The sequence below is a fragment of the Seriola lalandi genome, unplaced genomic scaffold, assembly GCF_002814215.2.
Source record: "Seriola lalandi dorsalis isolate HSWRI2012SDOR001 ecotype SW California unplaced genomic scaffold, Sedor1 jcf7180002054332, whole genome shotgun sequence".
In the NCBI taxonomy this organism is placed as follows: domain Eukaryota; kingdom Metazoa; phylum Chordata; class Actinopteri; order Carangiformes; family Carangidae; genus Seriola; species Seriola lalandi.
In genome coordinates this window covers 1,494,226-1,617,463 of record NW_019524885.1, presented here as the reverse complement: position 1 = coordinate 1,617,463, position 123,238 = coordinate 1,494,226, and the positions used below count along the sequence as shown (strand labels likewise).

General features: G+C 39.2%; 4 protein-coding genes and 1 long non-coding RNA gene across 9 annotated transcripts in view; 3 read left to right on the top strand and 2 right to left on the bottom strand.

Moving 5' to 3' along the window:
• Positions 1-7,567: 7,567 nt before the first annotated feature.
• dusp4 (dual specificity phosphatase 4) lies at positions 7,568-18,651 on the bottom strand. Its single transcript, XM_023407253.2, has 4 exons — positions 18,026-18,651; positions 16,401-16,528; positions 13,638-13,857; positions 7,568-10,848 (listed from the first exon to the last, which is right to left on the bottom strand). Exons 1-4 carry the CDS (start codon positions 18,393-18,395, stop codon positions 10,460-10,462), a joined length of 1,107 nt encoding a protein of 368 aa, XP_023263021.1. The 5' UTR covers positions 18,396-18,651; the 3' UTR covers positions 7,568-10,459.
• Positions 18,478-60,261, bottom strand: LOC111655749 (uncharacterized). 4 transcript variants are annotated; one of them, XM_087174252.1, is made up of 11 exons: positions 59,749-60,258; positions 58,709-58,786; positions 58,050-58,134; positions 57,452-57,487; positions 57,089-57,228; positions 56,616-56,739; positions 56,174-56,318; positions 55,612-55,722; positions 52,419-52,546; positions 45,194-45,281; positions 18,478-18,777 (listed from the first exon to the last, which is right to left on the bottom strand). In XM_087174252.1, exons 1-11 carry the CDS (start codon positions 59,936-59,938, stop codon positions 18,742-18,744), a joined length of 1,161 nt encoding a protein of 386 aa, XP_087030378.1. In that variant the 5' UTR covers positions 59,939-60,258; the 3' UTR covers positions 18,478-18,741. The 4 variants fall into 4 exon arrangements, with proteins under 4 accessions (XP_087030378.1, XP_087030377.1, XP_087030379.1 ...); XM_087174251.1 differs by lacking the exon at positions 18,478-18,777 and adding an exon at positions 18,794-19,958 and having other exon boundaries at positions 59,749-60,261; XM_087174253.1 differs by lacking the exon at positions 18,478-18,777 and adding an exon at positions 38,002-38,435 and having other exon boundaries at positions 59,749-60,259.
• On the top strand, positions 23,775-31,304 carry LOC147819073 (uncharacterized). The gene is made up of 2 exons (XR_015437310.1): positions 23,775-24,091; positions 28,593-31,304. It is a non-coding gene; the product is annotated as an uncharacterized LOC147819073 (long non-coding RNA).
• Positions 60,262-62,167: 1,906 nt separating the features above from the next.
• On the top strand, positions 62,168-106,573 carry LOC111655769 (5-hydroxytryptamine receptor 4). Its single transcript, XM_023407281.2, has 7 exons — positions 62,168-62,274; positions 77,347-77,428; positions 78,414-78,593; positions 79,383-79,583; positions 79,970-80,123; positions 81,535-82,199; positions 104,388-106,573. The coding sequence occupies exons 2-7, from the start codon at positions 77,406-77,408 to the stop codon at positions 104,479-104,481; spliced, it is 1,317 nt and encodes a 438-aa protein (XP_023263049.1). The 5' UTR covers positions 62,168-62,274; positions 77,347-77,405; the 3' UTR covers positions 104,482-106,573.
• Positions 106,574-116,028: 9,455 nt separating this feature from the next.
• Positions 116,029-123,238, top strand: part of slc26a1 (solute carrier family 26 member 1) — an 11,650-nt gene continuing 4,440 nt past the window's right edge. Inside the window, exons 1-5 of one of the 2 annotated variants that reach the window (XM_023407277.2) lie at positions 116,029-116,162; positions 121,607-122,087; positions 122,171-122,380; positions 122,513-122,759; positions 122,923-123,154. In XM_023407277.2, the coding sequence (XP_023263045.1) occupies positions 121,680-122,087; positions 122,171-122,380; positions 122,513-122,759; positions 122,923-123,154 (1,097 nt within the window). In that variant the 5' untranslated portion in view covers positions 116,029-116,162; positions 121,607-121,679. Of the gene's footprint in view, positions 116,163-117,895; positions 118,113-121,606; positions 122,088-122,170; positions 122,381-122,512; positions 122,760-122,922; positions 123,155-123,238 lie in introns of those variants that run through there. The other variant, XM_023407278.2, reaches the window with a different exon arrangement.

Genomic DNA, 123,238 nt, shown 5'->3' with positions numbered 1-123,238 from the left:
AAGACCCAAAAACATCATAGTTTAGTAAGTCATAAAAAGTCATAATAACGAGATAGTATAGTAAGGCATAAAAAGTCACAAAAAATACAAAGTATAGTAAGACATAAAAACGTCATAGTATAGTAAGGCTTAAAATGTGACAAAAACATCATAGTTTAGTAAGTCATAAAAAGTCATAATAACGAGATAGTATAGTAAGGCATAAAAAGTCACTAAAAATACAAAGTATAGTAAGACATAAAAACGTCATAGTATAGTAAGGCATTAAAAAGTCATACAATAGTAAGGCACAAAAAGCCATAAAAATGTCAGTTTAGTGAGGGATAAAAAGTCATAAAAACGACATAATATAGTAAGGAATAAAAAGTGTTTAAAACGTCATAGTAAAGTAAGGCATAAAAATGTAAAAAACTGTCATAGTATAGTAGGGCATAAAAGCGTCATATTATAGTAAGGCTTAAAATTTCACAAAACGTCATAGTATAGTAAGGAATAAAAAGTCACTTAAACTACAAAGTATAGTAAAATATAAAAATTCATAAAACGTCATAGTCATGAAAAGTCATAAAAACGGCATAAAAACGACATAGTATAGTAAGGCATAAAAAGTCATAAAAAAGACATAGTATAGTAAGGCATAAAAAGTCACTAAAACTACAAAGTATAGTAAGACATAAAAACGTCATAGTATAGTAAGGCATAAAAAGTCATAATAACGACATAGTATAGTAAGGCATAAAAAAGTCATAGTATAGTAAGGCATAAAATGTGATAAAAACAGCATAGTATAGTAAGGCATAAAAGCATTATTAAAATATCATGGTATAGTAAGTCATAAAAACGTCATAATATATAGTAAGGCATAAAAACAACATAGTACAGTACGGTATAAAAAGTGATAAAAACGACATAGTATAGTAAGGCATAAAAAGTCACTAAAACTACAAAGTATAGTAAGACATAAAAACGTCATAGTATAGTAAGGCAAAAAAGTCATAAAAACGATATAGTATAGTAAGGCATAAAATGTGATAAAAACATAGTATAGTAAGACCCAAAAAGTCATACAATAATTAGGCATAAAAAGTCATAAAAACTTCATCGTATAGTAAGGCATAAAAAGTCATAAAAACGTCATAGTATAGTAAGACATAAAAACAACATAGTATAATAAGGCATAAAAAGTCATTAAAACGAGATAGTATAGTAAGTGATAAAAAGTCATAAAAACGACATAGTATATAAGGCATTAAAAGTTACTAAAACTACAAAGTATAGTAACATAAAAATTAATTAAAAAGTCAGTCATGAAAAGTCATAAAAACATCATTGCATAGTGAGGCATAAGAACATCATAGTATAGTACGGCATAAAAAGTGTTTAAAACGTCATAGTAAAGTAAGGCTTAAAATTTCACAAAACTTCATAGTATAGTAAGTCATAAAAAGTCATAAAAAACGACATAGTATATAAGGCATAAAAAGTCACTAAAACTACAAATTATAGTAAGACATAAAAACAACATAGTATAGTAGGGCATAAAAAGTTACAATTACATGGTATAGTAAGGCATAAAAAATCATAAAAACGATATAGTATAGTAAGGCATAAAAAGTAATAAAAATGACATAGTATAGTAAGGCATTAAAAGTCACTAAAAGTACAAAGTATAGTAAGATATAAAAATTCATAAAAACGTCACAGTCATGAACAGTCATAAAAACGACATAGTATAGAAAGGCATAAAAAGTGTTTAAAACGTCATAGTAAAGTAAGGCATAAAAATGTAAAAAACTGTCATAGTACAGTAAGGCATAAAAGCGTCATATTATAGTAAGGCTTAAAATTTCACAAAACGTCATAGTATAGTGAGTCATAAAATGTCATGAAAACGACATATTATAGGAAGGCATAAAAAGTCACTTAAACTACAAAGTATAGTAAGATATAAAAATTCATAAAAGCATCATCGTCATGAAAAGTCATAAAAACGACATAGTATAGTAAGTCATAAAAACGACATAGTATAGTAAGTCATAAAAACGAAATATTATAGTAAGGCATAAAAAGTCACTTAAACTACAAAGTATAGTAAGATATAAAAATTCATAAAAACATCATAGTCATGAAAAGTCATAAAAACGACATAGTATAGTAAGTCATAAAAACGACATAGTATAGTAAGACATAACAACATCACAGTATAGTAAGTCATAAAAAGTCATAAAAACGACATAGTATAGTAAGGCATAAAAAGTGTTTAAAACGTCATAGTAAAGTAAGGCATAAAAAACAGCATAGTATACTTGGGCATAAAAAGTCATAAAATCGATATAGTATAGTAAGGCATAAAATGTGATAAAAACATCATCGTATAGTAAGACCCAAAAAGTCTTACAATAATAAGGCATAAAAAGTCATAAAAACGTCAAAGTATAGTATGGTATAAAAAGTCATAAAAAGTCAAACACAAATAGGTCAAAAAAATAACGACATTATAGTAAGGCATAAAAGCAACATAGTATAGTAAGGCATAAAAAGTCAGAAAAAAAGTCATAGTATAGTAAGGCATTAAAGTCACAAAGACGACATAGTATAGTAAGATATAAAAAGCCATAAAAATGTTTTAGTGAAGCATAAAAACGTCACATTATAGTATGGTATAAAAAGTCATAAAAACGTCATAGTATAGTAAGGCATAAAAAGTCATAAAAACTATAAAGTTTAGTAAGGAATTAAAAAGTCATAAAAACGTCATAGTATAGTAAGACATAAAAACAACATAGTATATTAACTCATAAAAAGTGATAAAAATGTCATGGCATAGTAAGACATACAATGTCATAGTATAGTATAGGTTTGTTATGTTTTATTAGTGTAATGTAAAATAACGTGCAACCCAAAAATAGTATAGTAAGGCATAAAATCGACATAGTACAGTAAAGTTTTAATATGTCACAGTATAGTAAGGCATTAAAATGTCATAAAACGTAAAGTATATCAAGGCATAAAAATGTCATACAATAGTAAGGCATAAAAAGTCATAAAAACGCCATAGTATAGTAAGGCATAAAAAGCCATAAAAATGTCAGAGTATATTAAAGCTTAAGATGTCACAAAAATATCATGGTACAGTAAGGCATAAAAACGTCATAGTGTAGTAAGACATGAAAACGTCATAGTATAGTAAGGCATAAAAAGTCATAAAAACTACATAGTATAGTAAGGCATAAAAATGTCACCAAATGTCATAGCATGATAAGGCATAAATATTTCATAAAACGTAACAGTATATTAAGCCATAAAAACGTCATAGTATAGTAAGGAACAAAAATGTCAAAAAACGTCATAGTATAGTAAGGCATGAAAATGTCATGGTATAGTAACTCATAAAAAGTGATAAAAACGGCATTGTATATTAAAGGCATAAAAAGTCATTCAATAGTAAGGCATAAAAAGTCACAGTATAGTAAGGCATAAAAACATCATATTATAGGCTTGCTTACAGCAAACAGCTCCACAACACTCTCTCACCAGCAGCAACATGAGTTTATCAAGAGTGAACAAGTTTACTAGCCACAGCAGAGTTAGCATTGAGTAGCTAACGCCGTAAGAAGAACATAGGAGCAACCAGCGACCTCCTCAGCAACACAGAAGCCACACAGCCAACAGGACTTTACTCAAGGAAGCAACACAAACTCTCTGGACTTTACAAGCAACACACTGGAAAGGACGTAACCTAACCTAGAAAAGCACAGCTAAGCTAAGCACACGATTGTTTAACCTCTGGTTTTGGTTAGGTACACTGTTGATACTAGTATGTTCACACACATACTTGTAGCACATCCCAGTACTAAGACTTGCATGCAGCTAACCCTCTCTTTTAACCTGGCACCCTTTAGACTTTATGAATTGCCCTAAACAAAGAAACTCACTCTTTCCCTACCCCACATGGTATGTGTTCCCTGTGGCAATTTTGGAGTCCACTATCTTGTGAAGTTACTTTTTGTTTAACGCCATCTTGTTTGTAGTCTTTCTTGTGTAGGCAATGTGGTCACAGCGACCACACATCTTGTCTTTATCACACATACACATACACAGACACACACACACACACACACACACACACACACACACACACACACACACACACACACACACACACCTGTATGTACTCACTAGATTAGATATTGTCTGTTTTTACCTCTGTTATCTTGTAAATAAATGTCTGAGTATACCTGCTGGTGTGTTTCTGTTGCACAAGGGTACATCTTGTCAACTTCTACTCAGGAGTCCTACTCTAAATCCTTTACCTTTGATATTGACTAATTATTGACCTGATAATTAACTTAATAACTACAACCAAAATTAATTTATTAATTACTTTAATTAATATTAATATTTTGTTCATTTCCTAATAGCCAATAATTGATTACTTACCAATACCCAATGTATTGGATAACCAATTTAGTGAGGACGGGAAGATGTTTTAAGTTGGGGGTGCTATACATGTCAAAACTTATTTTGTAAAAATTCATATTCAGTGTCTCTCCATACAAATACAACTTAGGCCTACAACAATGCTACCACAACACAGACCAAAACCACAACGTCTATAAAACACAGAAACTCAGTAATGCAAATGCTATTGCACAATAATGGCTCACAATAATGCCATAGCTTTGCAATACACAAGAAAAGCCAATTGCATAGGGCACACAAGAACATATCCAAATAGGCATATTAGTGTGATGTTTAAAGTTATTGACAGCCAAATGTTTAACTGTTCGGCTGCAGCTTACAAAACTGCATCATCAAAATGTATGCCTCAATTGTAACAGGGCCAAAAGCTTATTTCAAGACCATATCCAAATATCCACATTTCAGCAAATGTATATCAGTGTGACGTTAAAATGTATTGACAACGGACTATTAAACTGCTCGGCGGCAGCTTGTAATAAACCAAACATCTTACCTTGAGCTGCAGACGACGTGCTCCAGTAGTTACAATAATCCGAAGGTGGCATTGCGCTCGGGCTTTGGGTATGGACGGGGCATGGATGTCCAATGACTTCAAAATGTCAATGTGTACATGCAGAGAGGTTAGTCAGTCTCTTCCTGGTCACGGTGTTGCGTAGCCATGTTTTCAGGCGACTCAAGGTGGAGAAGGTCTGCTCTGATGAGGCCAGAGATGGGCAGGCACCGACGAGTATTTCATCACGTGTAGTGTCACCCCTTATGGCAATTCCCTTGCTTCCCAGGAATATGATGGATCTGAACAGTAGTTCCAAAACGTGTCGTGCGGTTCCCTGCTGTTTGGCAGCAGCAATGGGCAAGAGGGCGTTGATCGGTACATTACATAAAGCAACAAGTCTTTGTATTGTGTCGGTTTGCAACTTAGATCTCTCGTGCTCTTTGAATTTTTCAATTGCTTACCATAAAATTGTCTTCATCAATCAGATTTTTCCCCCACTGCTTTCATACAAGCAAAACACAAAACTAGAGCTGGGCGATATGGCCTAAAAATAAAGTTTTGTTTTTACACCACACCCGATTTACGCACAGTTCAAAATCAATTATTCATTGTCATTTAGACATTTACTGATGGCGTTGTGTAGTTTGTGTCCAAAACACTGGAGGCTGGTCCACTCATTCAGTCCCAGAGCTTTGATCAGCCAGTGCCGCTGGCTGTAGTCGTGCAGACGTTCCACGAGCCATGTGCATTCCGCTAACACTACCTGCTTTTTAGCAGGTGTTTTAGGGCTGCCGCTGTCTTGTGCAACTGGCAGTGCCTTACACTTCTCCCACTCAACTGTGTCCCTCTGTTTGAGATGCTGGAATAAATTAGCCGTGGTGCTGCTTTAAGTTGCCACAGACTATTGGCAAACTTTACAACGGACAGTGGTTTGCTCGAGAACCGACGCATAAAAAACAAAGGATCTTCTCACTTTTAATAGCACATGCTGCTATGTTGATATTTCACTTGTCTGAGAACTCTCGCGTTACTATAAACTACGGAAGCTCAGGGAAGCGGTGGTGGTTCCCTACCATAATTAACCCATGTTAAAGTGAAATTTGATTTTCATTTTTAAACATCATCCTAAACCATAAATTCTAATTTATCGATATAATCAATTTATCGCCCCGCTCTACACACAACCTGATCTCTCTCCGCCACATAATGAAGCCATTTCTATTTAGGAAACCAAGTTGTAATATGCGGCTGAAAGTTTCTTTACCAGAACGTGTAGCTGGGAAATTGAAGTTCAATGGCTGGGAAGGCTCTTCAACTACTACCAAGTCATTCCTAGCCCGACACCTGGTAGCAGCAGGCCCCTCATTGGTGGCGGTGTTAGGGTTGATACTCCGGTCGGTGCTGTGGCAGGCGGTCTCCGTCTCAGACACAAAAGTAAAACCAAACGAAAGCGATGGAGTGCTGGTCGAGCTGCTGTCCTGGGCAGGCTGGACTTTAGTTGGACTCTTTTTAGCTGGTGGTTTGCCAAAAAAAAAAAGTAAAATGCGTTTATGCGCCATTATGATATAACACTTCAATTAGCTGTCAATGCTACAGCTGCAGGACGCAAATTCAGGAATTCTACCATAGAGTTGACATGACCCGCCCCACTCTGCCTCTGATTGGCTAGTAATCATTGCCTTTGTTGGTTGGATTGGTTGAGGAGTGAGAAGGCAGGCAGGCAAATAATCAAAGAAGTATTTTGGATAACAAATGAGTTCTGGGGACAAGGAAGTACGAGGGCAAGTACCGTGAATCACTGAGGCTGTGGTGACCTAACTTGGAATCACACCCATACCTGTGCCATGTTTTTTTTTTCATGTCAGCTGAAATAGGCTGAATGAGGACAAGTACATGTACTCACCACTGGATGGTGCTGCAGGCTTAAACTTTCTTTAAGCTTTCTGTGGCAAGAAAGCACGTTTGTTAACACACAAATGAAGAATGCTGTTCACAGCTTCCTTATTTTATCACAATTTAAAGGACTTCTGTCAGAGAACCTGTTGTTGTTTATCATTTAAATCACAATTGGCGAGCTACCTGCATATGGCTGTAGAGATATCAGCAGGGAAACCCATTAGCAGTTGCAGTACTTGTAAACTTGGATTTTATTGCTGTTGTTTTTTCTATTTCCAAACCTACTAAATGAACTCCTGGAATGTTGAAATCAAAGCTATAGCTCTGTAACTGTGGGGAGACTTTCAAACACCTGACTTTTTTTTACCTATATATACTATTTTTATTACCCATTATTTTACCTCTTACATATAATTTTTATTGAACCTTTTCATCTAAAATCTGTTTCTTAATCTTTGCCATGCAAAGGCAGTCATTATGGCAGTGATATTGTATTGTAATTCAGTTCAGTTTTTTCCCTTTTGGATCCCAAATTCGCTAAACCTGCATTATCTACTGCACTTTTACCTGTGTGCATGATTTTTTTTAAATTCCTACATTCCCCAGGATGCCATTTATGATGTCAAGTTGTTATGTTGGTGAGATGATTCATATAAAAAAGATCTATTCAGTTAATACAAAGAACATGTATACAACTTCATTAAGAACATTGTTTATTCAACAGTGGATCTTCAGTAATAAATAAATGCACAGATCATTCATTCCACAATAAAATTGAGGGAAAGTTTTTTTTTTTTTATATATATAAATGTCCAAGTGGAGGATTGATATTGCCATGATGGGTAAACAGCATTGACCAGACAGAGAGACAATCTAGACAGATGGACTAACACAGAGAGGCAGACGGGCTGACTGACAGACAGACATGTACAGACCACACAGATGTGTACAAAGTATTGCGTTTTTCACTCTCTTCTCTCTCTCTCTCTCTCTCTCTCTCTATCTCTACATGGACAAAATGTCTTTATGTAAAGTCTAATCAGTCTAACATCACCATGATGTGCAAATCAATCATAAATTATAAATACAGTATTGCATCACTTCAAAGTGCTACAGAGATAGGTGCCGACAATCTTCAAAAACAGAAAAAGGTTTGTTTTCTTTGAAACCGTGTGTTTGTATGTGTGTGTGTGTGTGTGTGTGTGTGTGTGTGTGTGTGTGTGTGTGTGTGTGTGTGTGTGTGTGTGTATTTGCCTGCTGTGTGTTTTGTGCATGTACATCAGGACTTGGGTATAAAAGCAACTATGGGACTTTGTGCCTTTGGATGTCTAGCACAGAGTGTAGAGCTTAGCCTGGTCAAAATCAGAAGCAATAAAATCATTGTCTTTAATTGTGATATTATGGAGACTTGATGTGATGTTAGAATGTGACGTCCTGAAAAGTCACTGCAACTCTTGATTTTTGTGAATGGATTGTAAGTAGAGTATTGCATGACGTCAAAGTGCTACAGAGAGAACTGTGTACAATCTTCAAAAACAGAGAAATGTTACAGTTGTTGTGTTGTACAGACACACACTGAATGAGATAAATGTTTGGGACAACTTCTTGTTATTGGATTATAGCCTCAAAGGTCAAAGCTTAAAATCTTTCTCTAACTGGTGTCATGAGGAAGAACAATGAGGGTCGCTAATGTTTGGTAAGAAGAGACCCACAACTTGATGGATGGTCTTTAAAAATCTATGGTGGATCTGTGAAAACATCAAAAGATATAATATCTAAGAGAGAAAGTATTGCAATCCAATTTGCTCAAAAATGTCAGGATATCCATTTTAAATGATTAGGAACCCGAAATGGTCGTAGGATTATTTCTGTAATGTGTTTAAAATAACCTGAGTTCTTCACAAATGTCTATTTTTTTAAATCTAATTCTCATTATTTCACTCATTATTTTAACATGTACAGTGTATACTGCGTGTGTGTGTGTGTGTGTGTGTGTGTGTGTGTGTTTGTGTAAACATGAAGAAAGAAGCTGCACTTCTGTACTGCTATGCTGAAATGCTGAGATTCTTTGACTAACATTCAGCAGCCTGCTTTCTAGCAGCTAAAAAAAAAAAAAGCTGTCCCTGGCAAATCCAAGGATGCCTAAATCCACAGAATACCTTTATGTACAAGGCACAAACATCTTAAGGGACCATTCACTGGTGGTGCACATTTTAGCCCATTACCTAAAAAAATTTACCATTTTTCAAAGCATCCCATCCAATAGCCAGTGTTTTTTCAGTTCATTTGAGCACGCTAAGAAAATAAACTTGCTGAAAAGAACTGAAACCAGTGTCTTTAAAGTTGCGTATGTTTTGGAAGATGGTCAACAGTAAAGAATACATGACTTATAATGACTTAAAAGATACAAAGCTTCCAGCATGGTCCTTTAAGTAGCTCTCATCCAGGGCCAATATGCTCTAAAGTTTGCATCTGATCTAAAAGACAATGAAAATGTCCCAGACACAACACATTTTCTTATGTCTTTTTCCTTCAGCTGTTTCATCCAATACAACGTTTTTGTGATGTAGCAAAGGGAGTTTCCTATCAGGGGTGTATCAGGGGGCTGCAGTGGGGTTTCCCAGTCCATTTACAAGGGCCCTGGCCTTTATTTGGCATCTTATTTTATTTATTTAGCCTCTTCAGTGAAGAGATGAGGAGCAGAGGAGAGTGGGCGGACAGGGTGAAGATGAGAGGTAGAGATGAGAAGACGAGGAGGAGGAGGAAAGGAGGGAGGAATATAAAAGGATGAAAAGGAGATGAGAGGGGAGGAAGGTGTTGGGGGGGCAGAGAGAGGAAGAGGACGTATGAAAGACAGGAAGCTCCGGTCGGATTGCCGGCAGAGCACCTGTCACTGAAGAGGCTCCTGCTTTCTATCACCGTCTCCTCCCCTCTTTTTTCCATCCATCTCTTTTGTCTGGCAACAGGAGGGACACCCAAAGGGGAAAGAGCGAGTGCTTAAAATTCCTCCTTCCTTCCTGTGTCCATCTCCTCTCCTAAAGACCTGTCGTCTCCATAGCAACGAACCCTGTCTTCATACTGAGCTTATTCAGTTGGTAGTCATGAATGTGTGTGTGTGTGTGTGTGTGTGTGTGTGTGTGAGGCAGAGAGAAAGAGAAAAAGAGTGTTTGCTGCTGCTCATGCCTCTCTGTGTCTGTGTTTGTGTGTCAGTGTACCTCTGTGCGTTTTTTTTTTTTTTTTTTTTTTTTTGTCAAGGAAGAGGGTGTATCTTCAGTAAACATCAGTCCAACACTCCCTCCAAACGTGTTTACTGAAACAAGTTCTGAAAGCCAGTTAATTTTTGGTCAGTTTGAATAAATCTCATGTTAAAATGGACGGAGCGTTGGCTGGTTTCTGAACTTTAAAAAGTTTTTTCTTTTTTCAGTCTTTGAGTTTTTAATCAGGCACCATGACGCTTCTCAACTCTCCACCCTGGAAGCATATACATACTGCGGCGGTCAGTAAGACTGACAGCTCTTCCAGCCAATACCAGCCCAGTCTGTGCTCAAATAGTTTGTCAGGGGAAGGCTGTGAGTGATTGGCTGTCCATCAGCAGCCGGGTGAGGTTGTGATTGGGCTGTGGTGCAGGTAGGCGGAGTTGACCACAGAGACAGGGAAGTTGAAAATGAACGGAGAGGTGGGTGTGGCCGTCGTCGAGGCGGTCGCTACTGAAGACTTGGGTCCCAGTAGCGGGCTTGCCGTGGCAGCTGCCTCAGCGGCACAAGAGGTGGCGAGGAGCTGTGATTCGAACTGCAGCAACTGGCCCATGAAGCTGAAGTTGGGAGAGATGATGCTGCGGCGCCGGCGCACAAACTCAAAGGCTTCATCCAGACGTACACGCTTTCTCTTCATCAGGTAGGCCAGGCAGATGGTGGCGGAGCGGGAGATGCCTGCTTGACAGTGGACCAGCACTCGCCCACTCGAGTCCCGTACTGAATCTGAGAAGAGAGGGGGCGGGTCAGAGGTCAGAGGTTTCCATGGACAATGTAAATGTAATGACAATGTAAAAATCTCTGTTCTTTATTTCCTCTCTGACTTAAATGAAATATCTCAAAATCTGTTAAATGGTACCACATTTTTAATACATTCATGGTCCCCAGAGTATGAACCCTAATGACTGTTGTTCCCCGGAGTTTTCCTCTAGCACCACCTTGAGGTTGACATTTGTGGTTTCGAGTCAAATATCTCATCTCAAACTGTGGGATGGTTCAGACTTTCATGTCCCCCTCAGGATGAATTGTAATAAAACTCTGCCTAGATGTAAACCCTTACAGAGGGGCTAGCATGCAGGCTCAGTCTTGTTTTTCAATTGTTGTTGTAATGGTGCTTTCATGGTGGTTTGCCACAAGCTCACATTTCCATCATGGACAATGAAAGTGAACTGATCTGAATGTGTATTTTATCTCTGAGCAATATGGCTCCAAGCAAGTTTGTAGCAGTTCATTCAGTTAATTTTTTCCAGTTGAAGAAGACGCCATTCGAACTCTGACGGCAACAGACTGTTCAGAGAGCACAGAGAGTTTTTCACAAAAAGATTAAAAGAAAAAAAAAGTTTATCACTATGACTCTTAATAATTATGGTAAAAGAAAAAAATATCATCCTAAATGTGCATTTTTAACAGCCACCAAGTACTTTAAACACAACAGAAATACAACGACGCTTTGCCTCACTTCCTTTCCTCAACACTTTCATGCCTTCCTTCCCCTTTCTGTGTAGTCAAATTGAGAACGAGCTTCAACGTGAGAAAGCAGCAAATCACATTTAACTGAACCATGCAAGAGCAAAAAAAAAAATTTGAGTCATCATCCCTTCTTTCACACTTCCTTCCCTGTCCTATTTATGTCTGCCTCTTTCAGTATGTTTAGAAGCACGCCATTACTTCATTACTGTGAACAACCATTTGTAGGTAATAGTCTGATTAAAGAATTTACAGTAACTCAATTTTCTGAATTGCATCTTCCGTTTGCATGATTAGTTGGGACAGTACTGGTAATGTCCTCCAGCCTGTGTGGCGGCCTGCAGGAAATTAGAAGCACACAATATAAAGAAGATAATGGAGGGACTTAATTTATTGTTTTTTCATGTTGAAGAATTTAATCTAATTTTCCACCACTGCTGGCTTTTCCGATGTTTGAATATAAAATTACTGCTTTGATTCCAGATCACTTCATTACCTCGCTGGCACATGAGCAAAATTAAGATCGAAGACTGTTTGCTGCCATTTCTCTAAGCACAGATGCTTGATTGCTACCTCCCCTATCTTCACTCTTTGTGTCTTTCTCTGCTTCTCGGATGTCTGCATTTTTTTTTCTTTCTTAATTTCTCTCTTTCTCACACACAAACACACACACACACACACACGCACAGATTTCAGGTAACTCCACCACAGCGTCTGTTCACCCGGTAACAGTGGATGAGTCAGACCCTGGTCCCACAGCAGCTAACTATGACGCATACCAGTACCTACTCACACACATCAGAGTGCACACTCACAAACACACACTCACAGCACAGAACCACACACACACCCACACCCACACACACACACACACAATGTCTACACACAGCATGGATATGCAAAGCAAAAGCAAAGCTCACACTTGCCTATATTATATACACAAACACATATCTGAACTCATGCTGCAGAGAAATGATAGAGTGTAATATTTTATCATTTTAAATGCAATAATTCCCCCCCGGCCGTCTGTCCGGTTCCTCCCACACACACACACACACACACACACACACACACACACACACACACACACACAGTGTATTACGTCATTTAGCTCTGTAACAGATTCATCTGATTAGATTTTGGTAGTTTTGTTCTTTTTTAGGTCTGCTGAGATGTGAGTGATAAAGGGCTGCTTGGAAATAATGATTTGCGACACTTTTCATTGAATAAATGTCTGATTTGTCATCATTGGCCTGAAAGCTTGTCCACTGCAGCTCTCTGAATAATTCTCAGACTCCAGACGAGAAGTGAAGCGCTTTTACATTTCCGGTCGGGTTGAGATTAACAGAAGAAGAGGACTGTTTAGTTAACATGAGCAGTAATGAGCCACTATGACTAAAACCCAAACTACCTCAACAGAAAATCCAAAGGAAGACAGGACTTCACAGTCCCACCCACACTGTTTAACTGACAAGTGATTAGTCAAAGTAAACATGTCTAGGCCTGCCATTAGTGGATTAGTCAATCGAAAGAAAATTAATCTGCAACCATTGTGTCAATTTTCAAGAACAACTAACAAACATTTAATGGTTTCAGCCTCTAAAATGATTTTTTTTAACGATTTTGCTGCTTTTCCTGTTCTTGCATTATATTAACTTAAATATCGTACACATGTGATATCATTACCTTCTGCTCTAAAAAATTGTGATGTGCATTTTTCAAAATTTTCTGCTGTTGTATAGACAATCAATTAATTGAGAAAATAATCTGCAGATTAATTGTTAATGAAAATAATTGTAAATTGTAGACCTTCATATGTTTTTCTATTAATATTAAAAAGATATTTCACGTCTACAAGCAGACACTGCAACAGCTTGTTCCAAAATAAAAATGAAAAAAATCAACAAACCTAAAAGTGATGTGACCTAAAAACAAAACCCAAAAAGCACAAAATATGCTATCGCCTGAAGTAAACTTCTATGTGTGGTTTCCCACCATGGGATAACCACAAATAAACACACACACATCACACATGCTTACTCACTGACCTATGAACTCAATAGCTTCCAGGAACCAGCAGCTGATGTCCTCTTTATGGTTGTCCTCCACAGGGATACATTTGTACTGGTACGCCCCCTCGAAGTGGTTAGGACAGTCGGCCGACACGTTCAGCAAGGCGGAGATTCCTATGCCGTCCAAAACCTCCTTCTTTGAGGCGTGGAGGGCGCTGCCAAGGTAGAGGAACGGGAGGATCTCGACTGGACCGCCCTGGATCAAAGGACAGAAGGGAGGGCAAGGGTTAATCAATTATTTCTTTGGCTGAGGGAGTATGTTCATAATTAATTCAGTCAGTCCTGAAGTAAGTCTTCATTCATTGGGTGATTCCATAAAGAAACATCTCCTGACCCAATCAGCTCGGAGAGCCATGTTAATGAGAATTTACTCAAATGAAAAACAGCTTCGGGGATAAGACAAAGAATTCACTGTGTCAGTGAGCAGCGGAGGCCAGATGACTTCAGTATAAGCATGACCTTAAATATTTTGTTAATCACATTAGCCACACTTATCATCAGACAGGGGCAGCTTATTATCTGTGTAATTAATGCAGAGTCATTTGATATGGGCCATTTAGTTTGTTAGTTTCTGTCTCAAGCCAAGTTATTTCCACCTACGGAAACACAACTCACTGTATGAGCCGAGCATCTGACAAACTGAACTGTATGAACATCTTTCAACAATAGACTTCATATGGAAATATCAGCATGTCTTTTCACGTATCAGTACACGAATGTACGACAGCCTTTTCTTGGCGATTTGTATTCACTGCATTCTCTCATTCTTCTATTGGGAAACATTGTCATTTTTCTGTGATGAATCTTTATCAGTCGAAAAAAATTGTTCTTCTGACGAAAACATGCTCCATAGCAAGATTTCCTCAGAAAGTCAGTTCTACTGGCATGGCACTGACTGACCGAGTACATGAAGGATTGTTACACACACATCCTGGAACAGTGTCTCAAGGAACATAAAAAAGGTCAAAATGTGTTTGTCCTTTCTAGTTTTGTTGAGTGTTGGTTAAAAATATGAATTGTTGATCGTAACATTTAAATTTCTAACCCCATGCCTAACCACCATCGACACTGCCATCATCTTTCACAATGCAACACATAAACCCTTCATGGTTTAAAAAAAACAAAAAACAACACATTTTCATGATTAATACAAATATTATGGCTTCGGATTGTTCCACTAGTATCTGTGTAAGTTGTGTCTTGACTTTAACTACATGCATTACATATTACACATTTATTATTATTATTTATTATAATATTCTAGTCTTCACTACATAAAGAGCAACTAAATCCCTGTGTTTATTAATGCAATTTTGGGCCAGTTTATGTTTATTTTGAACCATATCTGTCAGAGTCAATGATTTGTTTTCCCTTTCACTATATCTGAGAGGTCAGGCTGTTGGCGGTCTATACCGGTAGTGAGACTTATTGACGAGGGCTGTGTCTGTTTATGTCACTGCCGCTGACGACCTCAGTACTGACACAGCGTCAGGAAATGATCGATACTGCTAAGAGATGTAATGTGAGGAGGGGGGTGGAGGGTGATGGGGAAAAATACAAGCGAGATACTCAACTAGCTTTTACCCAGTCCATCATATCAATACTGCAACAGGAAGCTACAGTACTCTTTGCATTAAAACTCCCACCCGACAGTGAGGCAGAGACTGTCAAGCCTTTTCCTTAGAAAAACATACAGAGGCTGAATTGTCTGCGTCCGTCTCTTCATGCGTTCCGGGGGAATTAAACCCAAACCACATGTGACTTTGAGCACTGCACAAAAACTGCAGGCTCGAGCAGCAGATCGACCAACAAAACGAGGCCACCGGGGTCACAGGAAGTGACGGAGAGGTGACTCAGAGGTGAAGACAAAAAACGAATTTAAACAAGAAGTGGATTTCAGCAAATGTTCCTATCAGTTTATGTTGATTTCTCTAGCATGGCCTACAGACAGAAGAAACAAGTCTGTAACTACACATTCTCTGGTTTAAATTCCCACACTGGGTGGGATAATGTGGTTGAATGTGAACAACAGTAGAGTTCGGTTGAACAAGGCAAATATCCTCCAGTGTTTGCACTCAGTAGCTCTAAATGTGAGTGTGTGAAAGTGGAGGCAACTTTTACAGGTTAATAAGTCAAAACAGCCTTTTAATTGATTATTTAGCTAATGGGACATTAATAAATATTTAAATACTAAATATGGGTTATCAATTTTAATCATTTATTTAACAAAAATAAAATTTCTTGATTTTTTTTTCTGTTACATATTTTTACATCTTATACACTGAATGCTGTTAGTCCAAGTGAGCAAAGTCAAGACATTGGCTTTTGGTCTGGTGACATGTGATAGGCATTTGTGATTATTTTATGAATGAAAACACTCATTATTTTCAGTTTTAATAATTGGCTGCACATGTTCAGAAGCTGCTTTACACGTGACCTACACTAGTTTGACACCGGAGGATGTTAATTATGCTTTTAAAAGCTCTCTTTTCAACCTGAAATAATATAATCTAATGATAATAAACTTTTATTTGTATAGCACTTTTCTTAATGTTGCAAAGTACTTTACAAAAGAAATAAAACCAGACAAGGCAAATTAAATGTAAATGAGAACCTGTCACAGAAGAAGTAAAAACAATTTTTTTTTTTTTTAAAAGTAAAAACAATAAAATAAAGAAAAGGTGGATAAAGTTTGAGTTCAGGTTGGTCTGCCCTCACTCATCTTGTGTTGTGCTTTACCTGATCGTGGTGTGGTGTCCCACAAGACGAGCAGGCAGAGTCGATGCTTGACTGGCTGGTGAGGGTTGGTAAGGATTTGGTCTTTAAACAAAACTCTGGGTATTCTGAGAAAAACCTGTCATATCCACCTGTAAAAAAAAAAGAGACACCAATTTCAAATGGATTAGATCATATGCAGTGTTTTGCTGTAGGAAATGACTGTAGTATACCAAAAATAATGATGCAGTACATTTGAAGCAATGTCGGAGTAAACCATATGAGATTAAATTCACTACTGGACACCACAGACAGAAACGTCATGTTTGGGCTCTATATGCATAAAACACACTACGTAGGCATACTTAAGGAAAAAGGAAGCATGGTGGCCCACATTAACATTCCCACACAATCTGCACCAGGATTTTCTCCTCTGCATACAGTGAATCGGTAAAGTCTGTTAGACTGACCCCTGACCTACTCTGTTCTGTGTCTACTGTTGTGGATTTGGAAACAATTTCATCATCCCTTTACTTTTTTTATTTTTTATAAATGTGCATGCTGACCACTGCTCTCTGCACCTCGGGGATCAAATCAGATTAACTGGGAAATGTCATCTTTATAATCTACATACATACACTCCTGAGCTTCAAGGCGCCTGCGTCATTAGGATGCACAAAAAAGAATGCGCCACAGCTTGCAGCAGCTTTGGCTTTCAGATTTTTCCTGCAGTCTAAATATAGTCTGGTGGGCAAATCGGGTGTTGATTTTTAGACTTTTCTGCTTCCCATCAGTGATTTACACAAGGCGGACTCTTTTCTGAAATGATCATTAGTGTCTTGTAAGTCCCTCTGATTAGAAGTGGCTTCTACACATCAGCATTACCTCATTCACTCAGCTCACAGCCATTGGTCTGACTGTGTGTGAATGTGTGTAGCTGTGAGTGACTGAGTGAGTGTATGTATTGTAAGAAAAAATAAAAAGTAAAAATGTGCATAGAGCAGGCGTTTGCTTTCAATCTCAGGTTTATAAGATAATGAGCAGTTACAAAACAATATTCAGTATCTTTATTGAGGCAATAAAATAAGATTATGTAGGTTGAAAAATAAAATGAGCAGTGACCCACATTTGGGGGTAGGTAGCATATCCTTAGAAACTAGGCTATTAATGTAATTTGAAGCTATTATTATTATTATTACCTTTAAAACCTCTATTAAATTATAATCTTTCACATAAGTGTACAGTTATTATTATTTTATCGTTGTGAATATTTTTTTAAGGCTCATTCAAGAAGAAACATTTTTAGCATTTGGTCATAAGAGCATTAGAGACTAAATAAAGGGTTTATTGTAGCCTGGTGCTTCCCATTCTTAAGGCTGAATAATACTCAAATAAATTATTTGTCTTACCATCAGTAGCCTCACGGCGTAATAGGGAACACTAATGTACTTGTTATTTGTATTATTTACTTTCCAATATTAGTATTATAATCCAAGAATAAACCACAGTTCATCAGTAAAATTACAATTCAGTTCTTCAGTGGAGCTACTGAGGCTGCATCTGAATTTAACCACCATACTGGTGCTACTGGTATTTTACCAGTATTACATGCTGTAGTTGAGCCAAATGTAATAATGAAGCACATTTACCTTTCAGCAGGTATATGTTTGTGCCGGAGGAGTCCCTGGTCAGCGCGTTGAGCACCAGGGTTACCGTGCTGTCCTCCTTCACCGTGTCCGAGTCCGGGGTCCTCTCGTCATACAGCACCACGGCGGAGTACATCCCGGAGCGGAAGCGGCCCCGGACCTCCTCGTCCCCGGCCAGTACCTGGTCCAGGCTCAGCACGGAGCCCTTAGCTCTGCGGCGCACGATGGTGTTGCAGCGGGCGTTGACAGCGCCGCGGATGTGCCCCGCGCTGAAGGCGAGGAAGGAGCGGCAGTCCAGCAGCAGGCACTTGGCGCTGTCGTCCTTTAGGAGCCGCTTCAGCACCGTGCAGTCCATCTCGCACAGTTCCTCCATCGCAAGTCGTTTCAGGCTGCTGTGTCTAAGATTGACTGTCGCCGATCTCCTCTCTCTCTCGCTCTCTCTCTCTCTGTCTCTCTTTCTGTGTCCCCCCCACCGCCCTCCAAACCTGGAGAAGGTGCTTGGATCCTGCGGTGGATTCCCTTTGCGCCTCTCCTCTATGCGCACATGATCTCGTGCATTGTAACCGCACTACTCTTTACGCACAGTCCGGTCACCTCTTTCTTTCACTCTCCTTCTCTCTGAGTGTTTCTCTTCAGGATTGTTTCTCTTTTTTCCTTTTTTTTTTTATGAATGGGTGCATCACGTCACAGCGGAGGTGACGTCAACCGATAGTAGCCAATCACAAAGCGTCCAGATTCCCGTCCCATTTCCTCCTCTGTCGTTCATTCATAAAAAAAAAAAAAAAAAAAAAAAAGAAATCAATGAAACGACGAGAGGCGAGGTAGATTGAGATTAGACTCCACGAGGCGCACAGCGGGGTTTAGCATGCCTTAACCAGCCCATGGCCACACTTGAATTATCGTTAGGTTTAGTAGTTTCCTATTATATAAATAAAGGGGTTTATCGATTTAAAATGAACAATTTTCAGACATGTTATTATGAAGAAATGCTCAACTGACTTTTTTATTCGCATTTTATAGTAGGCCCATGTGCCTTTATTTAAGTCTTTAAACCTGCAAATATTTTTAAAACAACAGTGAATCAAATGATTCTTTCTTTTGAAAATATGGCTTGCATATGCTGAAACCATTAAAATCCAGACCTTCGGCCGTATGGTTCTTTGAGCCTCTTTGAGCTTTATCGTTTTGTGTTCATTCCCACAAATGTGCTGTATATTCAGTCTGCTGAACTCTCACAAACTAACTGTATGCTAAGCTACCTGCCCAGCACCACAGGACAGACAGAAGGTTAGCAGCTCAAGGGGCCTATACCTGGGTCATTGGAGACAAAAACACAGCTGAAAGAACAGTGAATATCAGACTTATATTTGACATTTGGCCAGAAATATATCTGCAAATGAATGCTAATGTTGCTTAGTTTCCACTGGATGCAACATTTTAGCCATGGCAACTTATTAAAATGATGTTAGATATAAGCTTTAAGGTCCTATCACATTTTCAATTTGATACATTTTACTTGTCACTTAAATCAAATGCCAAAAATGAGATTATTCTAATTTTAAACTTTGATGTGAATATTTCAGACTTTCTTCAAATGTTACCACTTAAATAACATCTCCTGTAGATAATTTCAGTCTGACTGGTGTAATGTGCTGACTGCAGGTAGGTGTGCTTACGTATGTGCACGCACGTACATAAATCTGTCTGTGTATACGTCTGAGTGTGCATCTGTGTGTGTGGGTGTGTAATCCTACAAGCGGAAATGTAATTTGCATCTTCTATCACACAGCCTTAGTGAGCGTGCTCAGGTATTTGCATGTTGATCTCATTTCCATGGTTACGGGAGGAAAGAGAGCAGCACGGCAGCAGATGAGAAGAAGAAAATGCAGACGCCCTGACACAAACAGACGGGCTGCAACGCAGGCAGACGCTCCAGCTGAAAGAGACATGCAGATAAAGAGACTATAGAAACAGATCATTTTAATATTGTATAATCCTCAGATACATTTATTATGAATGGGTTTATGTGGGAAAACTTGAGCAAATGGGTAGGCAACACATGTGCATATGGATCTGTGTTTGTTAGGCTTTTGTTCACAGGCCTTTATGCTCAACTCTCAAATGTTGTGTCTGATTTATTTTTAATGAATATTACAAGACTCATGTAATACAAGTATGATCTGACAGCAGCGTTGAAATGACACTTGTAAGCAGACAGCTTGTTTCCAACCAGCTTGAACTCATGGGAAGTTCTGTAGTATTTATGTCTTGTGTTCCGTCTGACGTGGTAAAAAAATGAGACGGTCTAGACTCAACAGAGAGCAAATGTCAAATCTCACAAGAGGAAATGTGGCAGACGCTTCATGGTTATAAGGCAACAACAAGTTTGTAGGTATTTTTGTGTAAAAACAGAAGTATCGGTAGTCACCATTTGTATGACATGAAAATTAAAAAATATACAGTATATAATATAAAATGTTTGGATTTTCATAGATTTTATCCAGCCACTCTTAGCCAATTGAGTTACTGGCCATAAGAACGTATTTTTCTAACACATTTAGATGTGGTATCTATCTTCACTGTCAAAGGGAAACTCCATCAATTCAGTGTTGAACTTCCATGAAGTTTGGGGACATGCAAGAGACAGATTGAAGTATGAGTATCTGCATTCGTTGTTTGTCCACTCATTTTTCAAGTTTGTCACCTGTCTGTAGACTCACATGTACCCAGATCAGACTTAGTATGTCCATGTGGTTAAAATCATACAGGAAATGAGTGACAGTATCATGTATATATAGGTGTATATGAATGTGAGTATGTGAATGTGTGTGTAGTGTTTGTGATGTGTGACAGAGGCATTGCAGCAAAAATCATGAGTCTTGAAAGTCATGAATGAAGGACGTTGAAAATTAAGACAGAGAGGTGAGCTGGTGAGATGAAAGATGGAAGACTTGACAGAGATAGGCAGAGCAGGGGATGGGAGAGGAGGAGGAGATGAAAGATGATGAGGGGATGATGGAATAAGAAAAGACAGATGATTTCCTGTGCTGGATTGCAGACTGTAGAGCCCCATATCAACACACACACACACACACACACACACACACACACACACACACACACACACACACACCACTCCGCATTACTACCAACCCCAAACAATGCCTCACACAGGCGGGATGGTGCTGCTGCCGTAGCAACAAGGGAGAGGTGTGGGAGGGCGGAGACGGCAGGCAGGGGGGCTGCGAGGGGATTGGCTGGGAAGATACTCTGTGCTGATGTCATCCCTCCCACCCTCCTCTCCCTCTCCCATGTCCATCCATTCATCCCCTCACATCCCTCGCCTGCATGTCGTCATCCGTCAATACAGTGGTTGAGTATGTGTGTGTGTGTGTGAGAGAGAGAGAGAGAGAGAGGATATTTTGTAGGCTACATGTCAGTGATGGTAAATATCTCTCTCCCTCCTCCTTTCTTTGCTCCATTTTCTTCCCGTATCCCTTGCTGTCTCTTTCATTGACCTCTTTCACCCTCATTCTCCTCTTTCAGCTATAATGTTGTTCAGTTAATCATACTGAGCAGTAATAAAAAAAAAGGAATATTCATGTCACTAAAGAGAATATGGACTATAAATGACATCATGATGCTACAGAGTCAGGTACTGTAATATAAACATACAATACCAAAGCATACTGTAAAATACATGAAAGCGAGCACCAGTAATAAAAAAAAAATAGCTGTAGAGCAAAGTGGCAGTGGACGGCAAGAGGAGTATACAGACAGAGTGACAGCAAGTGATGACAGCAAAGAGCAATTTACGGCTGTGGCTCAGTAGATAAAGACGGTTGTCCCTCACAGCATTGGCAGTTGTGCCCTTACCTCCTTCTGTCCACATGCTGTGTGGACAGAATGAGTGTCAAGTGTCCTTGAGCAAGACACTGAACACCAATTGCTCACATTGGTATGAAAAGCGCTATATGAACACATTCCATTTACTTTTTATGCTGACAGAGCTGATTACCAACAAACCATCTCTTTAAAGGGATAGTTTGACATCTTGGTAAATACGCCATTTTGCTCTCTTCCTGAAATTATGTCTACACAGAAGGCGCAGGAGTTTATCTGTTCACGTCAGATGTGTGTGAGATGGCCGAGTGAAAAAAATAAAATGAAACGCTGTCTGTATAGATGCATCGTTTATACCACTTTCAAGTCTGTGACCCCAGAAAGCGAGGAGATGGTTAGCTTAGCACAACTAGCCTGTTTTGGTGCAAAGGTTAAAGCATCTGCGTAGGACCTACCAGGACCTTTAAAGCTCACTAAATACCATGTTATATCTCATTTGTCAACTTGTCTAAGCCAGGTTAACTGTCTTCTGGCTCTAGCTTCATATTCAGACATGAGAACGGAATAGATGTTCTTTTCTTCGGCAACAAAGCAAATGAGTGCTGTCTCCAAAATGTTGAACTACTTCTTTAAACGAACGGTATGCAATTTAATTGTAGTATGTACGCAATATCAGTCCACAAGGTAGGATAATGAAAACACCAACATACCATAAAAAGCAATATATACACAGATGTGTGTGTGTGTGTGTGCGAGAAGCATGTGTACACTCTAAATCTGTCCCACTCTCTAATCTCATAATCCAGTGGTTAAGCCTTGACTGAGTGCTGCTACGTTTTCATGAATGAGTTTGTGTCATTTGTCATGTGTTTATGTGAGTGGAGAAGGAGAGAGAGAGAGAGAGAGAAAGTTATGTGAGTGAAAGTAAAAAAGGAGAATGAATGTATGACAGGAAAAACCGGGGACAGAGATGCTTTAAGGACACAGAGGAGAGAAAAATAAACTGTAAACTCTATTTGGTGCAGATCCACATTTTCTCATGTTGCATACACTGATGCTCTTACAATGCAAAGACGAGTTCATGTGGCTGAAAAGGTGGGGTTCATTTTTCAACCAGGATGATCATATCATAAAAATGAGAATTTTCTGCTCTTCAGGTAAAATTTAAAAAAGTAAGAAACCACACTTCTAAGTGCTATTTGGGTGTTTGTTTGACCATGATATTGTTGTATGAGATGTTTTTAGTCTTTAGAAAAAGATGACTAATAATGGAAAAAGCTGTAACAGGAGTCTTTAAAAGGAAACACACATTAAAGTTGCCCTAGTTCATCCAAATCACAAAAAACATGCCACTGTCTCAATGGTGGGTAGACTAAGTAGACTTTTGTTTATGCTGCTCAAAGCATTAAAACCCCCACAAAAAAACAGACAAAAAAGCTAAATAGCAATGTGCCCTTCCAGAATCAGTGTCCCAGTTACTCTGAATAGTGAGCTTGATGAGGGCTAAGTGAGAATGTCATGTCACTAGTCGGCTGATTTTACTCTTTTCTTTTCTTAAATTAAACATTTAACAGAGCTAAATTTTGATTTCGATATTCATCTAAACATGGATTGACATATAAAAGAAATGTATGTGGTGGTGTGCTTTTCATAATTGTTATCCAATTTGGATTCCTACTTTCTTATTTTCTAGGTGATGGTTTGATTTTTTTCAATGCTCTTACCTGTTTTGATTTCTTCTGTGTTTATATTAGTAGATGATTGATTTCTGCCAGCTTTAAAATGGAGTTCAATGCTGTGGCGCAGTAGTTTTGGGGCGATGTCATGTTGTCCAGAGATGTTTATTGAGACTGTGTGGGTTAATGAGTAATAAAGCTGACCGGTCACCAACTGCTTATCCCTGTTTCAGTGGATCAACTTACAAAACACACACACAGATGCAAGGTCACTGCACTGAAATCTTTCTTGTCTATAGGCCTTAAATGCTAACCTGCTGAACCTGAGGCTGCAGACAGACTGCCAACACACACACATACACGTACATATACACATACACATACACATACACAAACACAAACACATACACATACACATACACACACACACACGTGTTGTATTATTCCTCTTCAGCCATTTGAAAACACTTCACTATTCGATAATCCATGACTTGGACGACAATGGGAAAGGAAACAGTGGTGTCGAGGCTGAATCGTTCATGATGTGCTGGTAGGTGGATTTTGCTACCTTTGGCCAGGCTAGCTCTCTCCCCCTCTCCCCACTTTTATGCTAAGCTAAACTAACAGTCAGCTGGCTGAGACTTCATAGTCAACAAATATATAAGATAGTGGTATCTTTTTTTGTCAAATTCTCAGCAAGAAGGCAAATAAACATGTTTCCTAAAACTATTCTTTTGAAGTAAACATCTTTTACAGTGCTGTCAGCACTTTACGTTCCTATAGCACTGTGTGGAACACACACAGACACCTCCACCATAGAAACCAATGAGAAAAAAGAACAGATAATTAAGGTTTCCAGGGGGCACAACAGACTAACAATGCGGTCTAATGCCAAACGTACATAACATGAAGCATGCCTTTGCTTGTCATGGAGGACTCCGTTTACAGTGGCATGACATTTTCAACCCAAAATGTGGCAAACAAAACTAAAGTAAAAGCGTCACAACAGTGTAATTTTTCCCCTTGTCTCTTTCTCTGTCACACACTCACAAAAAACAAAAACAAAAACAAAAGAAACACTTATTCCTCATTCAAATCTCAGTGTGTGTTTTGAATAGTCAAAACAGCACAGGATGAAAAAGTGACATCATATTCAAAGTTATTCATATTTTACTCGAACATCTGTAACTCGGGGGCATGTGTGCAGCCAAACATTCCTCTTAAACCTACAACATTCAAACTTTTCAAACTATACAGCTAATACAAATATTGTTTTAGTTAATAAGAACAGGAGAGAATTCATGATCATAGCCCAGAGGAAGTATCTTCCTGTCATAAATACTGTCTCACAGCTTGGGCACGAGTCCAGACTGCTTGCCTTTTTTATATTCTGCAGTCTGGGTAATGTCCACAGGCTGGTGCTGAGGGGTTTACAGACAGCAGGGATGCCGAAGAGAAGAAGTGGTAAGCAGTCATCATATTTAGATAATGTGATGACATAAAACAGTGCTTAGCAGCAGTTTGCCTCACTTACTATTAACATTGAAGTTATGGTTCGGTCACACCACACACTAGCAAGGCAAAATTCATCTGCACGTCTTTGTGATAAATGTGGCTCTGGAAGATTGATGACGTAGCAACACCTCACAGGGTTAGTTGGTAGACTACTGCAGCCTGCAAGCTAACTACTAACATGCTAGCCAGCTGCGGAAAATGCCATCAAGTCAATAGTGCTAGGACTAGTCAGTAGTGGTCTCTGAGTCTCTTTCTGTTTTTCTCTGTACCGGGCCCTTCACTCTTCGTTGACATTTCGTCCTTGGAGAGAAAAGCTCTCTGAGCTAGCTAGCTTCCAGACAATCAGTTATCAAGCTTGTTAGCTCAGTTGTTAACAGGAAAACAAGTTCCCTGTTTATTTAAAAGACATATTTTTTTGACTTTGGTCTCATAAGTATCTGCGAATTATTCCTCCTTTGTGGAGCATGTAAAATAACAGTGTATGGTGCAACATCCTCCATTTTGGACCCAAAGGTCAGCACTGTCAAGACAGTTTGCCATTGATCAACAGCATGAATGTTTGCATATCAAGATTCACCAAAGTTGAACTACACTATTGCTGCAATTTTTGTGTGTGTGTGTGTTTGCTGGAATGACCAGCTGCCTTTACTGAGAGAAGAAGAGGTTCAAATGTCCAGTTCTTGCATCTGTCCAATACAGGATAACAGAAAAACAGGCTGCCGGCTACGTTCTATTTTATCACTGCAAAGATAATAACATTAAGGTTTAAATAAGGAAAAACTAATAACATGAAACTGAATGAATTGTGAATTAATATTAGGCCAGAAACTTGTACAAAACAGTGAGACAAAACATAAAATAAATGACACAAGTTGATGTCAAGAATATAATTCAGAAAGTATGTGTGCACATGCATGTAAGCTGGTGTGTGGGCAAATATTGCTGTAGATGTTGAAAAGGGAAGAAGAAAAGAAACAGAAACAACAAACTAAATATATTTTGAAACTATTTGGTGACAAAAATCAGGAGCCCTTAATGACCTCTTATTAAACTCAAGTTTACTTTTTTTGAAAATGATTTTCATATTATTTGCATCAGTGGCTCAGGTCCTCTCAGTATTTCTGAATGAATGACTATGAATGAAGACTGTCAGGGGGATTATCTGCAGGTCAAACGCAGGCAGGACTAAAGTACAACTTGTGTGTGTGTGTGTGTGTGTGTGTGTATGTGTGTGTGTGTGTGTGTGTGTGAGTGTGTTTGTCTGACATGTGGTAGTGTAAGCACAACAGACACAGGGATTAAAGACAGGAAACAGACTGAAACCCTCTCCACATCTGTACACACAAACACACACACGCACTGCAGTTAGTTTGCTAGTCTTCCGTACATTGAATTTGTGAATCTGGATGCAAAAAGAGTATATTTTACTGTTGCTGACATGCACCCAGACAATCACACACACACACACACACACAGAAACCTTGCACCACACTCTCTCTGTCATATGTGTCAGAGGGGCGACCGACCTGACACTCATGTTGACGTCATCAATCTGTCATGTTTTTTGTTCGAGAAACTGTGACAGAGCCAGGAACTGTGGTTACTAAGGCAACGAGTGGGCAATTACTACTGGTGACAACAGGTATAGACAAACAAACACACACATGCACATACAGATATACTACACTAGCATACACACACATACAGTACTCTCTCACAAAAAAGACAAACCATATTGAACTCATGTTGACCTGTGTCTGGCTACCTCTTTGTTCATTTTCCCACAAAACAACATGAAGGGAAGCTGACCAGTGTTGGGGGTATAAGGGGAGAAGGGGGGAGGAGAGGAAGACAGGAGATGAGTGGGGGAGGAATGACAGGAAGCGGAGTGTCCTTGTTAATGTGACATGGTCACATTTAAGTGATTGAATTTCCTCTCTCTGAGTGTGTGTGTGTGTGTGTGTGTGTGTGTGTGTGTGTGCGTGCACGTGTGTGTGTGTGTGTTTGTATGAGTGTATAGCCATGAGTCAATTGCCCAATTGCTTGACAGCTAACATGGCTAGAGTTACACAACACACAACTGAAACATTTCCTTCCTCACCCCCTCTGTGCCCGCTAGAGGCACAAGATGAAACTCAGAGCTCCAGGTGTTATGACAATCTTCCACAGAACAACGCACGCAGCTGAATCATGTTATGTAGTGTGTGTTGTAACATTTCACAAGCTCTCTCTTCCTGCCTCCTGCTCTCATGTAATAGAGAAGTCAAGATCAACTTTAAAATGTGCACGATCGACAAACTTTCATGCAAACCTTAAACCTTAAAACCATAAAAGCATTAACATGCTGAATTTACCTTTAATACTCCCAGTGGGTTGAATGTCCCATCATTTTCAATTGGATTACTTGTGTAATTTACAAGATTTATCGTGTTACATAAGTCTGGAGTTTACCATTTACTCATCATCACATTCATCATCATCATCCTGAATTTAAAAAAAAGTTTGCAGAAACATTATCATGTCAAAAGATCAACTAAGCACTTTGTTGTCACCTACCAGCTGAATCCAACCTAATCTATTAGAACACTGGGCTGATAACACCACCAAAAAAAAAAAATAGCTGAATCCAGTAGAAACTTGTAAACCTGCAAGAACATATCTTTCAAGGAGTTCTTTACTAAACTACTGGAATTATTGTCTGAAAAGCACACACATAATGTTGGTTGAAGAAAAAACAACTCACAGTCATGTGTAAATCTGCTAACAGCTAGCAGCGCTGACCTACAGACACATGGTGGATAGACAGGAGGGGAGGGGTTGGTAGGGAGCAACCAGCAGGTCTCAGGAGCTTGATGAAGCAGTACTGAGTCACTTTGCAAATAGCGTGTATGTGGCATTACCAGATGAGCAGACAAGATTCACACTTCTGAAAAAACCTTTTGGAAAAGCATAGGAAGCCTCTGAGCCAAAATGAGCTGTTCAATCTTGCACTGTAGCGATCAGATATCGTGAGTTAAAAGATGCCACACTCGGGCTGATTAGTGAGTTAGGACCAGAACAAGTCCGGTGTGTGACTGCAAATGTGATACATGACAAAAGGATTCCCTGATACTCATCACGGCCAGTGTTAGCCTAGCCACTCTTTTTTTTTTAAGTTACTTTTTGGGCATTTTTATGCCTTTATTTGCCAGTGACAATGGAAGCAGACAGGAAATACAGGTAGAGTAGGGGAGTGTCATGCAGTAAACAATCCCACTGGCTGGGAGTCGAACTGGGGATCTGCTGCTCAGGGTTTAATATACTCAGCCAGTCAGAGAAGTCAGAATAGATATTTTAATTATAAAAAAACAATTAAAAAAGAATTGATTAAATGTCAATAAACATTTTGTCTGTGCCTTTGAGATAAAGATGAAAACTGTGCTTGCAGTTTATTTGTCATGTGACTCTACTCATACATGTCCGTATTTCAACAATCAAACCTGCAGGTGAGACATTATTACTGAAAGGGACGAAACAATAACTCTGTCTCAATTCAGGGGCAGCGACCTTCGGAGGACGCAGTCCACAAGGGCATGGCGTCCGAAGACCTGCATAACCTGCAGAGGCTGAACCGAAATTAGATGATCTGGTCCATGGGATATTTCCTATTTATCCTTGGCTGCTGTTTTATTTGCAGAATCCTCCTTATTCTCTTTTTGAACAGTGATTCATGCAATGCAATTAATCTTGGAACGCAGTGAGGAACGCACGTGGAGGAGCTATCCGTTGCATACTTCGGGGAAAGAAGGATGCATTTCGAAATGAGACAGCCTTATCGCGCTGCTGTGAAGGTCTTAAAATGCAGCCTTTGAGGGATGCGGATACTGAATTGAGACAATACTAATGTGAGCTAATCCTGGTTGAGGAAAAAAATCTCTTTTGTGCAGTTTTAACACAAATTCTCACATGAGACAAAGGACTATCCAGATGGTGTTGTTTACTTTCATTTAAGCAACAAGTATCTCCATCTATGTTAGATAATCATTAAGATGGGCGTGTTTCTACATTTAAAAATTGTCCTTAATGCAACTTAAACTGGTGAAAGGCAGGTTGAAGAATTAGACTTGTAGTTTTCCAAGTCTGAATCCAAGGCACAAAAAGAAAATAACTGAGAAGACGGAGGCGAGAGCTGCACTCTCATGACTCCGATGCTAGCATTTTATTTTTAATGCTATGAATCAGTGTCTCAGAACATACTGCTTTCTTCAGCACAGAAAAACCCACAATAGTGCATAGGGCAGGTGATTCAAATGTACATATTGGAATGGAAACAATTAAAGAGCCAGCTTCTGAGTGAGCCACTCACACACATCTATGAAAAAAGTGTTTAATTTCAGTGTTGTCAGTTGGAGAAAGTAGATTTATCGTATTTTCATAATGTTCCAGGATGTTTTCAGGGATTTATAGCTTCTTGTTTACGTAACCTGAAATATCAAAAGTTTGTCTCTGATGCACTTATCTGTTCTCGTACAGAGTAATTGCTTAAAAGAATTTTCTTTTTCTTTTTAGCCAAGCTGACAATAAAGGTAAAAAACTAAGGAGCATGAAATTTGACAATTAAGACCACGAAAATTACCATAAAATTTGGATGAATTTTATAATAATTTTTCATCTAGTACCAATATCAGGTCAAAATTTCAGTTTGTACTAGATTTATAACCACACATCTGCAAAACGAATGAAATTTCCATCAGTCTCAGCTATATTCTGTATTTAGTGATGATTAGCAAACATTAGCTAATCTGGTGAACATGGTAAACATTACACCTGCTATATGTGTGTGTGTGTGTGTGGCCAGGAGCAGCTTATGCGAAGCTAAGCTAAGTGTGTTCTGGCTGTAGCTTCATACAAACAGATATGAGTGTGGTATCAATTTTCTCATCCATCAATACTATTCCTATAACTTTTCCTACAAACTTGAATGAATTGAATGAAAGAGCTTACTGTGAATGTGAACATTTCCTCGCTTAATAAAGGTCAAATCGCTCTTTGCTGTCACAGGTTACAGCAATGTCACATTGGCTTGAAATCACATTCTCATTCTGTGTAATGTAACTGCACATAAATATCATTGTGTTTCAGATGTGAGGGTTGATTCACATTTACTGGACCTCTCAGCTAATCTCATTGTGTTGTGGCTGATATGACATGATATTTTGCTCTTTTAAAGCAAACTGCATTATCTACATTGACTTTGCTATGGATACCGATTGTCTGTTTATGCTGCAAGCAATACTGCCCATGCCCTTTGCTTTAACACACCGTCTATAAATAACGGCCCCTTGGTAAAGAGCGACTTTTGGACAATATTTACAGGAGAGTTGAGCTGTTAGATACAGGATGTTATATAATTTTGAGGGCGGACCACATTCTGGGAACCAAAGATAGTTTGAGTGATTTTATTTTCTAAAGAGGACTGTATCATCCATATCAAATATGTCCCACTAACCAGTTCCCATTCTCGCTGCAGGGGAAATGCCTCCTCTCTCTCAAAATGTTTCCCATGAATTATGCCACATTCGTCTCAGCATTGCACTTTATTAGAAGTGAAACTTGTGGTTGCCAGGAAACACTTGATAATATTTTGGGCCTCGTGTATCATTTGTTGTCTCTTGCTGGGAGTATTACCAATTTTCGCTGCACTTGAAATTCACTTCATTTATCACGTTCAGGAAGGCACTACTGGCCCGTGTTTTAATAACTTACTACATCTTCAGATCCTGAATATATAAACTCAGAGGAGGATAAAACACTGGAAACTATGCTGGAACTGAACAGTCCAACTCCTACTCAGTCCCTCAGCCATACACCGAACCCATTCTTCAGTTTCTAAGAAAATGTGTTTTCTTTTTTTGGCACTGAAGTCTCAGGACTGAGAGAGTTTCGCTGTAACTCCCCATGTTCTAAATGCTGTTATCTTCTCTAATTGTGCAAAGACAAGAATCTCCTCCTACAAACCCACTGGGATAAATTCTGAGGAAAAAAAAACATGGATTTTTTGTGTTCATTTGAGAACTTATTTTGGCTATAAATTAACCCACATTTACAGCAATCAATCCCAGTCCCATCACTATCATTATTATCATCATTATCCATCAGGAATAAAACATATTTTTCTGAATTGCAAAATTTCCAAAATATATTTGCTTCTCTACTGGGACTTTCTCTGTACAATGCTGTTCATCTGCTCCAATTAAGAACTTAAATGAGTACACTTATACCGCTCTGGTTATCATTACAGTGTGCTTATATAATCCCATGTCTCTATACTACTGTTCAATCATCCCCACAATTCACCCATCACTCATCTCTGCTGACAGTGCCTCTGCTCCTTTATGAGGTTATTAATTGTGTTCGATGCACAGATTTAAAATCAGCTACTTGAACAAAGGAAAGTTTTGAGGGAAAATACTGCAGTAAATTAGAAATGATGCATGACTGACCAAACACTTCACATCTGAATTCTATTAAATTACAATATATCTAAACTTATACTATCTGAAATTATATTTTTGAGTTACCTGGACTAATCCGCTTGAACACCAGTTTGGTTGTTTACTTACACAAAAGAACAGCTAGGTTCACTGTGAATAGTATGGTCAGGAGTGAAAGCAGGACTATTAGACAAGTGGCCTGACCTCTTAATTCAAACTATGTGAGCAAGGCTAAAGCTGTAAAAGAAACAGACCTGCTATTGTTGTCTCTATATCTCAGCGTGTTGGAAAGCCAGCTTTCCTAACAGCTGAGGATAAACATACTTTTCACAGAGCTCTGTAACACCAAGCAAACGGCACAGATTGAGTGTAAGAATGCAGTGTGTCTGGATGGTGGCCTGGTTTGGCTGCTTGCTCACTATGTGTCTGCACAAGTGTGTGTGATAGGGACTAAATAAGATTTATGATATTTTTTTCTGCTAGGGAGGAGTGGAGGTTAGTTATCCATACTGACAGTTGAACACTCGTAAAATACAATCAGTTCCCAATATTAGAGTTATGTTTCAATCACAGACATTTGATATTAGTGTCAATATGATAAATAGTTTTGATGGATACCAAAAATACTTTACATTTACTACCTTGCTTAGGATAAACATTTTCTTCACACAAAAAAAAAGCCATGAAGTTTGCTAAAACAATAAAATTAACAAAAGTTTGATTGAAACCAGGAACAATATGATCAAACAATAAGTAAACAAGACTAACTAGAATTACCGCCTTGTGATTGTATATGCCTCCAGCAACCAGCCAAGTTGCAGGAAATATGGCCACAATCACTCCTTCCCGAGTTACAGCATTGAATAATGGCCAGAAGTGTTTTTGCAGAACATTATGATGTCAGAGTGAAGTTGACCTTTGACCTTTTGGATATAAAATGTCATCACTTCATTTTATCTTTATAGACATTTGAGTTAAATTGTGTAATAATTGGTGTATGAATTCATGAGTTATTGTCAAAAACGTGTTTTTTGAGGTAACTGTGACTTTTGACCTTTAACCACCAAATTCTAATCAGTTCATTCTTGAGTCCAAGTGAATGTTTGTGTCAAATCTGAAGTAATTCCCTGAGATATCGCATTCACGAGAATGGGATGGATGCACGGACGGACAACCTGAAAACATAATGTTTCCAGCTCTGGCTGTTGCCGGCGCGGAAGCATAAAAATATCAAGTATTCTCACATTAAAGTTTTAAAAACTGACTGCAACAAACACAAGATCATGTGTTTGTGTCAGATACTCAGCATCAAACCTCTTCCTAACATCAAGCAAGCAAACTTGAGCAAGTGGAGCACAGAAAATTGTCCAGATATTTTTTTTCCACCGCTTCTGATTTCTCCCTCTGAAGATGATTTTGAGTTTGTTTGATGACTTTAAATCCTTTCCTCAGCTATAATGATTACTTTTTGTATATTTTATTTAGTCTGTAATAAAGAGTGATACTGATTAAGTTATTTTACTGTCAGGATAGAATAACAGAGTCATCTTACAATCTAGCTAGCCTGTAGTTAATCAGGTTAAATTCACAGATATAAGTCTAAAACCATAGTAGTTTTTAAAAGATTTGAATAGTTTATGGACACATGGAGCTCCATGGCACAGGGGAATAAGATATATTAGACTGTGGTTACACAGACAGCACTTGTTTGTATGATCAGTCATTGTTTGTTTGGGTGTTCTCATAAGATTGGTTTAAAATAAAAATAATAAAAACTTTTGAAAAGCAACAGGTTAACATTAAAGCAACTGCGAAGCAGCTCAGATTAATAGCTATTATTGAGTTCAGCTCAAAATACAGCTGTTACTATTACCTTTGGATTTTGGTTGAATTTTTCATTCAACTTCCCCTCTCCTCCCCTCCCTAACACACCTTCTTTCCTCTCCTCTCCTCTGACCTCTCCCCTCCTCTCATTCCTTCCATCTATCCTCCCTCTCATTGCCTTTCCCCTCCAATTCCACCTCTTCTTCTTTTTCTCAAGCGGATGTCACCAGAGACAGAGCCATTACCGCAGCAGCTAAAAACAGGTCAAGTGTTGTTCTGTGATGTTGAAATGAATGACTGAAGTCTCAAAGAGAGGACAGGGGGAGAGATGGAGGGGGGCGATGCTGTGTGCTGTACAGAAGAGGAGGAGGAGTGATTGAGAGTGTTTAAAAGACAGAGTGAGAGTATGTCATTGAGAGAGGGAGTTTGGACAGAGATGCGTTTACTCAACTATACTCCCAACCACTCATCTGACTCCCCCGTTTCCTCTCATTCTCTCCGATTACAATTGCAACATCATGCAAACCCACTTGATTTTAATTTTGAAATTATAATGAGAGTCACAAGAGGATGACAGCTAGTCCGGAAATAGTCTTTGTGCGTAGTGAGCTGTTGAGTTATTTCAGTGTCAGAAGCCCCCGGGTGGCGTTAAGGCTTTTAAGAGGACTAAAAGAAGCAGTTACATTTGTTTTATTTAACCTAAATGATTTCTATGCGTTTATTTCTACTGTGGTTAAGACATTTGAGTATTTGATGTAGAGATTTCCATTTACATTATTTTTATAGTTGGTGATCCTATGACTTTTCAACTAATGCCGCAAATTTTTAATTTGTCCAATATTCGGCTGGACTGCAATAGTGGGGCCACCCTATAATAGTGAATGTCCCTGACTGACTGACTGACTGACTGACTGATTATTTTTCAACCATTGGTCAGCCAAATGCCACGCGATGCGTTAACAGCATGCAGTGTTGCCAACTTAGTGCATTTGTTGCTAGATTTAGAGACTTTTTAAAAAAAAAAAAGACTGGGTATAAACAAACCTTGTACATGGCTGGACTGTGTATGGGTGCCAACCGGGGGCTTAGGGATACGCCTCCTGTTACGGGCAGTCACCCAGCTGACCTGGTTTCTTGGCTGCTAGGGAGCTGCAGGGAAGCGGAGTAGTGCTTTGAATTCACTGAGCATTGCCTCCATTGCAGCAAATTAACTACTTTCATTATATATTACCAAAGGAGACAGAGGAATGACTAAACATAAGACATACCAGGCAAGAGAGAGCAGGAAAGTGAGCTAACTGCTAAGAAAAAGAAAGTAGCAGTTCTGAATATCATGTAGACAACAGAAAAGCCAAGAACCAGAAACAAAACATTATGCTTGCTGCAGCACATCAGCACAAAAGTCATGTTAAGAAATAAAGGGGTTCTGTCCACTGCAACGCTACAGGGCTTTGAAATTACCAAATGTTAGCATGTTAACATGCTAAACTAAGATGGTGAACATTATACTTAATGACCGACTTAACATTTAGCTCAAAGCAGATTAGAGATTTTGAGCTGGGTCCACACACATCTTCAACATAACACATCTCAAACTAACGTTGCAATGTAACCGACGAGTGGCTGACCACTTCTCAGCTTCTATCACACACGTTTACATCAGAAGATACAGTCCCATCTACTGCAACAAATGATTATATACTTATATTTGGCGGAGCGTTCTGCTCCCGAGGGCTCCCCGGCAGCAGCATGGAGTTCAGCAGCAGAGGGAAGATAAATGAGACAATTAAACTGTGCTTGATGGCACCTCAGTGACTAATGGCTTTTCCTTCCTGCCTGTCTGAACACAGACAAACACAGTAGTAAGCAGCAAGGAGTGTGTGTGTTGCACTGACAGGCACATGCTTGTGTGTTTATGCTTGAGTCTATGTGTGTGTGTGTGTGTCTCTGTGTGTTTTTGTGAGGTCTGGTTTGTTGCAGGAATTCAATTGCCAGATAGTCAAACACTTGTAGACATCAAAACAATGAGACTGAGATACCAGCTGATAGTAAGGAGACAGAACGTCTGTGGCTGTAGAGTTTTGTGAATGACCTAGTGAACTATGCATAAGAGGGGTCAAAAATGCTAAACTACTCTCCAAAACAGAAATTATCCAATTACACTGAAGTGAACGGGTTTACAAGGGGCTCTAATGAAAGTGACACTCGGCCGATTCCAAGACCACAACCACATGAGCAGAAATGTTTGATTGTATTTGTATGCTCCAACATAAACTGCAAATGTTAGCATCTCCAGCTAACTCGCTTACAACCCACAGGTAGCGAACTGCAGGTGTGAGCCCTGTATCTTCTATTACAGCAATGACTTGAATGTGTGAGTCTACTGTCTACATTAAAAATACCTGTTTTAATGTTGTGGCTGATCAGTGTGTATTTTGACTTTGTCAATCCATGAAGCTGTGGAAAATAGTTTAAACTACAAAATAAGTTTCAAATCACATTACTGATGGTTCAGAATGAACTCTGTCAAAACAGGCCGAGGATATACACCGATCAGCCCGAACATTAAAACAGGTTCACAACAAGAGCTTCTGGTTGTGCAATGCTCAAAGTTCAGAACCTGTGGTGACCAAGTTTTCCTGTACTGGTCCCCGGTTATAGAACAGTATCTTTTCTCAAGTGTATTTTATATTAATGATCAATGTATGTTTTTATTTGCGCCTTTTGAAGCAGTTTTTGCTATTGCTATATAAATAAAGATGCACTTACTTCCGGGGGTTTAGAGGTGACTACTGTCTGTGTGTGTCCCAGCATGTGTGTGTGTAGCAGTTGCAGGGTGTGAGGTTTTCCTGTCTTTACTTCCTGTTGTGTACCCTGTTAAAGGCCAGCAGTCCACTGAGAGTGGACAGATAGGACAGTCATGTGGTAATTAGCTCTGCTCATTAAAACTGACCTCAGGCTTTGTTCTGCCATCTGGATACACTGTCCTACCTCCTGTTAGACATGTGTGTATGTCGGTGTATGAGAATGACTGACACGATTTACTTGGATGGAAAATGGCCCCGCTTGGAGTGCGTGGTTTATATCTCTCTTTTTCTGCATCTATTGATCTGTGCCTTCATTAAGTATCATCTGGTAGACACATTAGAAGTCCTCTGTCCTTGGAAAACAAGACGACACAACAGAAGATTGTAGCATTACTTAACTTTTACCCTGTTTGTCTAAACATTACTAATTCCAGCCTTTTACATGTTTCAATTGTGTGAACTATGAATATGATTTTACTGAATGCATCAGTCTATTACACTCTCTGAGTTACATGTTTGCTACAAACACTATGAATTGTAGTGAATGAAGGATCTTTGTTCACATAACAAGCTCCAGTTACACCTAGATGAGCTGCATTTTGTTGTAATCGGTACGTATGGCAGAGAGAAAAAAATTGCCACCTTTGCTCATCACATTCTTGAATTTCATTAAAATGGCATTCATAATAGCAAATTCACTAGGGCATTGTTTGAGGGTGCACAGTCAGGTGATTTTTCAATTATGTTTTAAAATGTGAAAGAGAAGCACACACGGCCGGTTTAGAGTGGAATGCAACAAATGTGCCACGTGAAATGCTGATCTGTCCATCAGGTGACTTAAAGGTCTTTGCATTGAATTCCTGCGACAAGCAGCACGTCCAAATCAAACCAATGTTTCATCTGTTTGCAAATGGGCAAAATTGCAAATCCTGTAGGTATCAGTAGTAGGACCACATTCTGCATCTTTTAGACTGTTAACCTATTGTGAAGTCTGAAGTTTCATGAAGATCGATTTTTCAGTTTACAGTCAATGGTATCCTCATGTTTCTGTACAATATAAAGCGAAGAATGAAGAGTGGCTTTCTACACTTCAGTTTTTGTATGGATTAAACAAACAAGATGTAACATGTTAATTATTGAGCTTTCAAAATGATCAGCATTAAAGTGTATATGACTAAAACAAGGAAATCATGAGTATGGTACTTTAAATGTTTAGTTTGCCAGTGTCTTCTCAGTATTTTAAAGTAGTTCACAGGAGGAAAAACAGAAAAAACAGACAGTAATTAAAAAGCTCTAAAAAGTAAATGACACGAAAAATGAAATAAGTAAAACAGAGTTGTGTGTCCTTGTGTAAAAGAGGATTCAGAGTAAGTCCCTCTCGCCTATCATAAATTGTTGTGAGTAGGAGCATCATCTAATGGACAAGTGTGGGGTGAGGAGTGAGTCATACCACTCTGTTCACAAGAACCCCATTTTCTGTCAGATCCTGTGTGATTTATGTCTGCAAGTGTGTGTGTGTGTGAGTGAGAGAGAGAGAAATGGAGAAACTGAGACAACTGAGGGAGAAAAGTAAGAAATATGCATAGATGTGCGTTTGTATGTGTGAGTGTGTGTGTGTGTGTGTGTGTGTGTGTGTGTGTGTGTGTGTGTGTGTGTGTGTGTGTGTGTGAGAGAGAGAGAGAGCAGCAAAGATAACGGTAGGTTTGTTGAGCAGCTCTCTGCAGGACAAAAGCGTCTCTCTGAGACACATGCCTATAGCTGATTATGCAGACTGCAGACAGCATTAACAGCATAGCTCACATTTTATACATATTACACACTCAAGGCTTTATTCATACTGTAGCTGAATGTTTTCCAGTTCACATTGACTGCTACTATGCAAAATATTCCATTAATATATTGTATGTGTGCATTGTAAAATAAATATATGTATGTCTAGTAGGCAATTTTACTTCATTTTATTATACTTACATTGGGTTTTACTGGAGAATACTAATTTCTTATATCTTAGGATATTAGATGAACTTTGAATTTTCTCTTTTAGTAACAACGTGGGTGAAAGCAATTAGAACTCATTATTGTTTTATTTTAGCTGCAAACGCTTTGTCACTACTAGTCACACTGTGGCAGTGGTTCCCAACCATTTTGGCTTGTGACACCTTGAAATTAATCTAGTTTTCTTGCGACCCCTCATCATTCGTCATGGACCTGAGCAGCTCAACCAAAGAGGGATTTTTCTTTGTCAGATAGTGTCAGTTGCAGGATGTGACGAGGCCTGAAGAGATGGGAGTTTCCAGTATTTTAAAAGAAAAATTTATCAAAATGACAAAATATTTCTCCTGCAATTTTGACGAGATGAAGCAACTGAAGAAACTAAAATGAAACACTTCAATTTGAACAGTTTTTACTTAAAATGTAGCACACAGGCTCGTAAAATAACAATGTAGCATGATAGTTGAGATGTCATACAGTCTCAGAAACATTAATTTATACACTCTCATATGCCAAACTATGAGATTACACATGTAAGACATTAAACACTTATAGCATTTAAATAATTATAAAAGACAAATGAAAACATACATAACAGGATATGTACTACACTTTTATATTACTAAATTAAAACAAATTTTTATCAGTGTAAGAGGTAGAGAATAAGTCTCGTTTGGTTTATGATTCATGTGCTAAAATTCATTCAAGTTACCAAAGTTATTTAAAATGTAGACGTGTGCTCTGAAACTCCTTCTGGCATCATTTACATGTGATTCAGATGGCGTGCGTATCACTGCCGACTGAATGCATTCAAAAATAACCAGGTTAGTGTGTGTGTGTGTGTGTGTGTGTGTGTGTGTGTGTGTGTGAGTGAGAGAGAGAGAGAGAGAGAGAGAGAGACAGAGAGAGCGAGAGAGAGGAAGAGAGAGAGAGAGAGTGAGACTTGCATACTAAAAGGAGGCAAGTCAGTGTCAGTATGACGAACTGTTGCTAAGCAGTGGTGGTTGCTAGGTGGTGGAGGGGGGAGGGCAGACAGGTTTGCAGTCAGTGATGGAATCTGAGGGCTTACCCCTGTATCTGTGTGTGCACGTGTGTGTTCCCTTGGATCTATTTGGTTTAAACACTGATACTGCAGTGTGCAGGGAAAAATGCAATTTCTACCTTATAAATGTTGCAATTTTGGAGGTATTTCAATTTTTCTTCTCACAACAAACACCATCATACAAAAAGAAAGAAATACAGTGAGGTGTATCCAAATTCAACCTTGAAGCAATGCCTGATGTATTAGACAAGTTATTTCAATTAGATGTGATGAGCCAAAGAGTTTAATGTTTCATGATCTTTTCAAACTGTAGCTAATGTATAACTCATTAAAAAATGATTTTTCTGTTTTTTTAGTTCTGGATTTTCTGGTGCAGATTCATCAAAGGAAGCTGCAGAAACACACAGGAACACACCGGAGCAGGAACACACAGAGTGAAACCAGCACACTCCTCGGCTTTCCCCAGGACGATTACTGTATTATACGCAGCGGGGGAAAGCCTCACAGTTTGATGGCTTCCCTCTCAGTGCCTCAGATATGTTCTGGCTTTTACTCTGTTTTTTTGTTTTTTTTCCTTCAATTTAACAGCTGGTGCATCACGAAATATACGGTGTATCCCTAGCTGGTGTAGTTCTTGTCAGATCTGGTCTGATCCAGTCGAGTGAAAGACATGGTGGGGGGATTGGTGGGGCGAGACACAGGCAGCCATTTGTACTCAAGGTCCTGTGATGGAGGGTCCAAACACCAGTCGTAGTGCTTTAACAGGTACACGCACGCTTCCTGCCAGCAAAATACACATACACACACACACATAAACACACAGACAAACACACACACACACACACACACACACACACACACACAAACAACCCTCTTTTCTGGATATGGTCTGGATGTGTTGTATTTTCAGTATCTTTGCTGCATTGACATAAACAGAACTTACTTCCTGCCTGATGGATGATATTTTGAGATAAGAGCAGTAGTGGCGTAAGTGATAATTACCTCATTTTACAGCTGGGCAAAAAAGAAATGTCAAACTAGAAGGCACTTGGCAGAGCAAGAGCCTCTGCCGAGACTGAACAGGTCTCCAACTTGCAAAGCTACAGCCTCCATAACACTTTTTGTCTGTTTGTATGTATGTATTTGGAAATGGCAATGCAACGCAACACCTTTTAGCAGCCAAGCTGAAATGGAACATTGGGTTCTTTGGACTTGGTAGGTGGTGGTAATGACTCAAATTATGAAAAATTCTTAGTTTTACACAAAACAAATGATGATAGCTGATAACCTATTTTCACTTGAGTCACTGAATCTCTTAGCTTTTTCAATTTTTTTTCTTTATGCCTATGTTTATTTGACAATCTGGAAGAGTTCACTGTATGCAATTCTCATTTTGCATCAAAATGTAACCAATTATCCATCTGCAGCCTGTTTTTATGTAAAAGCTGAACTATGGCACCACAAGACAGGAAAAAAATTATGTTCTATTCTATTTCAGTCTACATACTAAGTGCACTCAGAGCTCCATGGCTAGTGATATCATAACCAGCATTCCCCATTGGCTGATACTCAGCCACTGAGCCGACCAATCACATGCACCAGTAACAGCCACTTGCCCCGCCTCCCTCCACTTTATGAATGAAGATTTTCCTGATAGAGAGGGAGGAGCAAGATGAATGAACGGGGAAGGAAGGAAAGAAGTGAGGGAATGGAGGAAGGATGATGAAGGTGGGGGTGGGGATGAAGGCGAATGGGGGAAGGATGAAGTGAGGAGGCGATGAGTCACATCTCTGACCTAGAGCCCTGCGGTCTACTTTTTACTCTGGTCACGCCCTCCTCTGTGTGTGTGTGCGTGATGGCATGTGCAAGTGGTCAGGCTGCGGAGAGCCAATCAGACACGCTTGAAACATCCAAATGATGTGGTCTTTTAGCCATTACAGAGCAGGCTACAGTGAGGGATGAGGTTCAATGTGCACATCATTAGTGCAAAATAGACCTTAACAAGGTGATGGCCAGTGTGTGTACTTCTTGTAAATTATGATGCAGTGTTGGCTCAGTCAGTGTATATGTTGCTCAGAGTTGCATGGTGCATCATTTACTGAGGTACTCCTAAGATAAGGAGAAGGGGTGGGGTTGACCCCTGTAGGTGAAATTCATTTACTTACTGATTCTACAGTGACTGGTGGACAGATGAGTGGTCTGTGTCAGTCAATGTGAAATGAAACATTAATCAATACCTAGGAGTGTTGAAAGGAACAATACTGGATTAAATGACAATAAAGTAGTTGAGATTTAAAAATTAAATTGATAATGTAATTAAATTGTCAATAAAATGACATCAAAATAAAAATGTATTCAAATGATATCAAATAAAAAATGTAATCATAAATTATACAAATTAAATAACTAATTAAATTGATTAAATTTCCATAAAAATAATGTAATTAATTCAAATAAAAAATAATAATCTAAATATAATACATAATGAAATTCAATTTAAATTATACATTTAATTTAATTAAAAATCCTCTGAGAGAGATCTGAATATAGATCTGAAATAAATACAATTTTAATTTGATATTTTTTACTGACATATTTAAAAGAAAACTACAGCTTATTACAACTTGCATTTTAGTTCAGTAGCTTGGGATATCACTAAAAGTAGTAGTATAAAGTTATCATAACTAATACCAATTGCCTGAGCTATACACAACAATATACATACAGTGTTGGCACAGATGATTTGGACCTTGGACCTTGTGTTATTTATCTTATGTTGCTTTGGAAAACCACACATCACAGAGCTTACAAATGTAATATAAATGTTTTTTGAACTAAGTAGCATACATGATTATAGCAGCGTTTTTGTAACTAGTTTCAGTCTTCTTCATGAGGTATTTACAGTATTTTACCTACCAGCCTCTGGTTGCTTGTGTTAATTTTACACAGTATTAATACATTTAAATTATGTAAATAGTAACAGTTTTGGTTACTGGAGCTTTCTCTCAAATCAACCTGTCATGTTTTTTCCAAAATATTACTTAATATGTGCCCACTATTGACTAAAGCATGCACATGAATTGCTATAATTGCGGTACATCATGGGTTTATAAATGCCAACCTCAATTACAGCTTCCCTACTGTCTACAGTCTGTAGTGGAAAGAATGTGTCTTTAAAAGGGGAAGATGACTACCCATTGTCCACTTGGACCGCAAGACTATGAGAGCAATGTTGTGCCCACATTATCCCATTCATGCCACTTGCTTAAGCAATAAAAAACAAGCAGCCTCTGGTTATCTAGGATAAGTAATCCAGTTTTATATACTGAAATATGATTGTCTCGTTGAAAAATGAGGAGAGCTGAATGAGAAGAGGGTAGATCATTAAACCATTGCGAACATTTCACCTGAGCTCCATTCAAGCAGGCCTAACATTTACAATGAGTCATGAGTATGTGTGTGAGTGTGTGTGTGTATGTGTGTGAGTGTGTGTGTGTATGTGTGTGTGTGTGTGTGTGTGTGTGTGTGTGTGTGTGTGTGTGTGTGTGTGTGAGTGTGTGCGTGTGTGTGTGCAGGACTGAGTCATCCCTCACTGTTGCATTTTGGATAGCTTGCAGTAACACCCCCATCCATATTACGTGTTCATGTGTTGCTGTTTTTGCTCTTTAATAATCTGAGAAGAAAAACATGTATATGCTGTCTACGTGATCTACCACAGTAGGTTAAACAGTTAGTTAACAGTCTGACTCAACGGATGTGGACTGCTGAGATAAGCCTCTTTTGGCTGACTAGTGCAATCTGCTTCCTTCCTGCTGCTCTCTTGGCTGGTCTTACTTGCTATGTTCATTGAGAAACCGCAGTGATAAGCAGTTGACGAAACATGAATGGCATGAATGAATTAAATCATCAAAACGAGACTGTGTAGCCCATTGGCTTAAAATATTACAGAACTACATTTCCTTTTGTGCATTTCAAGTGTTTGACTGCAGAACACAGGCTTCATAGTTAAATCAGTTTGGTAATGAATAGGCATGTTCTTAAAAATTAACCTTTTGCTAAATACCTCTCACAAACAGCAATTGTCCAATCATAGCTTAGCAACCCCTTTAGGCGTGTTAGGCCTCTAGAACATTGGATTTTTCCACATCAGTGGAAGAAATCAATGAATATATGCTGTGCTCTAATGTAAGCCGTTAACATTAGCATGTACGGCTAACTAGTTAGCAAAGCACTAGGCCAGGGCCAAGGAGCATTTCATTAGCTAACTACATTTTGTGGGATGACATGTACTGCTGTGGAGTAACGTTTCCCTACTGACTGGAAGCTGGTCTTTGATGCTACTATATCAGAGAGCGTGCTAACATCTCCAGCTCTGTCCTGCTCTCTATTGGATTTGAGAAAATTTACATTCCATCAACCGCAGCCAAATTGGTTTTCCAAAAAAGCTAACGTGGAATAATTAAACACACTGATCCAAACACAGTCACTTTGGAATGAATAAAAGGTCTGATCTTACATTTTCCCTTATCATACTTATATATTCATACTACACTACACTGCAATTCAAGAACAATTATATTTCTTTATTTGTTGTAATGTTTTCAAACAACTCATGGAGTTGACTTTAGCTTAATTATCTAGCTAGCTAGCCACAGCTGATAAAAACTGCTAGCAACAATTTTATTTCAGCCATTCAGCCACCTGTTGATTTATCATTGTAAACTGTTTATGTGTTATTCAAGAGCAGAAATCTTAGATGGTAGTAGTGGTGGAGTTAAGCAAACGGCCAATTAAATTAAAGGATTTCACTTTATTGGTTCCAACAAAATAAATAAATGAAAAAATATTCAATCATTTTTATTAGAATTTTTGAACCTACACCCGGTTTGGCTGCGATTACTGAGAACCAGAGGGGATCCTTAAAACCCAGTTCCACCGACAGTTAAAACCTTGGGGATTCACTGGCCCACAGTGGTTATTTTCAAGTTGGTGTCACCCCTGTACTCCCCAGAGTCAAGGCTCACAACACATGCATACACACTTGCACATACACACTCTGTTTCCAGAGAGAACACCCCTACATGGGAAATAAATCTCTCTCCATCCTGTTGTCACACCTGTAGCACACCTGTCTTGTTCTGGTGCCTTCCGTAGGCTGTGTATGTGGGCGTCTGTCTCCTGAGTAGGTTATATATGCAATAGTGGCTATGGTGAATGCTGCCTTGGGGAAGGACAGGTGGTTTAAACAGGACAACCTGTACCTAGACTCTCCGTCTGATATATCTAATAAACACACACTCTCTCTCTCTTTCTTTTACACACACACACTCAAACACATACACACACAGCCAAGCATTTCATCATTCCCATGAGCGGTGCTCTATTTACTGAATGGTTGGGGGATGGTTCACCTCTCCGTCTGTCACTGCTAGTTTCTCTCTTGGTTCATTCAGTGGGCATTAAGCTTCAAAACTGTGAACTAAGACTCAGACTTTCCTTGCACTGTGTTTATCATGATATGTCCTAAAAGACAACAGCAAGTGAAATACTCTGATGGTAAATAGTTGTGTACTCCAAAACAGACAAGGACACAAATGCGGACAGTGGACACGGTTCTATTAAAACTACACTGGGTGTCTGTTTAGGTGGATGTGTTTACACAAGCAGTTGGAACAGACGATCTGTTCGGGGTACATTTTGTGCGTTACCCATAAAGTCTGCATGGACCCACATGGCTATGCAGACATGGGAAGTATAATTTCAGCTTAATTCTACCCAGCTACATCTGCATGATAATTTCTCTTCTCTACTCATCATTGTATTTTTGTTTAGTTGTAGTGGAAAGAGTAGATCTTGAGGCCATAAAAGTTTCTGTCTTGTTTTGTGTCCCTGACTAAAAACATGAATTAAATGCAACAGAAAGTCAAGATGAAAGTGAAAATACTTTTCCTTGAGTCAGTTCTTCATATGCATTTATGTGTGTGTGTGCGTGGAGTCACCTTAAGGAAGACATCGTTAAGTTTAGATCCAATACAGCTCCTGGGCCCGCTGCCGAAGGAACACAGGAAGTGCTCCTGGCCTGCATTCCTGCACATAAAAAAACATAGGTATATAGTTTGTGGATATCAGAGTTGCAGAAATCAATAATCTGACATAGTTTAAAGAGATTTAGGAAAACAAAACACACACGCACGCACGCACGCACGCACGCACGCACGCATACACACACACACACACACACACACACACACACACACACACACACACACACACACACACACACACACAAAAATCAGAGAGCTCAAGTCAGTATTGTTCAACAGGACTGGATTCCATTCATAGTCATTCGCTAAACAGAATAATGAGCACTTCATCCAAAACTGTCAAAGGAGGTGTTGTTATCCACAGGATGATCATCAGATCTGACATCATGTTAAGATCAGAGGATGATGACATGTTGTTCAATACAGTTTCTCAACCAATGACAGGACCAGGTGGTGACCAGTGGTTAGTAAACCTTGTTCATTTATAAATGAATGCAGATGTGATCAAATTTTTCACTATGGTGATTGACAAACTCTTTCCCACAAAAAACAACAGCACTCTATGGGTCTATATTTCCGTTCATTCCTTCACTGATTTTCAGACACTATCAGTGCAATCCATTGGTTAGGTTATCTACATGTTATTTAAACACCACTGGTATTTTCAATACCATTTACATACAGTAGTACACTATGTTTTAATTTCTTTAAAAAAGAAAAAAAGAAAAAAAAGAAAAAAAGAAATCTGATTCAGATCCAGCCAGAGAATTTAAAGGTGCCCCTTGGAGATTTTTTTGCAAACAAAAGTCATGTTTATATTCAGTGTTTCTCACCATAATCAACTGTGTATCCTTGAGGTTATCGAACACGTTGAATATATTTCCTTTGCAAAGCTGATTTTTTTGAATATTTTTAATTCCTATATTGTTCACGTCCATGATTTCTAGCTTGCAGTCCTCCTTCACTGCCCTTGCGGGCACATAGCTTCGCTTATTTGCATGTTAATCTCCATCACCTGTCGATCAGCGGCATAGTGTGAAACTGGCGGCAGAAATATGTACCATGCATGGTACAAACAAAACGGAGCTTAACATTGGTCCATGGGGCAACAATTGGTCAAAATTTAAACAGGGTACCTTTAAGGTTCAAAGTTGAGGGTCTCAAAATAGTACCTATCTGACCTCTGAACTCTCTGCTGCATGTGAACCAATTAAACGACAAGCTTCTCTTTTGAGCATGAAAAGAAAATCACCTCGACACTGGTGAGGAATGAACAGGTCTGAAGGTACAAAATAACACAACATGAACAAAAATCAGCACCACAACTTGACACGGTGTAACTCGGTTGGTTCCATCCAGCAGGTTTGTCAACAGCCTGCTGATGCAGGCCGTCTCTCCCCTCTCACCACTAATGCATCCTGTCTTCCTGAAACCTGAGCTCTGATTAAAGGCAAACAGGAAGCATTAGTGGTGTGTATAGTCTGGGTTCAGTGTGTGTGAGAGGGTTTGTGTGTGTGTGAGTTAGAGACACAGAGAGAGGGAGAATATTAGTGTTCCCTGCAGCATCTGTCTAATGGTTTAATGTACTATTAGGCTCATCCTGAAACAGTAAGATGTATAGCACACAATGCAGTCTTGTAATACTGAGATACACAGAGAGGAAGTCTTACCAAGCAGTGCTACATAAGGTAATATCAAATATGCTGAGTGGATGGGAAGTGAATCAGAGAATATAATCTATTATACAGTATAATTAATTTTTCTTGTATAAAGTGTAAAGTGTTCTGAAAGACTGAACTCTGAGTGGACATTAAATTAATTCGATTAACTATTAGTTAGAATAGAGGGGATTCAGAAAGATGCTCTGAAAATGTTTTAGTCATCTAAAACACCAATGCTAAATGATTAAATATATGTAAATTTTTGTGTCAGGACAAGGCCTCTTTAGAGCACCAACATTCAGCAATTCAAATAGGGTTGGTATCGTGCCATTTGACAGCTGATTCCCATGGTTAGAGAAACAATTGACCAAAAAGAGCCTAATATGCAAGATCAAGAATCATCTTCGAAGCTAGGTAGCTAGTTATCTTCGTTATTAGTTAGCTACCTAACTATACTCATTAAAAATAGCGAAAGAAAAATGGAGAGTGAAGTGTTGATAAGAAAAGATGTTGTATAAGTCAACATATGTTGTAAGAAGTAACAACAAGTTAATGATCATCTCTGTGTCAGCTGAAAATGATGTCAGTATCACTTGCTACTGACTGTATAAGACAAAAGAAAACGAAATAAGCCCCACTTCCACTATGAAATCAGCTTTCAAGAAACCCTTTTGATTTTTTTATGTGTGGACACTTCCGGACTAAAGGAATATAAATAATGGAGGAACAGACAGACGGTCGACAGGTAGGGCAGGTAGGTAGTCTCCGACGCTTCACCTCCTGCTGGTTTATGATGCTGGTAAATCTGAATGAATTTAACTTTAGTGGGCATAGTTACTGAAAAATTTACTCATCTCATCGTATTTATCTGAGCTACAGGGTACAACATGTCATCACTGACAAACGTTTAAGCATTTATATCTTTGCTATGCTGCTTCTTACTAACATGATCAGGTCGCGGTAACGCGGTCAACATCCATAATAACAATGTAGACTGACAGTGAGGCTGAGTCCCCTGTTTGGCCACATCAAGTGGGAATTACAGAAATAACTGTTGTGAAAATGAAGCATCTAACTCTGTGTGGTTTCTGAAGCAGTCCTCCTTATTGTGCGGGCTCACACTATGATGTTTGGAGCAGTGGAGAACCGTGGAAAAATGAAGTAGATTTCTACAGGAATTTCAGAAAACCGTCTTTTCGGCATGGCTACAAAACTAATGAAAACTCTTCACCATAAGTAGTTATGTGCTGTGCTTTGTGTGGGGGTATGCTAAGCTTGCAGGTGGGCAGCACCAAGAGAGGTACTGACGTCAATAGGACCAGGAAGTAATGTCTGGACCCCCAACAAGGCGTTTTATACAAAGGAGAAAATTGTAAACTTTGATCCTTGTGACTCTGGAGACCATTTACATGCACAAAAACCTATATAACATACTATAAGTACGGAATAACTCAGAAAAGCATAATAAGTCCCCTTTAAGACACAGGCCATGACAAACAAACCTGAAGTTATCTCTAGGAACTTATGTTGACTTGAGTCTTTCGAATCATTCATGCAGTGTGTGATTTATTGCAACATAAAAGGCTAAGCAAATTTCCACCTCAAATAAAAACAGACGTATGTCTGTGTTTTTTGTAGACCAAGACACTTCCTGTTTTTAGATTCATCTAAAACTAGCAACACAACCCACTGCAGTAGCTCTGATTTTTATCTGTTTGGCAGCGTTTCCGATTCATTTATCTATGGCCAGAGCCAGTGTGGGCGTTTGGCTGATAGGATGTTAACTTGCTAGCTCTACTGTTTGCTTCCAACTGGAAAAGCTCACACACACGCACACTGACGATTTGTACTGGGTAACACACGGCAGACAATATACACAACTATCGCACAGAAACATACACGCACAAACAGACGACGTGATTGAAATGTAGTTATTGTAGGGAGGCTTGTTATGTAAGAGGACTGCAGTCATTAAATTAAACAGCCAGGTGGCAAGGAAAGAAGCCAGGCAACTATCAAGACTGACAGGAAAATAGTCTCCAGGAAGACTGACAGATGGAGAAGCAGAGAAAGAAGCAGGTAGGAGGAAGGAGAAGCAGGCCGGAAGATAAATGGAAGTTTGGAAGAGGATATAAAGCAAACACACAAACAAACAGACAGAAAGACAGCTAATTTATTAATTCTGAGGGGAATTCACTAGTTTGAGAAGCAGTTAAGAGACAACCTAACTAGTATACACATACTCCTGTAACACCCTAAGAAAATTAAAAAAAAAAAAACTGAATCCCCTACAACTACTGTTACCACTCAACCCCAAGCCCATTGGTTCCTACTGAAGGCATTCATCTTTAAAAAAAAACAGGTCATGAATACAGTATACAGTACACTTTCAATTTTAAAAAGGATAAACCATTTCTAAAACTGCAGGGCATTGTGGTTTTTAGAACGCATGATTTATTTATGGCAGCAGGATGGTTTACCTGAGATCGATTAAAAGTAAACTCCAGTGCTCAGTGTAATGAAGAATCATATCACCCAGTGCAATGGTGTGGTGTGATCATTTTTTATGGTTTTTGACAATGGAGACATACTGCATGGCACAGATGAATAGGCTATGTCAGGCTTTGGTTACACAGACAATACTTGCCAGTGGGATCAATTCATTGTCAGTGGTGGTGTTTAATGGGATTTGTTGACTGTAAGACAAATACAGAATACAACCAGACGCATCCTTTAATTCTCAGAATCCTCATATGCTTTATGTCAGGGTGTCTTCGACCTTGACTGAGCTACATCCAGAATTTTAGGCACGTACAGTTCATTCCACACTTTGTATATTTTTTATGATGCATTTTCTAGAGTTCACATCACATTGTCTCAAAGAAAACCTCCTCTGACTCATTCCTTAACCCCATTCCATCCTGCAGAGCAGGATGTGCGCACACACACACACACACACACACACACACACACACACACACACACTGCAGGGGGAATCCCCATTGGTAAAAACGAGTGTGAGGTGGCCAGTTACCATGGCAGCAGCTACCTGTCTATTCATTCATAGATTTTATTTTTGCTCAGTTGCTTTTACACACACACCAGTAAATTTTGAAAGACATCTTTTACAAAATTAATGTTGGTTAATGTTGTGTTCTGCACAAGTAGATAATCAAAAACAAATTTGTTGAACTGATATTTTTTTTGTTTAATTTATTCTAGTTTTTTTTTAACTCTAAAAACTCTGTCCTTTTGACACTGAATGGAAAATAATATGTAATGTATGTATGTAAAATAGTAATGCTCCTTGTAAATCATTGCAGGCTGTGACTACAAAGATTTCCTTTAGATAAGATAGGACTACAAATCCATTACTTTCAAATAATGAACTGGTATAATACAACTTAATACTCACATCCAGACAAAATATACTGAGGCAGTGAAGATTTGTCTGTAAAAATAAATAATATCTTGACCTTGAAAAACATCAGACTTGTCATAACAGGGTAATCCCTGTGAAATCGCTTAACGGTTTTACAATGGTAGTTATATTTATCTGATAAAAGGGAAACCCCAAACTGAAAAAAGACATTTCCTGTCTTTGAGAGCAACACACATGTGCGCAAGAAGAAAAAAAAAAAAAAAAAGGATCTTCTCTGACTCATTTCTCTGCATCCCATCCCACTCCATAGGGCATCATTCTCCCCCACCCTACACAGACACACGCACAAGCACACGCACGCGCACACACACACACAGGGAATTGGTAAAGACGGTGTCAGGTGACCAGTTTCCATGGCAGCAGCTACCTACATACATACATTCATAGATTTTTCCCCCCTCTGCCCTGTCGCCTGAATGAACGAACATGAATGAGAATAAACTGGTGAATGGAGGAAGTAGATGAACAGAAAAAAAAAAAGGAATTAGTGAAGGCGCCAGAGCAGGTTTCATTTTACCAGAGCAAGCAGCAGACAGAGTGCGGGATGCAAGTGAAGGATGCTGACCCACAGTTTGTCTTCAAATGTCTCTTCGTGCATCTCTAAAGTGATCAGGTCAGATTTGAACACTTTGGCGTTAATCTATGTGCAGTGGTTGTTATGGCAATGATGTAGGTGTTGTATTTACAGTGTGATTTTCCAATACAGAATCATAAAGCAAGCTGCAGGCTACACTGAAGACAAAGTAGATGACTAGTCAGATATGTAAAATGATAAAATCAACGAATGGCTGTGATATCTATCTATCTATCTATTTATCCTGTTATTTTTATCTTACAATGCATGGCCTCTGATCACAGGCAAAGCAGGAGCTGCATTCAAACCATCATCCATTTTTAAAAGTGTATTTGCAGTCAGTAAAACGTATGTCCATTTCACCACAGGACAGTTGGATTAAAATGCACCAGCTACATCTATGACTAAATGTCTCTTTCATAGTTCTTTATAACTACTATCTATCTTTTAAACTAGCGATTTACTCTATTGAGTTGCAGCATTAAAACTTCAGAAATGCCTCCATCCACTGCTAAATGGCATTTGCCTGTGTAACACAGCTAAAGCTAGAATAACTTCATCAGTTTTGGACTCTCTGGCTCTCTATTACCTCAAAGGTCACCACTATCAAGGCGGTTTGCAATAATGCCACAGAGTAATGTATCAAAGGTCACCAAAGTTGGACTCTAAGTGAAAAATTCATACACACTTCGAATCCACATGGCCAACACAGCCAAGGTTAGCAAATATTAATGTGATGGTGATACGGCCAACATTAATTTCAACAATTTCAGACTGATAAAAAAGGGTAAGGAAATGATAGCTAGCTAGCACCTACTTAACTGATTTTCATTAAATGATTTGGGGTGACAAAGTCATGTCTTGCCATAAAATATGGCTACAACTGTAGTTTTGATCAAAATGCTGTCAAATCAAAGGTAAAGACATTTTTACTAATCGCTTCAAAAGTAAATACACTTTCCCTTGTGTACGAATCCTACATGGTGCATGTTGGGCTGTGGTAACAACACAGACGGATAAAACTTTAACCCGCAGAGCCTGGGTCAGAGGGTTCATTCACTGCTGCAAATGCTGTTTAAATGCAAAGCGTTCCACAAAGTCGTTGCACAAATACACATGTACAAATACACACAAACATATAAAAAGCCTACATGCATATACAGTACATGTAAATACATCTGCACAAGTCATTTGCAAAAATTTAATTTTAAATGTGCTTTTTTTTTTTGTTTGTTTCTGCCTTTGAATTACTCCAATGTTTCTTCCATTTCATATGTTTTGCTATTCGTGTCTTTAGGGCTCTTTGTATATCATATAGTGAACCTGACTTTTCATTCACACGCTGTGTACGCCCTGCATTCATTTTCTACTTATCTAATTTAATTTCAACCTTAACTTAACCTCTGTACCATAAGAGGGGAAGCACATGGGACACTTAAGCCGATTTCTTTTAAAACAAAACCTAAACTTAATAAGCTGAAAGACCAAATCTAACATCCTCACCTTCCGCTCCACCTCTCTGGTAGGAAGTTGTCCGGCTGCTGGAACACCTCTGGGTCACGGTGGACGGCGTGGCTGATATAGATCGCACCATAACCCTTTGGAACATGAAACCCTCCGAGAGTGGAGTCCTACACGCGCGCACACACACACACACACACACACACACACACACACACACACACACACAAACACAAACACACACACAGAGGGGGACACCACATTATTATACTCACATGAAAGGAAAGTAACATCATGATAATTTTCGTGATGATCTTTTCATTTTTCAATTGGTAACTCTTTATTTTTTCATGCAGTTGGAGCCGTCCTTAATGTGTTTTTTTGGGCTTTGAAGCATCTGGTTTGATAAATGAATGAAGCTTAAAAAATACTGTGAAATTCAATTTGATGTTAAAGTTTAAATCTGTAGACTTACACACGTTTAAGTTGCTGCTAACTGTTTTCACTGTGAGTTACATGTACGTCCAAGTGTTGCAATTGTCACCGTGACAATTCACATATGGCTTCCCAACACTTGAAAGGATGATCATACTGCTCCCTGGGCTGAACTTGGCTTTTGTGTTCAGTTTTCAAAATGGAAAATCAAGCAAATACCACAGTAAATGCTGCTTCATATCTTCCTATCACCCGTGTGCTGTAGAAACTGTTGAGCAAGAGTTTTAGAATTGTAAAGCAAGATTACCACCTGCACTGAAATTGAACTGGGAACAATAAAATGACAGCATTGTCAAGAACATGCTATAATACCCCTTTGAACCAAAATGAATGGGAGACATTTTTAACCCTGACGTTTTGCTTGGATGAAAACTGAAATTCCCGTTTCTACAAAAATTTCCTGAGCTGTTTTTTATTTTTTCTGGAGAAAGGAGCCACCTTGGGGCAAAAAGGCCACTTACCCAATTGTAGCCCTTTTAATTCACCTTTTCACTACATCCATTAGTAGCTGCACTAATGGACTGCCAGAGAACATGATCACTGTTTCTCTTTCCTCTATCCCCTCTCTCTCATTTTTCTCTCTGCCTCTCTCTGCTGGAGTGGAAAATCTTATACAAATCTCCTTCTTTCTCGCGGTTCTCACTGAGAGATATGAGTTCATTCTCTCTCTCTGACCTGCTCTCAGAAACTCAAAAGACATTCAAGCTGCTTGAACTATTGCATATCTTAGTTCCACCTGATGGAGCTTCTACTTTTTCCACCTGATTGTGAATACTAATAATCTTTCTCCTTCTTACACGCCTACCTGCACACATAAACATCTCATTAACTCTTTTCAGTACAGATCCGGCTCTTATCTCTTGCTTTTCTACTTATTTTTGAGGTTCCACAAGTAATCTTCAAAACAGCTACTTTTGTACTTTGGCTTAAATACTTTTCAACAAAAATAACAGTCTTATGTGCAGTTGAAGCACCACAGATATTCTAGTACTCCTTCCTCCCCTCATAACGGCCAAACCATCTGCATTTATGCTTGTTTGCTTATGTTTGTTACTTTGTTGTTATATATTGACCTTTATGAACTCTACGGCTTCACAGATCTTGTGAAATGCGCCTGGTCCTTGAGTTCTTTCTCCACTAAAATTCTCTAAAACCCCACGTCATGGACCCATGTCCCACCGAGGCCGTCGGTAATCAAAGTGTACTGGTGCATTTCCTAGAAGTGACAAATGACTTTCCACTCGGCTTCACGGCGTCACCAGCATCCCCCACCAGCCCCCTCAGCACCAACACCCCCACCAACCCCGACCCCAACCTCGCTTCCTTCCTTCTGGCGGAGCGGAGCCAATCAATCACAGAGATGGATCAATGCCTCTGATTGGGTCGTTGCATAAGCCTGTTTGATGAGGTCACAATGATCAAAGACAGCCGGAGTGGGAGGAAGCAGAGACGCTCTGACCGCCCCGCCATCGGGATAGGCAGCCGGCCAATCATGAGACAGTATTTTTTATTAAAAGTGTGATTCTATTGGTTGACAGCTCTGATGTCATACCAGCATACAGAGTAAAATTAACACAACAACACAAGTTATACTAGACTACAACTTTTAACAAAACTTTATAGATAATAAGTTACCAGTAAACAAAGCACACGGAAGTGATAGCTGAACCAACATGCAACAATTTCTAATAAAAAGAAAGCGTCCAAAATAACAGAAACACCTTAGTTTTCAGGCAGTGACTGTCTGGCCTCGCCTCAGTAACTTGTCTATTAATGTTTCATATTGCCTAGTTGCCTAGTTGCCTAATAATAGGACTCACTTCTCAACATTTAAATACCAGTAACAAGGTTTTTACTGGACACCTACCGTATAATATATATACCATAATGCAATGTAAAATGATGCTGTTATTTAGTCCAGCCCCTGTAGGTCGTACTGCACATTAGACTCAGAAGAGAGGACCTGACAGCGGATTAGACTGTCATCTACAGTAATCTGTCGCCATCTGGAGGAAAGGAGAGCAACGCATAGTACAACAAAACAAAACCCTCCACTTTGCGAAGACTACAGGAGGATAAAAACACAGAGGTAAAATAACAACCACCACAAATTCTTCGAAATGTAAAGAAATGGGAGACATTTTGTACAATGGTGTACATCAACATAGGGTTTTCTAAGGAAGGAATCAAGCTGTCCTACAACACATAAACCCTTGTTAAGATTTTTACCTTTCCCACATCTAGCATAGCATAAACTGAATCCAGAGCGAAATAAATGATAGAATTAAGTTTTTATATGTCTTATGCAAACTGAACAATCCAGTGAGTGATATATGTTTCTACTTTTGTACTGATTGTTAAGATCTTCTGGACAACTGCATCTTCTACTGGTCAAAAATGTGACACATAAAATCAGACAAGTTTGATCTAGATGCACAATTTCAATCCTCAACTCCCCCACACTTCATGATATGCTAACATTTGCAGGCAGTGGTCAGCAGACCATGGTCTCCCTATTTTTCACAGACCAGTGCAGACCCTCCATGATCTTGAAAATCAGCCATTACGGCCAAATCTGTGTTATAACGACTTGTCTAAATCCATTCTGATAACGACTGAGCCCAAAAATGACACTGAATCTCTCACATTCAAAACACAGGATGATAAAATCCTCAGTTCTCATTCAGCACAACGTGAAAATCATTAGGATGGGTTTCAGGCCCCAGCAGAGCAGCCCTACCTTATCAGCTATTCTGCGTCCACCAATGAAAGGAGGCCAGAGTCTCTGCACCTCCAGCAGTATCCTGTGCAGGTAATCAGGGTCTTCTATCGCTCGTCTGCGTTTCTCCTCCTGATCATGGAGAAAGAGAAGATTTTTATTTGTTAATTTAACAATTAAAACAGGAAGAGCTTGGCAAGAAAAGGTATGACACTTTGTTATGGATGTTACGGAGGTCTCATTCTTGCTCAGAAAGAAAAGAAATACTGGTAATAATTTTAAATGTAGTGCTGTTTTAGAACCAATTTCCACCACAGCGTTTTTTTTTTAAATTTTATTAGGAATTGATGTAAGAACACAAAGAGCTAAAGAACGAGGATGATGGATTTGACTGTGTCTTAATTAAATTCAAAGGAATGCCTTAATTTCCTTTAGGCACTTTTTCTTCTGAAATTCTCACAATCAGAAGAGCTATATAGTTATTGTTTACAGGATATCTGTGTATTAAACGTCGAATTGTTCAGCTGAATCTTGTTGTCATTTTGTCTCATCCACATGTGCACTTTTGTCTGTGTTTGCGTACCTGTTCGTTTCCACTGAGTGCCAGTGTGAAGGAGGTGAGCAGCGACGCCAGAGCTTTGGGGATCAGAGCCGAGATGAACAGCAGGAGATGCTGGGAGGCACAACTGGAGTCGGGCAGCGGCAAAGACCTGAGAGTGCCCACAAAACTAGAGAGGGCAAGTTGGGTGGGGGGGGTAAGAATGGCAACACAATGATGAAGAGCCATTACTATTTTCAGTGGTTAATGTCGCTGTTGCCTTAGAAAATCTGTAAAGTTCTGCCTAATTTTGGTGCAAATACATAGTGCATTTCTGACCTGACTAAGTTTGAGAGAGAAGAAAACAAGGTCAAAGATCAGTCATTAGCGCGCATGTGTGTGTGTGTGTGTGTGTGTGTGTGTGTGTGCGTCTGCGCTCGTGTGTTTGAAACATAGAAAGTGGAGACAGGGGCAGTCTCAGTCTCACCCCTGTGTGTCATTCTCCAGTTTGTCTTTGATGATGTCCATTAGTTTGTCTCTGGCTTCCAGAGCTGTGGAGAAACCCGATGACCACAGAGGAACCTTCACGTTGACTGGAGCAGAGATCAGGCCTGCAGGGGCAGAAGTTAACACACGAAGATGGTCAAAAACACACTGAAAAAAGTTTTATTGAACTGAAAAGAAAAGGGAAGTGGTAAATTTTGCAATGTTGTGTTGCAGCACAAGAACACAGACGTGGCAAGCAAATCTGGAAGAGAAAGATTTTGAGAGCGAGTGTCTTATAATACGAGTGCTACCAACTGATAGTTACAGAAAGAAAAAAAAGGAAGCTGCTTGGGAATGTCAGTGGCAACTCTGTATATACACATCCATACTTGGTTATATATATATATATATATATATATATATATATATGTATTATGTATGTGTGTGTGTCTGTGTGTGTGTGTGTGTCCCTACCATGCCAGTGCTGGGTGCAGAGTTGCGTGATTTCCTGGAACAGTTCAGGCTGCTCCTCCGCTCGTACGTTCAGAAAAAGGCCCAAAACCAACTCCGTCCCCAGGCGCTTAAAGACAGAGTAGACACACTCTGGCTGCCTACTACACATTAATAGATCAGTTGCATCAATTAGTTGCGTACATTACTTTTACTGTCCTAAAATAATTAGTCTGAATGAAATGCTGCTAAAAATCCCCCTAATGACTGTAGTAAAAAGGGCTAATATGGGAGCCATTAAGGACAAAAGTCTGTAAAAAAGAAATCTAAATATATAACATATAAATAGAAATGCTTTGAGTGCTGGAGGTTTACGTTAAGTGGTACCTGAGAGAGAGCTCCTTCAGACAGCGAACACATACACTGTAGCAAGAAAGAGGTAGAGAAACACACTTCTCATTTCAAAGTAATTACAAGGGAGTCTTCAAAAATATATACATTACAACAATATCATAAGCAACATTCACTTGTTATTCAAATATTAAATCACCACATTACACACAGTATAATTACTATAGGTAAGTTTTGTCCCTGGAACAGATAGGAGTCATTTCATTCATTCGTTTGCTCAAGAAACCTTTGACATGGATGGACAAACCACAACTGTTGCAGCAATAAAAGCCCTGCAGTTGCGTCACAAATGTCCTTGCAAGCATTTCTGGTTCCATCGTGAACGTTCACGGAACAAGAGGCTGGACACAGTTAATGTCTAAATACACAACCAGACTTAAAAAAAAAAAAAGAAAAAGAAAAAAAAGAGAATGAGCTTTGTACGCCCATTTAAACTCATGAAACTGTATGAAGAACTATGTCAGTCTCCAGGTCATAAATGCATGGCTGTTAACACCATCAAAGACATTCCCAACAACAAAATATCATATGAATTTATGCTGAAACACTATTCCAGTGAAATTTCTTTCCCTACCTGGTGATATAATCACTTGACGATTCCAAACAACTTCCTGAAAAGAGGCTGGTGAGGGACAGACGGAGAAGACACGCCTCTTCACCTGAAACATGCAGATACAAGTTCCTCATATTTACATTTGCAGAGCAGAATTTAAGCAGATTACAGTCATGGTCCTGTATTACACAAGTGTAAGGTATGTATTGTAGTGGGTGGTAGAAAGTCACCAGAGTCAGTTTTTCTGCTATACCGTCTGTATAGTTTTAGCTTTCTAACAGACAGTGGTTACTACTAATGATTATTTTGATTATTGATTAATCAATCCATTATTTTCTCATTTAATGGATTTCTTTCGGTTTATAAAATATGAAAAAACACCCCTCAGAAGTCTCTAGAATCCAAAATGACATCTTCAAATGTTTTGTTTTGTCTGACCAATAGACTAAAAACCCAAGAGCTTTAGTTTACTTTAACGAATGTCAGAAAATATTCACGTTAAAAAGGTGCAAGTACATTTTTTTTTTTTTTACCATTTTTGCTTTAAAAATGACGCAAATAAATTTCAAGATTGTTTCTGATTCATTTTCTGTCAATCAACTAATCAAATAATTGTTGAAGCCACTTTAGAAGCTCTGTTTTTCGGTATTTGTGGGGCTGTTGTGTATGTGTGTGTTTACCATTAGTGGTGACGATGGTGTCACCGAACATGTTGGTCATCAAGTCAGTCGGATCCTTCTGAAACACGTTGGACTTCTCTGAAACACAAACATACACACAAACATATATACATACTGTTCACACACTCATTACATCAATCATATACACAATGTCCATGTCAGGTTTGATTCTAGCAGCAGGTGTGTGTGTGTATTTCCCGATGTCTAACATCAGCTTGACAAATGATTATCTTGATAGTCCCGTTACTGTTTTGTAATCTAATGAATGCTGTGTATTGTTTATTTTTTTAATCTCAATACAATGTGTTATTATTTCTTTTATTTGGGCATTTCATTATATTTGCTAATAACTTCAAACATGACATTTTCCTGTTCACAAACTTTTCTGCCTTTAGTCTGTACTGTATTAAGGCAAAGCTCATGATGCATTGAGGAGGTTTGGCATATTTATATTAATCATATCAGTTGATATATTGTATGACATTATGCAGAAAATATTTCATATAGTCTATATTTATTATATACTTGTTAATAGTACAACTAGCCTATCAAAAGGTGGTAGAATATAATAGTACTACAATAAAATTTCATCTCAGTTACATCCCCCTCCTTCCCCCTGTACAGCACCATCACGAGTCTCTCCCATGACAGATCACACTAATCTCGGGGGTTAATTTTACCCCATATAGAAGAAGTTTTCCTTTTGTTCCCCTGCCCCGAGCACAAACTCTGACTCATTATCCCGAGGCAGAGAAAACAAGGAAATAGACGCACTACTTTCTGTATGTAGGCTATCTGTTTAATGATGGCACAAACAGGTGGCACAACATCTAATAAATAAAGTTAACAATTGACTCAATGATTTATCACTCAGGCTGTGATTAATAATTCAGCAACGGAAAAATACTGATACGTTGAATCTGTTTGTGAACATTTACTTTAAACTAAACTCTGAGATGTTGAGTTAAAAGTAAAGAGACAGACACAAACACACACAAGCACACACACGTAAACAATGATGCACAGAGAACATAGCCTACCACACAGCAGCTCTCTCATTGCCTGCACGGAGCAGATGAAGGTGGTCGGTCTGTTCAGCAGGCGGCACTGAAACACTCTGCTCCGGTGTTTCTCGATACGCTCACGGTAGAAGCTTACCGGGTCCCGGTAAAACTCCAGCGACTTGTCCCCGAGCACCGACACACCTGCATTTCCTGGTAGTTTTGACATTCAGGACCACGGTTGGGGTCGCGGTTTCGCCCAGTTCGTCTAGCTTGTATGGTGGACGTTGAAACAGCTGTTTGCTCGAGCAACAGTGACTCTAAACTTTGTTCAGACTGGGTCCAGGTTCAAACCAAATCCTGCTGTCATCGACTGTTAATCCTTTTAATCCGCGTGGCTGTGCAGGTGCAACCTGTGTGTCAGATTAATGCTATCTCATTGTTATCACTGTTTTCTCTGAGGTAACACGAAGTATCCAGCTGCACCGGTGCGTGATGCGTTCATGTGCTGTCGGGAATTTAGGCCTACCTGTTGCTGCTACGCTTTGTTAATACTACTGCAACATTACTTCTGCAGCCACTTCACTGTCATGGCTGGAACGCCTCTTTAATGTACCACTACATGTTTAGGCTTGGGTGGCTTTCAGCTGTTTAATAACCATTTGTACCCTTACCAGTTAACAGGGCTTTCCTAACGTTTTTGTTTAAGAATGACAATGTTGATCCACTATGTTTGTCCAGACTGAAATGTCTCAACAAATGGGGAATATGAGTTGCAGCGCAGTATGGAGCCCCAAAATTGTTCAATATGAAATAAAGTAATTTATAACCATAAAAAATCAACAAAATATGAAACCATGAATTCATGAATTAAGCAACCACAAAATAAAACAAATAAAAAGTCCCTTGTGAAGATCCTTTTGACTGAGTTATGTTTATACTTTATCATCTCCTGAGGTGAGGTGAATAGTCGCCTATATTGTTTTCTTGTACTGACTGTGCAAGTTGTTAACTTTATTTTAAACCTGGCAGTTTGAACAGAGGAGCTGGTTTCACAGTGTTTATGTGATGCTGTAAACAGGTCCACTACATGGGAAAAAATGATCCGTGTGTCACACCGCAAACACCTCAACAAAAGTAGCTGTACCAAAATAACATAATAACACTCAATTGACTATTGACTAAAGTGACCAAAGAAGAAGTATCAGCAGTACAACGTATCAGAAGTTAAAGGAGGCTACCTACAGTATTTGACACATAGTCTCTGTTTCATTTTTTCAGCTTCAGGTCAAAATTGGCATGTCCCACTTCCATTTATCTATGTTACAAAGACTCTGGTTTAGATTTTTATTTATTTTTATTTTTTTTTCAGGCACTTGCTAATGACTTGCTGCCTGACAACCTCATAGCCATGACAAGACCATAGAGGATTGTTTTTGATGTTATATGTATGTTTTTGTTATTGCAACATAGCAAATGTTAGCATTAATAGCTGTTTACTTACCAGAAACATTTCAAGTTCAGCATTAACCTTCATTCATTCACGCGCTGTCTCCAGTTGTGGAAAGCAACGCCAATGTTAACTCTCATTTTGCCTTTATTTCCAACACTTCTTTTCTTCTACTTAAGTTAGCATGCTAACCAGCTAGCCCCAGCCCATTTCATATACCACTTTGCAACAGTGAGTCACTGTAACATCCCGTCTGCCCTCAGTTCAGCATGAGAGGATTAAGAAGTAGCGCTGATCAGATCATGTAACCTCTTGTAAATGCAATGATGCTAAAATTTGCTATGTAGCAATAGCAAAAAGTTAAATAAAGCTCCTTTAAAAAAACAATGTTTTAATTAGTGAGCTTTAGAGGTGTTGGTAGGTAGATTTTGGAAAGAGCTGGTCTACTGTTTCCCCCTACGGTCTTTCTGCTACTGAAAGCAAACCAGCTGCTGGTGGAACGCTATATTCACCCATTCTATCAAAGTGGTATCAATCTTCTCATCTAACTCTCAGCAAGAAAGAGAAAAGTGTATTTTTTAAAAATTATTCCTTTAATGTAGTAAGAATGGCCATTTTGTAAATACTGCACAAAAAGTCCCAAACAATTCCTACATGATTTTCATATTCAAGCTTTCTCACAGCAGGAAAAAAATGCCATTTAAACATTAGCATTTTGTACTAGCAGCAAATGGAAATACACTGTATTGTTTACAGTGTTACATCTTTTCTGGGCCCCTGCTTGTGTCAGGTACAGCTGTACACCCTGCAGGTTTATCTCCATTTTCTCATTGCATTTATGCAGCCACAGGGTGGCAGCACCTCTCTCTCTCCCTCTCTCTATCGCTCTTTCTCTCACTCTCTCTCTCTCTCTCTCTCTCTCTCTCTCTCTCTCTCTCTCTCTCTCTCTCGCTCCCAATGTCACCAGGCGGACTGTAGCCCAAGTGTCACTCATCTACAGCTCATGCAGATGGGATCGGTCTTTATTTTTTCTTCATTTCAGCCGGATTATGAAAGCTACTCCCGCGCACTGGGGCATCTGGAGCGGAGGGACGGAGGCGAGGAGCCCGGCACAGGTGAGCAGGTTACATGGATTTTTTTTTTTTTTTTTTTAAAGTTTGACAGAGCGAAGAAAGAAAGAGAAAAATGCTTGTAAGAGTAACTGAAATTTTTATGATGTTACGGTGACATGTTTTGCTGCTTAAAGGACAACTCAAACAGAACACTGGGCTACTATCCAGATGACAATGACAAACATTAATTACAAAAAACTGAAGAAGTCAAAACTGTACTAAGAGTTCCTCATTTTTCTTAATGTCATTTTATTGATTGACACAGATGTAGCAGCAGGCTGCAATCATCAAATGCAGTGTATGGTGCTTATAATTTTCACTTGACCCATTGATTGGTCTAATTACTACTGTCAATTTGATTTTTTATCACTCACTTTTAAACCACTAAAGATGATCATTATGAGGCAGAACTACTAGGTTATATACCTATAATAATTTAATAGACATTAGTTTGATATGAATTTACTTCTCAGTGATGAATGAAAGACGAATGTTATAGTCAAGGTGCTGAGACTTATACAGACAGAAATATAAATAGAAAAAATTCTAGAAATGTCATGTGAGCTGGACAGATTAACATTTAGTGTAAAGAAGAAAAAAAGACTATTTCTGCACAAGAGGAGAATTTAATAAGCCACAAGCAGAGAACTTTGCATAAAGAAAGATAGGTTTTGTTTTCTTTTTAGTAGACATTAAGAATAACTTGACCTCAGAATAAGTGCTTAAACTTTAGTTGAACTTCCTTTTGCTCAGCAAGGTCTTATTGCTTGTTTTATGACATGACTTCTGTCATTAGAATCAGAGGTGTGTCATCTGAGAGTGTCGATTGGTAAATATACAGTAGATATGTGTAGTAGGTGAAAAAAAGGGCAGTGATGAATGGATTCAAGGGGCGTCTTCCAGGTCATACGTAGATCTTTGGCCTTCGTCAGGGTCAAGCCGAAATGTGTTGGTCTGACAATAAAATAGTTCTTTATACGACAAGTGTTGAGTCTTGAGTTTTCACGTCTCTAGACTTTTTCCTTTCTCTATGCACCTTGGAAGTTGGTTAAGTTGTGTCAGAATTCCCTTCTCTGCTTCAACAGCATTTTGTTTTGGCCTGCTGAGACATCCATAAAAAGATTAATGGGAATTTGTTTCACATCAATACCTCCAAAAACTTTTGCTGGCTGCCTGGATACATGAAAAGGTCTGCTGTTGTTCAATTACCCCCAACACAGTGAACTGATTGCTGACATTTCACAGCAGACGTTCTGCAATGTTTCCTTCTTTGTTACTTTATTACAGTACAGTTTTAGAAATACAAACCCCACACACAACTTGTTACTGTATCCACACAGAAGCTCATTTGTGCACACATACACTCTCTTTGGTGCTAACATACACAGTCACTGGTGCACACATACACATATGCACACATGCATGCATCTATTGTTAAAGCAAATGCACTTCAGCGGGGTGAGCCACTGCTGCCGCCGTATATTTGGCTGCTTTTCAAGTGATTAAGCGTTTAATTGATTGTAAACATCATAGTAGTACAATACAGTAAGATAACTGATATACTGTAGATTGTACTATTTATACTATGTGAGCATGTGTGTGTGTGTGTGTACGTGTGTGTGTGTGTGTGTGTGCAAGGAAAAGACATAGGGATGAAAAAAGAAAAGTTGTGTGTGAAGTTGAAATTGTGAAAAACGATTTAGAGAGCATAACGGCCCGAGTAGTAAAAGATTGAACAGAGCTGCAAGGATTCATTTTTATTTTATTTTAATCAACTACCAATTATATTTTTATTAATTCATTTATCATTTAGTCTATGAAACTTCAAACAATTGAGGAAAAATATCCAGTACAGTTCAAAGTGTTGCACAATGCAAAGATATCTAGTTTATGATGATTTAAAATGGGAAAATGCGGATATTTCTCATATTGGAGAAGATGACACCAGATACCACCAATTTTCACAATTTTTCCTTGGTAAATTACAAAAACAAATTTTCAATTATCAAAACAGTTGTTGATTCTTTTCCTGTCCTATCCTGACCTACTAATCAACTAATTTTTCCAGCTCTAGGATTTACGTTCCAATATTGTGGCGTTTGTAAGTAGAAATCAGGTGGCAAATGCAGGAGCATTTATCTTTAACTATCTTTGATGATGTGTGTTCTGAAGCTTTTACAAATTCTTAACCTTAATTGTAGGTAACGTATCCTCAGCCTGCCACAGACCAGCTTGCTGAACAGTACACTTCAGTATATTGCTTTGTGAAACTGCAGGTGCACAAACTAACTTATCCTTTCATAGTGAGCAGAAACATGGAGATAGATAAGCTGATGCAGAGATAATGGACAGATTAACAATGTGAGCCATTAGTAAGAGGGAAAGCAGGTTATGTATCACAGATAGGAATAATATCAATACTCAGCACAGCATCCCCAGGATTTACATCTATATTGGATGGTTCCACACCTCGTGATATACATCCAGTGACAACATCCAGAAATGGTGTGTCCTATAGCATGTCCTGGTATGTATGGTGTGGTAGTCTGGATTGCTGATGGTTGTTCAGCATGTCTAACTTTGATGACGTGTCTCAGTTTCACAACCCTTACCAAACCGTAACCATATTTTATTTAACATAACCATAATCTTTCCCTAACTTTAAACATAACCTAGTTGCCATGTGCAGATATTCAGAATCAGAATCAGCTTTGTTGGCCAAGTAGACTCACCAAGCACTTTATTAGGAACACCATACTAATAGGTAGTAGGTTCCTCCCTTTGGTCTGGAAACAGCCTCAATACTCTGTGGCATGGATTCCACGAGATGTCGGAAACATTCCTCTGAGAATCCGCTCCGTGTTGACATGACTGCATCACATCATTTCTGTGGTTTTGTCGGCTGCGCATTCATTCTGCCAATCTTTCACTCTACCACAGCTCAAAGCTGTTCTACTGCGTTCAGATCTGAGGACTGAAGAGGCCTCTGAAGTGCACATGTTCATGAGACTTTTGCTTTGTGACACGGTGTGTTATCATGCTAGAAGTAGCTATTAGAAGATGGTAAACTGTGGTCTCTCTCTCTCTCTCTCTCTCTCTCTCTCTCTCTCTCTCTCTCTCTCTCTCCATCTGAGAGGCTGTGGCATTCAATCTGAGAGGGAAACAAGTGGTGCAAGGTATGGAAGAGTGCTGAAATAAATATTGAATGGGAAATCTACGTCTAAGTTACTTTATATACATACAGTAGGTGGTTATGCACGGTATATTCATCTATACATGGTTGTGTGCAGTATTATGCAATCCGGCTGTTTTTATATTTGTACAAAGAGAATCATCCAATATGGACGTTCTTGTCTGGCGATAAGGTTTGAGACAATACTTTATATAACACCATGTTATAGATGGAACATCTTCACCTTCTCATGTTGAAACAGCAGGTTTATAGGTAACTAAGACAAAGCCACACCCTTACTATACATTGTATTGTCTATTGTCCTGTCTTGTTCATTTTGTGACTACAGTATGGAAAAGTGCTATATTACATAGAACTAACCTACTTAGTTTCTTGCTGTGGTAGATCATTATCAAAACTGTGTTTTACTAACATATATTATGTTCATGTACCTTTTTATGGTAGGAAATGTAATTCTGTATGTTAATGGAGAATTGCATATTTGGAGATGAGACCAGCATGTTGTTTTCATGAAGACCAAGGCAAGTTTTGATAAAACAGTGGATTGCGAGTCTCATTCACTTATCTCACTTGAATTATTCACATTTTTCATTGGTGTAATCAAATATAATCAATATGAAATAGCTGCTCAACAAGACAGCTGTGATAACCCACAGCCCACCCCTTTTCTGATCATTTGCCAGCACAAAGTATTTCAGATATTTAGAGAGAGGGAGTTATGCCTAAGCGATCACATGGGATGCAACATTTTCAAACAAAGCTGAGTCAGTGGTGTCTTCCAAAAGCAATTCCATCGGCCATTGTTTAAATCCCCTCTGATGATAAATCAACTTCATTGCTTTCACTTGACATGGCTCCTATTCTCAGGAAATCTTGTCCAAACCAACATGAGCCTGCCAACATCTTCTGGCATTTCCACATGAACAAAACATATTACACACTGTCCAATCCTTTAAACACACAGCATTGGTCCAATCTAGCGTTGAAAATAAGAACCAACAGATCCTCATCACTCATCTTAAGTTGTTTCCCAGGAATAGAAAGTTCCAATTTTGTAACCTCTGGCAGCATCTGGGAAGAATACAAAATAAATAAAAGGCAATTTGTGAAAACAAGCAGTCATGGTGGCTCACTATTATTACACATTTTATTGCATAAAAGGTTGAATCTGGATAAAAATTCAATCTGATTTTGATTATCTTAGAAGAAAATAAGCACTCCTGCCTCATCCAAAAATTGAAAACATGAAGAGGGCATTATTCCAACACTGGCCAGTAGCCACAAGTGGAGCGATAAATGAATCAGGCAGGTGAAACAAATTGGTGTTGAGAGACAGTGAGTACTTGAGTAACCTGCTTAACAGCAAAAAAAAAAAAGAGAAAAGAAGTAATTCGGGGGAGGGTGGGGGGGTGGTGTGTCAGCTGTGGTCTCTGCCTTCACCAGAAACAGTTTACTTGTCCCTGCTATCGCCTACTGTGCTGTCCTTATTAGCCACTCCCTGTAGGCATGTAGGAGAAAGCCACTGCCTTCGGGCTAATTTTAGGCCGTCTGTACCAACGCCAACTCATTAGCCTGATTCCCAGGGCTATCCAGGCCTTATTCATTATCAGTGTCACCTAACCCAAAGCAACATAAAAGTCTAAGTCTTGGTTATCGAAAGAGATAAGTTATCATATGGGCTGTAGTAAATCCAACAAGATACACTGTAAGCCCTTTGTTTTGGTGCTACTGCTGACACAGTACGGAAACACCTTCTGTTTTTGTCCCGGTCAGAAGGAGCCACTTGGAGATCAGTGCCATATTAATCCAACATGATTCTAACCGTCAGCGAGATCAACAAGTATGTGTATAGTGCATGGTGTGCAGGTGTAGAAGGGATGAACTTGGAATTTTGATTGCAGTTTACTTTCATGCCAGGGTAATGTTTCGTACATCACTTCTCAAAAAAATGACACAAGGTACAGCTGAAATGATCAACCAATGAATCCATCAACAGATATGTAACTAACAACACTTAAGTGATTATCATGAATCAGCACTCACCCGTTCCTATATCTTATGTCATCGTGGAACGTCTCTTTGGTTTGGACTGTTGATTGAACAAAAGAATAGGTTCACATATTGTCAAGTTGATTATAATACAACACTCACATGTCCATATGTACACTGAAAAGGGCATTGGTCACTGTTATTGTTCCTGTTGTCCATATTGGTCATAAAGAGATCTCCTCCTGATGTGATTTCAGTAATGGGTGATGTATGAGTAAGTGATGGGGGACAAAATCCTCTGAACTCTCTTTGTGTTCATTGTAACCTTTAGTAAACACAGCTTTTCTAATAAAATAATACACTCACTGTCTTAAGACAATGAGTAGACATCTCTGTGATTGACACTGCAGACAGCCAATGAGTGGAGCCTTCAAATTCTAGAGGCGAGTAGCTGCTGAAAAAGTGTCAGACACTCTGGTTACCCTCTGATTGTATGGGTTCAGTAAATGCTAGCTTAGTTTCAACTTCAGAAAATCATCAAGCTATATACCTCCTTGACTGCTGATTTTCAGCTGTCACTCTCCAGTTGTTTGATGCTCATTTGACATTCTCTGACTTCCTTGTGTATGAGCACAGACTGGGTTTCCCCTAAACACGTCTCTGGGGCTCAGTGCTCTATAAATTTCAAAATGTATCCAAGCAATGAGCATGGCAAAAAATATCTCACATGCCATTGAACAAATATTAATAGCTCAGTTTCTCCTGAGCATCTGAAACATAATAATCAGCTGTTGTTGTTGTTGTTGTTGTGGTTGTTGTTGTTGCAGAAGAGAAACTTAAACTGTGGTTGGCTATCCTCCCACAGTTGGTATGTTTATCTCTTAATGCAGCTGGAATTAAACTTCGGGCTCATACGGGAAATTCCTGAATCTTTGTTGACAATCTATTTGTGGCCTACAAGTTACTTAATGAAAGAAGCACATAAAGGCAGGGCAGGGAGAGGACTCTTTTTCTCGTGGAACAAGGTTTTTCTTTTTCGCCAGGTGCATGAAGTTGAATGGGACCATTTATTCGTGAGGTAAAGTAACCCAGACACAGTCTGTTGCACACCATCCTCTTCACCGGTCTGGGGCAAATATTGTTGATAACAAATTTCCATTAAATATTATCGTAGGAACATTTTTGTGGAACAAGAGCTTTATGTGACTTGTGCATGTGGAAAAGGAGACCATGCAAAACATCAAGTTAAACATTATCCATCTGTGAATGAGTGAAAGTGGGACTAACAGCATTTTAAAGTATACTTTTATTGTCTTTTTTCATTTAAATTGACATAAGCTGTTTAGAGAAAGAAGCTTTTTTTTAATTATTTATTGGCATATAATTGTTTCCTTGAATGAATTTTAAGCATGATTTCCCGGCAGAGCGCGCACAGAAGGAGATATTGATGTGGACAGTGGTACTATGAGAAAATGGAAAACTGATCAGTACTAACTAAATCCATGGGGAGGCATACAGTGGGTGATTGCCTTGAGTAGATGCTTTATTTCCACAGCCTGCTGGTCTTTTTGCATTTGTTGGTGTGTGTGTGCGGGCGCGCGTGTGTGTATGCGTGTGTGTGTGTGTAGCTCACTATTTGTCGGCCATTCTCCTTTTTACCGCCTTCATCAAGTGAGCTGGCACTCCTATTGTGACGAGCCCAGCGCACTCAATTACCTGCTCACAACCCATTACCCCCCACCCACACATCTTTATGCAGAGGACACGCTCCGTCCTCTACGGGTTGCATCTTGCTCCAGCGATGAGTGCAGCAGGCCAGTGTGTGATTTAGTGCGTCCCTGTGATCGCACAGAAAAGTCAGTGCCTCTACACAAAGGGAGAAAATGAGGAAAATGAGGGGAATCTGAATAAACAGTAATTGTAGTTGACACCATTTATTTGAGGATATGTTTGAGGTTTTATTCAATCCTGTTCAAGCAGTGGTTTTACAGACTTTATGTATTTTCTGTATGTAAAATTTTATTCTTTATTCTTTATTTCGATACCCATTAGTTGTTGCCATGGAAACGACTCCTCTTCTTGGGGTCCACATTAAGAAAATACAGTAAAATCACATGTCCATACACAAAAAAAGGACAATTTTTTCAGTTTTTCAAACTTTACAATAGTTTTGCTCAAGTGCTTAAAAAACTGTAAACAATTTTATTGTAAAAAATTGTATAATGAATCATGGAAGCCTTGTTATCAGTATTCATACTCTTCCTATTGGGGTTATCAGTTTCAGGGTTTTCTCACAAGTGACACTTTTTCTGACATTGATCATCGAGCTTTAAGTATTTCACTTTAGGTTAAACTTCACCAACAAGTTAAGTAATGAGCGTAGTTGAATGGTTTTAAATAACTTGGCAAAACGGAATCTGTTTTTCAGCCACACTGGGTGTTCCAGGAATTCACCAGTCTCTTTCTTTATTTAAGCTGCCAAATATGGTCTTTCAATGGGGGGAAAAAAACTGTCTCCAGATGCTGGCTGGACTGATAGTTTATAAAAACCCACCAGATTAACTGTCCTGTTTGCACATCAAATGCTACATCTACAGAGCTTACGTGGCCTCAGAAAGACACAAAGCCGACAAGAAGAGCAGAAGTTGTCACGTATGTGATCTTTTTTTCCCCCCGAACATTAGAGCCGGGCATGAGATAATGAGTTAATTCTCTGCAGACTTTGTCCACCAGGATCTGTCATTACAGCATCTATTCCAGGCTGATGGCCCATTTGTCCCCAGGAGGTTGTGAATTCAAGGTATGCTGCTGTCACTGCAGAAATCTCCTCTTGTCATGCGCCGATTGAAAATGTATTTTCCTCAGTGACGCAGTAAGGATCTGTTTTTTCATCTGACAAATGTCCAGTTTTACTCACTGATACCACAACAGCAATAATGCAGTTTGTAAGAGTTTTGTCAGTGATCTGGTATCTCTCTTCAGTTTGGCAGTGCAGCATTCAGTTGATAGACTGATGCAGAACATCTTAGCTTTCTTCGGCTAATTCCAAGGGTGTCTGTTGGGTTGTGTCTTTTTAGCTATCTCGCTATCGTTAGCTGACACTCAGGAATTAGGTGGGGATTTTGGGGTTATGTGAATCTCACAACTTCACTAAGACACAATTTGTTGGTGCTCACATTAATTTAGCAGAGGGAAATCTCAGCCAGCTGACTCCCTGTTAATCCATATGTTAAATACAGGAGATTTGACGTGTGGGTGTAAGGGTTTGGAGTTGTTTGAATGTGCCTTTGATGGAGCTGACGGTTGTAAGGTAAAGGGTAGCCTGATGTAAATGACTACTGTAGATAACTTTTGCTGTCGAGTAATTAGCCAAGTGATGTAGTAACTTTTTTAGATTATATTTTGTAGTAAGGTGTCCAACACTGGATCAGGGCTATCATGAGCATTCGTGACCTGTTGTGCTCTATTTTCAGACCTGACACATTTACAGCATCTCATCAGTTATAATGCACGTAGAATTATCTCTTACTGTAGGGAATAAACAGATGCTCTTAGCGAGGCATCAAAACATCACTAGCGCTAAGCAACAGAGATGGATGGGTTATGGAGAGTTTTAGTGACTTTCTGTGCACTCACTCTTTCCACCGCAGATTTAAGTGTATTGATTGCAATTGAGAGTTTAACATTACATAGTTCTACTGCAGAGGCCTTTCCAAACCAGCCAGAGAAGAGTGTCTGTGTGTACTGTATGTGTGTGTTGGTGTGGCGGCTGCTTCTGGTGGTGACAGGTTATTTCATGGTTTTGATTGGCGTCCCAAACCAATTCGTTCTTGAGCAAACTTTACACGTTTGTCATTTCTCTAAATCCTCTGTTTCCTGCTGCTGCTGTCAGTTAACATAATACTGTATAGAACCTCCTTGGCTCAGTGTGTGTGTGTGTGTGTGTGTGTGTGTGTGTGTGTGTGTGTGTGTGAAACCGGATGGTGTTTTTTGCTTTTGGCTGATCATTGTTGAGTGAAACTGACAAGGGTTCTGCTTTCTGTTTTGTTCCCTTTAAGTTCTGCAGCCATAAAAAAAAAATAGTAGCAAAACATATTCCTCATTTTTCCACAAGTTCCAAGTCAAGTGAGATGAAGAGCCTCTGAACTCTCCAGTGTATGATGTATCTGTCTGTATTTATAATGTAATATGAAAATCTGTTTTAAAAAGTTTCAAGATCACATTCTGTTTTCACTGTAGTGCAGAAAAATAGAAGTGCTGATGTTCTGATCCCACTGAGCATCAACAGTGAGCTGGGATGAAATCTTGGATTTTAGGGTCACTATAAAATATTCCTTGGTTCCCCTGCTCATAAATTTTTTTCTTTTTCTTTTTTTTTGCCTATTTTTCTTACGTTGTAAAAACTACACGTTTTGAAAGTTCAGAAGTTTTAAGGAATGAGGGCAAATAGATGGCAGCATCTCTGGTAAAGTTACAGTCCAGGTCGATTTTGGTGACACGTGCCGTTTCTCCTTGACTTTTCTCACAGTGAACGACCAGTTAGCAGCAACCCGATGTGCTAAATTTGAACTTGTGCGAGCTGTGTGGATGGCTACTTAGAGACAAACATAATTCTTTGGCACAAACACACTGGCCTTCTGTGTAAGGCTCAAAGTGCATTAATTTGGAAAGAAACGAGTTTAGTGTTCGGTGATGTTTGCAGATCCTAACATATGAGTAAACAACACCTCCAACACCTCCACCAGTGAGTCCTAATGATACCATCCATTAACATTTAGCAAATGTGTAAAGACGTACTCCAAAAAACCAAAAACACTGACAGACCTGAAAGAAAAAGAGCAGGGGTTTCTCTTTTGTGCTAGCACTGAGAAAGGGATTCATTGTAGAAGAGGGAGAGAGGCCAATTTATACGCTCACAATAGCAGGAAAGAAGACCAGAATGCAATACAGCTACAAAGAACAGCTCGAGGAGTTCTTATTTTCTTGACTGTCTGGCTCTTACTATGCTGTTGCTGATGGGTTGTAGGTGTTAGCGAACATTACTCAAACAAAAGTAGTGTGCACAGTGTATTTGTTGGGGATTATTTTCAGTGGCGGATTAATAAACATTTGGTGCTCTGGTGAGTATTTTTAGCCCCAGGACGATGATGTGCCTGATGTTTGGACACAGTGGAATTCAATGGCACGGAGGAATAAGCTCTATATCAGACTTTTGCTACACAGACAGTTATTGTTAGTGGGATCAATTCATTTGAAGTTTTGGTCTTTTCATGGGATTTGCTGTTCATGATAAAAAAGATATATAGAATATCACCAGACTGATCTTTTAATCCCGCTCTCTTAATGTACAGTACATTAACAATGATTAGCAGCTACTTTACACACACTTTACAGCAGGAGAGCATCTGTCCCAGCTGTAGTTTGTTTAAGACTGTCTTCCTTACTCAAACATTTAAAATTACAGGAGGATAGACTGCAGAACATGATACCTCTCAGTCTCCTTGGCAACTGTACCAGATTCCTCCTCCACATACAGTACAAACAAACAAATGTGCATGTAAGCACAGACAAACACACACACACACAGACACACACACACACACACACACACACACACACGGTTCAGCCCGCTCACAATCTGAGGTGTGAGATTATGTGAGAAGTATTTACTTCCCACCTGACAACAAAACAAGTGCGAGTTAAGGATCACTTAATTTTCTGCATTTGTTGTGTTAACAATGATACAAGGATCACAACACAATATTTCTTAATTAAATGAATGTGATTTGCAACTTCTAGACCTTTGTTACATTACAAATGATCTCAGCATACACTTCTAGGCACATTGTCAAGAGTCAGCACATTGCCAGTTATTCTTGTTGAGATTTGTGAACACATGCAGGAATAATTATTGTTTATGTAGTGTGGAATTCTGCTTGTGTGTGTGCAGGTTTGTGTGTGGCAGAGTGTGCATTTTTTGATAAGTTACATTTTCAGAGTGCTAAGTGCAGTGCCAGATAATGAATAGAAATAGGGTTAGAGGGGAGGAATACACTGGACAAAATAATACAATTTCAGAGAGGAGTGCTCTGATCCTGAACATATGATGCACTTCTTAAGAATTGGAGGCTGTTATACTGTATTTAAAATAATCCTTAGACAAAAAGAATTCAAATGATATGATGCATTGACATCTGAATTGAATTCTTCCAAATTCCATTGTTTGAATCACTGTAAATTGTACTTTATTCGAAGGTGTGCATTGTCACTCACACACTTTTATACCGTCGAAAAGCACCTGTTGTCACCGCCTGTCAACAAAATTTGAGTGAAGTAAAAATTTCCCCCCACAGGCTTAAGTGTAATAACATTGGTGATTCCTTAGCTCTTCAACCAATGCCATCATCAGCTATATACTGTATATATCAGCTATATATATATATATATATATATAGCTGATATATATATATATATATATATATATATATATAGTGAGCATGTTAGCATACTGACGTTACCATGTAGCTCAAAGCACTGCTGCTCCTTACAGCCTCACAGAGTGACGGCATGGCTGTAGGCTCTTGTGTCTCTGTTTAATGTCATCAATTTTTTTATTCATCATGATGAATGAAAAATAAAATAAACTCAAAAGGAACTTTTTTGATTAGTAGTAATTACAACTGTAAGTAATACAGTAATTTAAAAAATAGACAAAAAACCAACCTATTCTCTCCCTGCCTACTGCTCTGCAGAGTTCATTCTGTTCAGTTCAGCTCTGTGTCAGTCAGATGTGAAATGGACACGGTGAGCTGTGAAAACACGCCTCCTTGGATTGCATCACACAAGAAAACCACAGCAACCTGTCAGAATTATAGCTCCTCTCCCTTCACGCTCTCTTTTTCTTTCGCTCCTGAGTTTTTTTTCTTTCTTAGAAATTCATATTAAGCAAATATTTTCTCATTTCCAAGAGTGCGATGTGTGAGTAACCAAGTGAGCAACGAGAGGATGGTGGGTAGTGTTAGTTTTGTTGTCCAGTGATGATTTTTGTGCGCAAGTGTGTGTGTGTGTGTGTGTGTGTGTGTGTGCGAGAGAGAGAGAAAGAAATAGAGAGAAAGAGAGAGAAATGATAATACTGATTACAATTTCCTCTGCGGAGCATTTAAAATGCAAACAGTAATCAGTAATGTTTCAGTGTGCTGTTGTAATTAGAATGCAAAACTGAATCTAATCTGTGCACCATTGTTGAGCTGAATTGTTCCTTCGGGAACTTGACATTTAATTATATTTACTGTGTATAATCAGTGTTTTTGTGTCCTAATTGTGGATGATATTAACTGACCTTTTGGCCACAGGCCCAGGTGCCTAAGGGGTCAGGGGCACCTAAAGGCCTCAGTGCGTTTCACATAAGGTGCTTATTAGATCTTATAACATTTGTTTATTGGCCAGGTGTGTGAAGGTATGAAAGTATGCAGGATTTGATTTACTTTCTCAAGCACTCTTTGTTAATTCTTCACAAAAACTGCTTCCGCCACATGTCATATCGAGCATGGAGTGGACCACCATGAAGAGACTAGAAACTGTCCTGACATTGTGCGCCATTGTCTTACATACAAGACAATTTGAATTGTGAATTATCAGTGTTCAGGCTTGGGCTCTTATGTTTTGGTTGATCTGGTGAATGGGAATCGCTGCAAATTTAGAAATCATAAAACATCTGTGCGGGTACCAAAAGACGGTGGTGGCCTATGGCTCTATCATTTTTTAATCTGTCCATGGTCCACATGCGTTCAGAAAAGAACATACATCACTTGCCCTTGTTAAGTACAGATGGTGGGTTTGCCCTTTAGCCTAGTACAATGAGGTGTTGGTGTAATCTAACACGGTTGTGTTGCTGTCTTCAAGAAAACGGAGACGTTGACAGAAAACACCCTGAACTTTCTTTTGGCGCGCAAAAAAGAAAAAGTGCATATATTTTCACAACCCAATGAATGTTATGTATATGTCAGAGACAGAATGTCTGGACAAGTCAGAAATGGAAAAGCTGTCAACTAGATCAGGGTTTCTCAGCTCGTTCGGCTCTGGGAACCACCAAACAAATCCAGACCAGTCTCGCCGACCCGTACTATATCTGTATTTCTTCTGAGATAAAGTCAAATCTTTCTATGCCAAGATTCAGTCTGGTGAATGATGGATGCTTACGGTATGAAAAAAAATGAGACATTGGGTTGAACTTGCATCTTAGCCTTACCCGGACTACATGATACAAAGACGTGATAAACTGTAAATGGTGAACTGTCTGCAGGAAGTGTTGTTGGCAGAAACGCCAGTTGTCACAGTCTGTCAGGCGATGATATTGACCCTTGACTGCGATAAGACTAGACAGCCGTCATAAAAAGGCAGAGACGCAGCAGCATGTTGTAATAGGTGCTTAAAGCTGATAAGGCATCTACAGTACTCTACTGGTGAAAGGCTCTCTGCTGTCCATCAAGAACAGATACTTAGTCTAAAATGACTAAGAGCATGAGCCCAACCACTTTTAAATGTTCTTTGTCATTTCCTGTTACACTGATTGATTTTGTCACAATCGTCTCAGCTATCGTAAATATAGAGAGAAACTCTATGCACTTGTATCTCATCTTGATGTAGCCTAATCTATTTTGATGTTTTATAATAAATCTATTTTTAGCTATGTGGCACGGCTGTTGGGCTCTTGGTCCACCATTAATACCTGCAAAACAAGACATATTCCCATCAGCCCTAGCTGGGCTTTTTTGTTTAATGCTAATTGGCAAATGATAGCATGCTAACACTCTAAATCAATATGGTGAACATGGTAAAAATTATACCTGCTGCTAAACACTTCTTTGTGAGTTTGTTAGCATGGTGATGTTAGCATTTAACTCAAAGCAGCGCTGTGTCCAATTATAGCCTCACAGAGGCTATAATTGTATATTTTTGTGTACATGATCACTACAAAAAGTACATTGTAGTGAGACAGATGTTAAGATAAAAAAACCCCAAAAAACACCACTGATACTTTTAGACTTAATTTGACAGCTTTAAATAGCCAACAAAAACAAAAAGGAGCTGTACACTGAATCAGAAGTTATTAACTTGACAGAAAAAGAGAAGATCATGTCCATGTGGACATGACCCGGAGTTAATGCTTTAACCTGCTTCATCTGTTTGAAAACGAACTGTCGTCTCGTTACCTCAGGCTTTTGTTGGTAAAATCAATACCTTTACCTTAATTACCAGGTTAAATATGGGCTGCAGGGTCACACAGACTGACCTTCGACAAGGAGAACCAGTATCTGCTGAATCTCTACCAGCCCCAGAGGTGCTGTTCAGCAGCTGATGTCTGACCTTTGATCTTCCTTGACAGGGGAATAAAAAAGGAGAATTTCTCTTGTGGCACTCACTAAAGAATAGTATTGTTATTGCATTACAAAGACAAACTAACATGCTGATAGAATCTGGCAGACACAGCTGCTTCCTGTTGCAGCCTATTTGCCCCATAAATATCACATGCTTTCAAGCTGCGATCCAGTTACTTATTTGAGGCACAAATATCACATTTTTGGCTCTGGATAGACAAACAAAGTAAATCGGACCAGTTTATATTCACAAGCTGGCTCCTATTTCCAGGAAAATGCAGACTTATTGTGCGAGCATGGACAGTTACATCGTATGTGTGTGTGTGTGTGTGTGTGTGTGTTTTGTAGAAAAATGTGAGCATGAGAACTTGAGTCACTGGAGGTCAGTTTCCAGCTAGTGACATGTTGCTCTTTACCTAGATGTATAGATACCTACAGTGATTGTAATGTGTGTGTGTGTGTGTGTATGTGTGTGTGTGTGTGTGTGTGTGTGTGTGTGTGTGTGTGTGTTGACAGGGCCAGAGAATGGGGTGATGAGGACTCTCCTCTTCTGATTTCAATGCAGATGACCAGTGATGGCCACAGCATCACCTCAACAGTAAGTCACAAGTTCAAGCTTTTAAGAAAAACTCCTAACTCATCCTAAATTATCAACAGTAAATCCAGTTCTGTCAAATTTCTAAAAAATATGAATCTGATTTCAGCCTACAATACAATAGGACTTGTCTTATGTCATTTAAAGTAGTAACTGCTACTAACTGTTAAATGAGTGTGACTTTCTAATTAATTATAGAAGCCGAGTTGTACGGACGCACACTATGTAATCACAGTGTCCCTGGTTCTGTTCCACTCTGTTCGGCCCTTTGTTGAATGTCACCCACCACTTTCATGCTCTTTGTTTCCTGCAGATCTTATGCTGTGATGATCTTATGTATGCAGTTATCTACTACCATGTGTGACTACTGACACACTGAGAGTGAGATGAGATGATAAGTACAGAGCAGTAGCATAAAAAGTAGTGGAGTAAAGGAGTGGGAATCAGCTAGCCTGGTTCTCGTCACAGTTCAACAAAACACCTGCCAACACTTCTGAAGCTCATTAATAATCACGCTGCATCTGTTTGTTTAATTCATACACAAACAAAAATGTAAAAATGATAACTTGTAGTTTTAGGAGAAGCTAGGCTAGCTGTTTCCCCCTGCTGCCCAGCCGTATGCTAAGCTAGGCTAATCACCTCCTGGCTTCCTCTCTGTATGTAATGCACAGACATGAGATGGTATGAATTTTCTAATTTAAGTCTTGGAAAGAAAGCAAATAAAAATGTTGTTTGAGGAGGAGTGTGGGCTGGATCATGATAACACAGCCTGTGTCTCTTACCAACATTCAGCACGGATTTCTTTTAACTATGCAGGCAATATTCTTTAATCATAACCAACTAGTTTTAATTGCCTAAACCTAACCCTACCTTAACCATAAGTGACAGATCAGAAAATTATTGTTATTGATATATTACCAATATATATTAGGAGTTTCAAACTGCTGACAATGCTGTGTTTTTCCTTGTATTTGTTTTCGTATTGTAGTTTGTTGGATGACACAATAAACACAGGTAAACCCCGACAACAGGAACAACAGCAGCAAGAAGAATTCCTGAGCTCACTGGAGACGATTGCTCTCACCATCTTCCTCTCCATCATTATTATCATGACGGTGTTTGGCAATCTGCTGGTAATGGTGGCCCTCTGCAAGGACAGACATCTACGGTGAGCCTGTGGTCTTTTTTGCCACAATGGTCCATTCTGGCTTGAACAAAAAAACAATAAAATCCAAACCTATACAAAACACACCCAGACTCAAGGTTCTCCCTATCTACTTTGACAAAAAGCAATTACCTGTTCACTGCCATGAAATACCTATCTTAAGCAAAGTGCAAGTCTGTCAAAACCTGCTTGTATGGTAAGAGACAGATCTAATAAGTTGTGGTATAGTTTGGAAACTGGTTGACAGTAAAGTCAGTTGTGACCTGATGAGAACAGCAAAAACAAGGGGCCAATCCAGGACATTGTTTTGTTCCTGCAAGGCATTCTGGGAGAAAGTGTTCAAAAATACCATTTGAATCAATAATTTTAAAAAAGCTAACGCTACATCAAACAATAAAAAAAAAAAAAAAAAAGAATAAATAAATATGATGTTTCAATAATTTTACTTGGTTATCAAAGCTGTCTGCAAGGTACCTTGACGTAAATATGTCAGTTGTTTGAGTTCTTTTTCTTTAGCAAATTAAAGTGAATCTGGACACGTCTGTTGTTTCCTATTTCTGCAAAGTCATACTGACAGATTGATTGGCAGCAGCTTTAAAGTTTAGAGATGCCAGCTCATTATAGTCAAGTGAGAGATGATGGCACAGTAAAACATACAGTACACCGTGAACCGATTTACCAGTGACTTTTATGGATAATTTCTCAATTCTAACTTCTTTCCTCTCCTGTCCTGTCCCGTCCCATCCTCTCCTCTCCTCTCCTCTCCTCTCTTGTCCCGTCGTCTCCTCTCAGGAAGAAGAAGACCAACTACTTCATTGTGTCGCTGGCGTTTGCTGACTTGCTGGTTGCGCTGGTTGTGATGCCCTTTGCTGCGATTGAGTTGACAACCGGCCAGTGGGGGTACGGAGAGATCTTCTGCCTCGTCCGAACGTCTCTGGACGTCCTGTTAACGACAGCATCCATCCTGCACCTCTGCTGCATTGCACTGGACAGGTTTGTGTGTGGGTGTGTCTGAGTGACTGAGAGAGAGATGATGACAGGGATTTGATTTTTGGCCTTAGTTAACTTACCTTTCAGTCAGAGATGCACGTCAGACTCTGAGATACAAAACTTAAGACTTAAAAACACTGTCAGTCAATCAAAATACAATCCTGTGCCAAAAATAACAAGTATGTAAATTTTTATAACCCAATATAACATAGTGTCTCAGCAGCTGTTCTCAGTTGAGCTCAAGCAAGTAAAAAAAAAAAAAAGACCAATGACTGAGACTGAAAAAGATCATGATCATGTTTGGTTTTGTGTTTAAAGTATATGGAATATTGCTTCAAAAACTGTACACTGTAGTGTGTGTTTGTATGTCTGTGTGTGCATTATTCCAGGTATTACGCTATCTGCTGCCAGCCTCTGGTCTACAGAAACAAGATGACCCCGGTGAGAGTGGCAGTGATGCTGAGTGGCTGCTGGCTCATTCCCACATTCATCTCCTTCTTGCCCATCATGCAAAGCTGGAACGCCATCGGCATCGAGGACATTGTGAGTCCTTAAGATACAGTAATGCACTCAAAAACTGCTGATTGTATTATTATTTTAAGAAAATTATATAACAATCCTAGATCGCCAAAATATATAGCATACTTTAACAAAGTGAAGAGTTCATATACCTCCCTCAAATGCATAAGAGAGATGTTCTTTCTGTGAGGGCAAATGCAGCAGAAACATTTCCAACCTAATATTGTCTGTTTCTAATAACGTTTCCAATCCCTCGAACAATGACACGGTAATGCAGTAATCACAAAACAATTCCAGTCCCTGTGGAGGCTCTCTTGCTGCGAGCAAAGACAGCACTTGAACAAGCATTTTCTACTGGTTTGGATATGTTGTGGCGTGAGATTATTTCAGAGCTGCCTTGAAATGAGCTGCAGGACTCCCAGAGGCAGACGGGGATAGATGAATTTATTCAGCCACACTTAATGAAATACATGGCTCTTTTTCTCTGTCCTTCAGTCAGGCAGCATCCAAACAACAATCTCTTTTTTTAATAGCTGGCTTGAAGTGATATGTCACAGACAAAATTGGAAAAGACTTGAAATGGCTTATGTCTGCACATTTAGGCCAGGTTTTAGTTTGTTATTTTGTTCGCTGTGACTTATGTTTGTCTCTCATCTTTCTTTCAAAAATTTAGAAAATTTCCAATGCACTCTTGCTCCGCTCCAAAAATGAATAGTTTGAAACTGAAACTTCTCACTCCAGCTGTCATAAAGCCGCAAGAACTGATAACATAATAGTGACAATAAGGTGTTCAATACTATGGCACAATATGTCTGCTTGGCTTGAACTGAACATAGTGTTGATGGCATAGTGATTTGAAACTGAGGAGTCTCTGCTCATCACTTTTCAGCTTGAGGTGCTTCTCTACCTGTCATTCAATTTACTTTGACCTGATCATATTTTCAATTTAGGACAAACATCTAGGCAGCTGACCAGATAGGCTCGTATTATTGCTTCTTCCTTTAGACTAGCTTAGCCACTAGCCTCTCCAAAACTCAGAAATATGCCTACTAACACTTCTAATGCTTTCTAATTTGCACATTTTTGTTTGTTTAATCCATACACACACTCAAAGGTAAAAATATCTTTGGGCATATACTGCAAGGCTAGCTGTTTCCCCTTGCTTACAGTCTGATTCCTTTTTTGAGCTCACGCTTAACAACTCTGACTCTGGGAAAGAAAGGGTATTTCCAAAAATGAACTATTTATTTCCTTAACTTAAAGTCTTTGATTGAGAGTGATGAAATTCAGTTATATACAAGTTGCACTGAGAAACTAAATGTTTAATTCTGACCTTGGTGTATTTCTTTGATAGGTAGGTAGGTCAATTTGAGGCATACTTTAAATTATGTACTGTTTGTTCTATTTTTCTGACTGCGTCTCTTCTCCCTTCCAGATTGAGGAGAGGCGAGCTTTGACAGGAGGCTCCAACGACACAAGCTGCGTGTTTCTGGTCAACCAGCCTTACGCCCTGATCTGTTCTGCAGTGGCTTTTTACGTCCCTTTGGCCCTCATGGTCCTGGCCTACCAGCGTATCTACGTCACTGCCATGACCCACGTGCGGCAGATTGAGACGCTGCAGCGTGCTGGCTCTGCTCCCGTTACTGGGACGGCTCCTGTCATCACTGTGAGGTCCTCCACTTCCTCAGATCCTTCGGAGCACTACCATCTTAGGACAACAATGGGTTCCTCCTCTTCAGAGCAGGCTCCTATAGCGAACAGCCGCATGCGTGTTGAGACTAAGGCGGCAAAGACGCTGGCGGTTATAATGGGTTGTTTCTGCCTGTGCTGGGCGCCGTTCTTCATCACCAATGTGGTGGACCCATTCATTCATTACTCAGTGCCCTGGCAGCTGTGGACAGCCTGGCTGTGGCTTGGGTACATTAACTCAGGGTTGAACCCCTTCCTGTATGCCTTTCTGAACCGGGCGTTTCGGAGGGCGTTTCTGGTGATCCTCTGCTGTGATGATGAGCGATACGCACGGCAGGGGAGCTGCTCCTATAGACAAACCCATAGAGCGTGTTCTGCTGCGTCGGTCAACGGGACGTCCATGGCACTGAGGTAAACACACGGTTATGTCATAACCACATTTACACCAGTTTCTTGCTTTCTTCTTCATTCAAAGCAATTGATTTTCATGGTTCGTGTCTCAGTTGGGTTTACTCACAAGTAAAGTTGATCCTTTGACTTTGCATAGTTGGTCAGTAGAAAAAGTATTTTGCAGTATTACACTGTGACTACAACATATTTATTACCTGCAACAGATCTGTGCTCACATCATTTGTTGCAATGAGCACAGAGTGTGAGTACAGAGTGTGTATGTGTGTTTTGTCTCGCTGTCCTCTCTGTTAAAAGTCTATCAGAGAAGAAATCAAGGCCTCAGACAGGAAACCAGGCTCATTTGTCTGTTCCTGCAAAGAGAGATGTACACCACCTTCCTATCAGGGTCAACTGTGCGCAAGTGTTACCTCTTTTCTTTGTATTTTGATTTTCTATGGTGCACTTCACTGTAAAATTGAGAAGAGGACAATAGATTTGACCCTTATCTGAGTCTTTGTCTGCCAGTTTAACAACACTTTGTTTTGTTGCAGCAATTTCAAATTTAGACCAGTTGGTCCAAAGAGCTGCTCCGTTGCTCCATTGCTCTGTTGCTCTCTTGCTCCGTTGCTCTGTTGCTCAGTAAATTCTGAATTTTCAAAGGCTCATTATTGTAACCATGGGATTGCATTTACAAATCAATACAACAACGGGCTGCACAGATTACATTAGATTAGATTACTGCCTTATTCAAGACAAACATTTTAAATAATAGAAATAATTTGCTGTAGATCATACTGTAGACTGGTGGCACATCAATACCAATAGCAGCAAGAGAAAATATCATGGTGTGGTGCAACCATCATCTTATTTGAATTGAAATATTTTTAATATAGGCCATGTGTCATACCCAATGTGTAAATACTAGATGTGAGTATGCTGTTGCTCCTCTAGAAATGAATGTTAATTGTCTTAGCCACTGTGGTGCTCTGCAAGTGGAACATGTCCTGGACTCAGACTTGAAAATGAATGAATTTCATAGTTGAATCAGTTGTTCAATTTTGGTGCAAGTGAACTCATACGTATTATGGATATGAGGTCTGCTCGTGAGCTGTGTTATATACTTTTCTCTCTGTCTTATCGCCTGGTAGGAAATATGACGTAAGATATGTACAGTAATAAGGAACAGCTGTAGCTGGATGAAGAAATAAATCAACACAGACAGTATAACTGGATATTTAGTTAAGCAATTTAGATAGCCTTCTAATTGTGAGTAGAGACTTGAAACTCAAGTCTAACTTATATTAAACTTTTATTGTGTTGATTAATATAGAAATACATTTCATTGGTAGTGTGCAATTTTCTAAGAGATGTCAGTCAAGTTCTTCTTAGCCAAGCTTTAGCAATTTGGCTTTAGCAATAGCAATGTCAGTCTGTTAGTCCACTGCTCGGATCCAAACAGCTATAAACTGTCATTAGATTTTGTACAGACATTCTACTTCCCCACATGATGAATAACCGTGGTTTATCACTTTCAAAAAATATTGACATTCCCAAAAACTGTATCATGTGGTTCATGCTAATAACAGGTGTTAGCAATGCTAACAAACTAAAACATGTTGAACATTTTCTGGTAAACATCTGATTATATACTTGATACTATTCCATTATTATCAATTATTATCCTTCACTTTATTGCATCTGTATTTATTGCCTTTGTAAAGCCATTAGAAAAAGAACTGACACCTCCATTTACAAAATCCTTGTTGGCTTGACATTGAACCTTCTTGTTAAAGCTATGAGTCATCTTAGTTAATTTGTACATGGAATAGGGAGTTGTTTTTTGAGCCTACAGTCATCTGAGGTGTTTAGTGGTATATTTAATGAAAAGATAATGTATAATATCAGGTAATAGTCCAGTCTTTAAAAAAGATTTTTGTTACAGCAGAGTGTCTGTTGACGTTAATGGTGGTGATTTAGTTGACGCCTGTGTTTGTGCTTTCAGCTCCTTTGAGTGGGGAGAATGATGGAGGAGGTGACCTGCTTGTGTCTGCACTGTTTAACTTTAACACAAATACTTCACTGCCGGAGAGAAACAAAGGCAATCACACACACACACATACACACACACACACACACACACGCACACACACACACACACGCACACACACACACACACGCACACACACACACACACACATACAGACATACACACAGCTGACAAGATAATACATAAAAAGTATGTATAAGCTGAGGCATGTGAATGAAACCGTCTGATATCATGTAATTGTCTTACGCTCGTATACATGACTCTCCATGTACTGTATATGCAAAAACACACACACAGGCTTTTATGCTTATGTGCATCATTCATTAGCTGTTACTTAGTACTTAGTGATTTCTACTAAGCTAGTAGTTATTCTCTCATTGCTCTATGGTGCTATCTTAATGCATGTGTGCCTGTGTGTGTCTGTAGTTCGTAGAAAAGACATTGACCCGATATCAGTGCTCCAGTCATACTGGTTTTGTTGTAATGTGTGAAAAGCCTGTGTGTGTAGGAAACAGAAAGGCAAACAGTGTTAACTCAAATCTGGTGTCCTCTCTTAAAATCTTTCAGACAGAAAACAGACTCAGACAATCAGATTACATCCGACAGGAGACTGGAAAACTGAAATTACTGGAGGAATCCTGTCGAATAATTTTTTCAGAGAGCTCTAGGCATTTAGGCGCTGTCTGTGGGCAGATGGTGTATGTGTTTGTGTGAGTGTTCTTCTGTGTGTTTTTTCTTTTTTTAAAGTTACAAACAAGTATCTTCTGTCTTTTCTTTACTTTTGTGTGTATGTGTTTGTTTCAGTCAATTGAGGCTGATATGTTTTTTTTTAACAATCATTCTTTGACTGTAGTTAAATTGCATATACTTTACAATGCATTACACAGTTTTCAAAAGTATATCTTTGCCAGTTTTCTCATACTGTAATCTGTGGTGGTTGGTGCCACTATTTTTCATCTTCTTTGCTGTAGCTTGAAAGGGTTATTTGTCCACTTTAATCTTTGGTCATCAAAGTCTTCTAGTTTCTACTGAAGCCTGGCTACAGGTAATTAATATTAGTTTCTCCCTCATTTTCAACCAGTATTGTGACAGAGGAGGATTTCCACTATGAAAAATTGTATTATGTGGCTCCCATAATGACTTTTGTATTAATGGTGTTTAAGATTTTTCTTTTCACTTTTGACTACAATCTGGAAATATTTGTTAGGTTTCAGTTTTTTGCGAGCTGATTTTACTGAAAGATGATACATTTCACAGGTTTTTCAATTTAAAAAAAAATCATTGTGCATTCTCACTCTGCCTACAATGTATGGTCATGGAAGAAACAGCATTAATATGATCTTTATACATTATGAAAATCCTGAGGCCATTCTCCTGAGTGGTCCTAACAACACCACACACACACACACACACACACACACACACACACACACAGGTATACAGCTCCAGCAGTGGATAGTAGACACTTGTTTGTGATTAGAGTAATAACAAAGACCTTTTGTTGTGCCCACTGGTAGAGAAAGTAGAGAAGGCATCTGGACTATCTAAAACAGGTTGAAGCTGTTGAGTAAATACAGTCATACTGTCCCCCGTGTCCTTGTGTTGCTCCAGTCAGAAGATGCTGTCCAACTTTGTTTCACAGTGTTTTAGTCTTTGTTCACTGTTGGTACTCTGATAGCGCACAGTTGCTTTGAAGTTTTACTTCTCGGGGGCCACATTGAATCTGACAAACCGACCAACTGATGGTCAAGGGTTGTTTCATATTGCCAATCTGACAGGGGGAGATATGGACAACAGTAAACCTTGGTTGTGTTAAGCTTGTATTTATGTTTAGTTTTAAGTTGTTCAACTAGATGGTCCTTTTTGAGCTAAAACAATGCAGACTGTAAAGATTTGATTCCCCCAATTGCACCTTTTATAACCTAATTAAGAACAGGTGTTGCATGGTTGCCACAACTGGCATTAGTCAGATTAAACTAGTAAAAAAAAAACCTCAGTTGTTTCCAATACCATTTTTTCCTTCCCAGTACTGATTCCGATACCTGAGTTTGTGTATCAGCCGATACGGAGTACCAATGCGATACCAATGCATTAAAAAATTTAATGACAGCTGTATACTCTTAACCCTGTATGGATAGGATATGATTGTTGTCATTGCCACCAAGGCCTCAAACGTGCTAACTCTCGTCCGGCCGCTTCCCACTTTGCCACAGTGTGCACTGAAGGTCACAGTCTGATGACACCAACACAACCACATCATCTGCAAAGAGCAGAGACTCAATTCTGACATTCCCTAATTGATATAAACGGAGTGAACAAAATAATAGAAACACCTGTCAATATAACACAACAGCACCACAAGCAGCAAAATGATCATAAATGAATCAACACCTCTCTAAAACAGTTAAAAAATATTCCCACAGTGCTGACTTGAATGTGCCCAGGAAGGTCTGCAATCTCATCAACCTCATCTTGAGCCAATTAAACTTGCTCACTGTTCCATCTTCCAGTATTGCAATATGAGATCTTGGATGTTTGTATCATGGTTTGGATCTCGTTTTCAGAATTGCTATATCCCTAGTACCATGACCGCGTAGCTTCATATTTAGCATACAAACACGAGAGTGGAATTAATCTTCTCATCTAACGCTCAGCAAGTAAGTGACTAAATGTTGCAGTTTTCCTTTAACTGCTTGTTTTTTATTCCTCCATCTTTATCTGGTGCTAAATGTCACACGTAGACATCAAGCTCATGATAAATTTACTGCTGTCCTTTAAGATAATACTGAGGCAAAGACCAGACTGAAGACAAATACCTTCGTATTAGACAAAAAACACAGAAGTACAATGACTGATTCTGTTGTTGGTTAGAACTCTGCACTGTAAGTGCTGTATATTTGATTTTTCTACAGTAATAACCCAGTCATATGGAACAATGATTTTTTACACATTTACAAGTTTAATCTCTCCTTTGATTTTCTTTAGTTTCTCTGTGATTATCTGCAATCTTTGTCATCTTTACCTATTTCCAAGCAGCTGACATCAGTAGTTTGAGTTTGAAAATTAAAGTATGGAATGATTTTAACAAGAGAAAAATATGTAATGTAAGGCTTAATATGTAAAATCTATATAGTCAAAGTGCTAGTATGAAAACTTGTTCCCCACAAGAGTCGGGTGTCTAGTGAGAAAAATAACAAGGTGCAACTCAGAATTTCAAACAATTCCTGTAACAGTTAATCAGGTTCAGGTTGATCTGTCCTGAGTTCACCTTCAGCTCTGCGTTGAGATCACAAATCCTGTTACATACAGCCAAGTAGTGGTCACTGTAATCAACTGTGTACAATCAATGTGGTTGTTATGCGATTCAACTATCTGGCATCAATGCCAAAGAAAAGCACAGGTGTTAATGGATCTGAAACCAGTAGCACTTGCAATCTCTGCGGTGGTGGGTGGCTCCTCGGTTCAAGCAAGTGCTGCATAGCTCGACCGATGTATGAATCTCTGCTGTTTTTCCGTTCTGAATGTTTCTGTTTTGATGATTGAGATAAGATGAAAGGTTCAGCTCCATGTTGGGAAATTTGGTCAGTGTATAAAGATCCAGCATGGGAAGAAGTTAAGTGAGCAATGCTACTGAAATACTAAAATGAGAAAACCAATAACCAGTTAAACACATTGTAACTGATTTTTGGGTTGTATTAAAGGGGACAGTTAAAACAGATGCATAATGTCTCAGTGATGATATCATAGTGATGCCATCAGGGCTGTGTCAGTTTGGGTTTAACAGAAAAGGTGTGGAGTTTGGAAGATGCAGGTGTTTGCCAGGAAGGGAGGGTCTAACAAGAAGATGCGACCAAGTTACATTATAGGAAATGTAGGAACCAGGGTTTCAGGAGCTTTGTCCATACCATGGATTAAATTAATCGTACGTTGGCCTCTGCAGCTTTGATTTTGACTATTATATTTTTTATGCCTCCATGCCAGTGACAGCTGTGGCCAGAGGCATTATGTTTTATCTCAGTAACGTCTTGAGGGAATTCATTTGAGAGAAAGTTGGTACAAACATTCACATTGACTCAAGAGTTAACTGATCAGATTTTAATGGTGAAAGGTCAAAAGTCAAGGTCACTGTGATCTCACAAAACATTCACATGCTACATTAACTGCAACTGGACTGGTTTGGCAGAAACATACAATTCTAGTTTTTATCTGTTCTCACAAGTTTCAGTGGAGTACCCTAATTTTAGATCATGTGATTAATAAGAGACAGAGCTTTTTTAAGTCAAATCCTCATAAGCAAAAGGCAGGTCAACTTTAAGTATTTCAAGACTTTAATTCTTAGTCATTAAAATAATACATTCTTTAACACAAGCGGAGTTATATAGATCTGTCCATCTGGGTTGAGGATGCATGGTTTCATTGTGAACGATGACCTGTCACCCATCTGAAGAGTTTGACGCTACTTGTCGCAAGATTCAATGTCAAAATCATGAAAAAGCTGAACCATGGTGATCGACTGTGGCCGCAGAGGCTGTAACATGTTCTGCAGGTGTTTGAATGTATGAATGAGAAGCAGGCCAGTGGCGGAGGAGAGCAGGCTTCATCAACCACAGACTTAGTTTAGACAGACAGGCTGGATAGTGCAAACACTTCAGTCTGAGATTTATTATGAGACCTGTATGATTTATTATTGTTTGATTGAAACCTAAAATTCTCCAGCTGCTCCTCTCTGTTCTCTCTCCTCGTCTTTTTTTTTTCCTCAGAAGATTTTTTATCTTTTGTTTCTTTAATTTTTTTTTTCGTTGGACATTGGTGTGAAATGTTTATCTTGTCTAGCCTGCTACTTGCTATGTTTTACTTTCTCTCTCTTTATCATTTTTAAAATTTTTTTTTTTTTTTTTTTACCATTTTTGCCAAATTGAGAAAATGGAGTGTGTCTCTTCTGGTCACTGGCTCAGCAGGGTGTCCCTGCCTTTCTTAAATAACAGGAATAATGTTGATTATCATATTTACAGGCTAACGAAAGGAAGGAAAGTGGGAGATTAAAACATGAGAAACTGTCACATCTAAGTTACAATGAATAAGCAACATAATCAAAATGTTAAAACCCAGACTGTTGTCCTGATTGCTTCCTGTTCCATTTGTGTGGAGGACATTAGCTGCCTCTTCCTCCTCAGCTTTTGACTTTGTTTGGATTTTCTGAACTCATCTGTGATTGTAAATGAAACTCATCTCTCCCTCAGTCTCTCCATCCATCTATGGCTTCGCTTTACTCTGTGATTGAAACACAGTTTCCTTGGTGACAAATTGGACCACAGAATGGACCCACCTGGCCAAGTCAGCTCTTTGAAATTCAATTAAGGCAGTCTATTTTCTGAGAGGGACAAAGGGCTAGTTTTGTTTCTTTTTTTTTTAAATATGATTTTGGGCACTAAGGACCTTCTGGGTGAAGACTCAGGCTCCGTATTTACTGTAGTCAGCCTTTAAACAAAGGCTGGATTCGTTTAAAAGTGATTTTATGATACATTATCCCACTCAGTGCTATAGTGACATGGATTGCCACTATGAATGTCCTGACAAATGAAAAAAGGAAAGAATGAAAAAACAAAACTGTTTTTCGTGCTAACAGATATAGTGAAATTAGTACAGGATGAAGTGCATTTAGGCCTTTTTCATGGAAAACATTTTGAGCAGGAAAAGGAAAGTTTAGTTAATAAAATCGATTGATGAATTCTATTTCTATTCTATTGTTTCAGTATGCCAGATGTAGCCATTATTAGTGTTATTAGAGTACACAAACAAGCAGTAGCATCAGGAATGTGGAGAATGGAGATACATGGTTTTGTCAGGACTGACAGATGGAAAAGGGAGTGCAAACAAGTTACTTTAAATTAAGGAGCAGAGTCACTCGTGCTGATCGACGGTATTAAGGACCAAGCACCAATCTAAGAAATGCAACAGCACAGTATATGACAGACAACACGTACGATCACAGGGGACAGGCAGTCAGTAAAAATAAACTTTCTGTCTTAATTTCCTGGTGCACTGCTGATTGTTTCATAGCAGCCTTGAAACCCAGAGCGACTGCAGGGAGAGGCAATCCTCTTTTTCTTTTTTTACTTAAATCCTCAAATCAGCACATTTTATTATGTTATTATTATTTTGTTTGACTGTATGTAGTGAGATACTATAAAATCCATTGTGCTCCATCATGTATTAAAGAGACTTGGACTCTCATTTGCATGTATTAAAAAAAGATAGGAAATGGAGAATATTCCTAAGAACAAATAAGCATGATGAAGTCAGTTAGTCGGTCCGTTGCTTTGCATTCAGCCATCTTTTTGATTTAGAGCTAGAAAGATTTTTTTTGACAATGGCCAGACTGCCATAAAAATCCTAAAGGCTTAGATTTTCATTTGCACGCAACAAATACAAAATGTTAAATGCCAAGAAATGTATTGTACACTTTCATGTATTGGAAAAACACAATTAAGAATTATGAAAAATAAGGAACATACCGGAGTTGATAAGGAAACAAACAGGAAGGTGTGCAACACCCTGTCATGAGCAAATTACTTATATTTGATTTCACAGACTTATCTAAAGAAACTGATCCAAATTTTCTGCAGTACTTCACCTCAGATGACTGTCAGCCTGACGGAGAGATACCGCTAAAAAACAACAATGAGCAGGAAAATAAGCCCTAACTTCAATTTCAGTGTTGAAACATTACGATAGAACTTTGCATCAGATCTCTTGCCAGGCTTCTGATGGGGCTTCAGAGCTCTTACACTATCGCCGTTTCCCATCATTCTGTGAGCACACTCAATCTCTATTCTAAATTGCTAAAGCTCGTTTACAGCATATCTTTCCCAGCTCATGTCAGAGACAACAAAAGATCACACCAGTTAACTGTCCAAACGATTCTGAAAGTGTCTGGGGTTTTTGTTTTTTTGTTTTTGTTTTTTTGGTGCTGTATTTGAAAGAAAATCATGAGTCGTGAGCAGTTTATTTATTGCACAGAGCCGAGAGTGGAAACTGATAATAATTCATTTTATTTCTGTTTGACTTGAGCATGAGTGCCCGCTGCCAATCAGTTGTTAGTATCAATCTTCTGCTGCTCATAAACCCTTGTCTTTTTTTCTTTCTTTTTTTTATTATTACACACTCACATTCTCATTCCTGTCATTTCTGTTGCTGTGTGTGTGTGTGTGTGTGTGTGTGTGTGTGTGTGTGTGTCTTCTGTCAGACTCCCGTATGTCACTATGGAGTATATGTTCAACTTTACAAGAGTACAATTGAGTTTCAGTGGTGAAGTAGTTGCCAGGAGTCTCTTGTCAATCTTTAACTGCTGACCTTGTTTTAGCTTCAGGTGAATCACATACTTCACGTTTCTCAGTTTGCCCGAAAGAGGAGAAAAATAATAGACTCACGTCTCAATTTAAATCTGACAAACCCTTGCAGTGAGCATGTACATTGTGCAGAGCTGATATTAAATTTTCTCAGGCATTCTTAGGAATTGTTTGTTCATTTGTTTTCATTGTGATGATCATGTGTTTTTACTTTAAAGTCCATCTGCAGAGCAAAGTTCCCCCAAAGGAGCAATGAAGATTTTCACTTCAATTCAGTTAAGTAGTTTTCTAGGAAACTGTTTGGACGTTGTGTTCTCAGTTAGAGCTTCAGTAGCCTCTCCCTGAATGCCAAACATTAAATATGACTTTACTGCCCGTCATTGCTTGATGAACTAGAAACTGTCTCTCTCTGAGTGAGTGTGTGTGTGTGAGTGTGGAGGATGTCTGGTAGCCCATTGCTCTGTGTTTTACAGGTTGTAAAATGTACAGTTAGATAAATGACGGGGAAGACATTCTGCAAGAGAGCGGTACAAACTCAATCTAAGCGGCAGAGCGGTGAAATAAAAGTCCAGATATAAGGACACCTAAGAAACAGGATTTAAGGATGTCTGGGACAGCAGCAGAAATGATCCCTGTCAAACAAAGACATCTGTAACTAACTGCTGCTTTCACATCCAGTTGCCATCTTTGTGTGGAATAATGTTTAAATATTATATATGACACTTTTCCCGGCTTTCTCACCAAAAGTTAAGTTTGATTTACTGAGTGGTACCATCGTGAGGTTATTAATGTGCACGTTGACGAGGAAGAAATTCGGTCGCATGCAGCCTTTTTAAATTGTTGTTTAAGTGGCATGACGCACTACAACTATGCTAAAGGGGTACCAACTGCACATGCGCTGGAAAGCAAACAAGGTCATTGAGTTGGAAGAGAGGTTCTGTGAGGAGGTCACCGCTACCGTCACCTCTACAATTCACCTTTTAAAGAATAAGTAGAGCAGACGAAGCAGCGTCTGCTTGCATGGATGTCACCATTTTTGATTTCATACATAGTATGAAAAAAAGTGAGTCAATTTGCTCAAGAATTCCCAATAAGAAGCTTTTGGGCAATCTGTGAAGAACAATCAGGGCCAATGCAGGAGCTAGAGTAAAAAAGTCAATGAAAAGTTAAGGTGCAGAAGTCCATAATCCAATACATAGTTTTATTTAAGTATGTTGTTTCATTTGCCTAGCCTAACCCAAACATTGGTTATAATTCAGTTGCCACTCACATGTTTAAGCAATAATGTAGACACTTCCCCTTAATGCACAATAATACATAAACACAATACAAAACATAAAGGTGCAGTATAGCAGAGGTGAGGAGATGCAGTTTGTGGAATGCTTCAGTAGGAAATAAGAAAAGTATTATATACGTGTCTTCAAATTAAGTACACATAAATATTTTTATAGGTGACTCGCCATATTTCATGTTAACTTTGATTTTACTTTGACAAAAGTTGTGCCTTATAATTTATATGTCTTGAATGCAACCACAAAGCTGACAGTGACCTGAGATAAAGTCCGACTGAGGGCGAGGCTAATCGGAGTCTCCGTCATGCTTCCTTCATTACCCCACCTCAGTTCAGGGCGCATACACGATTCGACTGATGTTCAAGATGCTGTTGTTTTGTTAATTTGTTCAGAGAAGTTGGATGGTGTATTTTTGCTGCAGCCTGCCTCTCACGCTGACACACACATTCACAAAGCTAAATTTAGCCTCAGCCCTCAATAGTTAGCCGCTGAGCTGAGCCGTGGCTCCGTGCTCCATGCATTAGGTTAAAAAGCACATCAGGAGAGAAAGAGTTCTTCGTATTTACTTCCTTCTTCAAGACTCTTAGCTGTCTTTCTGCAATTTTCTGTGTGCTGTCAGCCCTTAAATGAACCACGCATTTAAATAAGTTTTTTTTTTTTTTTATAAATAATTGTTTTGCTTTGAGTGTTTTTCTACTTTTGTGTTTCCTTAGCAACAGTGAGCAGGTAGGAGAAAATAATGAACAATTTTTCTGAACTCTGAACTGGTTCTTCTTCAACTGGGCCACAGATGGATTCCACTCTAATGTACTTAACAGATAAGACAGAAGTACATGTGACAGCCTCTAATTCTATGTCTTTAGGGGAAAATCTCCATATGTTTGAAGGGAAAATGAAAACTGACACTGATATGACATCTGAAATGTAAAGAGCTAATTGTTGTAATGAAATCATAATTCCATCAGTCTTTTTTTTTTCCTAAAATAGACAGTGGTGTTTCCAAATAATGGTTAACTCAAAATATAGTATAACAAAGCCTCATTTATTCAGTTATAGCTGCTCTGCTGAGAGTTTTTGCAGACTAAATTTAGATTTTGCAGGTTTGAGGCCTGCAATATTTTTGTGTTTAAGTCTGATTCACAGCCTCTGGGAATGTTTTTGATTTATTAGCTGTTATTTCATCATGTTTCACTCAGATATGAGAGGGTGTGCTGAGTATCTGGCATCTTGCAAAGTGTGCCAAATGCCATTTCATTCTGGCTCTGTCTCCCACATGTAGAGAAGTCTCAAGAATTGGGCACAAAACTGAAAACGAAAGTTAATGTGACAAATTCACACCTCGCTGTGACCTGCAGAAACTTGGGTAGGTTGGGATTCCATCAGAAATTAGTTGCACACCAAACACATGCAGAGAGTGTGAATGCCTGGTGAGACAGGACAATAAAAGATGACGGGCAGCTTGAAGCGAGGTGTCTCCTCTGTGTCCCTGTCAGATCTGCCATAATCCATCAGCGCTGATGTTCTTCTGCTGCTTTCAAGATAGATTTTGGCTGCAGACAGCTTCCAACTGTTTCAGCTGCTGCCAAAAGATTGAATCTAGACGGTCATGTTTTTCTTGCTTAAGTTATAGCGACTGACAAGGCGGTGTGTGTCTGTGTGAGTGGAATTGTGTGTGTTTGATTGACAAAAAGATAGTGGGGTGTTTTTTTTTGTCTGAGGTGTAGAGATCGCCCAGTGGCTCTGCAGTCTTTAGAGCTCGGTCCAACATTTCTGGTACAGCCAGATAAAACTATGGACTAGGCCGCATGTCGATCACTTTATTTTTAATTGAGTTTTATTAAATAAAAACAGCCGTCACTCATGGGTGATTAGCGATTAGATTTCTGAATCAATGAGACAGACTGACGGAATATGAGCTGGAGGAGTTTCACGGTAAACACACAAAGGCAATGCACACATGCACACACATATAAACTTCCATTTCCATTTAAACCTTCAAAAAATGCATTTGTATATTTCTGCCTATAAACATATATAGGCAAAAATATACAATTGCCGACCATTTCTGAAGGGTTTCAGATTGATTTCCTCATTTTAAAACAGCCAAAAGTTGTGTCCCAATTCAGGGACCGTCGTTGACAATGTCCCCCGAAGGATGCAGCTTTTCTTAGCAGTCGTAGATCTCGAAGACCGAACTGAAATGAGACGGGCTGGTACACGGAGTGTTTGCGTCACCAGCTTTGCCCGCCTTTTGTACAATTGCTTTGCAAAACTCCTGGCTCCTGTTGTCTAGCAATCTTGACAACGCATAACTTTTTTTCACAAAACCTTGAGGTTTTAAGTCCCGTGGCTTTTAACTGTTGCACCATTTGCTGTTGAACTGGGCTGAAACTCAAATGTTTCTTTTAAAAGTGTAATCCTTGGGCTCTCTGTCGGTGTCGTTTGCTTTGATTACCGGCGTACAATGAACCGAGGGATACGTTGGGCCACGAAGGATCCTTCCTTGCCCAAGAAAAGAAGGCTGCATTTCTCAGCTGCATTCGAAGGAGCCTTTGAAATGGGACAGACAACTCGTGCTTCTACATATTTTAATTATAATTTAATAAAAAATAAACAGGACAGTTTAGGAGAGTGTGTTGTTGTAACATACCATATTCTGGCCATCATGTCCATCTTATTAAATGCATGTAACACACGTAGCTCATGCTGTGCGATTACTTGCAAACACTGTCCTCTGTTTGTTCACAGAGAAGCTGAGAGAAAAGGAGACATGCGGCCTCATTAGGAGTTGTTAATCAACAAATACGTTAATAAACACTTATATCTGCTTACAATTACATTATAGTGTGTTATAAACCAGTAATTAAATACTTACATACTATATGTTAAATACAGAGACTTACAGTAGAGTGTTACCCATGCCTCTACTGCGCTTCGTCTAACCACCTAACCTCACCAGGAAAACGAACCTGCCACTCTAACGCTACATGTTTTCTACTGCAGCTGCTCAAATGTCAACATGTAAGGTCTGAGTCGTTCTCGTTTATCGTGCTTGAATCTAATGCGACTTTGTCCATGCGGGTCTTCACAAGCAGTTCCTGACAAAGAAATAAAGAAAATGTACTTTTAGAAAAACTAAATTGTTTTAACTCTTGGTTTGACAGTAGAAGCCTACCACTCTCTTCACATGAAAATGATTTTTTTGAGAAAAACATGCAGGAAGTGGGGAGAAGAAGTAGAAGTTTAATGCATCAAGTTTCGCTCACCGCAGAAAATGAATGGACAAGAATAGAAAACACAGTATAGCCTAAAGTAAACATGTAGGCATCATTGAATGCACCACAGGTGTCCAATGAAGTAAAAAAAGTACAAAATCACTGGTACAGGCCTTGAGGCGTCGGTATATTTCACTAAAATTAGTACATTGTCTTGAAATATAGAATTATTTGGAGCTGTTGAGATTAAAAAATGGGCTGTACTCAATTAAATCCTGCTGGGATCGCAAGGTCAAAACATGATTCCCTAAAAGCAGGGTCAGAAACGCTGCTGTATTATTTTCACTGCATCAAATTCGCTATTAATTTGCCAGTCACAAGATAAAGTTATGTTTAATTTTGTGTACAAGACTTCATAGAAGAAACAGTAATGTTAAAATATGCAAATAAGCTACAAAGACACACACACACACACACACACACACACACACACACACACACACATCATACGTGGTCTAAAATAGAGGCAGCATCTCGTTATCGGGTAGCCCATCTTTAAGCAGAAAGTGAGCTGGTTTAACGTCAATGGGACGGGGGAGATGGGGCCCAAAACTCAGTCAGATGAAATCATTTTCTTTCTTCTCTGATAAAACAAGCTCTGTTTGGAGAAAGGGAGGGATTTCCTTGTTTTCTTAAAGCCGGTGCTTGGCATATGATGGGAGTCTGCGCGGACACACAGACCGGAGCTGAGTGGTATGGAGAGAATTAATATCATCTATTATAAGAAATCCAATATTGGCATATAGCATAAGCAAAGCCACATTAAATAATTAAAGTGATCCCATCCCAGTGAACTGTGTAGTCATATGATGTACTATGATTTGAACTTTTTGTTTTCATTTTGTGAGAATGTCAATTAGTATATTATTTTGATTCAGGAATATCATTTCAGCTGAAATATCATTCAGCTCTCGTGCATGGACATGTAACACATGATTATAGAGATCCAGATTGAGATGAGAGAACGCTCAGTTTAACCAGAGTGATAAAATCACAAAGTCAACATGCCACCTGACAGTATGATGCTAATGAAAATAACATGTTACATATTTAATGAAGAGATTTAATGCTCATTATAAGATCTGTTTTGCAGTGGTCTGAGCTCACTGCATGACAAAAGATGTCTTCTTCAAAATGGCTGCACGTTCACCCTTAGCATCACACCAAAAAGCCACACATGCGACACGGAGGATTTGTTGGCCTAGAAACCTAGTTCGTGCTGATAAAGGGGCCACGGGATACCAGTGTGGAATTTGTGGCTTAGCTGGTGGGTGTCAGAGTTTGTTTTCAAAGGTGTGTTTGTGCCACAGTTTTAATGTTGAAGCCCTTCTTTTTGACACCTGAACTTAGTAAAGCTGGGACACCTCTGTGTACATTTGTAACTGGGTGATGAGTATTTTTCATTTTCAGAGAAGCAAAGACACTCAAATTGAGCGTCTTAGAAACGTGATTTGATGTTAGAGGACGACTGAATCTGGCTCAAGACCCTCATCATCCTCTGTCACTATCTCTTGAAATGTCAATTTAATGACGGTTTAGCCACGAGGCTTTAGATGTAATGACTGATTAGGGTATAGACTATAATCATGATTATGAGAACTTTTCATCACAATTTCTGACAGCACAGGTAGGGAGGACCCAAACAGGGACATGTTGATGCAGTGAAGTTGCTTTAATAGATGAAATAAGACAGGCAGGTCTAGACAACAGGTTACAAAACACAGGCAGGGGACCCATACAAGAAGACAAGGACGCAAAATGAGACAATCCAACAAGGAGCTGTTGGCAAAGGCAGGTTTAAATAGTGACTGGGATGATGAAGAAAGTGGCAACAGGTGTGTGTGCGAGGGCAGGGGCGCTCAGGTGATTGCGAATTGGAAACAGGTGAGCGAGTGGAATTGTAGCCAGGGGGACGGTCCGGGGACATCTGGTGGGCGGATGGAGAATGGCACGTGTGGAGCGATGAAGGGACAAACATTTGGAATGACATGAGGTTTTGATAGAAATGTCTGCCGCTGAAGTTAGATGGACCTGGATGTGAGCATTATGCATGTGCTACCAGTAAGAAATTTCAGTGAGGAGGGAGGAGCTGACATTGTTTATAGCAGTGTGAAAGTAAAAAGTTAAAATCTGGGTCTTTAAAAGCCTGTCATGTATTATTAATCACGTTAATTGGTACTGTATTATATCCATAATCTTACATGTCAAAACAAAAACAAATCAAACTAATATCTGGCAGCGTGATACCTTGTAAAATGTCTTTTTCGTTTACCATGGCTCCTATTTTATAGCAGGTCAGTTCACGTGCTCCTAAATCAAAGACAAGATCGAAGCAATCATAAACACTCACTTATAGATAATCCAGCAACAGAACTTTATCACTTGTGCTTGGATTGCAGGTCCCATGTTGCTTCCTTCGACTCTCACTTGATCTGTCCAACATATTTGTCGTACTAGAAACACTGAAGCCTCACTGGCCCAGATTTTAGGGCATGAGGATGAATTCACACCACTAATAAGCCGATGAATTTCCCTGGAGTACTGGAGTCAGTGCTTCAGTCTGTACTTGTTCTCTTTCTAAGCGTGTGCGTGGACACATGGACAACTATTGAAATGAGTGTGAAGAGGGAAAAAAGTAACGGAATAAAAGTGGCAACTAGTTTGACATTTATCAGGTTGTCTGTTACCCCGAGTGTTCAGACTTGAATTCCCATAATACAGTTGGCAAAGTATATAAAGGTACGGCTTTCCAAGAAGATTTCCAGAAAGTAGTTTGTATAGGAGGAAGTGAAAACCAGCTCCTCCAGTTTTATCTGCCCAAGTAGTCAAGGGATTTATAACTGCGACCCCCTGGTCATTGTATCGTTCAGGCTAGCGCCGCCATCACATCCCACTGCCCCTCCCCCCCCAGTGTTCTTGTGGGAAAACACGCCTTATCTTCCATCCCGATCAGCGCTCCCTCCTCACAACTTCAGCTCGCGAAAGTGAGGAGATAAGAGTGAAATTTGATTGTTTAATGTCCTCGAAAAGATATTAGCGCAAAATTAAAGGAACACAAAGCTCTCTTCTATCTCGTGCCAATCTCTGTTAAGGTCACGTTACAGATCAGATGATGTTTTCGCGCAAGTGACTTGTGGGACAATGATGATGTTTTGTGACCGAGAAGGAGTCAAGGAATTGTAATTGGGAGTGTTGCAGCAAGCGGAAATATGAAAGATAAATGTGAAATATACATTGTTGGCAAAGTTTTATTAGATAAGGTTGCTCTGACAATATGTACATTTGTATCATTTCATGGCATGATCTGTATCTAGAACCATTCATTCATCCTATAAGGACTGGTACAGTGGTTTTGATACAATTATAAAAAACGTATTTCTTATTGATAAAAACCTCTACACATGGACCAGTCACAACTGTGGTTTTGGCTTAAAATGGCCATACAATAACATTTTAGGTTCAGGATTTCAGGGGGGGATGGAGGGAAATTAAATTCATGTTTAATCACGCTTTAAATTTAAAAAAAAAAAAAAGCAAAAAACTGTCTCCTCCCCCATTTCCCCATCATAAAACAGTCAAAACAGCCTGAAACAGTAGAAGCTCTTGACACATAGCCAGAAGTTGAGGACACAGCCAACATACACAAGAAATAAAACAACAAATATAGTTTTAAAATCTTATCTGAAGTGTTAAAATCTGTCTTTCCCCAAAAGAACTAAAATCCTTAAGATAATCAAATCAAGGAAGCTGAACTTCCTCCTCTCTCACGGCCTTTTCCTGAGCATGTAGGTTTGTGTTGTGCCTTTTGATTGACTGCTTCAGTTTGTCAGACTGGAATTCAGCCACAGATCAAACTAACTGACAGATAACAGCAAACCTGGCAGCATATAGATGCCAGATGCAGTTATGAACAGCAAGCTGAATATACATTATGACTTGTGCTGGGCAATAAAAGCCACTCTGTATGTCGCCAGTTGAATTCAGTTGCAGTAGGAAGTGTTTAGTTTGTGTTGGTGTAATACAGCTGTCTGAGAGGGCACGGCAAATCAATCAAGGTAAAATGACACTGAACTACATGCTGCTTTGTTTTCCTGTAATTCCCATGTATGTATTTGAAGCCAGAACTGCTTGTGTACCAAGATGTGATGTAAAGACATTGAAGGGCTTTTGCTGAAAACTCCAGATCGTAAATAGTGTCACAAATGACTTTCATATCATGAAAATCTGACAAAGTTTAAAATATCTGTAATTGCTCTCTCCCCTGTGGCTCAGTGCAGGTTCAGTTGCTGCTTATTATCTAAGAATAGAAGCAAACATTTTCCGTATAGTTAAGACTCCCCATGAGACAAATTATTAAAATACTGCAAGATGTTTCTCTCTCTCTCTCTCCCTCTCTCTCTCGCTGACCATGCACTGTCACTGTTCTGTACAAGTTTTCTTTGTATAAACATAATGGACAGCTGACACAGCCTCATAAAATGTTTCTCTGCCCACAAAGTGCACAAAATGATGGAAAATCACCACAACGCATGAGCTGCAAGAGAAATCCCTCTCACCTTTTCCTCTGTCTTCAGCCGGACAGTGAAAAAGCAGACAGCGAGACAGATTAGAGGAGACACAGGAGGGAAAGCTCTGTTTGGAGTTAACCACTAAACTCTTTCTGGACAAAGTGTTAGCCCTGCAGTGCCTTGAAACTGATGTTATGAGATTTGATTTAACTTGTGGGAAAGTTCCAACAGCACCCCCATCCCACCCCCCCACCTCGTTTTGTTTTTAAGCTCTGGGAACGTTCTCTTATGGGTGGGAAAAAAATAGCAAGTTTTTAATGCTATAGAGGAGGCTTGCCAAATTGAGGCCACACTGCCTGTGGTTAAAAGCTGCTGCACGCAACGTTCAAGAATAGATACTGTACGTGCCATTTATTGGACAAATTTATTTAGTGTGTATGTATTTAAGTGTCGTATATCAGCCGATACGTGTAGTCAAAACATCTGCTTCGGCCTTATGGATAAGATTTAAGGATAACATGTTCCTGTTTTGATTATGAACATCACCATATATGTACAGAAGGTCCAGCAAAGTGGCCTGTATCTCAACTGAATGTGGATGAATTTGTGGCGATAAGAATTATAAACATCTTTGCTCTATAAGTGGTATATGAGTGTTTCTGTCAAGCTGTAAATTTAAATGTGAATCAGTCTCTGCAAGCGTGGCGTCACGGCCATGGGATCAGACCAGAGAGGGGTTAGAGAGCAGGGTTTTGTTTTACCTGATAAAGAGCAATAGCTGAAAAAAACTGTTCTATTGGAGGAGGATCTATTTAAGGATTTCTGCATGACAATCCAATTAAAACAAACTCAATAAACTTCTAATCTCCCTAAAGGCGGCGGGAACAGCTGTTGCTGCTGCTGACTTGAGACTTGAGGTTCCAAAGAGAAGCTGTTGCCACTATCGTTTGAGTTTTTCAGACCGTTTAGTACCTGGGGTCGAAGAAAGCTTATTCACATAACACTCATGTTGAACAGCGTGTAGGTTAGGGACTGTTAGGACTGTCCCTGTTAAACAGCCCAATAAATAATAAACCCTGTATACTTGTGTTTGTGAAAACCAGGACATGGACACATCCGGGTTGATGTTACTTGGATGTGCAAACACGTAAAGCAAAAGTGAAAATCAAATTTAGGTTTCGGTGTGATCTCCACCACTCAGAAGTGTTGTGGCAAAACCAGAGTCACCTCCAACCTGTCTCAAATATCAGTGAACTAAGGTGTGATTCACATTTTTATGGTTTTGTTTAGTCAGCTCAGAGCACTTGAAGGTCAGAGAAAGAGTGAATGTGACACAAAGACAACGCTTAAGTGAAGCACGTGGTGGGATGCGTTGACTTTTTCCTGTTTCCAATCTTCCTCATTGTCTAGTTGATACTAAAATGCACCAGGATAAAAATGCTGGTCTCCTGTCCTTTACGACTTTTGTCTTGGTATAAGAACTTTGCACTACCTGCATGTTGCCAGGCTGCAATTACATACTGTGATTCATAAAGGACAGTGTGGTTGCTGCTGGATATTTGTGGGGAGATTTCCGACCTCAGACCATTGCATGTTTATTTGTAATCCAGTTGCCTGTTTCCCTGAATGTCCTACTTAGTATTTTAGGGTGGTATTGTCTATTAATGAGCCTTCCCATGGCTGATGGATGTTGGGAATCTCATCCATGACTGTGAGACAGACGGAGGGATGGACGGACGTACAGACAGAGAGGCAGAGCTGTGTTTGGACAGTAAACAGACTCCCAGTACAGAAAACACACAAAACAAAGGAGCAGAAGTTTCAGAACATTTCTGTTTATCTTTCCCCCATTGACGCTTCACCCTGGATGTGCCTCTGCGTGGGATTGTGTGTGTGTGTGTGTGTGTATGTGGCCATTGTAGTAAACGGTGTAATAAATACTAGCCAATCACAGGGACTTACCATAAGGGCTCCACCTGGACTTCCCTTCAGGTGTGTGTTTGCTTGTGTTTGTTTTCCTGCAGTCCGTTGTTAGTGAGCTCCTACAGTTTTCACACAGTAGGAAAGATGACAAAATTCCTCCAAAGTAAAAGACTTTTTGACGTAGCGTGTGGAGTGTAAATTGGAGTGAATAATAATTTACAGTTTAACCAAAGACACCCTGGTGGAAAGACTCAGTACCCACCATGCTCTCAGTGGAACACTCAAATTGTTTGCAACAGCAAGACTGAAAAACATTTTGGAGTGAATGGGGTTCCTTGTCAAAAGTTGTTCCTGCATCTTTGAGCAATTTAAAACCTCAGTATTTTAAGGGTTTTGTAAACCTTCCATGTACATTTCTCAAAATTAAGTTGACATGATTTTGCTTTGTTCAAATATGTGTTTGGATGAGGACACAATTTAATTTTATCAGTTTAAAAAGGGAGATACCCACTTATTACACCGTCAGACTGTTTTCACAGCTGCATTATGGATGGTTAAGAGTTGAAACACAAATAAACTCCTGATAGGGTTTTCAAAAAGAACAAGTTTTAGTGCAAAAGGCAGAAAAGCACAAAAACTAGTGCACAAAAAATCACTGTTTTTGACTGTTTGACTATTATTTGTAAATTATTCTGTAGTGTGAGATTTGTAGAAAAATGTGAGTATGAGAACTTGAGTCACTGGAGGTCAGTTTCCAGCTGGTAACATGTTGCTCTTTACCTAGATGTATAGATATTTACAGTGACTGTAACGTGTGTGTGTGTGTGTGTGTGTGTGTAATTACTGCATTCTTTTCTCATTTCACTATTTCTAGGACATAAGTTTCTGCAGATGCCACAACATCATGAGCAAACATCCACTTGGATAAATAGATGTTGCAGCTGTTTTCTTGAGCTCAGACTGGTTGGTTGTAAACACACCAGTGAAAATATACTATACACACACTAAATGACTAAATATTTTAATTTTTGCTGTGTTTTCATATTTAAAATTTGTACTTTCAATAAACTATCTCAACAAAAACAAATTCTCCTTTCTCCAAATTCAACCTTTAAACTATTATCTGCTTGAATCCTTCAGAAGGAGTCATCTTTTTTTTGTCCTGTCCTCTGCTCCACCAACTTTGAGAGAAATGTCGGCAGTGGTTCCCAGTCACTCTTTCCTCATTTCCCATGCCTCCTTTCTCTTCTATTCCCACTGACCCCTCCACAGAAACCGTTCTTCACTTGTTTCTGCCAGCACAGTTATGGCACACCTATTTGACCTTAACCTTTTCTCCTAACCTTTTTTTTCCCCAACAACAATCAGATCTTATTTACTTGATTGTTTGAAACAGGCTTTTTATTATTGTGTATTGCACTTTTTGTATGCCAGTCCTTGTGATAGTCAGCCCATTAGCGGTCCTGACATTGTGACATTACAATTCAAAGTCAGCAGGAAGATCTATAGGTTGACGTAGTCATTGTGTATCCAATAAGTGTGTGATGCCCTGTCCTTTTGTTTTGCTGTGATGTCAGCAAAATACATTGTTAAGCTTTTTTTTTTTTAAAAATCAATAAGTCTTTAGAAATAGTGTGTCTGAAACCCAATTTGACATTCTCTCTTTCTGTCTCCGCCTGTAAATACATGAATCATGTGACTATGGTTGTCTCAACATAAGTTTGTTCCAGTGTGGTGCTACATAAATGCAAACTTACTAATTATTTAGTTTAAGACTTCACTAAAGCGTACTTAAGACTTATGTCTCTCTTTCAGATTGTCCTTCCTGCCAAACCGGAGCTACAGCGACAACGGGCGGACGATACTGGCCAACGAGCAGGAGTCCCAGGACTCTCTTGGAACGCTATGAGGAAGACGTTACATTGACAGAGCTGTAATATTAAGCATGAGGACCTTTGAGTTTTAAGCCTCTGTGATCTCAACAGTCTGCTGTGATCCAACCTGACTGGTCCGTTTATGAGGATGTTGTCTTACCTGGATATTCAGTGTGTGATAAAGCATCATCATTTTATGTGACTTATATATATATAAATATATATATATATATAAAATATGTTGATGTTGTCCGGGGCAATTCAAAAGTTAGTGGCACTACTGCTGGTCATAAGCCAAGGACAGAAAAAAATGCCCCCCGATTAAAGCATATTGGTGCAGAAGTACTGAGAGTATTTGTGTCCATGGACTGAAAAACACTGTCAATATGTTTCCAGTTCTGCTCTCATTCTGAAATCTGTGAAGAATTGTTCTTCTCACTCCAACATCTGGATCATAGGATGCGAAGATCAAGTCAGGGGGTCCAGAAAACGATGGCAAACTACAAGCCAAACTGTGGCCAACAAGATGGAAGAAGAAAGAGGTCTCATCTGCATTTTAACCTCTCTGATGACATTCCATCATACTGTAAAACTGGCATCCTCTGGCGCCATGTTAGGAAGGAAAAACAAGGTATGACAGAGCTATCTGCCAGCTGGTCACAGAGGTGACTGCAGGTCTTTTCAGTTAAAGACATTGTATTGTATACTTACCTTTTAGCAGCATCAGTTGTCTTCAATAGGACTCTCCAACAAAGACAGCACTCTGAAACTGCTGGATTCAACACATTATTTGTATCCGTCAATTACTATTTTAAAATAGCTATAAACAAAACACCAAAGACTGAGCATGTGGAAATAGAATAAAATTCACAGAGGCATTTTGTGATGAAATACAGCCGCATAAAAATGTTTGAATTGGGATGAAACACAAACCAACCTTACATTTTCACGCCACATAAAATAAAGTTTCCAATCTGTTGCATCTCTGACCACATCCAACAGTGATGTCATGTTGTAGTGCAGTTCTATGTCACTGCAGCACGGTGGGAATTTTAAATGCCAGTGTCCCAGTAATCCTGCAAGAAGTGACACATGCAAGAATTCACTTTTTTTTGTAAAGTAATAAGAGGATTTTGTTCCAAAGCACTGAACGTACATTCAAACAGACTCGCTACCATATTCGTATCTCAAATAGTAAACGTCTCTTCAATCTGACAAAAACAAATAAATTAGTCTCGCATTGCCAAATCTTCATCAAAACTTATAGGCAGGGGAAGTGGAAAGGGAGGAGAATACCACCTGGAATAGGCAACCAATGGGAGGCTTATACCTACAGTCTGAAGCTGGTCAGACTGTGTCTGATTAACAGCCTGTGAAATGAGCACAGTGTCATTATGAAATGTGACATGATTAAAAACATTACAAATTCAGAAACATATTTTGGCATGATATGATACTGATATGATGATGTCAATATCATGTGATATTTTTGTTGGCAAAAATTTTAAAATTTGCAAAGAGGCTAAATGTTTTTTTCCTGAATATTCACATCTTTGTGGATTTTTTTTTCTTATTTTTCAACCCCATGAAAATTATAAGGCTGAAAATATTCTGTATTTCCTTATTGATTACAAATCCAATGAAACAATCAAAACCAAAAATGCGTCAGTCCATCTCTCAACACTTTGTGACCTCACTAACCTCTCACAAATAATTTCCTAAAGCAGCTGGGTACTAGTGACAAGTTCACATTACTCAGAGTGAAATAAAATGTCTCCATAAAATAGATTTAACTCACTTTCAGTGTTTGATGCTCAGTTTACATATCTGAACTCTCTCGCTCTGTCTGTCACAACACCTTTAGGTGATCAACACTGAGGTGTGACACCAGCTCAGCCGCCTACTTTGTCATCACTGATATCTACATCTTCATTTCAGTTTCTTTCTGCATCGCTGCCTCAGAAAACAAGTTAACTCATTGTTTTTAGGTACAACCTCAAAGTCCAGCTTCAAAGATGAAGAGCTAAACGAATGTCTTGTTACTATGTGACAACCTAATAGTCCACCGTGCTCCATATTTTATGTTTATTGTGAGGAGATGATAAATAAACAGAGAATTTGACAATGTTTGTTGTAAACTGGTTCATTATTCATACTTATTTTTTAAGTATGAATAATTTTAATATTGTACTTATTCCTTACAGTAGTACTGGTGGCCAAGGTAAGGCCATCCAAAGCAATGTGATATATATTACACGTCATGTGATGCGAGTCCAATATTCACCTTCTTTCAGCTCAGTTTTGGTCTCCAGTAGCTCTTTAGCTGTTAAATGCTCCATTACATTCACCAGTTAGTCTCTTACTTTGTTTGTCTATTGTTTCATGCTGGGCAGGTAAGTGTACAATCAGTTTATCAGAACTTCTTTCTCTTTTTTTTTTTACTGACAACAGCTGTCTGCCACTGCTGGAAATTATAGTGGTGAGAGCTGAGACAGTGAGCCATAACAGTAAAGTTGTGGGCTGTAAAACCCTTTTAACATTAAACATAACACTTACGTGTATTGATTAAGGCAACTTTAATGTTTCTTTTTTATTTAAAAAGGGACACAACACCCCATAACACAACAAAATATAAACTTGTATAGTCATTATTGATGTTGGAAAAAGCAGTTTTATCTCATGGTTCACTTAATGGTTTAGCTTTCAGCCACAGTCATGGTCCTCATCAGCATATGAAGAAGGTTTAAACCATCTCCATGCCAACTAAAACCAAACAAAGAATGTGGTAAGAATTCTTTATCAAACAAAACTGGTTTCAGCATATTTTTCTGAGCAGATATCAGTATTTTACCTGTGTGCAGCTGAGCTCTACAGTCTCTCTTAGTCAAAACATAATGCCAGTTACAGCATCTCAAAGAATTATTGGTGGACAAAACATTTAAAACAAAATATGTCAAGAAATTTATACAGTGGAAACACTGACCCCCAAAATTCAACTTGTAGCCACCTGGAAGCTCCACTGCCCAACCCGTGTCACATATGTTAAATACTTGCATCTCTTTTTCAAGTAAATACATTCTCCTCCATTTTAGGTAAGTAGATTGCCAATTTTGTCTTTGCTCATTTTCTGTTGAAGATTAACACATTAATAACTTGGGCTCTGTGATGTGCTCCAACGGAGCAACATCAAGCACGGGCTAATATTATTCTGTGTGGGCCTGAAACACATTTTTAACAAGCTTTTATTATTGTTGGCGGTGGCAGGCGGCAATTACACACAAAGCCCCTCATCAGGAATCCTATTTGGAACCGCAAACACGATTATCCCCAATCATTCCCTCCCCCGCTGAAAACGATCTTTGAGCTGATTTGATGGGGTTGATTGGCATGGACCCTGACTCTGTGGGCCATTAACCAATCAGAGAAAATCCAGAGGAGGAATTCATTACTCTGTGAGCCCTCTCAAAACTCACAGACTCCAACACAATCTCTCTGGGCTTACATCCTGTCGAAAGCATGAAGATCTCAAAGCATTGTCTCATAGCAAAGCAGTGCCAGAGCTGGACCTGGGTTTTCTAAAAGCATCTTGGCTCTAAGGCTAATCTGAGGGTAACATAAACTTATTTTTAACCCCACGGCCTACAGAAATAGTATTTTATCCTTCTATGTGCTCCTTGAAACTAGTCATGTAAGCTGCAACAAGAGATATTATTTGTACCATGTGAACCTCCCAGCCTAATCTGTTTTCCAACAGATATGTCTGGTGAAAAAAACTATTTGCTCCAAGATTTTATTGTGTTTATATTATGTCTTTCCAGGGTAAGAGATAAAGGGTCAGCGTCAGCATCAGAGCAGTATCCCTGAGCCTAGTCACGTTCAGGACTGTCTCATCTACTGTGTGGGAGACAGTCCAAGGTGGTTACCATAGAAGAGCTTTGGGAAGCAGTTGTGCTCTTTACTGGAGTTGGGGAAGTTGACAGGATGTGTATTTGCCAAGTCAATAACTACATCCTTACAATTCTTTCAGTTGAAAAATAAATAAATAAAGTATAAATCTAACATTTGTGTCATTTGTCCAAGTAAGTAAAAAAGCTTCATTACATGGCACCTCATAGCTAGGAGGAAATACTTTTACATCCATTGATTTAGCCACTACAGTCAGTCACAATCAACTGTGTTGACACATCTTGCTTGCAAATGTGTAACCATCATTGCAATGATGGAAATAATGTAGGAAACAACAAATAGCATCGACTTTAAATGGCTGTGGCTGATCACTTATCAGACTGCAGAGAGGAGGACAGCAGCAAAAGCTGGTGTAATGTCAGCTCTATCTTAGCTGCTTGTCTCCATACGAACACTAGGTGTAGCTGCAACAATAGCAAAGTTGCAGCAGTGGGTCTATTTCACAGGACACATTTTGACGAACAGAAGGAAGGGAGGAAAGTTCATTTGTATAGCACATTATCATACACAGAGGTCATCCAATGTGCTAAAGAGGAATAAAGGCATACAGATATAAGTAAAAAGTATAATAGGATAACAGTATAAAAATTGATTGTAAAGTAGATAATAAAGAAAGTTTCAACTCTCATTTAACTAGTCAACTGCGTATTTACAATATGTGAACGAAAAAGAAAACAATTTCCATTCAAATTACAGAGGTCTTAAAGCCTAGCCTAAAAATAAATAAATAAATTACCAAGCCCATGACTAATGGACCTCACTTCTTTCACAGAAAACCTCATCAAGACACCAGACATTCTTAAATATTTCTAAATCATTCATCATACTGTAGTAGTTATAATCAATGTTGAACCTAGCTTTTATCACTCTGATGAAAACTGTTTCTGCATTGCAGTCTGCTGATCCAACCAGTTTTTTTTCCAACACATGCTCTCACAGTAGAGTGGCGAAGTACCACAGGTGGTTACTGACCATCTTGCTGGCACTAAGGCAGTCTATTTGTCACATTTTTGATAGTGTGCCACCACAGAACATATTCATGCTTGATTTTTTTCCATACTCTTCTCACAAAACTCTCTGGTAATTGCACAGTGATGGAGATGCCATGTTCTTCCAGCTTGGTAAAACATATAATACTGCAGGTACTGAGACACTGCTCTCCATTACTCCCCTCACCAGTGGCTGGGAACACCAGGTACAGCTGAGATCATCAATGCACTCTGTCTTCACCTTTATCCCAAATCCACCTTTTTAAACTGTTGGCGGCTCCACAACGCATTTTCCACAATTTTCCCACTAACGCACTATTACCACTTTCAATCTTGCACAGACACAAGCTCTTTCTGTCTTGTGACAGATTGAGCTCCTCTTCCTCTGCACCAGTCAAACTAATTTCTTTACTCAGTTGAAATTCATTATCAGGCTTATCTAAGGTCATGTCCTCTGCATTTTCTTCATGGACTGACCCCTCACTGCTCAGTAGGGGTGTGAAGGTACGCAGAAGTCACGGTTCGGTCATACCTCGGTTTAGGGGTCACAGTTCGGTATGTGTTCAGTACAATTGGAAAAAAGCAACAACTTCCTATGACCGCATGCACTGAACCATGATATCCGTACCGTGACGGTTCAGGATGAATACATGTACCGTTACACTCTGCTGTGGTGTTGAAGCCCTTGGCACTGGGATGCTAACCAATAGACTGAAGTCATCTACTGATATACAGTAGGAATGGTCATTGATGACTATCATATTATCTCTGATATCAGTGAGTGTGCCTTTGCTCACAAATCCCCTGTCACTGCCTTCACTTCTATCTTCAACCAGATCAGTCTGGGTACTGGATACTTTTTGCTGCCCTGATTTTCTTCCAACTCCTGACATGCTTCCTCGCTTCCTTTCAATCGGCCCTCCATCAACCCCCTGCATGCTTCTCTGACATTTCTGAAAGATGGAATAGTGTACTAATACTACTAATAACACTAAAACTACTACTAAGATAATTTCACAATCAGAAAATAACTACAACTACTTGAATCTCCCGCCCTGAGACTCAAATGACAAGTTTTGCGCACCCTTACTCTCTTACTACAGGTTGGAGAACCTGTAGCATGTCAAGCCAAGGTATGTAAGCTGTGACACAAAGGCTCCTTCAAATGTGACCTTCTTTTCCTGGGCAAGGAGGGCTCCAACAGGTGGATCCTTCGTGGTACAAGCTATCCCAAGATATGTTGCACGCTGGTAATGAAATTAATGGCAACAAACACTAACCCAAGGATTACATTTTTAGATGCAAGTATTGGGCTCAGTTTAACACCTAACAATTGTTAAAACGAAGGGCTTAAAACCTCAAGTTTTTGCGAAAAGTTCTGCGTTGTCAAGGTTGCTCAGAGACAGGAGCGGAAACAGTTAGGGCAGACACAGCTAAGGACACAAAGTGAAAATCCTCCGTAGGCTAGACTGTTTCTTTTCAGTTTGGCCCTCAGTCTAAGACAGCTACGAAGAGCCATATCTTTGTAGACCGCAGGGCGTCCGAAGGATGTGGCCCTGAATTGGGACATAGCTACAGTGATGAGATATACTGTGCCTAGAAAATGTAGCTATGGAAGGATGTGAGGGAGGATATCAAGGGACGGAGTACAGGAGGTCAAATAAAAATTGCTTAAAGTTAACCTACTGGCTCCTGTCTGTTAGATACGCCCATTACATGACAAGATCCTGTTAACACTTCTAATATGACTGCACGGTATGATATAAATGTATATTATAATAGTGTTCGTTGTAATGTAAGTTTCAATTAAAAATGCTTACTGTATACAACACAACTCTATTAATATTATACAAATAAAAAAATTTGAAAAAAAAAATTCCACTATCAAACATGACCTACAGACAACAGGCCTAGATCTACACATCCAGCTACAGTGCTCGAAATGTCATAACTTACCTTTGTTACAGAGTCTCAATGCAGGGGTCAATGCAGTTTTTAAAAAAAAACTTGAGAGACTGGGTTTTCCCTGGAACCTTCCCAGAGCTGATGTAGTCCATGAACGTTTTCTCCACAGCCTGGTCTACTTATTTCTTTTAGTTTGTGATCTCCTTAATAAAATGAGACAGTAAGTTAGTGTTCTTCAAAAAGAGGAGCATACGATATGCAATGTATACAATCAAAGAGTTTCTATTTCATGTTCCTGTCCAAATAACCTTTACCATGGTATTTTAAGGAATCTGTATTAGGGAAAGTGATTGTAAATAAAAATGATAGAAGCAAAGTAAAAGGTATGCAAATAATAAAGACTATCAATGGCATTGGATGGCAGAGTTTTCTTTCCAATTACTAGAAATATTACCTCTCTATGGATATGGATCATTTGCTTTGTCCAACTTCCGTCTTAAAATTCTTTTTCACCCTGGACTTGTCTGTACATAACCACATTTTCCCCTGATGACAATCCTTGAGAAATGTCTTCAGAGTTTTTTTTTTCCCCCTCTTCCGAGAGCACAGAGTCGAGTGTCTCTTGAAATGCATAAGAGTATGCTAGCCGTCTCTCCTTCCTTGAGCTGGTTAAAGAGTGGTCTGGTCTGGGCCAGACGCACTCCAGTCAAGGCTTTTCTAAAGGGACTTCCAAAGAATGACTATCCATTTCTTGCATCTTCTCTCATACACACTTGATTCTTGGCTGATCTCACACCTTTTTTAACAAGAACAGCCCATCATCAATAATGACTTGGACATTTTTTATGATATCTGTGACTTGGATCAGGATTCCTGGCATTGATTAAAAGCCACAGTTGTTAACTTGTGTGAAGGCATAGGCCCTGACTGAACATGGTTTTTTCCTTTTTGGGGCGACTGCTCCAGGTCTAGAACTACGCATTCATCACCACAGGACCTTTCTTGTAAAAAGTTCTTGACAGTATGCACAGTGCATTAGGTTCATTTCCTTGCACTTCTTTAGGTGGTTGTTGAAATGGCACAGTAGTTCCTCCTTTCCTGTTGCCATAATAGCATACATAGTGCCTATAGTTTCCACTGTTGCAAACACTTTAGAAAGCTTAGAGTTTAGCTGCATCAGATTTATTTTCATGTGGTCGTTCTAGACACATTACCATTACACATTACCACTTAGCATAAGGCTTACAGCAATACCAGCAAAAATGTTTCACGTCATACAGTCTATTCCCACCTCTTTCATAGCATACACTATCAACTGTGCGTGCACGTTTTAACTTGAACAGGGTTCTTCCTTTGCTCCAGTGGTTTCAGATGTGATGAAGACTGTGCCTGTCAAAAGGTAATTTTGTCTCATGTGTTGTCACAGACAGGGGAACTCAGTGCCCATTATGTCTTATTATCTTTAGGCCTGATTTAAGGCTAGCATTACTGTCACTTTCACAAGTAGTATCTGGAATATATTCATCTGCAGTCTCTGATGTAGAATCATAAAGTTCACCTTAATCCTGGATACCTGTTTTTTCATCTAGAGGTCAAACTATAATGGATTTTTAAAGGCTGGTTTAATAACAATAGTTTGGAGCAGGACAAAACTGATCCCTCCAGCTGCCATATGTAAAATAAGACACAAGAAAAAACTTAATAATTCAATATAACCAATAGCTATTAAATAGATAAAAGATAAAGATAAACAATGGTTTGATCCCAGCTGCTCTAGTTTGCATGTTGAAGTGTCCTTGGGCAAGATACTGAAGATCAAATTGCCCCTGATGTGTGTGACTGTGTGTGATAGAACCAAATACGTAGAAAAAGCGCTGTGTGAATGTATGTGAATGGGTGAAGTGTGGCTTGTAGTGTAAAGCACTTTAAGTGGTTGACAATATAAGTGCAAACCATTTACCATTTTAGAGTTAAGTTTCCATAAGTTAGAAACAAATGTTTCTAAATGTTTGTATCATTACAGAAGCTTTCCAGTAAATTACACTATGTAATTCAGCAAACAGTGTCAAGGTGTAGGAGTTCTGGACCAGACCATGACCAGAATCACTCAAATGCCAACTCACATAAAGGCAGGTAGGTGCAGTTCAAATACTTAAATGAAGGAAAGTATGCTTACAGGCAGATGAGAAGGTAACCAGGCAGTTGAGTTTAAGGGAAGGCAGGCAAATGAACAGGAACAAACAACAGGCATCTTTACATGTGGAACACAATTTCCAAGAATAAAATCAGATACACTAGGAGAACAATGAGGAACAAACTCTGGAAAATCAGTGGAAGGACAAGGTAACACCAGAGACTAATTACGCACAAGAAGGGCAAGTAACGAGACACAGGTATAACTCGTTGGGGCAGAGCAGGTAATCACTACGGCGGGAATCACACTTATGCAGAAACTGTTAGACACACAAAGAAAGTAATCGAAAAATAAAACAGGAAATGAGTCCAGAAAGTGACTAAGAGGACAGATCGTGACAGACACAACAATTTGTGTCATCAAGCATCACATATTTATTTCTGCATTAGCCTAGCCAGATACTTAAACATTTTAATAAACCAGGTTTTTTTGTCACTTTGCATTTAATCAGTACCGAGAGAATATTGTGAAGTGTAATTTCATAGATTACATGAATGTGACGAGACAGGCCAGGGCTAGCTAGTTAGCGTGCTAACTTCAGGAATTAAAATTGGCCTTGCTTTCCACCACTGGAGACAATTCTTGGTGAGCAAGTAAGTAAATAAGTAAAGAGTATGCGCCGGCCAGGATTCTGTTGCACGTCTCATTACATTATGAAATGCCATGCTTAAAAACCATTGGCTGCTTGTTGCATCACTCCCTCATGCTGACTCAGCGGCGCCACTAACATAATTAAGGACTCCACACATCCTGATCACCAACTGTTTGAACTGTTGCCCCCTGCAGGCGCTACAGGTCTTTCTCTGAGTCTGGAAGTGCATGTTTTGACAGTTTCTATCCCAAGGCCATTAGCACACTAAACACAAATAAGCATTGACTACTTCACTTTTGTGCAATACTGCCACTGTAATAATCACCAAATGAAACTGCTATTCATGTCACACCACTATTTATTCATGTGCAATACCATATTAACTGTTATTCATTATTGTGCAATATAATACACTCAACTGTGTCAATCTGTGTCTTGTATTTTTAGATGTTTCTTGACTCTCGTTTTTTTCTTTTTTTTTTTGCTATGCACCAATGAGGAGCATCACTCTTAATTTTGTTGTATGCAGAGTGTGCTATTGGTTACATGAATGGATAGTTAGAGAATCACAAATTGGTATGTAAACTAACAGTTGAATAGTTGCTTTTCATCCCTGTCTGCCTGTTTTATTTTTATTGGTTCTGCTGAGTCAACAGGATGCTTTTTTATACCTAACCTCACTCAAACACTTAAACCAAGGGTTCAACATTCATGATCCGACTGAAGTGAACAACAGCTACACAGGAAGTGTTTTTTTTGTGCATGACTTATCCTGTGTGAAAAGTAATGTTCTTTAAACATTTACCCCCCTGACAACAAGAAGAAGTTTGCTCTCAACCGAATGAGTTAATAAGTAGAGGATGGTCCCCTTGAATAAACTCGTACACAGTGTCTTCTGTAGATCCCTTGTAACCCTTGAGAAAGGTGGTAGGTGAAGAGAAGGTTAAGTGGCGGCATGTCATGGGGTTATCAGAGAGAGACTAGCTCTACATTTGCTACACCTAGAGACAGATATACTGGAATATGAAATATTACTATGAAATGCTTTAAAATGACAAATGCAAACCTGATTAATTACTGTAAAATCTCTTGGAATCACAGTGTAAGGTGTTTTTTTAATATCAGAAAGTTTTAACATTAATGGCTGATTTAAATGCATAAATGTTGATAATTAGTCTGGATATATATATATGGTACTAACCGTAGTGTAGGGACCCCAAGGTCACACAAGAACATGGAAGTTTTGTAGTTAGAATGTAATCCAGAAAAAAAAAAATTTGTGTCTGCAAAAGACAAATTTTAAATCTAATGATCCAAACATGATTTGAAACCAACCACTCTGTCAACAAAATTGCTTCTTAACCAGCTGAACTATCAGGGTTTTCCAAGATATATTAGTTCTCACACAGAAAGACATTTTGTATAGAGTTTAGATGGGAACAGGATCATAATATTAAAAAAAGGGGCCACACGCTTGTTTTCTTCTGGCCCAGTATACGCCCAGTTCGACGGCCTGAATCTGGCCCCTATACAGCATGATATCGGAGGATAACAGTCAGAATCTTCCAAAATGTGGAATTATGTGGGACAGACTTGGGCCGAGGAGCCAGGCATATGTTGGTGCCAGCTGATCATATTTTTATGATTTATTAACTATTTTTTAAATAGTTTTTGAAATTTACCCTGAAAGGACATCTATGCGCACACACACACACACACACACACACACACACACACACACACACACACACACGCACACACACAAGGACACACACACACATTAGCGGGGGTTTAGTTACTATGGTAACCATCACCCACAGCCGCCCTCCCTCCATGTTTTCTCCTGTCTCCCCTCCCCCTCTGCTCGTCTCCGATCGGCAGACATGAACGAGAGTGGGTTGCACCTCCCATCATGCTTTGCAGAGGGAAACAGGAAGAAGCAAGATGCAGACAGAGAGCAGAAGAGTGGAGTATAGAGGAAAACATACTGATAGTGGGTGAGAGGCACCAGCCAGGGAGGTATGGCTGATGTTGCCCGCAGGTCACATTCAAGCTGCTCCTTCTCTATGGGTGAGTCCTGTTATTTCACTTGTTTCACATCCATAAATCATGATGAACATGTGATGAAGCTTGTAGATGGTGGAGCAGACGTGCAGACAGATGGATGATGCTGGTGGATTTAAAGGGGCAGTGCAGTAATCCTCTCAGATGGAACTGGATGAGCGGTTTTTAGCTTTAGAGGGAGGGAACAACAAAGATGACAGGCCGGGCAGAGACCCCTTATATCTTATGATTGTTTGGTTTGTGTCAGCAGGAAGTGACACTAATCTAATTGTGCACTGATATTAACCACGCACTCTCTCTCACACACACACACACACAGACAAAACACACATGCATTGGACTCTCTCTTTGATGCTTTGGTGGTGTGTTACAAATGTGACTCCAGTCTTAACTGTGACTTAATGAAATCAGAGGAAGATAAAGAAGTTAACTGCCACGACTTCACACCAACACTGACAATAATGCCATTCAGTCTAGCGTATAATGCAAACAAGGACACCCCCACTCCCCCATTCTGTGTGACAGTCTGAGACCCACTTTGGTCTTAGATTCTGTCACACAAACCATTCCATCCTAGTTTTAGTCTATTTATCCGTCTGTCACAGGAGTTTTGCCTGAATAAAATAATTTCAGACCCTCAGTTCTTGTATGAGCCTTATTTCATATTATATATAAACAAGTGTTTTGTTTCATTCACCTCACATTCAGATTCACATTGTTTGGCTTAAGAGTACAGTAGGGGGAAAAAATGCAAAAGAAAAAATAAAAATAAGTGAAAAAGTAAAATAACTGAAAACATAAGAGAGAACATTAGTCAAAGATATGATGAATGATGTTTTCATCTTCTAGCCCTGTGCTCTGAAACTCTGCTCTGGATATCCCTGCCTGCAAAAACCAGAGACCTCATTTTTTATACATTTTTTCCTCTGTAAGTAAGTGTCCCTGCCAATAGAGGGGGAAAATAAAAATGGCCTTTTCTGGTTTGTTCGCTTAGTTTTCCTTAGCTAAGTGACACATCACTGCTCAAATGCAATTCATTATGTACAACATTAAGTGAACACATCAGTTTAGTATAGTACTAAACAGTTCCAGGACTTTAGAGGCAACGTTTACGGGGTTAATAAAAAGGCTAAATGACAAAAGTAGTAGTGTGTAAGGCCAGTTCTTAAATGACTTAGTGTGAGAATATTGATAACTTTTAGGGTACGTGGCTAACGCTTCTAATTATTAGTTTGGATTTCATTTTCTAGTATTTTAGTATTACACATTTTTACCTGTAACTTACTTACTACTGTCTTTGTCAAGGTACAAATACAAAGAACACTTACATCACATCTGATCTGAGTGTAATTCATAAAAGACATTGGTTGTTTCCCGCGCAGCCACACAGATAACAGTGGCCTGTCTTTGCTTGTTGTACCTCATGTATGCCTTATCTTCTGTTTGCACTGTAATCCACTCTGTCTACAGGATGTATCTAAACAGTATGCTGACATACGAGTCTGCGCTCACTTTCACTTTGCAAACATGATCACAGGCCCCAGGCCTTCAGCAGGACAGATAAACATTGTGATCCAGTAAAAAATTGACTTCATTTAACCTCTCTCGCATGCGCACACACACACACACACACATACATACACACACACACACACACACACACACACAGAAATATGCTTTCCAGAGTCCCACCCACTCCCAGTAATCAAGCCAATAAGAAACACTGAGGGTGAGCAAAGGGCTGCTCTTATCTTACTTTTTATCCAGCGGAGATCACACTTATATCTACTGCTGTCTGATGGCTGAATGACATCAAGAGAGAGAGACACACAGAGAGAGAGAAAGAGAGAGACATAGAGAGAATGAGAAGAGGTTAAGCCAGTCAACCGAGCTGATTATAACTCGACACATCAGAGACTTGTGGTCCTGTTTGTCCCAGTGGTGGTGACTCTGCAGGTGAGTACATTATCACACACTTTAGTGACTGGAACAGTGTGTTCTTATAATTTGGATTTATCTAAGGAAGAACCACGATGTTTTAAAATTTGGTTTCTCTGCTACCTGGAAATTTAGAAAAGCATTTAAAGAATAGTTCACTAATATTACTAGAGAGTAGACTATCTTATTGTTATCGTTGTGTTGCTTCTCAGTTTTTTTCACAGTTGATGACAGTGATAAGCTGCAGAAAAGATGTCTACAGTACATTGTTTGAATATGAATTAATGCACAGTCAGTTCTTTATTAAACATGCAGTCCTATATTCATATATTGTATTACTACTTTCAATATGAGTCATCTTCTGTTTACTATTATATTGAATTCAAGCACTTGAGCATGACATTCAAGTTGTACTCATTGTTTCCAGCCCTGTGTGTTACTCTAATGACTTTCTTTGGCTCTTCAAATTCAGTTAAACTAATTATTTGCATGATTTACAAAACTACCTGTTCTCTAAATCAACATCAGCCGCAAAGCAAAGTAGGGGGAAGGTGAAATTACTGTTTAATGGTTACATCATGTTGTAAATTTATTGGTGTTTTTTGCAATTGGGAAAGTAGTCCTGGCTTCAGTAGTTTGCTTTTGCAGACTCACAGTGTGGACAGACCTTGAAGGGGTTTTAAAAAAAAAAAAACTATACAATAAAATGTTCTGTATATCTCCACATGGCAATGAAAAAATTAAGAAACATGACTTTTAGGCTGATGCACTGCTATAAATTTGAAAAGAAAAATAGTTGTTGCTGTGATATTGAAAACATTACTAGATTTAAGGTGATTATTTTGGTAGTTCACGTCATATCTGTTTTAGAGAAAGTTATTTTTTGCCCCTTTTGACTTTTAACATGATTGGACAGAAAAGATTTCAAATATATATTAAAGGTGGACACCAGCCTCAAAAGAAGTCTTCAGGTCATTTCTAAGCAGTGGTGGGGGGCTTTTATACCACATGATTAAAGGCGGGGAACAAATTGATTAGAAACGGGTTACAGGAACTGCTTTAATCAGTTGTTTTCAGTGTTGTTCATGGTTGACACGTAAATAAATGAAATGTTTCTGCTACAAAAAGTTCTCAGTATGACTCCTGCCTTGTTCATCAGTTAATCAGGTGTCTGTGTTTCTCTACTTGAATAAAAACTTGTTGAGGTGGACAGCTTTAATCTGTTTTTTGGGAGTGTTCAACACAAATACAAGGTAGTTCTTGTATTCTTGCTCTCTTTTTGCAAGGCTTTCTTAGATTTTATGTGATATAGCTGAAAGCTACATAGGCTCATTATTCGTCTCCTGTGGCTTCTATCAATGAAAAAAGTCAAATGCGTTTTTTAAGATCCATATGAACACAGATTGGGCCCTGTTTTGGTCTATTTAAAGGGGTCATTATTATGCAAAGTGAACAATTGTTGTCCTGCAAAGTAAAAATGCCTAGAAATAGTGAGTTAGAAACAATCAACAAAGAAGAAAAAAACAGTAGAGGAATGAGGAAACTTAAATCCGTTATCAGTGCAAAACAAGTTGTTTTTCTGCAAAGCAACAAATCTGATGTAAGTAAACCTAAATGATCAAAAAGTATCCCATTTATCATGCTGTCATATCTGTCTGTGAGAGTTGTCAGGGCTCCCACAGGAAGTCTAAATCACAGCACATACCATCGTTGCTGTGATGGCAGAGGCTGATAACATGTCATGCAAAGTGTTTTATGGTTTCTTTGACATGGTTATCTCAGCAGGCATGCAGCTGCTCCTGAGCATAACCAGCCTTGTGAGTTGCCAGTCACAACCTTCATTTGAGTCATGAATATGTTGATCACTTGCTTTCATTCCATGATGTGTAATTTGGTGTCAGATGTGGGTTTTAAAAGCCAGCTGATCATGTTCATCTGTTGCTTATATTATTTACCACTTTAAGAAACAGAACTGACATTTTACGTCAGTGAATATTGACATACACATAATACTAAGATTGGAATTTCAGTGCAAACTTCAAGAGAATTTAAAACTGCCATATAGGCCCAATATACTTGCAGTAATGTGTGACAAGATAAAGAGTCCAACAGTCATCCTAGCAGCCCAGTGAGGCAGTGATAATGTTTACATGCTGATAGCTGGTATAGCATGTTAGCATGCTAACATTCGCTAATTAACATAAAACACGATGTACAGCTAAAGCTGATGGGAATGTGGGAATATTACTGATGATGGGACAACATCACAGTTACAATTAATTTTATGGGGACATGAACATCTGTACCAAACTTAACAGCAGTCCATACTTGAAACCGGAGAAGGTGTGGTTCCTTAATAAACACAGGGCTGGATCTGTGCCTCTGTCAGCATGCAATCACTCCATGCATCCTCCCAAGCATGCAAAGGATGAGATGAAGTAGTCTGCTATTACTTTGGGGTCGTTATTTATTCTGTAGGCCTCCATCCACACTACATAGCAGCTTAAACCATCAATACAACCATTGATAACAATGGTGTATGGCTTCAGTTTATCGTACAAATCCATGTGCCACAGCGCGTTGCGACCTTTGTTGCAGTAATGCCTGCGTCTCAGAAGCCGTGCCCGCCTGAGCTCCACACCTTCAGGATCAAACAACTTGATCAGTTGTCTTATTGTGTCTTGTGATACAAGATGTCCCCTCTGAATTGCACGCAAGTGTAACCAACAATATCCCTGCATTTGTCTATTACCCGCTATTTCAGTTTGCACGAATGCAGCCACCTCTCCTAAGCTCTCGGCACAATCGCTTCAAAGTCCTAATGCTGACAACTACACTGTGTTTATGAGCCGAAAGAGAGAGAATTTCTTTGTCGCTAAAGCTGATTCTGAAGTACAATTTCATCAGTTCATCTATACAAGGCATTTTGTAGAGGCAGTCATACGCGCTGTTTAATGTCATCTCAAAAGGTCGACTGTAATCTTGAAATGGCAACTTTATTCTCAACATTTAGACTTTATTCTCGAAAGGCAAAATTAAAATTTAAATCTTCCTCTTCTGAACCAGTTTGACTTCATTCTCTACATTTAGACTTTATTCTCGACATTTCAACTTTTTTTCTATAAAGTGCATGATTTAAAAAAACTTCATCATCATTTTTTTCCCCTTATCCATGGCCCTAATACTCCTTCGTACCAGTCTGTTATACCCATTACACAATTGTGTTTTAAGATTGATCACTCATTGTCTCACTTCTTGATCTAAATAAACTGCAGTGCAGCTCTCCCAGAGGAAACAAACTACAAATAGCACTGTTCCTACGAAGTAAATGTAAAAATGCCCCACAATTCAAATAGACCAAAGCAAACATGAAAGTACAAGGTATAAATGTGACCCTAAAAGGACAATACACAATCTTATCTATTGGCTGAAGTCATCTCCACTGATATTCTGTTTCCATTTTGTCTTTCCCTGTCCGTCCTGTACATCTTTTTTCCTTGATGTTCTTTTAGGAGCACAGCTGACCACTTTATCCACCTCCCCTCCCTCTTCCACTCACCGTTTTACCTCTGTCTCCTGAAGACCATGGAGGAAGTCACCAACGTCACAGAAACAGCACCGGCCCTGCCACCTCTCCTGGAACGGCGGGTACGCCAGCGACAGCCCACAGTTTCAGTCCTCAAATCCAAGCTGAAGCAGGGTGTGACCTGCTCTGTACCCAGAGTCCGATCCACCCTGACAGGGTTCTTCCCTGTGGTGAAGTGGCTGCCTAAATACAAGCTCAGAGAGTACGTCTGGGGAGATGTGATGTCCGGGGTGATTGTCGGTATCATCTTGGTACCACAGGCCATTGCCTACTGCCTGCTGGCAGGCGTGGAGCCGATCTATGGCTTATACACCTCATTTTATGCCAACATCATTTACTTCCTCATGGGGACTTCCAGACATGTTTCTGTGGGGATTTTCAGCCTCATGAGCCTCATGATTGGACAGGTAATGGATCATAATGGCAATGATCGTACTTAAATATCTTAAATGAAATTATTTGTCACTGATTATTTTCTGGTTGTCTGAAGGTGGTGGATAGGGAAGTGTTCCTGGCTGGTTTTGACCTCAATGATGATTTCAAAGCATCTGCACTTCCTGATGTGTTTAATGGCTCAATAGACACCAACCTCACAGTTGGTAAACTGCACACTGTGGAGCTAATGGGCCAGCAGTGCGGGAAGGAATGTTACGCTATCAGTATCGCTGCTGCTGTTACGTTCCTGGCTGGCATCTACCAGGTAAAGGAATAGCTGTATTCTGACTTTACTGTTGCAAAGATTCTTAATCTTGTTAAACTACATTTTGGCTTTGGTCTTTCAGTTTCCATGTTTTAATTGGCTTCTCTGTCCTTCTTATGATCCTCTCACCAGGTCATGATGGCTGTGTTTCGGTTAGGCTTCGTCTCTGTATACCTTTCGGCCCCCATGCTTGACGGTTTTGCCACGGGAGCCTCTTTCACCATCCTGACCGTGCAGGCTAAATACCTGTTAGGTTTAAAGATTCCCCGTCACCAGGGATACGGCACAGTGGTTGTCACCTGGATCAACATTTTTGCTAACATTCACAAGACTAACCTGTGTGATCTCATCACCAGTGCCATCTGTATTTCCATATTAGGTAAAGAACTCTACTTTACATATTCCTCATACAGTGGGTTTTCTCTAAAATTACCAATATTTATTATAAAATTCATGTAGTACTTGTGATTTGCAATTAAAACCTGAACTCAAATTGTTACTTTTCATTAATTTGGAAAATAACACTGAATTTTGGATTATAGTGGGAGGGAAAGAGATCCAGGAGCGCTACAAGGATCGTTTGAAGATCCCTCTGCCGACCGAGCTGGTAGTAGTGGCAGGAGCCACACTAGCCAGCCATTTTGGGGAGCTGAACAGTATTTATGGCTCCAGTGTTTCCGGTCACATCCCCACAGGGTTCATCCCTCCACAGGTGCCCAGGTTTGGTCTGATGTCAAGAGTGGCACTGGATGCCATTCCGCTGGCTGTCATTAGGTAATGTACAACCAATGAAACACCACGTTTGTATGCCAAATTTGTTCTTGCAGTACAACAGTTAAATGTGATTCTTATTTGCTA

Coding starts and splice junctions, on each gene's coding strand:
- LOC111655749 (XM_023407252.2), bottom strand. CDS start 59,938: ATGTCAAAACTACCAGGAAATGCAGGTGTGTCGGTGCTCGGGGACAAG. Junction 58,787..59,748: donor AATGAGAGAGCTGCTGTGTG/GTAGGCTATGTT, acceptor TTTGTGTTTCAG/AGAAGTCCAACGTGTTTCAG. Junction 58,135..58,708: donor CACCATCGTCACCACTAATG/GTAAACACACAC, acceptor TGCATGTTTCAG/GTGAAGAGGCGTGTCTTCTC.
- LOC111655769 (XM_023407281.2), top strand. CDS start 77,406: ATGGCCACAGCATCACCTCAACA. Junction 77,429..78,413: donor GCCACAGCATCACCTCAACA/GTAAGTCACAAG, acceptor TTCGTATTGTAG/TTTGTTGGATGACACAATAA. Junction 82,200..104,387: donor GGGACGTCCATGGCACTGAG/GTAAACACACGG, acceptor TCTCTCTTTCAG/ATTGTCCTTCCTGCCAAACC.
- dusp4 (XM_023407253.2), bottom strand. CDS start 18,395: ATGGAGGAACTGTGCGAGATGGACTGCACGGTGCTGAAGCGGCTCCTA. Junction 16,529..18,025: donor AAACATATACCTGCTGAAAG/GTAAATGTGCTT, acceptor TTTTTTTTACAG/GTGGATATGACAGGTTTTTC. Junction 10,849..13,637: donor GGAAGCTATTGAGTTCATAG/GTCAGTGAGTAA, acceptor CTCTCTTCTCAG/ATTCAGTACGGGACTCGAGT.